The 144,179-nt window shown below is 42.5% G+C and overlaps 3 protein-coding genes across 4 annotated transcripts; 1 reads left to right on the top strand and 2 right to left on the bottom strand.

The window, feature by feature from the left end:
- Positions 1 to 788: 788 nt before the first annotated feature.
- On the bottom strand, positions 789 to 2,397 carry GSX1 (GS homeobox 1). Its single transcript, XM_053971157.1, has 2 exons — positions 2,010 to 2,397; positions 789 to 1,558 (listed from the first exon to the last, which is right to left on the bottom strand). The coding sequence occupies exons 1-2, from the start codon at positions 2,395 to 2,397 to the stop codon at positions 1,203 to 1,205; spliced, it is 744 nt and encodes a 247-aa protein (XP_053827132.1). The 3' UTR covers positions 789 to 1,202.
- Positions 2,398 to 40,785: 38,388 nt separating this feature from the next.
- POLR1D (RNA polymerase I and III subunit D) lies at positions 40,786 to 58,907 on the bottom strand. The gene is made up of 3 exons (XM_053971853.1): positions 58,459 to 58,907; positions 50,775 to 50,849; positions 40,786 to 42,152 (listed from the first exon to the last, which is right to left on the bottom strand). The coding sequence occupies exons 1-3, from the start codon at positions 58,482 to 58,484 to the stop codon at positions 41,867 to 41,869; spliced, it is 387 nt and encodes a 128-aa protein (XP_053827828.1). The 5' UTR covers positions 58,485 to 58,907; the 3' UTR covers positions 40,786 to 41,866.
- Positions 58,908 to 59,110: 203 nt separating this feature from the next.
- LNX2 (ligand of numb-protein X 2) lies at positions 59,111 to 119,396 on the top strand. 2 transcript variants are annotated; one of them, XM_053971524.1, is made up of 10 exons: positions 59,111 to 59,261; positions 92,542 to 93,066; positions 100,912 to 101,150; positions 102,205 to 102,404; positions 105,964 to 106,335; positions 107,840 to 107,986; positions 110,165 to 110,342; positions 112,021 to 112,252; positions 114,003 to 114,161; positions 116,981 to 119,396. In XM_053971524.1, the coding sequence occupies exons 2-10, from the start codon at positions 92,666 to 92,668 to the stop codon at positions 117,114 to 117,116; spliced, it is 2,064 nt and encodes a 687-aa protein (XP_053827499.1). In that variant the 5' UTR covers positions 59,111 to 59,261; positions 92,542 to 92,665; the 3' UTR covers positions 117,117 to 119,396. The 2 variants fall into 2 exon arrangements, with proteins under 2 accessions (XP_053827499.1, XP_053827500.1); XM_053971525.1 differs by lacking the exon at positions 59,111 to 59,261 and adding an exon at positions 66,269 to 66,294.
- Positions 119,397 to 144,179: the final 24,783 nt, after the last annotated feature.

Genomic DNA, 144,179 nt, shown 5'->3' with positions numbered 1-144,179 from the left:
CGAGCCACCGGGACGAGTCACCGCGCGGAAACAGCGGCAAAGCGCTGTCGGGAGCGGGGCTGCCGGAACCCAGGGCTCTCTCCGTGATGGAGAGAGTCCCAGCAGGGCCGGTTCTGGCCCCGGCCCCAGCCCCGGAGGGTCAGCGGGAGGCTGGGACAATCCTTCCACTCTGGCGGCGGCGGGCACCGGGACAGAGGAGCCGAGTCCCGGCGGCAGCCAGGTGTTTATATTGACCTACGGCCATAGGCAGGCTTGCGGCTGGGATGGCAATGAAAGGTGCTCAGCCCAGCCTGTCCCCCGGCCCGATCTTTAGCTTCGCGGGGGAGGACCGAAAGAGCCCTCGGGACAGAAGGCGGGGGTCCCACGCACCCCGTACCTTCAGCTCGACACGGAGAAAGGAAGACTCCCCGTCATCTGCGCTCGCCGGAGCGGGCGGGTCCTGGTGCCGAGCTGTGGCGGAGAAGGGTTGGAGAGCGACTGTGCTCCCAGCGCGCACCCGCGGACGCCGAGTGGCTGCTTTCTACGCGAAGAGAAGGAAATAAACCACCAACGAGCTTTTATTGTTATCATAATCATTATTATCATCGCCATCATCGTTTCTCTGCACATAAATAAATAAATAAATATCTCCCGCGGGGAGGGAGTGGGACGGAACGGTACAACCACAGTTGTGCGCCTGGCAGCGACGAAGTCAAAACAAAACAATTTTGTAAAGAAAAAAAAAGAAAGGAAAGAAAAAAAAAAAAAAAAAAAGATAGTAACCCAAACAGCCTTCAACCCTCCCCGTCCGTCCGCCCACTTTTGGGCACCGCCGAGTTACCGGAGGGAGCCCGGGACAGCATCCCTCCAGGCGGGCGCACTGCCCGCGCCGGGCAGCATCCGCGCACTCCGCGCCCGTCTCGGTGCGCGGGGAGGTCTGCGAGGAGATTCTCGGGCTCGGGGCTGCGCCTGCGGGGAGACAAGTCGGGGAGCACTATGGGGGGACGCCTGGGGTCCTAGGGAGGAGTTTATTTACACCAGGGTGCCGGGACACCCGTCCTCATGGGCCGGGGGTCTAGAAAGCCGAGAAAGTCCTTCGTAAATTACACAAATTATACAAAACAGTATAAAATCCTTCGGCTGCATGTCAGCACCGGGGCAGGCAGGACTCCCTCCCCTGCCTTCGCCACAGTTTCTGCGGAGCCGGGTGGGTGTGCAGGTGGTTAGGGGGTGACTGCGAGACCTCTGTCGTCCTTCCCCGAGGAGGACGGAGACATGCGCAAGTCCTCGTCGTCCTCCGAGCACTTAGCGGTGGAAAGGGACGAGCATTTGCAGCTGTGGCCGCCCCCCCCGCCCCGGTGGGAGCTACTTTTGCCTTCTTTCTTGTGCTTGACCCGTCGGTTCTGGAACCAGATCTTCACCTGCTTCTCGGAGAGGTTCAGGTAGGTGGCGATCTCGATTCGCCGCAGTCGAGAGAGGTACATGTTAGAGGCGAACTCCCTCTCCAGCTCCAGGAGCTGTGTGCTGGTGAATGCGGTGCGCATCCGCTTGCTACTGGGCAGCTGGCTGGACGTGCTGTCTGGGAATGGAGAGAAGCGCACCGTCAGACCGGCCGGACCCTCCGCCGCCTGCCCCGCAACGCCGGGCACTCGCCAGTCCCCGCTGAGCCCTCCTTGCCGCCTACCCTGCGGGGCCACAGCCCTTCCTCGTCCCCGGGGGGCCTGAGACCCAGCAAGCGGCTGCCAGGCTGGAGTCCGAGCCCACAAGGGTACCGCGGCCGCCTCTCCCTCCCCGTCCGCACAGCCTGGATCGGAGGCTGGGCGGGCAGCAGGGGGGCTTCCCCAGCGCATCGTCCAGGGCACCGACAGAGAGAGGTGCCAGGACTCCCCGTCCAGCCTCCGTGCGCTGGGCAGGCACCCCCTCCCCAGGTGTCTTCGGAAGGGTCCCCGGGGATCCCCATCACGTCCCCGCAGCGCCCACCGCTGTCATGTAGGCATGCATCCCCCGCTCCCCGCCCCTGCCCGCCTTACCCACGGAGATGCAGTGGAACTGCCGGGGGTCGGGCAGTGGGTAGGCGCCCTGGTAGAGCGCCGGTGCGTGCCCGACGCTGACGGCGGAGACGGAGTGCTGCTGGCGGGCCAGGGGCGAGTGGCAGTACTGGGAGCCGAAGGGAGGGAAGGAAGCCTTGATGAGGGGGATAGCGGGCGGCGGCGGGTGCAGCTGGGAGGCGGTGACACAGAGCGGGCAGACGCAGAGCAGCCCGGCCTTGCGAGCGTGGCAGGCTCCGGCCGGCAGCCCGGGCAGCGGGTGCGAGGGGTGCACGGCGTAGGGGAAGAGCGGTGGCGGCGGACTGCCCTCCCCCTTCTTCTCGCCCGCCTCCCGCAGCACCAGCGAGTCCACCAGGAAGGAGCGCGGCATTGCCCCGCGCAGCCCCCGCGCAGCGCTCCGCGTAGCGCCCGCGCGGCGCCGCTGGCCAGCCCGAGTGGTGCTGAACGTCGCCCGCCGCCCGCTTTAAATAGCGCCCACGCCATGTGATGGCGGCGCCGGGCGCTCAATGGGCTTTCTGTGGCTCTTCTCTTGGCATTCACGCCGCACGCTCCCTCATTATTTCCCTTGTTAACTAAATGAACTGCATAATGTACTCTATTCTTGTCGACCCCACCCACGCCGTAGCAGGCGGCCTCTCCCCTCCTCTCCCTTTGGCGGGGTTATTTTCTCATTCTCTCGCGATTTAATATTCTTTTCTTTCTCTTTATCGCTCTCCTTCGCTTTCAGCCCAGCTTTCAGCCCGCTCCCGCTTGTTTATTTTGCCGGCTCCAGCCGCGGTCTCCACCGGCGTCAGCTTCCCCTGCCAGCCCCACGGTGCCTTTCCCACCTGTGGCACCAAGTCGGCCCCCCGGTGCCGACGGCCTCTCTCTGTCCCCTCGACTCCGGGATTTCTCGTCCCCACTGCCTCGCCCGCCGCCCTCCTCAGCCCCGCGTCTTTGTTCCCAGCCTGGTCCGGGACCTGCCACTTATTGCTGTCGCCGCCGTCGGGGGAAACCCCCGGCCACAGAGATTTGCCAGCCGATGCTCCACCGGCAAGGATATCCGCCGGGCCTCTGCGTGGGCGTGGGCGCCCTGGCACAGCTAACGGGTGCGGAGAGCCACGAGCACCTCGGCTGCGCTGGTGTGGGTACATAAAACCCGACACGCAGATACCGCTCCGTGCCGGCGGCACCCGTGAAGGGAGAAGAGGCGCCCGGCGCGTTCCGCGTGTCATTACACCTGGTCCCCGTGCCCAGTCCCAGCGGTAACACCTGCCATGGCACCGTGGCACCGTGGCACCCACGTGCGGGGCCCCGACCCCAGCCACCACCAAAGCGCGCTAGCCCGACCCCGCATCGCCACGCACAAGCGCGCCGGGAAGTCCCCGCGGCTGTGGGGACGACAGGGAAACGGCTTATATTTCCCGAACGATGAGATTTAACTTAAACACCGCGGCGGTGTCTGGATGTCTTGGCACAAGGACCTGCTAAGTTCACAGCGGTCCCCAAAGCGAGCGCACGTTCCTCGGAGCTAACGCGCACCGGCGCTCCCCGTGCCGCGCTCCTTGGAGCTCGTTGGTTTAGTAGATGAATAAGGAATGCTAACAAATAAGAAAAAAAAAAAAATTCGTGGGGATACATATTCTACCCCGATTTTCCCGTCTAATATACGGGCAATAAAAAGACAAACGCATCCTCCGACCCCTGTCAAAACGTGGGGAGATTGCTCCCTACAGTGACCTCCCCGCTTCGAAACCAAACGGACTTTTTGAAAAGGTGGGGCGGGGAAAGGGGGAAAGGAAGAAAAAGCCTTGAAAGCGGTGTACTCCGTGTCTCAGGGCTGTGCAGAGGTTGTTTTGCCTGTGGCCACATTTTTTATAGCAATCCACGTGAGTTTTGCCGAGAGACTATTGATGCCTGAGCCTAAAAATGTACTGATGTGCACAAATGAACGGCGAAAATTACAGAGCGAACAAAAACGAACGTTAATAAAAACTCCGTTCCGCAACGATATAGAAAGGATTCCCAAGTGTCCTTTCCCTGAAAGTGTTAATAGGGTTTGGATTTTTCTTCTTTGTTTTTAAGGAAAAGGTATTTTAAAACATTTTCCGCCGGAGCCGTGTCCCGGGAAGGGGCATTTTTCCCCGCTGAGAAGTGGCTCGCCACCGGGGGTGGTGGATTCAGCCTTATTCCGAGGGATTCCCGCTGCCCAGGGGCTGAACCCCGGGGCTCCGAGCCGCAGGGAGGCAAAGGGTTAACAGCTTCTGAATGCACACCAAGCCCAAAGCTACTGGGAAAGAATATCCAAAAAAATAACCAGTTTTTTTTTCCAGCCGCTGGACCTTATTGAATGTCATTGAAGAAAGTTTTGAATGCCAGATAAAGAGAGGCGAATTAAAGTGTGTGACAGCAGAGGATAAGCAAACACAAAGAGAACTCTGTCACACTTTGGGCAAAATCCGTGGGCTTTTTACCAAGCCTCTTCGCTATGATTGAATTAAGTAATAGGAAAACATTTTCTTTCAGTTTAGAGCCATTAGACAAAAACTTCAAAGCGAATAACACTTTTTAATGTGCAGCTCAACAATGGAATCTGTTTTGTGCTGAAATGTTTAAATGGTTTGTTGTGCAACTGCGGGCTGAAATAACCTAGACTGCAGCAAAATGGCATCCTTCAGGCCGTTTTATGAGCGCTTGAAACTAGCACAGACCTTTAATCCCAGCACTTTAAACCAGCTCCCCTCCCCGTCTTTTTGCGCCCCCCTCTTTTTGGGTTTTTTGTTTTGTTTTGTTTTTAAAGAGAGGAAATTCTCCTCGTATATTTGCCATCTCGAAATGATCGCCGCTGAACTAAAAGGGTTCCGAGGGAGGGGGAAAGAGATCCTCCGGCGGGGTACGCGCTGCAGGCGGCTCGGGGGGCTGCGGGGCGGCCCCCGCCCGGACCTGCCGCTGCTGTGTGGGACGGGCGGCCCCGGCCCCGGCCCCGGCCCCGCGGGGGTCCTGTCGGGACAGGGTCCCCGGCGGCAGCGGGAAGTGCCGGCGCCTGGGCTCCGCACGGAGAGAACAGCCGGGTGGTAGCTGCTCCCCCCGCGCCCTGCCCGCCCGGTCACACCCCCCGGAGAAGGGGATGGGGAGAGGGAAGCATCAGGGTGAGCATCAGCAGGGAGACCCTTAGTGAGGGGAACGTCAGGGATCACTGTGGGGGATGCAGGGGAGAGAGGGCAACAGCGCTGGCAGTGACTGAGCCGTGCCTTCCCCGCTGGGGCTGGGTGACCTGCGACACGGCTGCCGGCGAGGGGACAAGGTGTCACACTGCCGCTGCCTGGGGGCGGCTGCGCCGACGTCGGCTGAAAGGAGCTCCCTCTTCATTTTGAGGGACCAGCCATCATCATTTTGTGATGAGGCCCTCACTCTCCGAGGTGCTCGCCGTTTCTGTCGGAGGGTAGGAGGTGCGTGGCACCAGCAATCCCTAAGGCATGGAGAGGTGCCTTAGTTTGGGAGCTGTGGGGAGGTGAGGATGGAATCCCGCTGGAATGGGAAGGAATTGCTATTTCCAAGGAGACCATGTCCTTGGTAGCTGAGCAGGGCTGACGATTTGTGAGTGACTGTAATATTCCCCAGTCTATCCCGAATAATTATTTTCCAATGGCAAATACCAAAATGTAAATCAAAGCCAATACTAAGGCACAAGGCACAGTGAAAGATTGTCCAGAGAATGTGTTTACACTGAACAAACACACCCAGGAGCAAGCCTGTGAGGTACCTGTGAATCCCTTCAATTAACTTGATCACTGAATGATTCTGAGTTTGAGTAACCTGTAATAGTTTTTGGTTTACTTGGTTTACTTCTGGCCTCCAGTGATCCACAATACCAGGGAATCCAGAAACATAAGCTATGTTTGTGTTTCATTTCAGTTTTTCCAAAATAAAGGCTAAACCACAGGGAGTTTTTTGTATGAGTTTATCTCTTGTCTGTTCAATCAACTCCTTTCAAATTTATAATTGCATAATTGTTGTAGCCTATTAGCAATGGTTTTAAAAGGGGCTTTAAAAAAGGAGACACTATTTACTAGGACAAATATTGATAGCACAAAGGGGAATGGGTTTAAACTGGAAGTGGAGAGATTCAGATTATTTGTTAGGAAGAAATTCAGAGGGTAGTGAGACACTGGAACAGGTTGTCCAGAGAAGCTGTGGATGTCCCATCCCTGGAAGTGTTTAAGGCCAGGCTGGATGCAACCCTGAGAACCTGCCCATGGTGAGGGGGTTTGGAATTAGATGATCTTTAAGGTCCCTTCAACCCTAAGTCATTCCATGTTTCTGTGACTCAGCCCTGCCACATTTCCATGTGGTTCATCTAGTTTCATCTGTTTTCTATCGCAGTTTATCAAGACAATAGCTTATCTTGCCAGTAAAACCCGTGCCACAGGACCAAATCAAAGCTGCTTGTTTCTGTAACTTTTATTTTCTCTTTCCACAGCAGATACCTAGGGTAGAGATTTGCCATTTAGATCTTCTTCAGTCCCAGTGGTTCCTAACAGAGTTGGTTTATAAGGGAACCTTGTACTCATCTTCTAAGATGTTGCTTTGTTTCTCCTCCTTTATTTGACCTTTCACTGAGGAGACTGTTTCAAAGATGTAGCTGGACATAAATCATAACTAAGTAACAAGACAAGTGTGAATATGCAAAAATAAACAATTTAAAATAACTTTTTGCTTTTATAGTGAGACCACATTTCAAATTGCTGGTGACCTTGTAGGACAAAAGTACTCAAAGGATGGAGAAGTGCTTGAGAGTAATGAAGACAAGGAATTGCTAAAGAGGAGTTGGATATTAGTTTTGCAGATGTTGTTAAAATACAAAATTGTTAGAAATACCATCCTTCAACCTCAGAATCCACCCTATTTCCCAACCCTTTTTTATTGCTGTCTTCTCCTTTCTCCAAACTTCTCACCTTTATGTGTTTCAAGTCCTCTACAAACTGAAAGTTTCAGAGGTTGTCAAACTGCTCTTTGAGAAATTCACAAGGGGAAATTCTGTCATCTTGTACGGTAAGAAGCTGTATCACATCTGTTGTTTATATGAAGCATTTGAACAGTTTCCTGTAGCTAATGTACTTCTTTTTAATCCCATTAATGTGGGTGGCATCATCAAACCATATTGAACTGCAGCATGGTTGCTTGAGGTTGTGGATACCCTGGTTTCAGTGCTGGCTTCTTGTCCCCTTCCTGGCAGATTTGGAGGGTCTTGCAGTGGATGTAGTTATTGCTGAATGAGACATCTGGTTAGAGCATTTTGTAATGGAAGAGAGAGGACTAAATGTCTGTTAGATTCACTGATGAAGATCTTTCTTTGACTTCCAAGTGAAGTTCTACAGGAAGCCAACAGAAAAAAAGCAGGTTTTCCTGTCATTTAAAAGAGAATATCAGAGAGCTGAAGATACTAGAGCCAATAAAGCCACTGAAAAACAAGCTCCCAGGTGGAGTTCCCCAACACACAGAAGGCATTTCCTGGATGCTTTTGCTACACAGCCACATGCAGAAACACATCATGAGTGTTGCCAAAGGAGGAGTATGGAAATTGGGGCATGGTGTTCTGCTCTGGATCAGGTGCTGGTAGGTTGCACATGGTGAGTAGCAAAGGTTGTGAGCAAAGGAGGTTTGCTTACCTGCCCCAGGGTTTGCTGGCCACTGCTGGTGACGTGACAGAGCCTGAAAGTTGCAGAACTGTGTAGCTTGGTCTCTTCTCTGATGCTGACAAATACATGTTTCTCAAGTGTTTATCACACACAAACGTGAAATGATTATCTGAAATGTTTATTCAGCTTGTGTAAAGCAGACCTAACCAAGGTATGTTAATTCTTTTAACTTGCCAGTCCTGGCAGTAGACTGAGAAAAGGAACACTCTGAACTGACAAAATAATTTCCTTATTTTCATTACATTTTTGAGGACTTTAACACCCCTACTGAACGCAGCAGAGTATCCAGAATATATTAGGCCACTTGTGTTTATGTCTGCATATGTGGACATGAGCTGATAAATTATATATATTTATGTTTATGTTTACATATATGTTTATATATAGACATATCAAGTGTGTATGATGGATGTTTACAGCCATACACAACCATACTGTGGCCATTATATGAGAAATAATTTCCTGGAAACTGAGTCGTTTGTTGACCTCCTTATATTCGCATGCTAATCTTCTAGTTTACAGCAGATTGTTTTTTAGAGACAAAAAACCAATCACTAGTTAACATAAACAACATCAGGGATATCTAAGCCAGTACATGACAAACATATGTGATGGCACTGCCTTTTTTTTTCTGTATTTCAAATGCAAGTAAAGCCTGTGGTTTTCTTTCTTCTGCTTGTTTGTTTTGGCAAGCATAGTGACCTAACACTTAACAAAGTTTGGATTTGTAGGTGTTGCAGGCTGTCCTGGATTAGTGCCAGATCTGGGAAGTTTCCAACTCAAAATGTGGACATCACAAATCTGACTTCATGCTGTTTTGCTGTTAGATCTTCATCTTCCACATTTGGAGAGTGGTGTCAAAGAATGCCCTGTCCTATGTCCCTGCGTACCTGGTGTGTAGAATCACAGCTGAGCTACTGCTGGGGAATTGCATGAGCAAACAGACTCAAGGTTTCTCTTGAAAGAGCTCAATTTTCATCTTTAGTCCCTCCCACCGTGGGCTAAGGTGGTTCCTTCCATTGTGGTCCAGCAATACTGTCCACCACATCAGCCCAAGCAGAGCAGTCTTATATTTTGGGAAAATAGCCCAAAGCTGGGTGCTTTGATATGAAAAAGATGATCCCAAAATATGGGCCTTATGCCAGTGAAGTTCAATAGGAAGGCAGTATATTCCAAAATACAAGTTGAATTTCCCAATTTCCCTGACTTCTGGAATCCCTCAGGCTTGTCAGACCCTTGAACTTCAACTCTTGAATTTTGTGAGAAATACTTAATCATGAAAGGATAAATTCATGGCTGTATAAAAGCTGATCCCCAGTCATTGAAAATATTCTTTCTCCACTATAAGAAACAAAAGAATCTTAGCCAAATCTTATTCTTTATGTAGTTGTACTGTGGCTACATAAACTCTCCTCAGTGCGTTACCTGCCACTGCACCTATTACAGACATACAGGGAATGCAGTTTTAAGAGGATAGAGTTCACACAAGAGCTGATCATTGCTGGCTCCCTTTGCAGCCAGTGGGAAGAAACTTGTACCTGCACAGAGGGATTCATTTGACTTATTGCAGAAACCCTCAAAGTTAAAAAAAATACAAATATCCCACCAGAAATGCTTACCCAGTGCTATAAAGGATCCCTAAATACCTACCCCAAAAGCATGTGTAAGGTGAGGGCTGTGGGTGCTCTGTCTCTGTCCTGCTCTGCCTCAGCTGTTGCTTTCTCTCATGGATGCAGGCTGCGACTCTTTGGAGCATGAGCTCTGCAGAAGGCACGGAGCTGCACAGCGTGAGCTGTGTGGAGCCCCTCTGCTCCCACTTCTGAATCACTGAATCTGACAATGAATCATTGTTTTTCTGACACCTCTTGCAGCTTGTATAGACGAGGTCAGAGCCTTTTAACTCTACTTCTGTCTCAGAGTATGGAAACTAATTAGAACCCTGTGTGGGTTTGGTGTTCCTGTCCCGGGAGACCATTGATCCATTCGACTTTAGGCAGCCACTCCCCTTTACTCTGTATCTTCTAACTTTTCCCTCCAGTTTTTCAACTTCATTCCTTTCTTGGATGCTGTCCTTACTTTTCCTTCTCTTCTTCAGAGTGTCTGTAATTTTTTCCATCACTGTCTTCCCTTGATGTCTCTCTTCTCTTCAGCCAGATCAGTCTCTCAGTAAATGGCTTTTCATCCGGAAGTGTGAGAGATGTCTGAGTCTTCCAATTATCTCCTCCAAAAGATAAAACTAGAAGTACTGGTAGAGTCTTCTCCAAATTCTTCTCATTGCCCAGATGCAGGGCTAGGAAAGCAAAAACAAAAACAAACTAACAAAACCCCAAACAGATTAGGAGACTCTGCTGTCTTGCTCACAGGCACATTTAAAAAAAGCAGTTAAGCTCACCAGAAAGAACAGGCTGGGGGAAAAGGAATATGGCAATAAGGAAGTAGGAGGAGATAAATTCAGAAATTTCAGTAGATGTCAGAAGACTAATTGTTTTCAGAGGTGAATAAATATTTAGATCTAATCTTCAGCACCAACTAGAAAAGCTCAGCAATTGCACATATTGTCCATTCTTCTCAAGAGATTTTAACCAAACTTCCACTGGCTCTCTTTTGACAGATAAGATGTTCTACACCAAGAAAAAACAGATTGAAGTGTGCTTGCCATGATTGTCAATCTCACTTGTCCTATGGACACTCTCTGTCTTTTATTTCATCAAATCCCTTCCAGCAGTATAACCAACCTCACATCAGGGAAACTCCTTCTCCCTTCAGAAGGGAGGGTCTTTTTTATCACTGGTGGTCTCAAAACTACATCTTCCTTTCTGGAGCTGAGGCAGAGAAGGAAGGCTCCTGCTTCTGTGTTGCTGCATGCATCAGCAAGGCTTCTCTGCTTCTTCATAGAGCAACATGATTTAGGAAGGAGACCTTTAGACGAAATTACTGTAGTGGTTGCATGTGATAGGCAAAAAGAGCACGAGAGTACATGTGTGTTGTACCTGTCTATTCAGGACCTGTCTGTAGCTGAGATGCTCCTTTGAGACATGTGTTTGTAATCTAAGTTTGATGCCAAAAATACTTTGCAGACATAACAAAAAATCCCATGTAAAACCCGCCCAGAAGTAAGCTGAACATCCAATAAAAGGTGCTACTACAGAGTCAAAATCATGACGAGTGTTTCCTCTCTCCAAAAACCCAAAGAAATAACAACAATGCCAGTAAAACCTTTAAAAAATGATTATCCAAACCACAAATACACACAAAGATGTAAGCCTGAGTCTGAAAATCACCACTGTGGCCATGAAGCCTACCAGCATGCAGAATTTGATTTGTCTGTTCACTAGCTCAGGTTATTTGTCAGGGATCAAAACAACACTGTAATGCTCTTCTGAGACCAGTTCAGTCTGCAGACACCTGGTCACTCCAGCATGAATCACCACAGGTCCTGTCACATCTCTGTCACAGCTTGGAAACTCTGTTTGAGGGTTAAAAAGCACTTTCTTGTATGTTTGGATCATATTTCACCTGGTTTATGGGCTTGTTCAACCCAGGCAATGTGGGCAAAGCAGTACAAGTCTAACATTCCTTGTACGCGTCCCTTTGGTGGCCCCTTCAGTTATGCTTGAAAGTGAGAAATTGGGGAAGTCATCTCTGCTGCAGCTCTCATGAGATGGGGGGAAGGCAGCCAAGATGTGGAAGTGCACAAGGGGAAGAGCTCTACCACCTCCAGCTCCAACAAATATTATTTTTACTGTTTAAAAATTTCTGATAAACATGAGGGGATAATAAAGAATTAAATAATAATATTTAAAATGTTATGATAAAAATGAGGGAATAATCAAGACAAATTTTCCCTTAGTTGTGGAAAAATATCCCCAGCAGAGTCTCACAGAATAGCTCAGGAGAGAGAGGCACATATTTAATTAGAATTAAAAACTAACAAAGGACAACAAACAAAAAAACCAGCCCTTTAATTTAACATCTTTTTTAAATGTTGCCATTTATGATGCATTTCCCATTTGCTTTTTATTTCTCAGATCAACATACCATACCTGCTTTGTCACTCTTCCCCTCTGTTGTTTCACATCCTCTCCTGGGCAGCTGGGCATGGTGGATGGCTCCTGATCTTTAGCCACCTCTCAGCATCCGAACAGGACCAGTGCTGTGGGCGCTTACAAGCAAAAAGCTACTACATCTATGCTTCCTTGCCTCAAATTAAAGTTTCTTTCTTAAGGATTATCACACCTCCAGGTTCCTGGTCAGATATGTTTTGAAGTCAGTGGAAGAACTGCCATTGCTTCCAGTGGCTTTTGAATACCTATCACCTTGCAATACTTTGCAGGGGTTTGTTGTTGTCCCCTCTTCTAGGAACTTCACACCAGCTGAGTAAAAACGTTCAGCAGTCTCTGATCCTCCTTCCACTTCATGGTGCATCTTCACAAACCTCTATTTCCCATTCTGACACCAGGGAGCACAGTCCAGTCACCCTCTTCTCATCCCACAAGTGCCAACAGCAGCAGCAGAAGATGCTGAGCTGTGTTCAAACTTCAGGGGGCCTTCCAGAGTAGATACATCCTGTGTGATTAAATCCAAAGTAGGAGCTAATGTCAGGCAACACATCTTGCTTATTTTTGTGTTTATATTGTGTCTTTATAGGGAACAATATTTCAATTATCTTGGAACAACCCCCTGGCCATCTCATCATATCATACTCCAAACATATCATGCTTGGTTGACTGAATGGTTTAAGTACGTGTGAGTAGGGTGCCTGCTGGAAAAGAACAAAAAGGGTAACTTTGCCCAAGAGGGACATGAAGTGGGTACAACTCATAAATGTGGCCATGAGGACCTGAACCAGCTAATGGCCTCTCAAGAAGCAGCAAAGCAGAGGCACAGTGGATACAATGGCTCCAAATTATGTTCAGAAGATGGCCCCTTATCTGAAAATGAATGTAGAAAAATGTGTTGCAGAGACTTCAGGCTACACACCTGCCCCTACTATGCTGCATTACTGCTGGGGTGAATGCAGCCCCAGGAGATAAATGTCACCCATCCATGGGGACAAGCACATTCTCTCCAAAGCCACGCCTTCCAAATTCACCATGCTGAGCCTGTGACTTTGTTTCTAAATTACTGAGTGGATGGAAAGCTGAGCTGCAATGGAAAAACAATACATCTAAAACCTCAATTCTGTTTATTCTACTCCTAATCACTGTCTATGTTTTGACCACTTTGCTGAAAAGATAACATGGATCTGTGTCTCTAAACCCATCTTTCTCTGCTAGGACATCACTGACAGCCATGAATGAGACCTGCACAATGCTCATACCAATCCTGGAACAGAGGAAGCTGCAATCAGTGTATGTCCTGTCCCCATCTACCTGCACAGTTGTGTTTATCTCCTGGAAGGTTACTTTTATGAAGATGCATGTCCAAAACAAGAGTGTGAAGCAGAGTACATGTAGCTCACTGCTACATGCTTTGGCTTCTCTGGGAGGACAATTGGCCTGCACAATGCAGCATTTCTGCCAGCACAGGAGGCTAAGAGAGAATAATAAGATTCCTGTGTCACATTTGTTAACTCCTCATGCATTAGAGAACTGAGCACCCAGAAGTAGGAAAGCTCTAAAGAGCAAAGGTGTTAGAGGCCAGAAACAACCACAGTCTCATTTTCACCTTATGCAGTACAATACAGCCACCTTCCTACACAGACCTGACAATGAAAACAGTGGTATTTTTAACCTATGGTAGCATTAGGAGTAGGACAAGGCTCTGAATTTACAGGTTTTACATTGGCTGATATTTTACTGGCTTTTTAATTAGTATCATTAGAATAGAATAAACTTGTGGCAGATAAGGACATAAGTGCAATGCAAACAATTAATATAATTAATAAAAGGATAGTTGTCTTTCTATGGCAGAAGATGAAAACCAGACACAAACATATTCTTGAACTTCTTTTCTGCATATGTCTCAAAGGTCCCTTTGTCCACTTTCTAGATTACTCATAGAAATGCCTTTCTCAAGCAGTGACTATTCATGGTTTCACAATGGACACGGAGGTCAGTATTGGAATCAAAAAATTAAAACCTCCAAATTTTTCTTTTGCCATTAACTTCTAATATGGGACAAAAAAAGTCTTTATTTCCTTCAATAATAGATAAGGGTCAAAGGCTACACATTAAAATCCCCTCCATTAGGCACAGTCAATTGAATTTTGAAGTTGGGTTTTTTATTCTGGAGTCTTGGTTGGGAGCTAAATATAAGAAGAAGTCACATTTCCTGGAAAAAAAAAAAAAAAAGCCTGAGGACAAAAGGACCTGCTGATGAGTATTCACACGACTCCAGGCTATGGCAGCACTGCAGACCAGGTTCTGACTCTCAGCTCTGAGGAGGCAGTGATGGATGATGGCCCAGTGTGAAGGCTGAGCAGTGATAAATGAGGCAGCCACGCTGAGCACACTCAGGGTAGCATGGTAGTTTTACAACACATCATAAAACAACACTGGCTGCTGCTTTGATGGACAAAACTCATGGAGACTGGAGAGGAAATATCAGCTGTCTGTGACAAGCTGGGAAGGTCTGGCTGGCAACCTAATGCAAACAAGAGCACCTTTGATGGTGTTTCTGCTGGGAGAGCAAGAACAGCCATTCTGTAGGAAAAGACAGTTGATTTTCTCTGTGGATTGCCATCCTTAGAGGGGCTGTAGGTCAAGATTGCTGAGCAACACAGGAGACAAAACCTCTCAGGTATTTTGAGCCTTGGTCTCAGATACATAGGGATGGTGGGACATTTGGGACCTTCCTCCTGGATTTTGGAAAGAAACAAATGCCAAAACTTGGTGGTAAAATTTCAAAGAGGTTAACTGAGTGAGTTCATGATTTCATCAGTCCTTTGAGTGGACTTTCCTCATTGAAGATAGATGCCCTCAATCCTGGGAGAGAAGAGAATGGCCAGCTGATGCATCTACAGTCATAGGGGACCTGTCTCTGAACTGCAGCTCTGCAAGAGCTCCAGCCAACCTCATTTCCCTAAGACCCCATCCCAAAGCTCTGTCAGCCACCTGTCAGAGTCATACTCTGCCCCTGAGCAGTGACTGACACCACACTGCAGTTTCATTACCCCAAGGCTGAAAACTGTGGCTGGGAGGAGTGCACCGAGCCGAGTGGACATGTGGTGGAGATGTGAGGACTGTGGCCTGGCACAGGAGGTAGCCGGGGCACCTCAAAAGTCTCAATCAGAGAATGGAACTGTGAAGAAGTCTGTGACAGAAACATCATCACTGGCCTGTGAGAATGGCTGGCAAGATGTATGAAAAGAGAAAAAATGGGGGGGAAATGGCTGAAATAGAAATTCTGGTGCCAAGGAGATGGGATGAGGATGGTCAGAAGGAGCCAGATGAGGACAGGAGACTATTAACATCATACCACAGAATGGAACTTCTGCTCCTTCATTGTGCCCAGGAGCACATGGATGGATAAAGATGCCATAAGCTTTGAGCTTGGCTTGATACCCTGGATTCTCATGTTGCTCTGTGCAAAGCAAGGGAGAAAGAAACACTTCAGACTCACAAACTGCTAAATTGCAATTCAGTGCAAATGTTGCCCTGTGGCTGCCAAAGCTGAATGCAGAGTTGGATTCAGTCCCAGGCAAGGCATGTTTGATCTGATGCAAACAAACATGTTTGTATTGATGTGGACCTCAAAACACAGCAGGAAACAAAACCAGTCTCCAAGCATGAGGGGACTCTAATGCCACATGATTCAGACCAAGATGTAAGAAATGTCAATGGGGCATTTACAGTGGCAGCTTTGCAAGGCAATGGGACCTCAGAGCTACAGCTGTTGGCCATTGCCTGCACCCTGCTCTGCACCCATCCTGCTGCAGGTCTCTTGACCTGCTCCTCTGTTTAACTCTGCAGTGTCCCACATCAAGCTGGACATTTCCCCACAGAATCCTCAAAGAGAATTTGGCTTTGATGTTTTCATTTCTTTTTAAATTGTGTTTGGAGAGGAATTATGGCCTTTTGTTGTACGTTGCCTCTTGATCTGTGCTGCTGCAATGAAGTCTCTACCTGCAAAATCCTTTCTTTGCATTCTGGGGAATTAGTTCAGTTTTCCTGACAAGACAGTGTCTTTTCAGGCTCAGGATCCCGTTCAGGTTCAGAATAAGGATAGACATCACTTCTGCATCTCATCTCAAAGATAAGCAATATGGACAGCTCCATATCTCAGAGAATAAAGTGATTGTAATAATAAATCTCAACTTGTCTTCTTTGTTTCTGATGTTTCCTACCCAATAGCAGCTGCCTTTTCAAACTCTTCTCTGCAATTTGGACAACATGCAATATGGTGTTATGGCTGTTTCTTAGCCCAAGCTGAAAACTACATATAACCCAGAAATGTACAATCAGGACTGAGAAAAAATAGAAATCAAGAGATATTCACTGCATCTGCCAAACATGGTAAATTATAAAGCTCACTGTTTTTTTGCTGCTGTCCCATTTGCTGTGCTGGTCTGGCAAAAAGTAACCCAGGTAAGGACTTTCTGTTTCATTGCAGACTCCCTACAAGGAACTATTTTCCTGACTCTGTGTCCCCAAGTCTTTCCCCCACCTGTTGCTTTTCATGTGCTCCCTCCTTTCTGTTACCTTGGACACAAGGTGTGTGTTTGTAGTTACTCTGTTTCAGCTGCAGGAAAAGTCCAATCTCCAGCTATCTTTCAGACTCTGAGTTAAGCTTATTTTTTTCTCCACTTCTCTGTCTTTACTCTTTACTTTCTCTTCCCTGCTCTGGTCTAAAAAATAAAAAAAAAGTTATATTTGGCTTTTGTTACATAAACAAATAAATGACACATAAAAGAAAAAAGCACAACTATCACAACTTTCACCTTCTCAAGTGAAGCAACCCCCAGCTCCAATATTCTATTGAATGGTTATTGAATCTGGATGGAAACTCTTGAAGACAATTTTCTGTCATACAGACATCTTTGTCAAAACCAAAATGTGTCGAAGGAAGAAAACAAGCAAGAAAAATTTTCATTTAAAACTTGCAGTGTGTTACCCTGTTTTTATTATTCCTTAGTATGGAAAAATGGTTATTGTAAAATATTCCATTTTGATAAGGTCAAAACATAATGGTTTGACACTTTTATTCATTATGATGTTACTGTAGCACATATGTTTTATCATTACCTAACTTTTTATTACAATGCTTTCTCTTTATTAACATTAAATGAATTGTTAAATGAAAAGGTACTGAATCACCAAAGCAAAATCCTTTTAATGAAACTTTCCTAATAAAACACCAAAATGTTTGAACTCATCTACTTTCACCAAGGCCGTGTGCACTGATGACACCCTCATTACAGCTTAAGGTTTTGGTTTCAATTTATTGATAATAATTCCTCATTAAATTTTGTTGAAATGGGATGTGCATTTAAAGCAAACAAGGGTGTTCATGACTAAATATGTTTAAACAGCTGATTTCAAGCAAGCCTTAGCTGTGTTCTGTCACAGATGAGGCTGAACTGATATGCAGAAAGGAGATGTTTCCAGGATCTTGCGAAGATGAGACATGAGTGGCTGAAACACATCATTCTTCCTCTGCTCTGCCACATGTTCCTCTTCTTGGCTTTCAAGTAGAAGCCTGTATAGTAAAATTCTTGTTTAGATGCCCCTAAACAAAGCCAGACTATCAAAGAATAGAATCAAAACTCTGTGGAAAATAATGGAACATTTCTGACTTCAGTAGGATTGTGAGAAAAAACCCAAAATTATATTTTGATGTTCATAACAGTTTGTGGCTCAGTGGGAATACATCAATGTACTTTGAACTTTAAAAAACTAATTTTCCTGCCCAAGCATTGTGTATTGCTTCTCAGATCAAGACAACATTTGTAAAAGTCAATCTGTATAAAGCAAAGTGAACTTATTAGCTCATGAGATGGACTCTAGGGAGGAGCCATAGGTAAATTACTGTTGAATTTCTTTTTCATGGGATAATCAAACAGAGATCACCTTTCAATATTCTCTGCTCCATGTGGCTTTGGAATGAAATAGACATGATGTAAGATTTTCCCTTTTTTTTTCCTCACAGCCAGTGATGCCAGTCTGTCTTATTCACTGACTTCAGTTTTGGCCCTGCACAAGTATAAATCATTTGATGAGATACTCACAGATCTGTAACCTCTTCTGACTTCATCCAGAGTGTTGATGTCTGACTGACTCTCCTACATTTGCTCACCTGTATCTGCCTTGGCACAGAGGAAGCCGAAAAAGCTGTAACAAAAAAATCCATATCCTCTCCTTTCCATAGCAATCATAAAATATGTCATGAGACACTTGGCAGTTGTCTTGTGAAAATTCCACTGTTCACTTTTTCCAGTTCAGCTACCACAAGCAGAAATTATTGAAACTGAAACTTTTACTCTAGAGGTGCATTGGTGTCAGGGCTGGACCCTCCCTGACTCCTGTTCATACTCTGGGAGCCCTGTAAGAGATCTTTTGGTCTTTACTATGAATTCTCTGTAGACTCAAACTGTAGGGAGAGCATGAACATCTGGCTATTCCTTTCCAAAAACCTGTAGTAGCTTCTACTCCTTTCCATGCCTCCTAGAAACCATCTATCTACCTTAGTTACAACCTGGCCCTCAAACTTCACAGCAGAGAAGATGTACTGCCCACCAGAGCTGTCCACCCTGGAGCTTTAGCAGCAGTGCCTGGGCTCTGTGACTGCTGTCCTTCAGCAGGGATGCTATTTATGGCACTAAAGGGAAAGGTGAAAGGTGAAAGGATCATAGCCATCACTATGCTCATTTCCACCAGACTTTGGTTCCACTTTCTTTAATGTAGGGTTGTGGCAAGACATGAAATACTGGACAGATGGAAGGTGTATTTCTTTCCGTTGTCCAGCTGTGACTCTCTTATAGAGCACTATAAATTGCTGAAGATACTGCCTTCATGAATCTTGCATTCTTCTCCTTGCTGATGGATGTGAGGATATGTATAATACTCCATTGTCTGCCATCCTACAGGCACTTGCTCTCTACTGTACTTTGGCTGGTTTGTCTCCTCATGTGTGAGTGTATTATACACACTGTCACCACTAGAATGAGACTTGTCTATACTCTCTACATTTTCAACTACAGAATTGTTAAAATGTTTGGGGGTTTTTGGTTTTTTTTTTTATTGGAACTTAAACTTGTGAATCTAGCATTTTTGGAGAAAGCTCAGATTGTTAAGGAATCAGCAGGACACATCACCAAGCTACAATAGGTTCACTTTCATGTGGATGCTGTAGCAGGCAAGCCTTCATGGAAAAACTCTGAATGTGAATTTAGCTAGTTTTGGATAAAGACGCCTTTCAGCGTCAATAAACACCATGAATGCAGCCACGGTAGAGTTACAACTTAATGAGATGAGGGGAAGTGCACAGGGTCAGGCCTCATCTCCCGGCCTCTGTCATGCTAATCAGCTGGGCAGCCTGCAGCTGAAAAACTGCTGGAATTTTTATTTGCATTTCATTTAGTTGGAAGGAAATTGACCCAGATGGTCCACAAAGGCAATAGAAGGCTGGCAAGCAGTCTAGTGCTGCACACTTTTCTGAGGGGCTGCACTTGTCCGCCCGTCCCTCTTGGAGCCCAAAACATAAAAGATTAAAACAGCGTAAGGGAATTGATTTCATGATTTTTAGATAATTTCCCTAAGATTTCAGAAAAGACCTAAAAAACCTAATTTAATCAGCCAGGAGCTCAATAGTAATTAAAGGGAAGAAAAGCTGAGATAATGAAAGAGGTGGTGGGGATTTTTGCTGTTGCTGGTGGGAACCTTTCTTAATTAGAAAAAGTCTAAAATCTAAATGATGTTAATGACGACAAGCATGAACATTTATTGCAAAGACACTGTATTCTTGGTCAGTTCAGATGATTGATTGCCAAATCTGATAAACTTCCTTAGAAAAAGCTAAAATAATTTGCTACGCATTTGTGCAAGCTGAATATTTCCATGTGTTTGCTCAAATGAAGTATATTGGTGCCACTGTTATTCCTTTGGACAAAGCTTAGATATTTGCACAAGTGTTGTTTGATTCTACACCATCTGCTCATGGTTTCACCTATTTTGCCTTGAAAGCTTAGGTAAAGCTCTGACAAAAATAAGGACACTTCAGATTCCACCTAGTTTTTCACTGAATTTTTACAGATTACAACATTTCAGAGCAAGTGCAGCAACCTCACAGACCTGATGGCATAACCCCTTAATTGGAAGATACAAACCATAACTGTAATCATATTATATAAAGCATTTCCTAAGGGCAAACCTTCAGAGGGAAGTTGTCATGACACACCAGGAGTGCATGAAGCTGGAAGAAATGGCTGGGGATCCTTTATCTTCTAGTGAAGATACCACTGTACCAGTGAAGGTTCTGCCCTTCACCTCCACCCTTCCCTGGAAAGGGGGAACTGACTGGTCTTCCATTTCTGCCAGCGTTACTCCAGTCCAGGTGAAGCTTCTCTCTTTGTAGATAGTTTGGTGGCCTCAGCCTGCAGCGTGCTAGCCCCTCTTGTCTGGGTAGTTATTGAAGATGAGTAAACAAGTCTTCCCAGTGCAAGTCCTGGGGTACAACACCAAGGTGACCCAGACATACCACCTGGTTCCTGCTACAGTGGAGACAAAGACCTGGCCTTTGTCTTCCAAGGAATCAGTGACTCAGCCATGAATTGTCTGGAGGATTGTTCCTTCCCATCATTAAGACAGTCACACTTCAACCTTGATTTTATAAAGCTTGCACAAAGAACTTGTCCTTGGTCCTCTATGCAAAGAAGATTGGGATAATTTCCTTTTCCAGCACAATTAATAGTCCCAAACTGCTCCTAAAGTCCCTGTTAACATTTCAGTAGCTAAGAAGCAATGGAAGAATGATAGGAGGTCATTAGCTCCTTTTCTTGATCTGGTAGTGGTCCCTCTAGTAACCTAGGGCAATTTATAGGACAAATATTTATAAGGGAGACAAGATTTATGTGGTTCTGAAGACCAAGTAACCAAGATGGAACATCCTGAAATCATACCTAAGAACCATAAGGCAGCATGCAGAGCCACTGTCCACACTGAAGGTGGCTAAAAATGTTTTGGGCTCTGCAAGTCCTTAAATTATCTCTGAAGAGATCAATACTTTCCATGTGGCTTCCAACACCCCAGTTGCCCTCCACTGTGGAAAGGAATTATGCTGACTATTAGGAGTGTCTCAGGGATTGAGCACATTGCATACGAGTGGTGTTGACTTGCTTGGAAGAACAAGCCTGTTAACACTTTTATTTGCACACATCCTCCTATCCACTCAGGAGCTGGGAGATAATAGGACTTGACAGAAAATGTGGAGGCCTGAAGTATTCAGATAATGCACATTAGACCTTGAAGCTCATGAGAAGCCTCTTAAAAATGCTTAAAACAGCTCCTCCAATGAGGGTAGTGGTGGCTTCACCACAGGATGATCCCCTGGAAGTAGCAGTGGGCTCAGCAATGGTGCAAAGTGAAAGACTTAGGAAGATCAGGTCAGACATTCAACATCACTTGGACAAACTTACTCACAGATATTGCTGCTTCTGTCTCCTTGGGAGCCTTCTCAGTGCAGATACAATCCAACTTCGCAAATGAGTAGGGAGTCAGTGCTAGAACTGAATGGAGCAGGCCCTGGTACACAAGCTACATTTTGACTCGTGCCCAAAATCCAGATGTAAAACCAAAATTGCCTTCTTTTCATACCAGCAAGGCAGGAGAAAAAAAGTCTGAGGTAAAGGCAGAGCTTTTAAATTGTAACTATACCACTGCTGACCCAGAGCTGTATCATCTGCAGTGTGTGCAACATGCTCACCACTGAGCTGCCCGTTCCAGGTTTCGGTGTTGCATGAAACCAGCACTCGCTGTCCGGGGTAGCTGTGGTGTGCACATGGACTAAACTCACTGCGCCACACATGAGGGCAGCGGCAGGCTGGGCCTCAGGAGTCACACTCATAAAGCCCTGAAGGATGCCTACAGGGCAGATGGTTGACTGAGCTTGTTCTCTGCCCCATCTTGCTCATGAAGCTCATGCTGAAGGATTTTGGATGAGTACAGTAGAAATGGAAGCAAAAATATGAAAAAGGAAAAAAAAAACCAAACCAAAAACCATCTGTGGAAAACAGCAATTTCTTTAGAAATCATTCATTATGGTTGAAGAGCCTTGCTATCACCTTGGCACATGTTTCAGCAGCTATCACTAAAAAGGGTTACCAGAACAGAAGCCATTGCTGCTGGAGAAAATGGAAAGACTCATTTCAATTAAGCTAAAATAAAACTAAAAGCTATCAGATGAACTAAACACAGTTCTGGGATCAATGAGTCCAGTTGTCTCTCACTGCAAGACTCTGAGCCCTACAGGTTTCCAAGTATGTTTTAAGGCATTTCAGTATCCTTACCACATTTTCCTTAAAGACTGCAAAAGAAAATTTGTTGTTTCTGCTGGAATCCTCAGAAGGTCTCTAGAAAAAAGGGAATGTTTACTCAAACACCTAGCAAGGAGAGCTACAGACGGAGCTGGACTCTGACTAACTCTCCCTCCCTGCTCAGCAGTGATTCATGCTGCACCAGGGCTCAGCCTGAGACCTGCACACCTGTGAAGGTGCAGGCAAAATAGAGAGCCCAGTGGGGACAATAATAATGACAGCAAGTCCAGAAAGTTGATAGACAACGAAAGAACTGGAGTTGCTCTATTGTATGTCTGGGATTTTCTCATAGTATTTTTCAAATATATCAAGACCTGCAGGAAATGAGCAGAATGCTCTTGCTGCCCATACAGGACAAGAAATAACATACTTAGGTGCAGTGTAGGGGTTCCCATGAGACACTTGGAACACTTGCTAACAACGAGAACAGTGAGGGACTGGAGCTGTGCTGGAGAGGTGTGTGCTGTCCAAGCAGCTTGTGGAATACCCCATCTGACAGATAAGGGTGATCGTGTCTTATGGCGATGGTTTGTACTAGAAGACGCCTTGAAAACCCCTCCAGCCTTATTTTTGTAACCTTTCAGAGTGAATCTGCTTTGATGACTTCAGCTCTCTGGATATCATTGGTTTTATTCTGTAGAGTCACCTTACACCCTAGGTAAGGGTGTCTGCAAGGATTCATCCCTCTAAAAACAAAATAGTGTCAAGTACAGGTCTTTACTATGTGGGTACAGCTCAGCTAAATGCATTGGGTTTGCAAATTCTTGTCCCAAGTCTGAATTTGATTTTTGTGAACCCAATAGAAAAGGTGTTATAGAATTGATAAAGGGAAATTATTTCAAAAAAGCATTATTTTAATGGAAGAAAAATCATCCTAAACAGCTCTGCAGTTAAAATTCAACAGAAAGTTAATTCATTGGTAAAGCCACTCAAGCTTGACTAATAACAGTCTGAGCCAGAAAATCTAGTGATTTAAAGTGAACCCTTAGCTGCGTGCATAACTTGATGCATAAGATGCCAGCTGCAGAAATTGCCATTTCAAACCTCACTCTGGGTTGGCACAATGGGAACAAATAGCTCTCAGCTGCAGGTGAAGTCTACCAGACCTTTCCCCTCAATCCTTGTATAGTGTCAGTTCTTCTTAAAAAACAGCCATTAAATTATTGCCATTGTCTTGGGGGAATGGTGATTGATGCCTCTTCTTTTATGCTAACTCAGCTTGTCTCTCTGCTCTAAAAGGCCTTGTCTTTGGCATGGGTGTTGGTAGCACATCATTAGGTTTTGGTACTGGCTCGCAGCTCGGCAAACAAGGCTGTCAGATGACGAGGCCGTGCAGGATTAATACAACCCTCCTCAACTCTTCAATGCAGGGAGCCACAGGCTCCTACCTGATGGGGCTCAGGCAGGGCATTTTGCAGGGAGTGTCTTCCCCCCGTGAATGTTAAGGTGACAAGGTAAAATACCAGGGCTTTGTGGTCCCGTTGTATCAATTGGGTGTCATGCCACAGGTGGCCTGGGAGGATGCACACGGGAGAGTGGGAGCTGTGGGAACTCCTGTGATGGCAGTGGAGACAAGCCCAGCCATTTCAGGTGTTTATGTTGGCATTCAAGTGCTGTTGCTTTGTAGTTGGCTGGAAATGTGAGCTGCTCCCAGGTGTGCTGGTGCACTGCAGAGGATAGCCTGTGTTTGTGCACAGCTGATTGCTACTTGTGAAAGTACAGCCATATACCTGCAGAGAAGAACCGAAAAGAGAAGTGAGAACAAGGAGAAAGAGAAAGCCCAAGAGATCTGTAAGGACAAAAAGCCTGATGTGCAAACACCGGTACAGGCGCCCAGCAAGCACAGAGGTGCTGGTGGCTATCCCTGGGTGCTTTGTGCCATGCTGGATTCCCCGGGAAGCACGGCGCGGTTCCAGAGGTGACCCTGACATTCCTGTGGGCAGAGGAGAGGGTTGGCTGCCATGCCAACAGCAACCTCCCTGCTATGCCACTCTGCTGGCCTGTGCTGGGACTGGGACTGAGCTGGGAGTCTGACCTGCCAGCACTGCACTTCTGGATGAAGAGAGTTTTCAGTCTGAGCTATGATTTCAGCTCAAGTAAGTTGTTTTGCTGTGTCTTCCTACAAAGCAAGAGTAACTGTGCTATACTCACCAGGTAACTTCGGAGAGCAAATTTCTATGGAGCTGTGGGATGTCTTTGCAAGGAGATTATAGGGACAGGGAGGACAACGGTAGGAGTGTTTGAAGATACTTTTATTGTGTGAAAAATCTTTCTTCTAAGACTATAAATCTTGCAGTAAAAGAGACAGGCTTTACATCTCTCTGGTCCCACGTGTAGCACCACCCCACCCTTCACCTCACTGGTCCTGTTCCCCCTTTTCATCCCTTACCCATTTTCATTGCAAGTTCTTCAAGCAGGGAAAGTTTCTTGCAATGTATCTGAATCAGCATAACATTCCTCTAGTACTGACTGCAGCTTATCAAAATAAAATGAGCCTTAAATGCTTTATATTTTCATTTCTACTCCTCAAACAGCCATAGTTTGAATTAGCTGTAATCTTCACAGTTCATAGGCTTCAAACTTCCAAGTAAAGACAGCAAGTATTAAAATAAATAGGATACATCAAAATTCTTACTTAAATTGATAAAAAAATGTAGCCTATCAGTTACACATCCTACCTGGGGAGTGTGTGAGGCTTGCCCATGTTTCTGCTCTTCAGAGATGTGTGGCCTGAGCTTAGGGGTTGTTACCCAGGCTGATTTTTTAAGCAGCCTGACTCAGGAGGCAGCCGACGTGTGCTGCAGCCACCAGAGCATCCAGTAGGTGTCACATGGACAAAATCTCTCCTACTGTGAACCTTGTTTGAGCCAAAGCTACCCACAGGACTAGTGAGACTAGGACTCCTACTAGTGAGATTACTATGATGCTCGAGATACAAAATAACCCTCTACGTAGTGCATAATGTAGTTTCCTTTTATCTCATCTTGTGTTCTTTTTCATTTTTTTTAGGAAGAAGAGAGATTGAAAACCTTATTTCTCTCATGCATTGACTATTGTGTGCAGCATCACAAGAAGGATGTAGTAAAGTCAGAAGAAAGAAAAAGGCAATGAAAATTACTCTGGGGTGAAGCAGCTAATTTATGTGGAGATACTACAGAGGCTCCTTAGCTTAGAGGGGAGAGGGCTGAGGGGTTATGTACAAAGTTCACCAAACCACAAACATGATTGGAAAGGCAAACTTGGAACTGCTGTTCAGTAAATCCCTTAATGCAAGTGCCAGAGAGTGCTCAGGGAGATCAGTTTAAAACAGAGATCAGTGCATGGCTGGTAGGAAATATCTGGAAATCGTGTCCATGGGAGGCTGCAAAGCTGAGTAATATCAGCAGGTTCCCAACTGGATTAGACACATCTGCAAACAGCAGGCTCTTCAGCTGGGATTCAGGATCTGTGCAGGTACCTCCCACTAACATCCCATCACCTCTGGGTCTGGGGGCTTCCACAGCAAGTGACAAAAATCCTATGCTGTCCCTCACAGGAGCTCCTACTGCCCACAACAAAGGAGGAGTAGATGGGTGGATGAGGGATGACCAGACCTCCTCCCTAACCCACTAGGGTGTGTCTCAAGTTCACCTTCTGCAGTTTTCTTCCCCAAAGGAAGAAAAACTCTTGCTCTCCCCAGAGCCCAAAGAAAGCTCTCACTGCAAAGGGGACCACCTTGGACTGGCAGGAAAAGGGAGTATGCCATGGACTAGAAGGTTTTCACATCTCTCAATGTGGTCCTGGAGCTACTTTTATTCTGCTCTGGTGGTCAGAAACTATACTCCTTTAATAGAAACATTGTTTTAGAGTGACCCTGTTTACAGTGAACTCCAAACAGCTTTTTGCAAATGTTTTCCCAAATACAAACTAATCAGTCTTCTTTGGTGGCATTCAATTCCTTCTTCATCTCATTCCTTTCCAGAAATGTGAGGGCAATATGATTTCTTAGGATATTCATGGACACAGAGTCTGGCAAACATGTTCCTTCATGAAGAGTCACAGTAGGAGGGATCATCTGGTAAATCTTCAAAGCTCCAGGAATTGCCCAATTGGACATTAGAAAATAGTGTCTCTAAGTTACCAGTTATGACCCAGTCACAAAACATAAAAAAAAAAAAAAAATCTTGGAAATGTGCAAAGCAATAGACAAGGAATCTGCAGACAATCCAGAGACTGCCCAGTGCTGAGCAGAATGCTATGGGGGAATAATTAAGGCAAACAAAATCCTTCTACAGATAATTTTGCAAACAAGAAAATGTCAAATAAACCAGCTCTGTTCAGGACTCCTGTTCTAGATTTTAGAACCTTGATTTTGTACAAAATCAGAATAATAGAAAAGAATAGCTCAAAGGGCTGTTTTAGATTTGGTTTGGTGAGTTTTTTTCCTTAAGTTTGCAATTGCTTCTTCTGAATGAGCACTATGCCCTTGGAAGACTTCTGGGGACTACAGAATTCAATCAAAAGTTATAGAAATCTTCCTTCATACCTACATTTTCCCAGCTAGCCGTTCTGAAGGATGATGTCCTGCCATTAGCCAACACCAAAGACTTTCCATGTGTTGTTGCTGCTTCTTCCTTTCATCTTTGAGGTGATGAGATATATAAAATCATAATTCTGTGAACCTAGAAATAGAAGCAGAGCCTATTCTTTTACAGACCTACTGCTACATGAAGGGGATTAAACCTGCTCCTGGACTTTCTTTTGAACACTTAAACTCATCAGCAATCCCATATGAGCTGCTGTGTTTACTGAGTTAATTCATTTTATGGACTAGAGCACTGGTTTTGCATCAGCTCAGAGATGGATGCATTCTGCTGGAAGTTCCTGAGAAAATATTTTAACTTCTTCAAAGCTCCTGAGAGCATTGCTACTCCAAGGGACCATGAAGAGCTAGCTGTGTTCAGAGGGAACGAAGAAAAATGGTGGGTGTCAGGATGGCCAAATTTTGGCTGCACAGGAATCCAAACACAGCACAGGCTAACATCTCTCTGCTCATTCCTTTTGCTGTCTTCTCCCTCTTCTCACACTCAGTCCGCCATCTCCAAAGGCACCAACTCCCTCAGCCTTTAAGGTGAGCGGGGACCCTCTCGGTTAGGAGCTGTTATCCCCAGTCCATGGGCCTGGTGAGAGCCTTGTCCATGAGAGCCCTGGAAAAGTCAGGTTTCTCCACCAGGTTATCTTGGTTTACTCCCGTTGGATTATGGGGACTCCTGCCCTGTCATCACTGCTGCTCTGCTTTGTGTTCACAGAGCTGAGCCTGCAGTCACATAACCTAACACCTCTAGGCAGCTGAGTGTCCCTCCTAATGCCAGTCATGAAAACAATTTGTTTCTGGAAGGTTGTGCCGCCAAATACTTGGATCTTGCATGATAACTTTTATTGACATTATAAAACTGCAGATCTTCTTAAGGCAAGCTGTTTTTGAAGATCTGTGTGGCCTGTCATTTGACTAAAGTTCACTCTCATGTTTGTAATTTATTTTTATTCCACTCCACTCTTCCTGTTGTAAATAAGCCATGAACCTCTGCCAGGAAAGCAAGGTGACCAGTCCAATCCAGACTCATACAATGGCATCCCAGGGGAAAGACAGGAACCTTGGCTTCTGCTCTCGAACCCATCTCCATGGGGCAGGACCTGCCTCTGGACTGCCCCTGCCAGTTTTCAGTCAGTCTCCCCCTTCTCAAACCCACAACACCAACTGGGTCAGCCACATGCAGAAACATCTCTGGGTCCTTCTCACTAAGGCTGAGTGAAACCCCCAGGTTTCCAGCAGTTTGATGTCTGAGTCCATGTTGAAGCCTAAACTGAGACTTAAACCTATGCTTATTCTCTAAAGGCCTTAGGTTTTATGCTGTGTTTCCAGGCAGACTAAACACTAGTTGCAAAATTTGATCTCCAAATGCAGAAGATTTATTTCATGATACAGTAAAAGCTGATCACTTCTTTCTCCCCATTAGTGCGGTTGACCCTGAGCATGGCAAGAGTCTAGTGTAAAGCAACAAATCTCATCCCTGCCTGTCTGTGCACTAAAGAGATTTAAATATTATTTATCTACCCCTGAACTTTGCTATGCCCTGTTGAACAGATGACTCGGGGCAAGAAAAAATGGCCTGTGGGACTGTCTGCAAGCTTCAACTTTTTTTGTTCTCATTTTAGAGAGGGAAAGCTCTGATGAATTCCATCAAAGCTCTTGAAAAAACTGGACAAAACTGCCACTCCAGCTACAGCCCACACTTCAAATGGCCGTGAGATGGCCTTTTCTGTATGTTACATAGTTCAAGGAGGCAGTGAAGTGCTCAGTGGAAGATTTTGTATGGGAACTTTAACTTCCCATTCCATTTGACTTTTGGTCTTTAAAATACAGGTCAAATCAATGAATTTAATGAAGGCCGTGAAACACAAAGGCTTTGCCTTGCATTTTGACCTAGATAAAGGAGAGTCAGTCCAGGTCAAAAGGCTTTAGCAGCACTTTAAGTGGTTAGTACACAAATGTGACAGAGTGTTTAGACTCTTGGAGACTTGCAAGACCCAGTGACAAGCCGTTAAAAGTATTTGAAATAGCTGCTTGAATGAACTTTGATAAGGTACCGCTATTGTCTTCCATTGTCTCTTTCTTTTCATACCAAAACACCCCCAAAAGAACAAGAGTCAATGAATGTATAATGTAGTCCCACTTTTACTGGATTTGGGGCTTCTTTTGGCCCTTTGGACTTTTTTTGTGAACGGTTTATGCCATTTTCATTCATTTCCTCACATTAAGCCTTTCCAAGAAGCCAGTGATTAATGTGACTTGTCAGTAAGAGCTTTTAAAGTGCAATGATACTTTCAGAAGCTATAACGTGTCAATCGAATCTAAGATTAAGAACAAATTAAGAATAAATTTACTCTTAGTGAACCTTCTTGAGAGATGGAGCTACCCTGTGTGAAGGTGGTGGTGGCACTTTCCACCTCCTACCTCTCAGAACCAGACATCTGAGGCAAAGCTAGCTCAGAGCAGAAGACCTGTATGTTAAATTCTGGATTCATATCTTTTCCCTCACTGGGATTAAACAACCTGGTGAGACCATCAGGCACTTAACACACATTCACACACTCTATGCAGGCATCTAAGTTAGGTGTTTGAAATCAACTTGTTGGTAAAGGTAAGTTTCTATCATCAAAAATAAGTATATTTTAATGGTGGAAAGGGTACTGTCACAAAGCACAGGATCTGCCAGATCTGCCAGAAAGCAAATCTCCATTTAAATATGTAATTATTCTTCATTACCAGAAAGCATTTGTCCAAAGAAAACTGGTAAAATGTGTAACAGTTCATTATTCAGGACCAAATTTGTCTAGAAAGACCAAAGTCCTAGTTAATTTGTGCAAGGCAGAAAGGTTCAGTTTTGTTTTGCTTTTCAATTTTGTTGTAAAAAGTCTGCTTCTTGAAAGCTTTCCAGGCCAGAGATCAGGTTCCCCCTTTATAATAGAAGCTATTAATGCCTGAAATGGGCCACTCTAAAGAACCACATGTCCGTTTCACATGGTTTGATAGCTCCAAGATTTTGCTCACTGTGCTTTTGGGACTTTTCTCAGTATTCTCTATAGTGAGATTTTTATTGTATTTTACCCTTTTGTCTGGTTTTTGTGTTAGAAATTTTTCCCTTATTCATTGACCAGCAACTTTCTGTCACCCATCTTTGACTTTTCTTCTTACATCTGCATTAAAGCTGTCATTTACTTATGCTTTTTCCCCTCTCTCCATATTTGGCAGCAAAAGCCTTCATCAGCTTTTATCCCTTTTTGTTCACATTATGACATAACCTGCACAAAGTGGCATAGCTCCCCAATTCTTGTATATAAAATTTGCAACATTTTTTGAGACGGGTCAATGCCCATTTTTGGGATCCTTTTCTTTATCTGAGTACCGTGTTAAAACTTTTTGCAGATGTGAGCTATTCAGGAGCAGCCTGAGGCTGCATGCAGAGATGGGGAAAAGAAGAAAAGGCCTTCCTATTTTGTGATTGCCATAGTAACTCAAACATTGCCAGGGTGTTTGTCGGTTTGGTAGGGCACAGCCAGGGAATTTTATTTCCTGTGCAATCAAGCCCTCTACTGGAGATCATGGCTTGTATGACACAGGGTTACAGAGAGGACAGTGGGCTTGTTAGGCCTGGGATTAAGCATTTCACTTTAAAATAATACCCATTTGTATCCATTTTGTTCAACATAACAACAGCTGCTGGCCTTGGGATGACAGGCTTGCCTTTTTAACCGAAGTCTCGTATGACATTTATGAATGAGACAGACTCCATTCATTTTCACTTTGAATTCACACTGGTTATTTTTGTTTTTTTGATTCTTCCTTTCTTTAACCATGTGGTCATAGTCAACATTGTTCCTCCAATTACATTTGTGGTTTATGAGAGGGCAAAATCTAGCCTTATTCAGGGTGTCAAATTGTCACTTTCATCTGGGGGGAAACAGGTTAAAAAAGAAAGGAGAAAGAAGTGAAGAAAGGATTTTATGTCAGTACAGTGGAAGCTTTTTATTAAACCAATGATACAGATGGAGAAAGAAACCTTCAGGTGTAGGAGATTTTCTTCAGATCTGTCCAGGAACCACAGACTGCAGGCAGTAAAGGTTTCTGTCTCTTTTCTGGGTCAGCAGAAGGACTTGTTGCTCCAAGAACTTCCCATGTTTCCAGACTGTGACAGACACCACTACTCCCTGCATACAGTGCTTTGCATGCACCCGCCCATGCCACTCTTTATCCACAGTTGCTGATACTCCAAAGCATCCCAGCTTTCACCTGACCATGGCTTAGCCAAGAGGCAGCAGCTCCACCGACCTTGTCTCCCGGCCACCTTCTGCAGTGGGTCCCAAGACAGGACTGGAGACAGATGCACTGGTGCAGACAGGGAGAGGAGAACAGCAGCTTTTGGAGAGGCTCCTTCAATGTCTTGATTTCAAAGGGAGTTCGATTTTCTGCTACTTCATGGTCATGCTCTCTGCTGACTTCAGGGCTATAGGCAAAGAGCCACCTGAGAAATTCTGATGAAGCTGAGAGACACCCCTTGTCCCTCATCCCCCCCAAAAATCTTGTTGTATTGGTTTGCACTTGTGATCTGAAGCACGTTAAAAAATGAGGACCTTGTTGATGCTGGTGGCAAGTTTTCCACCCAGAGAATGCAGAGGAGCTCTGCAGCTGAATGAAGGTCTTGTGGTCTTTGGCCCTGGTGGGCCTTCACGCTGCTGTCAGGTCAACACAGGGCATTCCCATTTCAGTCAGGCAGCAATGGCACTCCTGCCTGGGGTAATGCAGAGGGGCAAGGCCAGGGTGAAACACGGCTGCCCTGAAGTCTTCAAGGAACTCAGGATATGGACACAGGTTTCTTGTTTCCACCAGCTTGTCTCCTGACTTACCTCTCCTGCAGCAGGGCTTTGAGAGACTCACAAAGTTGTCTTGACACATCTCTCCAACCTAGACTCTGCATTCACTGTAGAATTCCAGTTCCATTTAAATATCAGCCAAAGTACTTGTAATCTGGCACACTGGGAAAGCTGTAAGAGAAGCCTCCCTTCTATAAAGCAAGAGGTGAAATTTGACTTTCCTTTTCCTTGACATATTCCCTAAAAAATAACAGTCACCCTGACCTTTCTCCTCCACTGAAGCTCATATTTATGAGCTTCCCTGACCCAGGACAGCAGCACAAAGAAGTTTGGTGCAGGTGACCTTTGGCAGAGCCTTGCAGCTGCCTGCAGAAAAAGCAAGATGGGGTGGGAGAAGGGAGAGTGCTCTTGGTGACACCAGCAAGCTCAGCATCAGATCCCTCCTGAAGGAGAGAAGCTGCCTTACACCATATTAGATCATTAAAAAAGCTCCTCCCTTTCATCCCTCCCCTTTTCCCTCTCTCCCCCTTACCCTCCTCCCCCATAGTGAGGTTCAAATTTTTTATTCCTGAATCATAAGAGAGGTTCCAAACTAGGTGAGACCACAAAGCTTCCTTCAGTGCTGGTGACTGAGGGAACAAAGAGGAAAACCACTTTGGTGACACCAGAGGGGCTACAGTCTGACTTAGGCAGATTAAGTACTTGCTTGAGCTGATGTAGAATGAATAACAACGAAAAGAGTGTACATTAAGATGATGGAGTGACTGATCTTCTTAAGCCTCTATTTTTCATAAACTACCTGCTTTCAGATTGAAAAGTTTGAGATTAATTTTCAGCTATTCCCCTGAAGCAAATAGGATGGTAGCCCATTGCTACTTCTTTAAATATGCTTAAAAACCTGGATCCAGATCACTCAGTCCACAGTATCTTTGAAGCCTGAACATGCACATTACCCATTAACCCATGGAAAACCTTCCTCAAGGCCAGCTTTCCTCTGCATCACCCTGCTCCACTTTCTGCACTGAGGTGGCAAAGCTAGTGTGGGGCCTCCTGAAGAGGGTGCTCAACATGTGCACCCCTCCTGATGTGCTACCCACCTGGTGGGTGGGCTGAATGGGGCTGCAGTCCATGACCTGCCCTCTTAGTGCCCACAGCTGCACAGACCAATACTGTAACCACCTGTAACTAATAACATCACACACAATAAGTCAGGAACATCTGGAAATACCACCTCTTGGACTGAGAGCAAGATCCATCTATACTACAACCCCAATTATGCCCTGAGATCAATCCAGTGATCTCAAAAAGGTTCATATGCATATCTTCCTTCCCAGAGGAAGACTTTCTTCATCAGCATAAAGCTGTCTACATTCTGTGCTATTGTGGCCTCTCTATTTTGGCAATAAATCAAATTTCCCATTTCATCTCTTTCTTCCTCCAAGCCAAAGAAACAATCCTGTTGGGAGAGCCACCATTAATAAAACAAACATCTTTATGCTAGCATAGTTGATGATCATAGTATTCTTTAAGTATTTTCTCATTTCCACTACCAGGAATTCTTCTTGTCCCATTACAGAAGCTACAAAATATTAGGAAGTTGGCATGCTTTTATGGTATCCCTTATCTATGACAGTGAAGTCAGTCACGCTGTTGCCAGTAAACAGTTGAACCAATAACAAATCATCACAATGTGACACTTGGAGATACTCATAACTCCTTGGAGATATTCAGAAGTCTTCTGGACATGGTCCTGGTCAACGAACTTTAGGTGGCCCTGCTTGAGCAGGTGGTTTGAACCAAGTGACCTCCAGAGATGCCCTCCAATTTCAGCTCCTCTGTCATGCTAGGTTGAATGCTGAGTGTTATAATAATGCTAAGATATTGATAAACTAATGTAAACAGCTTTCAGAAAGGAAAGGTAGCAAAAATCAGCAAAGGATATTGAACTTTAAGGATAAAACAGACTGCAAAACAGCTTCACTTCAAACTTGCACCAGCATAAATTCACAGTAACTCTTTGGTTTATGGATTTGTGCAGGTGTAAAAAAGGAATCCAGACCAATTCCCATAGTTCTGAAATAGGGTGTCTTAAAGGTAAGTTAAGTACAACAATGCATGGAAAATCATTGTTGTGGAAAACTTCACTTGGAAGCCATTTCACACCTTGCCTACTTACATTATTTGCAGAAGAATTTAACTAAATTTTTTCCCCTACAATACGCTTCATTTGTAAGTTTTACAAGCCCAAGCAACTCAAAATATTGTATCTGTATGCAGCTGTTTCCATCATGGTCAGACCTATTATCACAGCTCTGGTTTGGTGGGATCATGGTCTTTCTTGCAAGTGAGTTGTGATTCACTGGGCAGCAGTGAATTCTTACAGCATAGGATTTAGGATGGTAGAGGTATACATTTGCCTTTAGGTTAGTGTCGTGGTTTGACATAGAAGTGAATTTTTTTCAGGAAGTTGGGTTAGAAATATTAAAATTCAGAGAGTGGTGACCTCTGAAATAGAGAGGTTATATGCCTTTCATATGAATTCCCAAATTTACTCTCCCAAATTTATTACATAAAATACCTACTCAATTCCAGAACTAAATGATAGGAAAAACTTACTGTAATAGCACAACACACGGTGTAATCTGATTCTAGGGAGAGCACTGATGTGTCTCAGAGCTTGTTTGCAAGGTGTGCACATCTTCCTCACTACAGTTGTCACATTAAGATTGTTATGTAACAGCTAAAATACACCTCTGAACTGGGAAAATCAGTAGATTGCTATTGTAGCTCAGATATTTTGAATTTAGCAGAGCTTAGAAGCTACTTCCATGTTTTTATCCTTTGCAGAGAGACGTTTGCCGTGGGATTTAACTAAACCTCAGTACAATTCTTCCCTGTGTTATTGCTTCACCAGGTACTTTAACATGAAAATGAAACATGAAACACAATGAAAGCCAAATAAAACCTGCAGCCAACTCCACTGCAGCAAGGTACATAGTATACAGCTCTGTTTCCACTGCTGATGGAAAGGGATGCACAGAGCAGATGCCTAATGGCACGGGAGAGAGGAAAAGAGCCTGTGCTAGCTATGGCACGGCTGTAGTTGGCTCTGGCCCTGGAAGGGTTAAATGCTTTGTGGTGAGGTAGGATAAACTTCACTTAAACTCAATTCTGTGGCCAGTCTGATTGTTTTGACACCTGCACTATGTGAGGGATGGCATGGTCTCCTTTGTGGTGCATAATGACACATCTTCATTATTGTTCTAATACTCTGAAAAAAAAAAATCCCTAATCTTTCTGTGGTGCCAGTGACTGTAACAATGCCGGGACGTTTTATTTTCCTCCTTGCTCTCTCTTTCCCTTAACCCGCTATTGTTGCCATAGCCACGATGGTGCAGTACTGCTGGTTCGGGGAAGTTTCTGTACTGTACCGCCCTGAGCTTATTGTTTAAATCTGTATTATTCAACTGTTCTGAAGATTTACATTTTTAATGGCTCATTTATGTAATCCCATAAATAAAGTAGCAGAAAAGCATCCCACACAAATGAGTGAATTGGGGTTTGAAAAAAGCTGCTGAAGCAGGTCACTCAGGGTCTCAGCTGCGGGGCCTTGATTGGTATCAGCGATATAACCACTGTGGCAATGGACTTAAGACCACCCAGTCAGCCCCAAAATGGTGCATTACCAGGGAATAGGGGAATAGTGCTATAGTTCAATCTCCCCTATTTAACAGGGAGCAGAGTTCTGCTGCAAAAAAACATTTCAGCCTCAGACTCATTTACCTTATAGCTTTGACAGCTGCACCTCTCCCGCCTTAAAGTTTAGATGATTAGCTTTTCCCTCCTTGCAGCTGATGGCGATGGGCTTTTTTTTCCTTAGCCAGTATATTCCTGAAGGCTGATAAATTCCCTCTGAAGAGCCTGTGAATTCAAGCACCTGTCTGAAGAATTTATTTTACAAACTGAGCACTGAGATGGAGAAACATTCTAACAATTCTAAGCTTCTGCCCAGTGCTCCCTTTGCTGGCTCCCTCCCCACACACAAATCCTTCATGAACTGTAAAACCTCTGAGCAGGACAAGTCTATTTAATTAGTTGTGCTAATAAAAAGATGGGGAAGATATTTTGTTTCTGGTCAGTTCTTACCCTTGAAAGTTGATTTTTGGTCGTTAACTCATAGAGTAGCCTCAGGCTGCCGCACATTTCGGGTACTCTGCCTCGGGGCATCCACTGTGGCTCCCAAAGCATCCTGCTCTCAGGACAGGCACCAGCAGACGGCTGCATGGCTGACACCTCACACCCTTATGCTACTTGGCTCAGTCAGTAGGAGAAACCCACCTAATCCCAGGCTTGTGACCCTGGCACAGCTTTGGGTGCACCAACAAGCCTTACCACAGAGGGTGCCCGGCTCAGCGTGGGCAGCTTGCCTGGGGCTGCCCCATTTAAGGTGCTGCAGCCAGGCTGATGTGAGGCGCCATTCCTGGGGCTGCAGGATGAACTGATGGCATTGCGGAGAGCTGGTCCTCAGCACGTGTCCTCATCACCGGGACAGCCTGGGCTTCAGGGGAGCTCAGGTCACAGCAAGACTGGGTAGCTGGGGCAGGGGTACAAGCCTGACAAATGGACATAGGACTGGCACTCTTGTCACCACAAGAGCTCTCCTGGGGATCCCAGTTGGCACAACATATTTGGAAAACAGTTTGCTCTCCTATCCCCTCCAGGTGGACACCCTGCAGCTGCAGAGGGAAGCTTGGCAGAGGCACAAGGTGGGACCCTGCCATGGGGAGCATCTACCCCTAGGGCCTGCCATTGCCCACCTCCCAAATGGTACTGACAGGTAACAGTGGGCACCATCCTTCCCCTGGCAGCCAGGCCCGGTCCCACACATTCCCTCCTCCAGGAGAGCTGTGGGAGCGCACGGCTGTGAAGACAATGCCATCTCTCCTCCTGGCTCTTCCCAAGGCGTTCAGGACAAGTGCCAGCCGAGGCACCGGCTGGAGGACAGACAAGCACCACACAGAGCTGGAGTTGACATGACCTTGTGTCCCCATCTGCAATACCTGGCCTGCTGTTACTGAGACACACCAATGCTTCCCTCCACACACACAAGCATTTCAAATGCAAAGAACAAGGTGTTTTCCCTAATTCCACAGCAAAGTAGCCCTTCACAGAGATGTATGTCTGCAGGAAGTTCTGCTGGCAGATAAACTGCAGCAATCGACAGGCGAGGGGCAGACCGACAATAGCCATTCCTCAGTTTACCTGCTGGATCTTGTTCTGCCTAGCTGCATGGACCAGAGTCAAAGGAAGCTGCTCGGAGGCAGGGAGCAGGCAGCAAAACAAAGGCAGGGAGAATACCAGCCAGCCCAAAGGAACAGTGGGGAAGCTGGTAATTGGGCCATGTGTGTTTGGCTTTCGCCAGGCTAGCAGGTTTGTTTTTCCCAGGCTGGAGCCTAGACTGAAAGAGACACGAAATTATTAAAGAACTCAACCTAGAAAGGATAAAAAAAGGAAAAAATGTTAGCAGCAATGGCTGGAGGTGAATCTCAAATAATGGGAGTGTGGTGGGGGCTCACTGTTCCTTTCCAAGGGCATAGATGCCTGGGAAATTATTTTCAATGGGCAAAGAAAAATGAAGTTTAGATAAAATTCATTCCAGCTGACTTTTATTGCTAATTTAACTAACTTCTTAGCTGGGAGCTTACTGGGCAGGATGCATTAGATCTTGCTACAGAAAGGTAGAGCTGTGCCTTCCTGATCCCTTTCTTGTTACAAGAAGTTTCCTGCAGAGATTCAAGTCTAAATGAGACCCATTGATGAGGCAGACACAGAGCCACCCTCAGGGATTCCCCCACAGTGGGGCTGATCCTCAGTCTTTTTGCCAGGCAGACATTGCAAGGAGCTGTACATCTACCTGCAGGTCTGCAGCACTTCTAGCAGGCAGGACATGTGCAGGAGCTCAGTGCAGCAGAACTTCCCTGATTCACACCACCTGTGGGTTTACTCATTGACACAGTACCAGGCACTTCCCTAGGAGTCTGTGCTTTCTCACAGATTTATTTAACTAGACTAACTCAGGTGCTTGATATGAAGGAGGTCTTTCCAGTAGCCATGCCCCACACAGCATCTTGCTGGAGTCCTCAGGGAGGGAGGTGGAGAGCCAGAGCACGGGAAACTCCACCTGCCTCTCCTTGGGGCATCCCCCAACTTAGTAAATGGACACTAGGAGAGAAAGAAGGGGGTAACACTCAAACTTTTATAGACAAAACATATTCTTTTCTCCAGGGACTTAGCAAGTACCTTTTCTGCATGGAGGGGTTCAGAGAGGTACTGACCATGCAGCACTGCCTGGAGGAGCAATGGTAGGTAGAGAAAACGGTATTTGAATATAATATACAGAATCAAGACAAGGTAACAGCTCATATTATACTCTTTTCTTAATACTCTTATTATTTAACTTAAACAACAGTTCCTTACCAGCAACTGTCAGTTGTTACTGGTCCTGATGAATTAGCTGCTTGCTGGCCTTTTTCTTTGAGAAATTTTAAATGACAAGCATTAAGCAAACTTTCATCCCTCTAAAAGACACAGGCAATTCTTTACCAGGGAAAACTGGAGAATTCAGAAGACAGAGTCTCAAGCAGAGAAGAATGCCGACTCAAGTTCCCCAAAACCAGACTTTGGTTGTAGTTACATAATTGATATTGAGATGAGTGGTCACATTGCTGCTATAGCACCTTCTGCAGGAAAAAAAATTAAGGCCTTCTTTTAATCGGAGCTATGTGCTCTTTAACATTTACTCTTGATTATTTCCTATTGACAGTCACTAAAACAAAGTGTATATTAATGTAGACAGGAGTTTCATTCATAGATGGTGAGCTACAACAGGATTATTTGCAAGTGCAAAGATCACTCACATGAATAAAGATTTGGTGGATCAGTGACTCCACTGGTAAAATGACTAAAATCCTTCTTCAAATACAATCCAGATATGTTTTCCTTCTACTTATCCAAACAAGTATGCTTTTGTGTTGTCCCAGCTTAATTAACTGAAAGCACATAATTATTAGTGAGAGCTTCGACAGGACAGGAGAGGAAACATGCTTCTTGGTGATCAACTTGCAGCCACAACAAAAAAACCCCCAAACCAGCTCTGTGCAGGAAAAGCAACCCCCTCCTGCTACATTATTCCATTGATCTACAAACATTTACATCTCCTTTGTTAACTAGTTTTCTGTAGAAATTTCATGATCACTAAGGAACACTCTTTCAACTGCACCTCAAGAAACTTCTGGTTTAGAGTGATCCAGTCTAAAAAAAGAGTGTGTGTTTTTGCTCTAAAGTTGTGTTACACATGAAATCTATCGGGCTTTTCTTGGACGTTCAAGATTCATTGTAAATAATTCAAATTGGACTTACAAAAGAGAAGAGGCTGTACAATGAATGCAAGAACTGCATGTTACTATCTCTCTGACAGACAAAACTAACAAAAGCATTTCATGATGGTTACATTAAATGTTTTCTCCTCTTTCACATTGTTTTATGATCTACATTCAGTACCAGATTGATGAAAATTAACATTTGGAGGATTTCTATCTAACTTAATAATAAAGTCTAAAGAACAAATTGTTCTGGCTATGGCAAGAGAATAGTCTCACCTGAATAAACTTTATCCACATAATGTGCACTGAAACGATACACAGACAACACTGGTAGATTAACAAGGAACACCTGTGAAGTACTGCTGCAGCAACACTTAAGGTAATGTGCATTCCCTTCCCATGGGAGTAACTAGGGAAGCTGAGACCAAAAACATACTATTTATTTACATACTTACTTAACAACAAGGCACTTTTACAAGTAACAAGTGCACAGCAGTTAGTAACACATTTGGAAAAGTCATGTACAAGTCTTAATTTTCAGGGTTAAATCCTATCTTTAGGTTGCCTTATAAACATGATGCTGGGGCTGCACAATATGAGCAACTGCAGATGAAACACAAAACTGGCTTTGTGCACCCAAATTCTTATTAAAAAATCATTGTGCTCCCTTCCAGTTTACCCATTCTGTGATTCTATAAAGAGTTGCCTTAAGAACAGTTAATGAGCAGCAGAGGATTTTGTTTTTATTACGTACACTTACAAAAGAAAGCATTAAAGATGGAATTAACCAATGGAAGCTTAATAATTTGTGTGTATTCTGTACGTCAGTAAAATGTGGAATTGAATCTGAACCTACCACGACCACTGATGAAAAGCTTTCTCCAGTTATCTGTGCAGGTCATGTCAGATCCTTTAGCTGAGCATTTCCAGTATGCAAGCATTATCAGCAATCCAGACTAATATGAGAGCATGCTCTAATCAGTTTCCCTACCTGAAAGCCTGGCATAAATTAATACAGCATCCACAACAGCCCTTATCCCAAAGTGGTGTCTGAAGGTCTGAGAGTTGAAATCTCTCAGGACAGCATATACCAGCACAAGCCAGACCAGCAAGAAATCACAAAAAATTGTTCTGTGGAACATCTCCAGTCCAAATTCTGACCATTAGTGAGATGAATTCTTTGCTTCAAAGTCACATCCATCCAGCACTGTCGCTGCAGCAGAGCTCAGCCCGTGTTATAGCTGCTGTCCTTCCAAAAAGGGTTAATAAGGAGTACACAACAGTGATCAGCAAAATAAGGACTGCAAACACCATCTGTTTATTTACATTGAAGATAGTCCTTATATTCTCCAAAGATACTACTTTTTCATTGATCCCACTTAAATAATTGTAAATTTTCTGAAAGGCTGGGAGTTCTATTTTAGTGCTGTGGGTCTTTCAGGGAAATAGAGGACCGGTATATAACTCCTCTGGGGAAATGTCAAAGTACCCCACTTCATTGGATATGTTGACTCTGCCAGTCTCCAGAGGGCTCAGCACCAGTATTTCTATTTTCCCACTACTCAGAAGAGTAATTCCCAGTTCGTGCACCAAAATCCAGCCAGAGCAGACCTCCACCGTGTCCCTCCCGTGCGGAGCTGACACGAGCTCCCCGAGAGGCAGGTATGTGCAGAGAGAGGCGAGGCGCTCACACGCCGATAGGTGGCACTCTTGCTCTGACTCAACACGGACGGGCCGTGGAGCCGCGGCCCTCCTGTCCCTCAGAGGGGCACATCTCAGTTAAGAAACCCATTAAAAGCATTAATTCCGCAGGGCACTTTCAATGAACATCTTCGATTTTATTGTCAACACACTAAAAAACATACCTACGTTGAAAACAATTATTTCTGAGAACAGTAAAATACAAAATATTTCACATAGAAGTTTGTTAATGCAACACAAACAGAAGTGAGACATAGAAGATGCCAATGTGTATCATTTATGCTCATCGTCACAGGTTTAAGAACTGTACCACTCCAGAACTGTCACACAGGCTTGGAAAGTGAGCATTTGACAGTTTAAGCATCACCTCTGTATTTCTAGTATTACATATTCACTTGGAAACTTTCTAGCAGTGAACAGAAAAGATGAAAATTTTGTCTTCAGGATTTGTTTTGAAAGCACCATGACAACAGACTGTTCCAACTACTTCCTTACGGAGGGAAGTCTAAACAGAGACAATTATTGCAGTTGCAGCTTTTTAGGGTTAATGTTTATTGTTATCTATGATAGGTTTCTGAATATACATTAACAAGCAAAATCAGTATTCCCCGGCAGTTCCTCCTGGAAAGCAAAACCAGCATTGCCCAATTTAAATTTGTTCTTTTCGTATTAAAGAAAGCAATCTCTTATATTCTATACACAATGCATGTGCTTGGCCAGGTACTGACCAGCTTTCTCTTCTTCTAGATTCTAACCCAAATAAGCAAAACTTCTTTATTGGTTAGCAGCAAAGAAGTTTTGCAAACTTCACACAATAAATAGAATTCTACTTAATTTAAATTTATTTCCAGAAGAGTGACATGACTAAATGATTTGTATTAGACAGTGACACACGTATCACACTCCATCACCAAGACCCTACCAAGACCCTAGGCTTAGTCAGAAGGGGAGAAAGGAACAGAGTAAAGGGAATGTCTGTTCTAAAACAACTGAAAGTTTTATGCTTACTTTGCTTTTCTCTTAAAGGTCCCAAAGAAAAGTTCTAAAGCTACCTCAAGATTACTTCTCACACAGGCAACTTGGTTCAAAACTCAAGTCTGAACATCAACTCTTCTTGAATAACTGAGACTTCCCCGCTTTCCTATACTCAATGACATTCCTGACTTGTAACAACACATTCTTGTCACTCTCCTCTCCTCATCGCTTGCTTGATCGCTTTTCATGTTTATCCTTTGTGTGCTGGTTCCTGCTTTGGTGCCTTGGAGGAGAGTAGCTGACTCTCCTTCTGGATTGAAAGCTGGGTGTATACGGATGAATTCTGCGTTTCTTTGGTTTTTCTTCTTTCCTGCTTTTGTTTGGTTCAGACTCCTTATCATCTTCCTTTTGCTCACGCTCTTGGTCTTGTTCTTTTTGAGATGGCAATGTGTTTTTGATGGTATTAATAAGAAATCTTTTATTTGTACCAGCAAGAGGACATTTCAACCTGTAAAGACATTTAAAAGTCATCAAAAGACAAGGTAAAAACATCCTAAAATAAGTCTGAGATTTTAACTTCAGTGATTTTAAGACAGGTTTGTGATTTTGGCTTTCCTTGCATGCCACCTAGTGTAAACTCCCAGTACAGAAAAGTAAGTTCCAGATCATCACCATTCTTTTATTATTATATATCTTACTCTTTATGGGAAGAAAATTATTTTACTTCAATACAGTGAAAATCCACATGATTTTCTCAAGGTAGTGTGTGGAGGGGGAAGCAAAGGATGCCAATATACTTTAAGGTTGATGGTGCCTAATTTAGGTATTCAGAAATCAAACATTTAGTAACATACTCTTAAGTCAAATCAGAATGGCTTATAGAGATTACAATCTTCTAAAGTCAGCATTATCTAGTGAACTGCAATATTCAGAAAGTAAGATACACATGCATGAAGAACCCAAATAGCTGTAGCATAAACATACACATGAGACTTAACAATTTAAACTTATACTTAGCAACCACCAAAGTGTTTTAATTATTTTTCTTAAACAGTAAAGATATGTATCCAACTATTTTCCATTTTTTTTACTTTCTCACTTGCAGCTAAGCACTTTTGCACATAATTTATCAGCTAGTTTTGGGAAACAAGTATTGTAAACTTCATTTATCTTGTTGGTATCAGCTGTACTCTACTTATTCCCAATTTATCATCTCTTAAAGAATGGAATAAGAAAAAACAAGTTTAAATATGTTCCTACATAAAACAGAAATCACTCTGAAGACTTTGTTTATAGTTGAAGTCACTGTGGTGTTACTCTTCACATTTTTGAGACAAGTTACAGGATTGCTTTTAAAAAATCAGAGCTGTTAGTGATCACAGTAACTTACTGAATCAACCACAGTGTCATGGAATCCTAACAGCACAATGTTAAGATCATCTATTATACTTGAATATTTTGTGTAAGTGTAGAAATTAAACCCTAACTAACCTAACTCAAAAACCTTTGACACTTCTAAACCATCAGAGCTATGAGAACAACAAGCAAACTACAACAAAGATCATGTATGATTATTTAACGTACTTCATGACTTAACTGGACATGGAATTTACCATGGTGTTTTGCTTCAGGTCTGCCTACTAAGCACTCCTAATAATTTTTCTTGTGCTAAATCCTTCAAGAACTTAGGAGAGCAATTTTATAAGTTTACAGCCACACTGTTTTATTTCCACTAGGTATTTTCTGGTACACATCTACTGCATAGAATTTTAGAATTTTCAAAACTTTCTTCATATAAATCTACACTATTTTTCTCAAATCCCTGTTTTAAATAAATAACATCTTTAATCTAGTATAACTCTTTTGTAAATTAGAGGAAGTATTTACCTATTAATTGTTTTACTGAGTAAAAACATGAGGCTAATAAATATTAGTAGAACAGGGTTTCTATTTGAAGCTACACCACAGATGAACATGGTGCTGAATGAGTCACAGCACGGGTTACACTCAAGACGTAACAGAAACCAGCCAACGTTAAAGTCCTTTGTATGTCTTATGAGTGCATTAAACTATTGTACCTCAACATTTCCTACCAAGGAAGGTAGCCTTCTCTAGGCTGCATCCAGGCAAAATCTATTTCACATCTGTTCTTCCTCTTGCTTTTTCTTAAGAGCTAATGCACTGATTCAAGCACTAATATATAGTGCTAGAATGAGACAGTCAATCTGCCATATAATAAATCCATCTGGCTGAAGCATTTATTTCTTTTTGACACTATAAGCGCTGCCTGAGCTATACTAAGAATGAAAATTGATGAGAAATGCTGGACTTGAGAGTCAGCTAAGAGATGCCATTAGTTTACCATCATACTGTGATTAAAACGAGCCACCAGGCTTTCATGGAGCAGCAGTAAGTCATGGCACTGAAGAAAAACATTAGTTCTTAGTTTTGTTGACTTCAGACTTCAACAAAGCAAATGCTGTCTTTAAATCTTAAAGCAAACAAGATGTATGGCATGTGCTACATTACATGCACACACAGAGCACATTTACATATAGCTATGGTATATATGGAACTGTGAAGATTAAAAGTGAACTGTATGAATCCACTAATATCTTTGAGAGCATCTCTAATGGTGAGGAAATTGACATCTCCAAACATCGGCCATGGGTTTGCTGTAGGGTCTGATCCTGCAGTGCTCAATTCATAAACAGGTTTGCCCTCAGGTGAGTTCTGAAGGGCTGGAAGGCAATCTAACCTGGGCATGGTGGAACATAATACTGCTGTGACCAGCAAACAGTGCCACAGAACTGATTTGAGAAGCTTTGCTTTAAAACAAACCAACTAACCAACCAACCAACCAGTAAAAACCAAACAAGTTAAAGAAACATTAAAGTTCTGAATTGAAATGTGCCGCAAGCAGGGCTGCAGGCATGTGTGAGGCAAGGACACAAACTGCAGTGCTAGAGCGTTCCTGTCTACCAGACTCCAGTTCTGTAGCAGAGTATTCACCCATTGTAAGGTTCACTTTTTGCTGAGTGCTCCAAAAGCTAGACCAAGCTATTCTCACTGACAGAATCTTGCCTCCCTCCATGAATAAATCTCACACCCCTCAAAATCTCTCCACCAAGACAATGCAACATACTGCATTTTGACAATGATATTACCTTTTGAGAAAAAAAAATTAAATCTGTCATTGTGAACATAGGTCAAATATTAACCCTATTTTTGACCCTTCAAGTCAACTTCTGTGCAGTAACACAGAATTTCCAACCAGCACCTGTCATCCAGTGCAGCAGTGTGGTTCAGCACAGAAATGTACTATACGAGTTCTTAACAGTAAAAACATGCTGACACCATTTAAGACACAAGAGCACAATGCCATGTGCCAGTCTTGTCTCTGCTGAGTAACTGGACACACCAAATAGGATTGACACAGTCAACCTTATGATACAGAGCCATCTTTCCAAGAAAAAAAGTTCACTGTGGATGAACTGACAAGTACATTTCTAGCATTTCCAAACTATCATAGAAAATACCATATTTCAATAGAAGAGTGACTTAAGGAGGAGGGGAAACAGCTGGAGGTTGTTTTGCCAAACCAAGTAATCAATGCTGTTACCCTGTCATGGGGGACCTTACATAAGAGGATGTCTCAGAGGACACTGAAAGCTTTGAAATATGGTCTTGGCAGCCAGGTACAGCTGGCAGGACTTTGTAGGATCATAGAACCATCTGGTTTGGAAGGGACCTTAAAGATTATTAAGTTCCAACCCCACAGACACCTTTCACTAGACCAGGTTGCTCAGAGCTCCATCCAACCTGGTCTCAAACACTTCCAGAGATGAGGCATTCAGAGCTTCTCTGGGCAATTTGTTCCAGTGACAGCTTGACTTAGGATGTGCCCTGATTACAAGATTTTAACATATTTACTTTTCAATCTCTATCTGTACCCTGTTTCTCCTCCTCACATTCAAATGAAAGCTGAGGGGAATCCATTGCAGTGTTCCTGCACACAACACCCACTCAAAGACAAGATGTAACACAGCACTTCACAGTTTCAGTATCTTCATCATCATCATCATCATCATCATTTTGTATTCTGCTGTACTTCTAACAGATTTGGTATTGAACAGAAAGCTATCTACAGGAATGAAAGCAATTTTAGGATTGTTTTACAAAGATAGAGTTAAAAATAATGTAATGCTTCCATATTTTTCTAATTGTAATTTCCTCTGCTCTTACAATGCAGAGCTGAACAAACTATCCAAAAATATAATGTTTTCCTGTTCTTACTTTACATAAGCTTCTCAAATAAGATGAGAAGCTACATTTGATTTAGCTTTAGCTCATGTTATCAGCATCTTTGAAGATCAGACCTATACATTGGAAAAAAAGGCATCTAGAACTTTTTTCACACAGTAACTTTTGTGGCATTTTAATTGCCTTTCTTAGTCAAAGCAGAACAACAGCTTAAAATGGGACCTACATTCACTGCTATAAAGAAGCTCATGAATTATGTACATAGAACAAAGAGAAACACTTCAAAGAAACTGGCTTTATTTTAACTAGAAACAATGGAAACCCCCAAATAGTCTATTTCATCTATGTTCAATAGCCTCTGATGAAACAAATTTATCTAACAATTTCAAATATTCTTAGACTATTTGTCCAAAACTTCTCAGCCTGGATCCAACTGATCCTCCAAATGTTAGCTTCCAGACAACTGCTCTGCTTTTATCATCTCAGAAGTTCCTGCATTACAGCATCATCGCTAGGATTCAACCACAGATTCTGCTCTGTTCTGATTAACATTTCCAGGATTAAGACACCTTCAGAAGAGGGTTCTTCCTTACCCTTCTCTCACACATTTCCTTATTTGTGATTAGCTGTACTAATGCTTGAGCGAGATACATTAACAGCAGGATCTACATAATGTGTTATCATAGGATTCAGGAGACCCCCCCCCAACAAGAATCACCATGGCCACAGAATACATACAAAAGCAACACTGAAGGAACTAGAAATACTGCATTGCTGAATGAAATCTACAAATAAGAATATCCAGCATTTCTTGGATTCATTTACTATGGACCTACATACTGCCTATCTGAGCAGTCCTGAGAGTATGGAGGTCAATGAGCTGAGATTCTTAACCAACTACGAGATCATGCAGCCCTCTGGCAATACTGACAGTTGTTCCATGTCCAAAGAGCCTCAGATTATTTCCCTTCCCGAACAAATTCTTGGTCAATATCATTGCCAACCTCCCTGCTGGTTACTTGTCCCAAACAGGGACAGGCCTTTCTTCCACTAGCCTCTAAGGTTGCAGCACCTGTCCATGTCATCCACATTAAGCTTTTAAGACAATGTAAAACCAGCAAAACATTCCCAAACTAGAGGAAATACTAACAATACTGTCCTGTATTTCAAAGCTCAGTCTTTGTATGAGAGACTAGGCTGCAGGTTGATTGCTTTGTACATTTTTTTTGTACCTGTCAGCTAAACTGGTTTGGATACTTGTATTTTTGGCTCCAGCTACCATCATCTATCTCAAATGATGAGACAGCAAAAGGTTATGCAGGGTGCTTGGGGAACCTTTTCAAACAGTGTACTTGAGCTACGGAGAACTAATCACTCTGGACAGTAACAGAGCAATGGCTTGAAGCTGAGAGCAGTCCCAAAACAGTGTTGAGAGGCTTGCTGGCTAAGGTTTTGCTGCCATCAATATTCACCAGGAGACACTACTCCTTTGCAATGGTATGCACAATATAATCACCCCACCCAGGAAAGCCACTTCTCCATATACCTTCCTTTGACCAACTTCTGTCAAATGCCACTGACTCCAGAAATGTACTTCCCAGTATTCAACAGCTGCTGGAGAGCAACATGAACTGGAATCAGTGAAGTATGAGCAGTAGTAGCCTCTGCTTCTCCTTACCCAAAGACAGATGGCAGAACAAATCTTTTCTTTATAGGTTGAGCTGCTACAACTTTCCAGTGCCAGTGCAGGACTGATGGCCTTACACTAGATGTCTCCAGGGTGTGTGCACCTCTTCTCCAGGACTCCTCTGACAAAGGGCTGAGGAATCCCAGAAGTCCTCATGAAACACACCTGTAAGCATTTTGAGTTTGGCATGGAAGGAAGGTTTTGTGTTTTACCTGTTAGCACTGTGCTTTTAGACAAGTTGGTGATGACCTTGTCTTTGCTTCTATCACTTATGATTTCCTTGATCTGGTCTACTAATACACATTTTCATGAACTAACTCCTCTGCTCATTTCATTTGCTATCCACAGAGCTCTGAGCAGAAGTTACTTTCTTCTCAGTAGTTTACACCTTGCAAGGTCACATGTCTATCCTGATGTAATCTCTGAAGCCCTTCAGGATCAGTAACACTTGACAACATTTTGCTGGAGTGTGATACTCAACTGAGCATAGTTAAGTTTTCTTCCAAATATCTTACCCACCCATGTGTTTATGCAATACTTAGCTGTTGGGCCAGTTCAGAAGCACCAGAACAGCATAACAGAGCATAAAAAATGTTAAAGAGGTGACAGCAGTGGCAGTTTTTGTTCTGTCTGTTGTGCCTGCAGAACTGGACAGCAAAGACTTATTGAGAGTTTGCCTTTGGGGGGCTTTATACTTTCCTTACAGCCACACATACCAGCCATACACTAGCTTATGCCAAACCCTACAGCAGTAGATTTGTCACAGAAGAGATTACTACCAGTCTCTCTAAGGATAAATTCAGTGAGATAAAAATCCTTGGAGGTGCATTACATACAAAGAAATCATCTCTAAGAGCATGATATCCTGAGCTGCAGAAGAAGTACCTTGAAGAAGGTACTACTGAGCATATTCAGAAACAAGGATATTCAGCAAATCACTTCCTAGGCACTGGGTATGAGCCACTGATGGACACAGGGCACTGCAGGGATGGATCCTTTGTTTGACCCAGTACAGCTGTTTACATGTACCTCTGCAGTCGAAAGTACTTCAACAGCCTCAGCTCAGGATATCACCATGCCAATCCCTATGTCAACAGTCTTCCTCTGCCTGAAGCAGTCTTGAAAGCCCTTTCCTTCTAAAACTTTAACAGAACACTAACCCAACCAGACACCATTAATCTGCAACTGCTCTGAACAACAGGTCACCCTTGCCTATCCCATTCCCTGGCAGGCCTCGGGCATCAGGCCCTAGCAAACTGCATTCTGAGCTGATCATCACAGCCAGCTGAACAGGACCACCATCCTCTTACAAACAAGGAGTAAGAAGGAGCCACATTCAGGAGCAGATGCCCATACACTCTCCTGGCAGATATTCCAGACTGCACAAGTGGCAGCAAAATTGTACAGGGGCACCTGATTACCTTCACAGAAATCCAGATCCATATCTGGATCAACTTGTAAATTCACAGTGACTGGATGCATACATCACTTCAAGGTACTAATTATATGCACTGGGTTACCTGGCCACGTGGCTAGGCTGCCAGGGTCAAAGTACAGTGGATCAGGACAGCTATAGCCACTCTGGGAGATTACACGAATTAAGCTATTTTAACAGAAACGGTATGAACTGCATCCCTGGAAGAAATACTGAGTAAAACATACAGAAAATCCCAAACCTGTTTGAAAACATAAAGGAATATGCGGGGATTGCTGGACTCCAGGACGGTTTGGATGGGTGGTGGTGAAGGATCTCTGAAGCCCGGTCTTTAGAGCATATGGTTTATTGTAAAGGATGAAGGGCCCTGCTTGGAGTTGCTAGCCGCAACTCGTGGCAGGCCCAGGGAGAGCGGGGGGAGAGAGAGAGAGGGAGAGAGAGATGGTGCCAGGTGGGTGTCCCAGCAGGAAGGTCCGAGAGAGAGAGCGCGTCCGGTCCCTCGGCCACACCTTATCAGGGGGCTTCAAGGTGGGCTGGGACAGGACTTGGGCCAATGGGGTTACAGACATCGGATACTTCAGGGGAGGGTTACAGGTATGGGATGAACCATACATTGGGAGTGAGACAGGACATTCCATTTGACCTTTGGGTCTATCAGAAAGGGGGGATTGCTTTCAGCTTGGCTGTATTATTGTTTTCGGGATGCTCAGTAATGAAGGTTTGGTATTTCAAACCTTGTTTTCATCTCGATATCTGTATTCTCTGATTCTTTTGCCAGGCCATCATATTTATAGGGCCTTGCTATTTCATCTTCCCCAACAGGAATAACTTTTTTTTTTTTCAACAAGACACTATTTTAATCTCTTCAGAGCTATTAAAACAAACAGACAACTGAACTGAGACCTTAATGAACAGTTCAGGCTTATCTCTTACTACTGTTGATGGAGGAAGACAGACCTTATCTACAAGTGCATTTAGTGCAGTCAACTGGTGCACTACTTGTGTGAATGTCCCTAGATCCAATAGCTTCTTATCAAAGTCATATACATTATTTTATGATGAATGACTGTCCCCAGCATGTTATTACTTCCCTAATTACAATTACATGCATTACATTCCATGTCAATCTAGCTGTAAAATCTGGAATACTGCATTGAAGAATTAATGCTGTATTCCATTTAAGATTAAAATACTGTGATTTTTTTTCCCAGTTACTATACAAATTAGCCCCTGGGTTTTAGTTTTTTTTAGTATTAGAAAGTAACCCTCTTCCAAAACTGGATTATACTTTTGAGTTCATTGAGCAGCTTTTTGGCTACAGTTTATATATGAATTGTCTACTAAAGGATAGTTTGTTGTCTTATTAATATAAGGCTTTAGGTTTCTTTGTCAGGTTATGAATTCCTTTCACATAAAACAGAATCTAACCCGGTAACATGTAGACAGTATGTAAGTACATGCACAAAGACTCATGAGATTCCAACCCAAACTTTGCAATTCCATCTATTATAAGAACATATTCCCAATTTTCCAACTGTTCTGTCTTCAACACATTCAGACAAACAATTTCATGCAGACAGAATTTACCTGATCTTCTTTCTTATTTAGACTGGAATTTTTGCCCAAGTATGTGGATGAAGACAAATTATTTAAACATGAAACACATAAAGGTAGAGACTTCTGTCACACATTAAGGACAAGATTTATTTTGGCATCAGCATTCATCTCTTACTGGCACAACTTACCAACCCATAGCTCCCATTGTTTCAGCTCTGGTTCTCCCACGTTTGGCCTCTTTAAGTAACTCTTCCACAGCCTTCCTAAATAAAAGAAAAAGGAAAAGGTCACCACTTGTGGAACACAAGAACTTGCCACTTTATGCACTTAGGCAAATAAAACAGATAGTTTTATTCACTGAAGTGAATTAAGCAATAAAGATGCTACCAAAATCACCTTGACTTTTAAGATAATTAAAATTCCCACGCACCAAGATTAAAATAAACATTCTGAGATATTAAAACCAACTAAAGCTGTTGCAAATACAAAACTGTAACACTGGTTGAAGAACAGGGCTTAGGGCACTTCAAATCCTTTTTAAGCATACTTTTGCCTGTGAGAACAAGTTGGGTATCCTGTCATACTACAGGCACTCATGGAAAAGGAGTATCTCCCAGGTAAGCCATCATCTGTTGGAGATACATTCTCCAAGATGCCAAGTTCAGCGCCAGCAACCTCACCAGCTACTGCTGCCTTCCCAGGTAAGAGAAGTGATGGGGTGGGATGGCTACTTGCAGGAACATTAAAAAAATGGTGCAAAACACAGGCTGTAGCACTGGAACATGAGAGATGTTGCATACTCAGGTCTTCATGAAATTGCAGCAAAATCTGTTTTTTCCCCAGACCCAGAATTTGCTATCTGAGCATCCTGAGCTAGGTTATAGCGATGATGGTGGGAACACATGGCTTTTATAGAAGCTTGCCCTGAGCCTTCAAACAGTAATGTCAGACAAAGGTGAAGAAAGAGGGGAAGAAAGTGTCTGACTTTTAATTACCAGTTACCAAACTTGGTGATTCACTTTTTAAGAAACCTGACTGAAAGATTAAAAGCCTGTCATTGTTATTGTACTACAAAATCTGTAACAATTTATAATTGAAATAAGAAACCAAATAATCTGAGCTACAAAGCACTAATAAAGCACATACATGGGTATTTTAAACAGCTATGACTCAGTTTTAGGGAAAACATCATAATAAATTAATATGGTGAGACCAATTGTAGGAATTAGGTAGGAATGACATGCCTTTAAGTATTTGAGACTTTTTTTTTTTGTTATATCAAAGCTCAGACTGACTTGGCATCCACCGTAGCAGCCTTCTAGTTCCACACCTTCATTATCAGACATTGTTTCCTAATACTGTACTTTCAACATCGCCCTTATTCACTGCAGCTTTACAAAGCCCTTTTAGCTTGCACAGACAAATTAAATGCAATGCCCAGATCCTCTCTGAAATAATGTTTCCACTCACTGAACTTATATCCTCTACACAAGTAAGCCAAAAGCTACACAAACAAGTTTTTAAAATTTGCTTTTAGAGGCCTCGTGGGACTCCGTATTCCTCGCTCTCTTCATTTTTACAGCTTGGTTACAATACAAACAGTTCCATGGCTGCCAGCTTCAATTCTAAAGGCAACAGCATGAGCAAAAGGAATGCAGCATGTAACTTTCACATGAGAACCATGCAAACACTTGGGGACTGATAGGAGGGAAAATTAGGGACAGGGGCACATTTAAGAACTCTGTCATCATTTTGACATCTTTTATAGCAAGCACCACTTAAAACTTGCTGTGGCAATTATTTCTGGGCAATCAAGTTGCAGAATTACAGTAACACGAAGGTACAAGCAGTGATATTTTTATCTTCAAGAGTATGGTATAAGACCTATTTACATTTTTGAGTGATTAGACTTTTTCCTCTCTCCGTATTCCAAGGTTACAGGCAAAGTTCCCATTGCATATATCTTAATAACCAGTATCATAAATGTATGTGTCAAAATAATAGAATAATTCCTAGTCAGGCAAAATGAGAAGTGTTTTCTATTCCTCACTCAGGGGAAGAGCTTCATAATTTTTTTCCAAAAGGTCAAATGGATAGACTGAAAAAATGAAAAACTGGTAACAAAGAGGTATGTCTGATAGTTACAGGCAATGAAAACACCACGTTATTACAGAGACCACCCATGGTTTGTGATTACAGATGACTGTCAGGAGAAGATGTATGATGCTGCTGAGAGGCCAGGCAGCCACAACTCCATATCCAGGTCCAACCAGCAGCAAGGCTGAAAATCAGCTCCTAGGAGGCAGATGCACACACCAGGCACTTACACTGCTGGCCACATCCATCACAGCCAGACACACAGCATGCTCAGACCTACAGCTTCATCCTGCTCTTCTCTCCAGCCAGATGTGGGAGCCCCCAAAACTTCAGCCCAACTGCACTGGCAGTACAGACCATCACACAGGGTTGACTGGGACACCCTGGTGCCCCAGTATCCAACCCCACTTCAGTCTTGCATGTAGAGACACACAGACACACATACACATCTCACCCCTAACCCTACAGTCTCTTCAGCAGCTGGCCAGGACTCCCTGGTGGCCCCAACAGCTAGCTCCTCCTGGCTCTTGGAGATACAAGCTCACACTCCAGCTCTCTCCTTATTCATCCACTTATCAGCTATTCCAACTTGATCTTCACCAACAGACACACGGTCCCTTATACACCCATACTTGCTCCAGTACTACAACACAGATAAAAAAAGGTTCCCAATGTGTTTTACCCCATTTCAGGGGCTAACATTTGGTTTTACTCACTCCATGAAATGTCCCCAGTTGCCAGCACTCAGGCCTCCAGCCCAGGGCCCAAGCCCAGCTGCTGGCAACCAAACCTTCACATGTACCAGTTGCTGGCACCATGGTCCCTCCAACCCCATAGTCTGACTGTAGCTGCTAGCACTGAGATGTACACCCCCTCCCCTCAAACAGAGTCCTTCCCCCAAGAGAGAGTCAGAAAGGAATTTAACAAGAAGACAGGACAGACTGTGATGATTAGGCGCAGGGCACAGCCAGACAAGAGTACCAACCAGCAGCCTATACACACATGACCAGACCTTTTTATTTCCTTGTTCCTCTATTTTCCCACTCTCAACTTCTCCCCACATCACTAGAACATCATTAGACTTTCCCTGTCTTTGGTTTCTGTCCTATACATCCCATAATAAGCCACAAGTGAAACAACACAGACCGGTAACCAGGGTGACCACCAAGCCACACTGATATTCTTAGTATTCCCAGCTGCAACATCATTTGATCAGAACTACTCCCCTCTTGCTAAATCTTCCCTTTTTGACCCTTTCCTCCCAAGAAACCATACGTGATCACAAAATGCTTTTCTTCTGCATCCCATAACCCCTCCCACAGCCCTATGCAGCATTGCCCTTAAGTCCCAAAGGGACTTAAGTCCCAGGACTGACTCATCTTGATGGGTATCATGCTTGGAGGCCCAGGCTGTCTCTTGGGATGAGCCCTGAAGTGGGAGGGGGGCCCAAAGAAGACCTTATTGTGAGTTCCCACCTACTGTATGTGTCCCCATGCTCCTTTGGGCTCATGGAGATGGAGCTCTGACAGGCTGGTAATTCTTGGCACGGGGATTGGAGAAGCCAGGACCAGGTGATGTTTGGGTTCCCCCCATCCATCATGGTCTCTCTGTAGTCCTCACTGGGAGCTTTTGGCACATAACCTAAAAAACTCTGCCATCTCCACACACGCCACCATCTCATTAAAGATCCTGATGAGAGCTGTAATGAAAATATATCTACTGGGATTCCTTCACAGCACACAGTCAGCTACAGAAGGGCACAGATCTGGAGTAAGAGGGCGGTGTTCATGTCCAACATCTCCCAGTCGGAGAAGGGACATTTTTAACAAATAGATCCTCATGAAAGCATTAGTAACTGTTTGCAGTCTATTCCACTACTATTAAAGCTCAAAGACCAAGCTTCTCCTCCACTGCAACTGGCAAAAATCACACTTAAACCTACTTCCTGAGGCTCTCCAGGTCCTGACAGCAAGCTGCAAGGTCAGGAAAAACAATTAGCAAATTTTAAAATCAATTTTCTCAAAGCAGTTTTATACTAACTATACGACTTATTTTTAACTGTGCATGGGACTAGAAATAGAAGTGAATGTTGGTATTCCAATTACAGCTGAATAATGGATATCAAGACCTTCAGTCAAACAAGTGACTGAAGACACTGACAGTGTTATTTAAAATTAAATCTCATGAGCTGGTCCTATCCGCTCATCCTTACTAAGAAAACTGATGAAAATGAAAAACAGGAATAAAACCTAGGCCACAACTACAAGAGCAAGAATGAAAAGAAGCACAATACACCACAAGCTTCCTGACATTTGTTCAAAGTCAAAGACATCCCACATGGGGGATACGAATGCTCTCATTCTTTGCTGATCAGATTTTGTACTTATTTAAGTATTCTACTTGCCAAGTCTTGTGAGTGCTATTTGCAGCACATTTCGGCGCTGATATTCTCACCAGCCTGAGTAGTGAAGTGAACGTATCACTCCATTTCAAACACCAATCTTAGCTTGCAGACTACTTTTTCTTTTTTTTTTTTCCCTTTTCACCAGAGGTAAGGAACACTGAATCCTGACACTTGACTTTAACTGTTAAAATCAATAGTAAGTACCGTTAATTTTCTCCAAGGCACAAAGCTTGCTTGCTAAAAAGTGTAGTTGGGCTGCCTATACAGTAAAAATATTAGATTAATTATTCTCAACTCAACTACAGGCCTCTTGTTACAGAATTATAGCTTTCTTTGTGATTCAGAGCAGCATCTCCTTAGGAAACACTTAATCCCAAGTAAATGATGCTCTAAATAAGCTTGGCAGGTACTTCTAATAAAATATGATATCCAAGGTTGTGAAATATTTGTAGCTATTGAAAGACAGACTGGATTATGGAAGGATATGGACACACAGTATAACAAAGCCACTTCCTCTGTATTTGAAGAGAAATGATGCATTTTCTGTGCTTCAAACACACAGAACCAAAATGACAATACTTTAGAAAGTAGAGGGGGAAGAAATATTTAATTTTTTATATAGGAATGAAAATTGTGACCTCCATAATATCTCACTGTATATTTAGTTGAAATAAACTAGGAAAAGCAGTTTCAGGTGCTTGCAGAGGAAACAAACTGAACAGCTCCTGCTAGCTGATTCCCAACTTTTTCCACCTCCTTCTTAGGTCATAACTTCAAATACCATTAATCATATGTTAACATAATTTAGAATTTTCTTAAGAATCACATGGAACCTTAAGGCTCAGGGTCTTCACTGATGTACCAGCAAGTTCACAGGGGAAAATCTCAGTTCATACTTCCATCAAAGGTTACAGGGTGAGATGGAGTAGAGGATGTAGTTCAGTAGAATGCAGCAAATATTACTGTTTTACACATCTGTGGTATTTATAGCTTTTAAAGTTTTAAAATCCACAGAATGCAACAGTCACACAGGAACTCATAAGTAAGTACTCAGCTTCTAGGAAAACCTCACTTCATATTAAAGTGAGGAAAACATCAAAAGCAAGATCAAGTGAGAGTCAGAAACAGTAAAATTGAAAAATAATATCAGAAAATGTGGCAGTAAGGATAAATTAAAAGAAGCTAGATGAAGAGACTTCTCCTTAGATAGTAACAAAAATATAGGGCGATTGACTTAACAGATCACTTTTTGGAATACTGGGACACAAAATTCATTTCTGACCTGAAAAAGCATGCAGAAAAATATTACACTTCTTTTTCCCTCATGGTAAATTAAATAAAAAGCACATGAACAAAAACCTTAAGTTTATATTTAAGACCTGTGCATTGCAAGACAAGTCTGAATTCAGAGACAGACTTCTCAAAATATTCCACATAAACCCATTTTTAAACACTACAAATCCACTCAAAGGAGTTAATACTGTCGCTACAAAACAGAAACGTTATTATTTGTATGTTAAACCCATAACATAAAACCCTTAAAAATTATAAGCCTAAACTACCATTGCTACACTATTCACAGGAGAATATGATCAGTAAGTTATTGAATACGAATCTAAGGCATAATGTCTGTAACCCAAAGGATAAAGAAAGGTCTGTACTAGACTGGAAGGGCTCTGTACTGAAGACTGTACAGGGAAGTACTATTTAGAGTGAGTAATACCAAAGTACACCCTCTAAATGCACACAGCACAAGCTGAATTCAGGGTGCTACTACCAAATTGAGCTGTTATGAAAACTTAAGGTATGAAAAAGTAACTGATGATAAGTGGATCCAGGACAGGAAGAGACAATTGTCAAGCGCACCACACTGTAGTTATAATGTGTTTGGGGCCGACTAAACACCCTCTGAGGTGCACAAGGAATGACATGGATTGGTGACACCAAACAGCTAAATGCTACTGTGCCACTTTGGTAAGTGACACTGTGCTTCATCCTCATTATTTACCACACTGCCACAGAACAGGAATAGCAAATCCCAACTTGGACTGAACCTTCGAGGAAGAGTAAAACTTTGAATGTAGTTCCTGGGAAGAAGAGCATTAGTCAGGAGGTGACTGTGGAGCAGTCGGCTACAGCTGGTGAGGTCAGCTATGCCCTGAACTGCCCAGAGAATCCCAGGTCCCCAGCACGGCAGCAGCAACCAGAAGGCAGCATGGAAGAACAGTGGCATAGTTTCAACTTGGCATGAATGAAAAAGGTTTAATGGCACTAGTAAAAATAACATTCATGCATACACAGAAAGAAGCTTTAATTATTAAACTGATGATCTGAGAGCAGAAGTAGCTCAGCAAGAATTAAAAGCCTCTTAGAAAGCATTAAGCGCTCTAGTCCCTCCACTGTCTCACTACTACTGCTTTTGGCACATTTCAAATAGCTGCCAGATATAAACAGAAAAAAGTTGTTTTCGGTAAGCATTCCCAGATACGGTTTCTTAAAAGTTAAAGGAGGAGAACAGTGCAGAAAGCTTCTGGTCATCACTTCACTGTAACAGCTGTTTTAAACAGCCATAAGGAAAGTGAACAACCCAGAAATAAGCTTGCAAAAAAAAAAAAATTCCCATCACACAAATAGGAGTATTTTGCAAAACATTTGTGATATAAACACCAAATGTCTATTCCTAAAACAAAAGCAAGAGAGGCCTACTTTGAGTATCCAAATATAGAAATCAATGTTTTATTCCTCAGTGTTTGCTTGGGAGCACTGCAACTCAAAACGTGCAGCACGACAAATCCACTGATCCCAACGAAATGCCAAGTAGAAAACAATTTTATTTTTTGACAAAACAACTACCAACCATTTTGTATTTTTTTGATACAAGAACACGACAATTCTAGCAACTAGTCAACGGGCACATATCCAGCACTGAAAATTGAAATTCCTAACAACACAAGGTATTTTGGGATTTTTAAAATTTATTTTACCGAGTCCACAACTCATCAAATTGTAGCTAATGAGGGGTGAACCATCCAAGACATTCCAATCTTGTTTCTAAGCGACATCAGCACGCACCCAAAGTTCTGTGCGGAAGACACGGCAGAAGCAGCTCCAGGCCGCGCTGCCCTCGGGGCGCACCCTGACCGCACGCCCACAGGAGCGGCTCTCTGGGGACAGCGGGCAGAGCCCGGCGGAGCTCGGGGCCAGCTTTACGGCGCGGAGCGGTCGGGCCGGGAGGAGCCGCCCCCGGCCCCAGCCTAGCGCTGCCCGGGCCTCGCGGCGCGGGAGGCGCTGCCGGGCCCTGAGCGGCGCAGCAGCCCCGCAGAGGCCGCTCGCTCTCGGGAGCGCTCCCCACGCTGTCGCTCGTCCCTCACCTCTCCAGCTCCGGGTCCTCCTCCATGGCTTCCCCACCGTCCCCCGCTGTGGCTCCTCAGGGGCACGCCGGCGCCATCACCCGCTGTCGACCGGGCGGGGCGGGGCAGCTGGGCGGGCGTAGGGGACGGCGAGGACCCCGGCGGGAGGAGCCGGGGCGGTGCGAGCCGGGCCCCGCCACACCCCGCCGGGCACCTGCAGCACCGGTGGTCGCGCCCCCGGCCAAAAGGAAAGCGGGGGCCGTGGGCTCACTAGCGGGCAGGACCCCCGTGCACCTCCAACAGAGCGGGGGAAGCAGACGCGGGCCGGTGACTGAGTGTGGGGAGGGCGGGAGCGCCGCTGGGGCTCTTAGTCACGGAGCCGCCCGGGGTTTGCTCCTCAAACACGGCCGCAGGGCTCGGGCAGGCGGGGACAGGTCCGCGGGCATCCCCGGGCGGGCAGCGCCCCACCCGGCCCCTCCTCCGCGCCAGCCCCGCCCGCGCTCCCCACCGCTCCGGGCTCCGCACAGCCGATCAGGCGAGCGGCGGGGACACCCCGGCCCGGGGCTCCGCCGCGTCCCGCCCCGGCCCCGCTGCCATAGGCTGCGGTTCGCCCGGCCCCGCGCCCGGGGCCGCCGCCGGAGTGGCGGAGCGCCGCTGTCACTTGGGCCGCGCCGCTGCCCGTGGCGGGGGGCGGAGGCGGGAGCACCGGCCCGGCCCGGCGAGACACGTTCTCCAAGTGCTGCTGCCCGGAGTTTGCTTCCCGTAAGGCGGGGCGGGCGCAGCCGGCGCGGCTGAGGAGGAGAGCGCTGCGCGGAGCCGGCGCGGTGAGTAACTTCCCTGCCCCGCGCGGTGCCGGGCGGCTCAGCCCCGCTCAGCCTCCCTCAGTGGTAGCGGCACCGGGGTCCCCGCGGGGGCGGCGGCGCCGGGCTGAGCCGCTCTGCGCAGGCAACAAGTACGGGAGCGGGGCCGAGCCCCGGAGCCGCCGTGCGGGGCTGAGGTGGGATCCTGGGAGCAGCGTCCCCGCCCTGGAGCCCCTGGCTCGGCGACGGGGCTGAGCTCGGCGGCCCCTGCAGCGCGTCTCTGCGAGGCTGAGCTCTGGGCTCGGGTACTGGAGACCCACTTGGAAAGCGCGTGGTCCTGGTTCCCCCGATACACCTATGCTGCTCTCGTGTGGCTTCATTAAAGAAGCTCTTTCTTGGAAAGGAGTCAGATTACTGTGTGCGGGGGAGGCAGAGAACAGCTGCGAGCGAACCCCTGCTGCAGGAGCGGGTTTCAGGTTGTGTGTTTTACAGCTGCGCCAGAGGAACTCGGGGCTGGCTGCGAAATGCCGCTGGAGTCCTTGTGGTTGGCAGCTATTTCCAAAGGTTCACTCTAGCCCTCGGAGCTCTGACCCACACTCCCTGGTTTCTCCCCTCATTAGTTAGCTCTTAGCACTGAAAAGGTGGTTAGAAAAGTTTTCGTCTTTTATACTTTTAATAAGGCATGCTTTAGAATTATCATTCTTTTGACAGAATCATAGTACTTGGTCAACTAACTGAGAAAACCGTTCCTGGAGCTCTGGTGGGGATGAATCTGGTAGTCCCTGGTGACTTTTCCTACCGTGTTCATAATGCATAGTGCTGATTGTTTACTTCTCTAGAAATCTATTAAGTACTTCTGAGCTTCCTTTAATTCCTCTTTTAATTACGTGATTTAGGGGTTTGGTTTTTGTCTGTGTGCAGAGTAAAAAATGTCTGTGGGGGATTAGCTTTGGACTACATTTGATAGTCTCTGGAAATAAATTTCCAATCATAAATACTTTCGAACTTATGTTCAAACTAGGAACTTGTCTGAACCGCGCTCATTAAATAAACACTTTGAATTACTGATTTTATTTTTTTTATTCCTCTACCCACTTCTTCTGGCTTTGTAATGCTTTATTCTAAGCTGCAATCCAGCAGCAGATCAAGGAGGCTTAGGAAGAAACATCAGATGGTTTTGGTTAGTGTCCCTTCCACTTGGAAAATAAACATGTTAGTACCATATGCTGCCCTGTCTTTATTAAAACAAATTTTCTTAAAATGGAAACAAGTTATATCAGTGTACTTGCTAGAACTGTAAGACTTAATAGGAGTCCTTTATAATTACTCTTTTTTTTTCTAATTATCAGATCACTAAGGAATCCTCTCCCCTGAACACAGTACAATATAAAATTATTAACTCCAGAGTCAGCAGGCTGCAAATAACACTATTGTGCCCAAGTAGATTTTTTTTAATAAAAAAAGGTTGTAATACTATGTTTTAAAGTGCTTGTTCTGTTGCAATTCGAAAATGTATGGATCTTAAAACTCATTGTTTTGCCATGAGTTTTCAGTACTGAATTTCTAACTGTACTGACCCTTTACTTTGCTTGGTGACTTCAGCAAGAGGGAGCCCAGGGCCTTGGACTCAGGTCTGAGATTTGCAAAGATAGTATCTTTTCCTAAGGCTGCACCTGAATTTTCTGTTACCAAAACAATAAAAAATGTGACTGTTTAGGGACAAAACTTTGCAAGAGGAATGTAAGCCGGTGATTGGGTGGAAAAATACTGTTAGGCTCCTGAGATGGGTTAAAAAATAAGCTTACTAAAACCTGTACTGCCAAAAAATGGTGGCTTTGGCATTGCAGCATTTGGCATTTGTTTATTGTGTGCTCTCATGGAAGCACTGATCATCACCTCAGTGAAAGTTTATTTTTTTGTAAGCCTTTACCCATACTGAGTGGTCTCAATCTTGGTATATATTTATGGTATATATTTTAGTACTATATTTATATTACTAAAAACCAGCAGAAGTTTGTTAGCTACTAGTTAAAACTGTATATCTGAAAATATACCAAAATATCCCCCTCTTCTTTCATCTCATTTTTCTGTACTTCTAAAAAATGTTAACATATTTGAGAGCAACTGGAAAGAAGTTAGACCAACAATATCAAAATGAAATGTGTACTAGATGTTAAATAAATATAAATTATTGCCTTGCATCAGTAAAATGTTGCTTGTTTAAAGAGCTACTAGACATTAACAGCTGTAACTAATAAGAAAACAACACTTATTTGGTGTTAAAATGCTCCCTGGTTTAAAAGGCGCCAGAGGAAGCTGGTTGCCTATTTGATATGGCAGTGGCTTGTCTCTGGTATTTGAAAATTCTGTGTTGATTTGGTTTGCAGAAGCATTTTTAATGTGACACCACTGAATTGCCTGCTGTTTAATTGCTTTCTTAGGTCAGTGGAGTTTGTCCTTTAGAAATTGTAGTGCCTTTTGAAGATGAAAATGCTTTTAAATATTAGTATTAAGTTATATAATTGATAGGTCAAGGTTTCTATGGAGCAATAAAAATTAATAATATTGTGGCATGTACTTTGTGTGTTCTTTTTGTTCTAATTCTGTAGATATTTGTGCTTGCATATGCTTAATTTTAAACATCTAGATATTTCTTTTGCAATGAGAGGGTCTGTTCTTAGGCTTAATGATAAGCCTGCATGTATGTGTTTTCAGGATTTATGTTTGCTAAATTCATGGGCTGAACCTGTCATGTGTTTTCATACTGACTGCTCTGTATTCTACATGAGATAGTTTAGGTGGCTGATGGGACTGGGCTGCGCCTCGACACATATGGAGATGCTCCCAGCCCCACTGTTGTGTTGTGTACCCGAGCTGGCTTCGTCCTTGCAATGTGCTCTGCAGTACTACAGGCATGTCTTTTATTTCTGAAGCACTTTGGTGGTACCAGAGATGTCAGTCCTTTATGTTCTCATGGATGCTTATTTCAGCTGATGTCAGTTTAGCAAATAATTTGCGGGCTAGAACAGGAGCAGAATCTCTTGCAGAGTCTTTCCTGCTGAGCTGTGTGTTAGGTGGTGAACACAAAAGCCAAAGCATGCAGCTGTTTGATATAAAATCAGATAACTTGTGAATGTACAAGATTTCAAATTGGTTTGCATATTTTCCATTCAAATAATGGGAACTATTTTTGACATGGAAACTTGGGGTTATATAGCTGAATATTTGCAGTCTCATTTTTGCTTCAAGTAAGCAAGTTGATATTGCTCTGGAGTTGTAGCATGTTGTTAAGAGTGCCTAGAATTTTCTCACTGTCATCACCAGATCAAATATTAGATCAAATACCAGATCAAACCAGATCAAATATTAGATTATAAATGAGTCAGAGCAATGTTATATGGAATGTAATTTTACCCAGGAAGAGTTGGTTCACTTTGGGATGGAGTAATAGATGTTCTGTTTTGCCTGGCTGTTCTTCCTTAGTTCCACAGAGAGAAATCATTGAGTCATCACAGAATGGTTTGGGTAGAGAGGGACCTTACAGATCATCTAGTTTCAATCCCCCTAGGAAGGAGCACCTGCCACTAGACCAGGTTGCTCAAAGCCTCATTTTGGAGGAGGTGATCTTTGAATATTAACCAGCTTTTTGGGGCTCCTCTTCCCTCAAGGCCATTATCCCATGATGCTCAACCAAGCAGATCTCTGGAGAGGCCAGTCTGCTCTCCTGAAGCCTGGGGTACAGAGCCTGCTGTGCTCACTGCTTGCTGCCTTAACATCCTCAAACTCCACCATTCCAAGGTCACTGCAGCCAAGGCTCCCCACTAGCTTCACATTCCGTACCAGACCCTCTTTGTTGGTGAGAACAAGGTTCAGTATAGCACCTCTTCTTGTTGGCTCTTCTGTTACTTGGAAGAGGAAGTGGTTTTGTATTTCACTGGAGAGACTTGACACACTTGATCACTGTTTGATGGACTATACAGGATTTTTCAGAAGAACCCTTGTTTGTAGAACAAAATGCACTTTGCTCAAGTAGTATATCCAATATATGAACTAATCCAGTTTTAAAATGTTGTAAATGGTAGTAATAAGTAGTTTTCAATAATGAAACAGAAGGAACTATGACTTATTTATCCATTTTCTAAAAATAGAGCACAATGAAAAGTGGTCTGTGTTAATGGAGAACCCATAAGTGCCTGGCCAAAGGAAGGCACCCAGTAGCTGCAGAAAGGCAAACCAGGACTTTTGGATTGTGTTGCCTGGAGTGGTGTCGTGCTGTCAGATATTATTCTGCAAAGTGGGGGAAAATGAGCTACATGTTTCCTGCTTCTGCTTTGTACATTCCTTGCAGTAGGAGTGATTTTGAAGTGTGATACAGGCTGTGTTCCCCAGCCCCCGAGATCACACTACCACTGTGTGTTCCCATGACCTTCTCCAAAGAGGTTGCACAAGCCCAGTGGAAGATGTCAGGATGCCTGTGTTGTGTATTCCCAGGGGCTGGCTCTTTAGAAGACAGTTGGGAGTAAGCACAGTTTATTATTGGGTTCGAGTCAGTGTTCTTAAATGCTGACGCTTTTATTGACTCTTAGAGTTGTATTCATTGTGTAGATTTTTGTTATATTCTTCGCATGCAATTTTTTCTTGAATCTGAGCTCTCTGCCACAGACAACCCTCTCTTACTGCAGTATCATTGTCAAAAACTGTGGCCTCAAAAGACCAAAGAATACCAGTGATGGAAGATTTTTAAGCTGTTACCTTCCTGTGGCTTTCTTTGTTCTTCAGATTGGCACTAATCCTTCTTTCAGAGTTCATAGATAGGAAGAAGAAAGCTGGTGCAGCAGAGGTTTTTTGGCACAACAGAAGAAAACTGAAATTCAACCAAAGTTGATGGAGGCTGGCTTGTGTACCGAAACCAGTTTGTGGGAAGCGATTTTCTGTGATTGCTGTCTTATGCTCTGACAAACTGTCGTGTTCTGCCACAGGAATGTTATGTTTGCTTTGGAAGGACCAACCAGGAGGTTTTTATTATAATACAAAGCAACATTTCAGAATCCAGGTGTTGTGATTTTTCTGGACATGGAGTTTTGGCTGGCATTCCTGAATAAAGTCTTAAATTAAAAAAAGCTTGGCTGGTATCAGTGAGCCACCTTTGTTGGTGCGTTTTACTTTGTGAAAGTGCTTTGGTCTACATACCTCATAGTCCCCAGATGAAATGAGCTACGTCGTAGTGGCAGTAGAATAGAGCCTCTGGTGGGGGTTTCTGCAGCTATGGCCATGTCATCCAAATAATTCCCCTAACTGACCAGCAAAACCAAAACACCAAGAAGAAAGCCCATAAGCCCTACAAGGCTCTTAAGCTAACCACGTTCTGACTTCAACACAGCTGGTTCTTCCACTGGCGTCAGTAACAGCCTGTGCAGAGCAGCAAGTTCAAAGTCTATCTTAGGGACAAGTAGCCTCCATCTAAGCAAGTCACATTTCAAGGAAGACGCTGGAGACATTAATGTCTGGGTGTGCCTCATGGATACTGCACTGAATATCTGTGATAGATTAAATACTTAAGTTTGCATCTTAAGTTGCCTCTACGTGTTTGGAGGTTAAAAGTTACAGAAAAAACCCAAACCAGTTACTATTATTGCCTCCTCTGCATGAAGTGGATTCCTTGTTACTTCCAAGTTGATGAATTTTTTTACCCATGGCCCATCCTTCTTTGTCTTCTTGCCTCTTCTTACTGGATTTATTGCCCTGGCCCATGTAATTTTCTCTTGTGTTGCCTTTTTTAAATCAAATTGTTTAACGCTTGTTTTTAACCAGACTGAATTAACCATAAGTGAAAGCTGGTCGATGCATCACAAGACCACATAGATCCTGACATGTTGTGTAAGCGTTCTGATCGTGTTGGAGAGTTTGCCATGAGCCCCATCCCGATCAAACAGCTCTGAGTACCCTTGACACAGTGCATGTGCACCACAGCTCAGCCAAACCCATGCTGCACCCTGGGGGCTGCCCCAACTCTGAACTGAAGTAACTTGGTTTTTAAACTTCTCAAAAAACATTTCAGTCAAGCTTCTTCCGGAGCAGGTTGATGAGGGTTTCCTTCTGTCTGGCCTCTTTTTTCCTGTTTTTATGTCTTGTTTGTTCTAGAGCAGTTTTCTCAGCCTTTTATTGTTATTGACAGAAGCTAATGAAGGCTCACCCCGTGAATTAGTAAAATAGTTCTTTCCTGCCTTTATGTTAATTAAAAATTAGTACTGGTCAATTCCTGGACTGTTTTTACAATTAGTCCATTGCTAAACTGTCATTTCTGCTTCAGATGAAGCTTGAAGGTTTAAAATTCACAGGGTTTCCTGCCTAGTATTAAACTAGTATTGAATGCCTTCAGATTTTAGGTTTGCTTCTTAACTATTTCAATGCCTTTTAGATGTTGAAGATACGGCTAGACTAATTCAGATTTGATTAGGCTAAAAATACTTGTGAGTCTGTCATGCATTTCATGCCAATGTCTTAAAAGTGTGTAAGTTAGGTCTGTACATACACATAAGAAAGCTTCGTAAGAATTCAGTGACAGCTCCCAGATGTTTTTTTGAAATCACCAGTAAAAAAGGTATCTTTCTACTTTGTCTGACAAAGTAACTACTCTTCATTCCTGTTACCAGGGGGTTTGCTCAGCATGTCTGTTCAGCACTGATACTTTTACATTCTGTAGCTGGAAGGGACATGAACTGAATTGGACTTCACCACATGTACAGCAGCAAATATACGTGTTGTGATGTATTTATACAGTGTTGGAATGATCCTGCATAAATAATCTATAAGGATTTAGTTGTGAGGAGGGTGTTTTCCCACTTTGAAATCCATTTTGACTGTAGCTGCTGACTTGCTATTGAATGTGGCTCTACGGCTTTTTTGCAGGGAAAATAACTTTGCGGTGAAGCAAAAGTGAAGGTGATTCAGTGGTGGTAAAAAGGAGAATCAGCAGCACAGCTTGTCTGAGCACTTGACCTGAGCTGTCTTGCCGTGTAAGCAGAAAAAGAGAATCTGTGGGAAAATTAATGCTAAAGTGAGTGGTAACACAAGATTTTGGGTTACTGGAGTGTGAAATGAAAACTGTTAACAGTCCTTTCTTTTGCAGTAAGGGATGTGTGCCATTGACCAGAGAAACGCTGTAGAAGTGTAATGCTTTCCTAACTCATTTTGAAAAGTTTGGAAAGCTGTGAAGCCAGGAAATGTTCTGAAGTGTTGTGCTGTTACAAAGTTGAAGATACTTGACTAGGAAATTTCAGGTACAGCTTGACTTGCTGCCTTCTACAAACAATCACGTGTGAGTTTCACAACAGGTGAAGCCTTTAAGTAAGCCTCAAGTTCAGTGAAGGCAACTTACTTTACACAGTAATGTCAATGTGTGCTGAGATTTTTATTTTTGCCTCAAATTGTCAAAAAGGAGAGAGTTATGTTTTAGCTGATACTGACTTTGAGGATAAAGAACATGGTTTGTTCTGAGGTGTTCCTAAAGGCAAGCCTGTCTATACCCGAAAACCTGCTAAGCAATTTAAGTTGATATGCAGGAGAGAAGGGACTTTGCTACAATGCACCCATGTGTGTTAGGAGCAATTGCTATCCCATATATATAATTTTTCAGGTGATGTATCACATGTTGAGTCCTATTTTGCCATCCCTGTAACTTGACCATACAATTGAATCCACAGTGGTGACTCCATAGGGTCATTTATGGGCATGAGGGTCCTTTTGCCTGCTTCTGCTCCCAAGGAAGTCACTGAATTCAGCACAGTTATGATGATATGGTTACAACAAAGCATCCCTGATGGGCTTTCTTTGCTAAGGCTCAATTGCTGCTTGTAGAGATCTGGTTAACATTCTGTTTGTCTGCTTGAACTTTACGTGTGTGTGTATATATAAAATTAATTTCTGTATGTGAAAAAGTAAAACAGCATAAAAAGGTAAAAAACAAGCCCTTTCTCTTCTCTTTTCTTTTCTCCCTTCCTTCCCTTCCTTCCCTTCCTTCCCTTCCTTCCCTTCCTTCCCTTCCTTCCCTTCCTTCCCTTCCTTCCCTTCCTTCCCTTCCCTTCCTTCCCTTCTTTCTCTTAGAAATCCTGCCAGATTTAGCTCTTCAGTATTTTTATGGAAGAATAGAGTAGAAATACAGTAGTGAAATATATTATAGAAATATGATCCAGGATGTTTTTACCAATTGAATAATTGTTCAGTTCTGTAGTGTTTACTTTTTAGTTGTGAAGTAAATAGTCTTTTGATGCCGTCAGCAATTACAGCAGTGAGGAGCTTCAGTCATGCGCTGTTTAAATAGAAGAGCAGTACTGTTATTTGTCAGCATTGATTATAGAAAATATCAGGAACAGTTTATGGGTTTCATTGTGGGGATTTTCACATAAATCGCCACACCACAACTTCAGAACACAGTAAATGGGTGATGGAAAAAGATTAACCTTTGTAAGATAAAAGGAGTTATTTTCTTAATTTTCCAGCTGATGAGTAAACATGAAAGGAAAGACATCAAATTTCTTTTGCTATCGTGATATATTTTTATCTGACCGAGGCAGTCCACAGGTTGTTCTGTCCTCATTTTATATTAAACTTAGTTTTTTAACATAAAATTATCCTGCTTCTCAAATTTGAAATAAATTGGAAGCAATTAATAAATGAAATAATCAAGCAATCATTTAATCAGAGTTAAAACTTTATGTAAATATATTAAGTATTCATATATAAAATTGCATTTAAGTATAGTGATAAGTCTTTATTAGAAAGAGTGCTCTGATTTAACACAAATTGACAAGGATTAGGATTTAATAATGAATTAATTACTGTTTCCTATTTGAGGGAGAAGATACTTTCCCCAAAGATTTTGCTTTTAATACTACCATCTTTTTTCCCAGATGTTCTTGAATACATTCTGCATTGTTTTAAAACAACTCTAATCTTTAATACGATTATCTGTAAATTTCCTTTGTTTACTGAGGGATTTTTTCAGATTATCAAATCATTTTATATACAAATCCTCCTTTCCTTGGTGCATACTGTAACTCTCCATTGCACGCCCAAAGCAGTGCCCCAAATGAAACAAACTGGCATCAATTATTGATGATTACTCTGCCCACTGGGAAGTGAAATCAAGTCTCCAGTCTCAATTCAGGATTTGTTTCAAACACAGGGTAATGAGAGCAGGTGCAGGGAGACACTGGAGCGTGTGCATTGATTTGCAGTGTAAGCATAGGCAGGTGACTACACGGGATTGAGAAGAGAAAATGATTACAGCCGGAGTTGTCATTGCTTCTGAAGAACTTGGCTGGTGTGTTTTCCTGGTACCAACGCACCAAAATGAGAGGCACTTTTTTTTCCTCATCATGGTGGTAATGTTGCATTACACTGGGGCATGTGATAGCACTTAACAGGAGGGGAGAGCCCCTCTCTCCCTCTTCATCTGCCTAAATTGGCCTGATTTGATTTGCTCTGACTCCATCAGGCTTCACCAGCTATAACTGTACTCCCTATTTCTCATGCACCAATAACTGTCTTTCAGTGGGGTTTCCTAAGTGTGAAATCAAGTAACTTAACAGTGGAAGTATGCTTAAGCATCCTTTATGCCACTCCCTTTTGTGTCTGTCCTTTGTGTGGGGTTGAGTTGCAGGGTTAAAAAAGCTTCAGAGCAGAAACCAACAACTGAGTTACAACATAGGTTCAGGAGAAGTGAGGGAAAATTGAAATGCAGTGGATAAGCTAAAGCATGGCATTTCTTTGTTTTGTAAATTACCTCCATGTAATTGTAGGCATCGTTTACATGTAATTTTTGACATAGTCTTTTTAATGCATCAGTTGCATCAACTACATCATTAGTAAAATCCTTATTGCTTGTGAGGTTTAGAAGGAGTTGGAAATACTGTCTGAGCTACAAGACCGCTTAGAGACAGCTGAAAACTATATTATCATTTAGGGGAAAATAAGTCTGCTTGATTTGTTTCTGGAGGACAAAGTAATGAGTGAGGATTTCGGTCCAGCCAGATTTCCCTCACTGCAACTTCTTTCCAATGCTGGTAGCCTCTTACGGGCCTGCCTGGATGTAAAGCATTCACTCTTGCCTGTTGTTTTGGTAAGCTGCTTTCAGAACAACAGACAAAAGAAGGGAAATACACATTGTTTTTCGAAACGCAGTGTGGAATTTCTTGGGACAGAGCAAGCTGTGCAGAAACATAAGCATTTTTCATGTTTGAGGTTGTCAGAATCTGTTGCAGGAAAAAAAGGTCGGATATGAATACAAGAGTCTGATATTTGCCTATCATGACTGCCCCTCCATTCTCTGGATTCAGGAGCTCCAATGCCAAATGTTAGGCAGGAGTAAGAAGTAAACGAAAGAGGATGCATCTTTGAAGGACAGAGCAGTGCACTGAGAGCTTCCCTTGTTGGCAAAAGCCTGAGTAAGCAGGTGGGGCTGGCAGTGTGCCCTGAAGGATAATGCAGTCGGTCACCAAGCTGGAGGGGAAGGTGAAGCCCTCACTTCTACCCAGCTTCTCAAGAAAGGGCTTCTGAGCAGGCTTCTGGCTGCTGCCTCTTATTTCACCTTGTGTGCTGGGAGAAAGCAATGGTAGCTAGGACTGAGACAATGCAAGGCTAAAAAAAGCCAACCAAAAAAATCAATGTATATAGTATTGATGGCATTTAGAACCGTGTTGGTTTCTTTCTTTGGTGAGTTCCAAGCAGCAGCAGGGCCAGCGTTTCCTTTCTTCTGCAGCTGAGCTGCCCCAGTGCTGAGAGGCTGCTGTCCGCCCACCCAACCACCCCAGCTGCATGTTGTGTTGGCTGGGGTTTTATGGTGCCCCTGAGGCTATTCCTGGATGACAAGTCAATATTAGAGAAATATTTCTTTTGTGCTAATGCAGGGGCAGTCTAGCTGAGCACAGACAGTGTATTGTTAATTTTCCAGGCTGTTGCTATCTTACTCTCAGCCGTCCCTAGACATCCTCACCATTTTATGTTTCCTCTCTAATGGCATAAGCCAGGATGTCATAATATTCAAAATCAAATGTACCAGAAAATATAATAAATTAGAGTTGGGCTAGCAGAGTAATTGAAGAATAAACTGAATTTAAACCAAACAGGATTTTGTTATGAACTGATTGCTATTCAAAAAATGCACCAGAGGAGTGTGACTTCATGTAGATTTACTATTGATGGCAGCATTTTCTAGATGGCTATTGGCAATAAAGAAATGAAAACGGTGTGAACTTATGGGTTAGTACCAGAACATAATAATGCAGTAAAGGAAAAGTACCGTTCTTGTTACACTACAAAGCGATTCTGGAAGAAAAATTTCCCAGTGTTTTATTTATTTATTTATTTAAGATGTTTACATGTATTTAGAAATCCTTGAGTTTATGAAAAGGGAATGCAGGCCTTGACATGGAAATAACTGAATTTTTCCTTAACTCTTAATGTAATTCTTCTGTAAGAAACTACTTAGGAAATGTAGCAGTAGAGTGCGTTCCCCTCAATTCAGAAAACTGAGTTTAAGGACATTTGCTGTCCTTAAGGAATCTTAATGTTGTTTGCCCAGACAGTTTTACAGCAGATAGTCTGTGTATTTTTCTTTGAGTAGAATTGTCTATTTTGTATTCCATTAAAACCAGGTAATGTACATACATAAAACATTTTTAAAATAACCCTTCAGCTGTGATGCTAGTAGAGATGTAGGCAGATGGCATAAGATCTGAATTTGTGAGCTACAACTTACCTGAGCTGAGCCCTGTGTTCTTCTCTTCTCTTGAAATGTGAAATGAGATAGAGCCAGTGAAAGGCACCCTGAGGGTTGCTTGTACAACCAGAAGCCATGGGAAAACCTGTGCAAATAGAAGCAGTCAGCAGCAGGTACTTGGTAAAACATAGCAAGTGTTGTCTGAGCTGCTGGATTGAGGAATCTGGGTGGGTTGTGCGAGAGCCAGCCCTGTGCTGAGCAAGCCTGTTGGTGTTGAGGCAGTCAAACTGAAAAACCATGCTGGACAATACTTTATTTTCTATTTATTCTAATTTTGAGAATGCAAATGTAATTTTGGAAGGAAGAGATTGTGGGGGGCTATGATCCAAGCTCAAGGCAAGACTCTGCTGCTTTCAAAATTGTGTGCTGTGGTGGAACACCAGCAAATGGAAGGGCTGTTCGGTGGTAAGAATTGAACAAGCCTTTGGTGGCAGTAGGGGCAGATGGGGAAAAAAGCAGTATTACTGCACCAAAATAATTAATTTTGTAATAATAAACAATATGATTTTTTTAATTGAGCTCTTTTAAATTTAAAGGTTTAAGTTGTGTTTAAATGTGAAATGGTATTGTTTATTTTCATTATTCTTGTAAAATTTAAATAAGGTTCTCTACCAAGAATGGTAATTAAATCCATTTGATTTTTAAACTAATGCTACAGAATAGTTAAAAAAAAACCCAGCTCTTGTGAGTTAAATACTTGAATATATACAGTAAGGTTTAGCATTATTAAACTAATTGAAAATGCTGTTAAATCCCTTGATTTAAATTACTTTGCTGTGCCATGACCTGATGGAATTAGAAATTAATCCAGAAGATGCTATTAGTAGACTACTTGTATCTCTCATGTAATACTTCAAATGAATTATTTTTCACTTAATAACTTATCTCCTTGCATCCATCCCATATCTCATAGAAGTGGGCTGAAGGATCACCCCAGGAAGGAGGACGGGCAGCCAGTCCTGGGCTGACTGGGGAAGGCCAGTGAGGGCCAGTGTCATAAACAAGCTGCCAACAACCTTGTCTCTCTCTTCAGACTTGTGTAGGAGAGAACTTGGGAGAATGCTGTTATAAAGGAAAAAATAATCTTCCTAACAGTAGGGGGGAAATAGGCAGCATTTAACCCACTTAAAAAGAAACAGGCAGTACAGGAATTCCTACAGGAAGGTTTTGTGGAAGGTAGCCTTCTAGATCTGGTATTTCTGCTTGCTGCAATGGGAAGTTCTGGTACTTTGTGAAAAATTAAGAGCTCTTCTGTGCTAGTGAGGACTCCCTGCTACTTTCCATCTGTCCTGCATCCCAGGTGAGTTACCAGACTTTTGGTGAGTTACAAAACACTGCTTATCTTTGAGAGCTTTCCCCAGTGGAGCACAACACTTGTAACAAGCATTGTCTGATTAAGTTTTTTTTCTAGCTGTGGTCAGTCTCTTTCCTGATACTTTTTACCTTGTTAACTTAGCACATGGAATCTGTGAACTATGGGTGGGCTCTTAGTGCAGGTAAGACCACTGGAGAAACTTTGAGTGCAGTTGTTAGGGAGAAATATGATAGGTAAATGGGGTTCTTTCAGAGACTTGTGGAGCATGATTTTCTTTCAAAATGCAATGGCGGCTTTGAAGAAAGTAATTATTTCTGATAAAGTTCATTTCAGTAGTAACATTAGAAACAGTAATGTTCAGTAAACATTAGAAACAACTCAGTTTGAGCAGTCCAGATTGTTTTGGAAGCTGCAGGCAGTTGAATGGTGTATTAGAATTTAAGCACTATATTTTCTATAACATTTGGAAGCAGAAAATCGAAACCATTTTCACAGGGTGAATGCATCCTGGAAACATGCAGCAGTTACCATGATTAACCATTGGAAAATACTGTAGTGCTCCATCTGCAGTAATGTGCCCAAAAGTCCTTTGAGAACCAAAAGGTGCTGTTGCTGGGGTGTGGGGCACAGGCGGTTCCTGGGACCTGCCAGTTTCTGATGCGAATGCTTTCAGTTAACACGTGAAAGCTGGAAGGACTTTGAAAAGAGAAAAGTTTAGAAAAAAAATTAGAGGATGCTTTATGGTATTTATTCAGGAATGCTTCTTTCCTCATCCGATTGGTAAGTAAACCACAGTGCATAAATGTAATAGAAGCTTTCATAATTTAAAAAATATGTTTATATATCTGCTGGCATCACTGATAGGCAGCTAATCCAGCTAGGTATGCCTCGTAATGGTTTGCTACAGACTGAGTAAATATCATAAATACCTAATGATGGGAAGCCCTCAGAAGCAGTTAACATGACCAGCTAATACCACTAAGTAAAGATTTCACTCTTGGATCCAGAATTACAGAAGCGTGTATTTAATGTGTACACGTGAACTAATTGCTTCAGGTAGTTCCATTGTATAGTGATGCTGTTGGGATCAGCATTTAATGCTGCAATTTCTGTTGAGGAATGCTTTTTCTGCATTAGGTAGGCAGGGAGACAATGTTATGTACAGTCATTGATGTCATTGCATGGTGGCTGATAAGGGGGACAGGTGGGATGAGAGATCTGAGACCAATGTGCAAAACATCTCTCTTTGTACACCCTGCTGCTGTGGTGGTGTTGGACTGCTGAGGATCATTGTATGGTATGTTGTTGAATCCTTTTAAGGAAAGCCTTTTAAAAGGAAAAGCCTTTTAAAAATCTAGCAAGTCAGCTTTGCCATGGAGACTTCTATGCCTGAAGAATTTCTCCAGTCTGTTATTTTAAATTATGTATGCCCCAAAGCAAGTATAAGTAATAAAATCGGAAAATACCAGGGTGGAAGAGATCTCAAGGATCATCTGGTCCAGCCTTTCTTGACAAAAGTACAGGCTAGACAAGATGGTGCAGCACCCTTTCCAGATGCATCTTGAAAGTGTCCAGCATTTGGGAATCCACAGTTTCCCTGGGGACATTATTCCAATGGCTGATTGTTCTTGTTATGAAAAACGTTTCTTTTGTGTCCAATCAGAATCTTCACAGAGGTAACTTGTATCCATTGCCCCTCACATTTTCCATGTGTCTCCTTGTAAAATAGGAGTCTCCAGCTTCTTTGTAGCCACCCTCTAAATACTGGAACACGTTGATAAAGTCTCCCCTAAGCCTTTCCTCAAGGCTGAACAAACCCAATTCTCTCAGCCTCTCCACATACAGCAGACTTTCCAGTCCTTTGATCATCTTTCCCCTCTCTGGGCCTTCTCCTGTTTCTTCACATTGCTTTTGAACGCTTCTAAGTGTGTCCATTAGATAGGCAGATGAACAGCTCATAAATTCAGATGTTGCTCTGTTTCATGTTCAGTCAAATAGACTTTGATGGTTTTAATGTAGCAGCACAGAGGCATTTTGAGTTTTGTGAATGCAAAAAGGAATATTAATTCCAGCTTTATCTCTGAAAGGTTCAATGAAAAAACAGGGAAGAGCCTTTCACATGTTTTGCTATGTTCTTTTCCTATCTTGGTAAGAGCTGCTTCTATTTAGTCTTTATAAAGAATGTGTAGTAGCTGAAAGGAAGCTTTCTTCATGTGAAAGAAAAGAAAAGAAAAGTGATGAGTTTAGAAGATCATCAGCAGAAATATTTAATGGGGCTTACGGATGGTCTCTTTATACAAAAATGGGAGAGCTACAGATACAAACTAAGTCCCTGAATGAGACAATAGTTTGTTTGAAGTGGCATACCAGTAAAATTCTTTTTTTTTTCTTCTCAGTCCTTCCACATTTCTGAAGAGGGTGTAGAAAAGGCCCATCAGAAAAATTCATAAAGGTTAAAACCTTTGTGATTGTCAGTGACTTAGAGTTATTGGGTAAAGGTGTTAAATAAGTGGAGTATACAGTGACTGTATCATTGGCAGTATGTTGTTCTGTTACACCTTACAAAGTTAAAATGTCATGAGTTGAAAATGTGTTTCCTCATATTTATGCACAACATAGACCAGCACAATTGCTCAGCTAAATAAACAGGACATTTTCAATTATAAGGTGCCATTACCTTTGTGTGTTCTTGTCATTTATGAAATCAGTGGGTGGTTAATTAAATTGCTCCTTTGGACTCTCCTGAAGGCTGTGTATTAATTATATTTTAGTGGTGGTGTGCACATTTCTCAACTTTTTAATGAGGGTAAAAGTTGTTTACCTCTTCCTTTGTGAGTACTTTTTTTTTTTAGGTAGGTATAATATGGGGTTTTGTGGTAGGTTTTTCTTTCTTTCCCGTAAATCTCATTATTCAGCTGCTCTTTGCAATCATGTGGCATGCCTTAGTTTAAATGAAATCTTAAAATGTTAAATTTTGTGTTGCAAAGTACTACTAAAGCTACAGAGTCTGTGTGTTAAACTCTGTGTTGTTGGAGGGAACAGGTCCAACACCCTGGAGAACAGGCTTCCTTCAGCCACTCAGGTCTTTTGAAGGCATGGCTTCTGAAAGCAGTTCTGGGGCTCACACCCAGAATTCTTGTTCAGCCTGTTGGCTGAGCAGGCAGATTTTGGCTTTCCTCCTCCTTTCCTCAGTAGAAGGAGCAGCACTGATGCTTGCAAGTGCAGAGGGAGGCTTGGGGCTGCAGCGCTGAGTTGGGGAGCAGTTTTTGTGTGGCAGGGTGAGGGCTGTGCCTATATCCCCTTCCTTTGCTGTGTGGTGTTTCACCATGCTGTTCCATACAGCTGAGATCCTCATGGTAAAAATCGTGCTATCTTAGCAAATGCTCTTTCCAGCTATGACTTTAATTAATGACACATTTGCTGTAGGAAGCCCCTGCAGGTGTAGCACTGGTGTGCTCACAGAGTAGCTGGGATTGGTTTGTGTTGGTTCTTCCGCTGAAATGGGGCTTTACAAGTAGATGTTAAAACCCAAAGAAAATGCTGCTAACCTAGCATAAGTATCATTGACATTGTCATTTTAATGCTGTTGGAAATGTCTCTAGCAGAGGTCAAAAGTTTTCTTAGTGCTATGTCTTTGAAATACCATCACAGGTTTTATTTCATGGGAAGGAGCAGAATTGGCCTTACTTCTGACTGGACAATTTATTTAACTGGTCTGATGGTCTCACCAGGGATGATGTCTCATCTAGGCCATGCAGCTATTCCGTGAACCAGAACGACATCAGTCCTCTTCATTATGCTGTTTATCCAAGCCTGTTTGTTTAAAGCCATACCAAGCCAAGAAGAGGCAGGAAAAACAGTTTTGCTGCTTTTTCATAGGGATGATTTACTTTGCAGTCATATTTTCTCAAGTGGAGGGTATTATAAAGGCCACCCTGAAGTCTTCTGAAGTATCCACTGAGACCTTAGACTGAACCCTTTGTTGCTGGAGAACACTCTTCTGCTGCTCATTTATCATGGTGTTTGTAGATTGGGTTGGTTTTTTGTTTTTCATCTACTTCATGGAACTAAGTGAAGGAAGAGGACAGTCTTGAGGGATATGGTAGTTATCACATTTAGCTGGTTGACAACTCTCCTGTATGTAATTTGTATAATGTCCAGTATAAGGGAAAAATAATACTGAAGTATTCAATTTGCAATTGAAGTTACTAGACATTATAGAAGCTGCTGTGGAAGATAGTTGTTTGTAGTTTGTGAGTGTGCAAATAAGCATGATTTTATAGTATTGAAAAAGCCAGAAACTTACTTAATTTGAAAGAAAACCATAATAATTTTCCCCTTCTTTTTTAATTGACAATTTCAGGTATGTAAAATGGACAGTAAAGCAATTTCAGGATGTAAAATGGACTTTCTGCATTGAATACACCTCTAGTATTGAGATAGTGAATTATAAAACTGTACAAAAATTTAGACTTTCAGAAAGTATGTGCAGTTTTGAGAAGAGTTTCAATGTTCCACTTTAATTTTCTTCTTTAAAAAAGCAGAATTTTCTGAAATAGGGGAGTGGAAGAAAGAAAAAGAATGTTACATAATCTACTTTGTTGTTTTTCTTGCAAACATTGTGTTGCTTTACATAATATTTATAGCATATAGCATGACAGGGACTCGAAATGTCCCATCTGTGTTGTAAAGCCACCATACAAACGGCGTTACTGTAAGGATTCCTGCACAGGTCATCCCCGCATTCTGCGAGGTGTTCTTACAAAACTGATGTGCTACGTGGAGTAGCTTATGCATTCACGAGAAATTGCTGGCAACATTTTAGCCTGCAGTTAATTTTAATGTTAAATTTAGGTTTTGAAAAGGACACAGTGTAAGAGAGTGCCTGCAGATCTTTTACGCTGGCTTCTGCTCCGGTTAATATTTACTGAGCCACCGCTGTTAGGGCTTCACTCATATTCGTGTGAGGTTAGGTGATTAATTTACTGCTTTAAGGAAATCAAACCCCAAGAGCTGCTTAGTGGCTTTAGGAGGAACTGGTCCTGTTTTAATTACCCGTTGGTGAATTAATTTGTGTATACCAGCATGCCAACAACCTTTTTCCGTGGAGTTCCTTGTTGTCATGTGATATCCCCTCCTCCAGGAGATCAACAGTATATTCTTCTTTTCCTGTTGGGCAGGTGTTCTGTGTTGCCTCCTCATCTCCACTGGGATGGAAAGCTAAGAAATGTAGACTAAAAAGGTGATGAAAGGAAGGGGCTGTCGTGCTCTGTGTTGCAGGTTTTGTAACAGATCCTGGGTTCCGGCTGCCAAGAAATCGTACCAGGGTGTTTCCAGAGCTCTGCTCGGCATTTTAAGGATGCTCCTCTTCAGAGGCTGAGCGCCGAGTCCTTAACTGCAGGTTAGACCCTGTGATGAGAATTGCAAACAAGAAATGTGGGGGATGCTTTTGATTCGGCTTGTTTCAAATGCATAGGCTATTCATACATGAAGTGGAAAGTGAGTCTCTTTTAAATTAGCTGGTTTGTGCTTTTTGTTTATTTTTTAAAAAATTCTTTTTCCTAGACTTTTTCCTAAATTATATTGTTCTCTGGTATGGGTTTGTTTGGTTTTTTTTTTAACGGGATGATGCTTTGCAAAATGTTAACTAAATACAAAGGCTCTTTCTGGTGATTTGTATGTATGTGTGTGAATTTTTAAAGATTAAAAAAATTTTAGCTTTGCGCAGTTGTAAAATTCAATTCTAAAAACGCATTTCATGCATTACGTGAGATAATCTTACAGAGTATCTTTGTAGTCAGAATGTGAGAAGTGGTGAAATAAAATGAAACATTTATGCAGATACAAGCAGAGGTTTGTGTACCTTCTGCCTGAAATTAAACCAATCTCCTCCTTTCTCATGGCTGTTTGTATTATTTATAATTGCATGAGATGTGTATCGAGAGGGTGGCTGGGAAATAAGCTCTTAAATATGAAAGCTCTTTGGTCTCCTAGGATACGTATGTAGTAATAGTTGTACAGTTATCATAAGGTTTTCCACTGGGCATCCTAGAAACCCTGTAAACTTCCAGGTAGCCTTTATTAACCACCTTGCAAAAAGAAGGTTGCTCATTTTGCTAGGTGCCATGCAGAGCATGCAAACTTTAAGTAACATAAGTCCTTTGATTAAGACTTTTTTAAAAATTAGGAAGAGATTACATGCTTCTGAAAAATAGAATGAGAAACTAAAGATCATTCAGGCATTTTCTCCTCCTATTTTCACTAAATCTGTTTGCCTTCAGGATTTGTTGATATATAGGAATTTTGAAAAAACTGCACTTAACATTTCCAAGTGGAAATGTTTGTCCGAAAGAGTACTTCCCATTTTGCTGATTCTCCGGGATTTGAGGAGGTGAAGGAAGGGAAGAGAAAAATGGAGGAGCAAGTGGGGTGTCAGGTCTGGCTGTCAAGAATTGTTTTTCTTAATTGAAGATAGGAAATTGTTGAAGAGGTTCAGTGGTTTTGTTGTTGAATTTTCTTACCCCAAGCATACTGTGTATCAGTGTTAAACCTAATTATTTGGGATAAGATTTTATAGCAATGAATAAGGTTTTATAGCAACTTCAATGCACGCTTTGGCCCCCAGTTTTCCACTAACTAGGAATCTCTAAGCCAAAACACCCCCTTGGTTGCATTTGAAAGTTTGAAGGGAATCAGGAGGTCAGTGGAAAACAGGGGGTCTCCAGCCAGCCAGAGCCTCAGCAGATGTGCTGTTCTCCAAATCTATAATCTAGAAAAGACCACACCTTTTATTATATATGGGAAAGCTGCAGTAATTTATTTTCATGTACTCAGTGGAAACAAAAAGAGTCTTTGTAAACCCTTTCTGTTTTAGATTCCATTTAGTAATAACGTTTGGCTAAAGCTAAAGCAACAGAACATGCTTTAACAGCAAAGTATCAGTTCAGAATTTAACTTTATTGAAACTTAATATTCAGTTAAACTGGTCTGTGTGGACAAGCACTAAATCTGAGTTCATACATTTCTAGTCCTGAAGTTTACAAAGGGAAATGTATGCAAATTACTCCCTTCAGCCAAAGTATGGTATATTATTGCAGTAGCTTTCCAGGGTAACTTCTTGGTTCCATGAGTAGTTTTATCTTTTCCATCTTAAAATTCTTCAGCTAGGATGGCCTTTTCACGACTCTGTCCTCTCTATGTCTTTTATTAACAGTGTCAAGTTGCCTAGGATATTATCTGTTGTTTCTGTGTTCTTATCCCATATGACTGATATTAAAAGGCAGTGTTGCTTGTAGTTGAGTCTTCTGCTCTTAAAGCAAATTGTCTCCTTTGAATGAAACTCTTGTCATGTTCTTGCCTGGACTTCTGGTTTTCAGATTGCACACAGAAAGGACAGGATAAAGGCTTTTAATTATTGTGTTTCCCTCCTCTTGGTTCATTAAATTGAAATTTTTAGCTTTTTCACTCTGAAAATCAGTGGAAATCAAGGCTGTTTTCTTACTACATTGTTAAACAGTTCTTCACTGATGTGTGAAAAGCTGGCTTTCTGACCCAAATGTCTGTGTCTAGGTGGAAACTGGTAACTGTAGAGCAAACTGTTGTTTCGGGATCTTTGTGTGGGTTCCCTCATACTTCCTTGTATTAGAAGCTTGATGCAGAAGGAACCCTTCTCAGGATAGTGTGCACTTGTTTTCTGGGTATTACTTAGCTTTTTTAGTGGCTGTCAAATGAAGATGACTAGTGGCATTGTCTCTTTGACCCACTAGACCCTGTTCCTCTGAGTCACTGCACTACTCTGAACTTGATAGTAAGTTTGAGTTACTTCTTAAAAGCTCTGGATTTTGCAAACAGGAAGTTTGCAGGTGAACTTCCGAGTAATTCCTTGAATCCTTGTTGCTGCTGATAGGAGCAAAAAAGCTTGGAAGTCTTCTATTTCCAAATAATCCATTGCATGCTAGGTCTGCTGCATGAAGATCTCCTGGCCATATGAACACAGCAGCTACTGCTGCCACCTCTGTACGAAGGGTAGGCAGGTGTCTACAGTTCCTCTAGTCCATGTGTTGCATTTCTGGCATCCCACAGTCTCTGTGCACAGCACTGCTCCCTTTTTGAGGAAAAGAAATACGTCCCATGGGAATGTGCATACTTATCTTGGAGACCCCGTAATACTTTGGGATCATTTGCACAGCTCCCAATGGAGCAGGAGTGTTGTTGGGGGTTGTTTCTTGCTTTTGGACAATATAGCAATTAAAAAGGAGTTTAGAAAATTTAAAAAAGATTATTTAATATAAGTATCTGGAATAAAACATGTGAAAGTGTTTAGTATGAGTTGGGAGTTAAAAAAAGTATAGAAATAAAAGGTGGTTTGAATTTTTTATGTCTGTGAACCTCACCTAACTTGTTGAGAAGTGCTTGGTTTGGGAAAATGAGAATTGTGGTTAGAGAGTGTAAAGAAGATGGACTCATTCCAGAGGGTGAGTTGTCTGCCTTTTAAAGACCTTTTACCAAAAGCACTGCTAATGAAGTAATATCCTTCAAAGCAAGACTGGTATTTTAAAGCTAGCTCTTAAGGGTTGAATACATAGAATAAATGAGGAAGCGAAAATTGTATCATCCCCCACAGATGCAAAATTTCAGCCTGCTAAGAAGAGATTGGACAGGGAGGAGGAGGAGAAGGTTGGCTCCTTCCCGATGTAGCATGTTTTTGTCAGTCTCTGTTGCTGCAACCATTTTGACCATGGATACAGAAAAGTGGTGCCTGAAGTTAGGAATCTGAACTGGTAGGGCTCTTTAGCACACCGCTCCTTTACCATTGTCTTCCCAAAACATGGTGAATTGGAATTCCTTGCTGATGTGAGTAAATGTCTTGTATATATTTTGCAAATTTACTGTTAACTACTTTAAGAAGTGAAATGCATTTTTCTTTTGTAATTTCGTGCCTTTGGTTTTTTTTAATAACTTACGTTTTGTTTGCTAGTTGAGTGTAGCAGTTGGAGTCCCGATGCCTCCCCACCCTAGCAAACTTCTGAGCTTTCCCCCTGTTTGCTTGTAGCCTATGAGGACTTAACTCTCTTTTATTGAGCAAATTTATTCTAGTTTATTTCTTGATTTATAGTTCTGTTAATATATCTCTTCTGTATAATTTCTGCATATGGCTACCAGTTTGATGTTTTACATAGATGCTGCCACTTACCTGTTTTTAATGTCTTTTTTTTTCTTTAGTTTTAATTTTTGCTACTCACTTAGAAGGTTATGATTTTAATTTTTTGCCTTTCTTTAGGAGTATTACCTTTTCTTAAAGAGAATGAGACTACCAAGGAAAGCAGACAGAAATGCTGCAACAGCAGTTCAGCTTTCCCTCTTCCACATTATTCATTCTGCAAGGGGGAGTTAGGAGATTACTGCTTAACATTTAGCCCCTGTCACTCCTGTGAGAACACATAGCAGGGCCTGCTGGCCTGCTTTGTGTGTGCACTGCTATGCAGCTTTGCTAATATTTCTCGCTTGAATCTTAAAGAACTGTTTTTCAGCAGTGTTACCACTGAGGTAGTTACTTTCTGAGAGCACTAACAGGAGCCAGAGGACATGCTAAAGCAACCAAACTTTGCACCTCAGGCAGGTAAAGAGCTGCACCATAGAAGCTTCCCTATGTAATAGCTAGTATTTTTTAGCATACGTGTGTGTATATATATATATATATATATATATACACATATATATAAAAAGTGCAATCAGCCAAGCTAATAGGTAATGTGAAACAAAAAGCTGGCAAACACGGCTAGGGGATAGAGAAGTGTTTTTAGAAAAAACGTTTGTGTTTTTTTCATTCAGTAACTGTTGTCTCTACTCTTTCTTGGTGGCTGTGTAATTATAAGGGCTGAAGTGGAGAATATATAATTCCTATAGCAGGACTAAAAACAAATGCTTCCATATTATTTGCTTCCATATTATTTGTGTCTGTCAAATATATATAATATAAATATATATAATAATTATTTATAATATATATTTTATATATATATATAATATATATATTATCGAAATATATATATATATAATATAGCTAATAAACCAGACTGGATTTTACATAGTCACAATGTCCACTTCCTTTTCTGAATCCTGTCTGGAGGCCTCAGATCAAGCCCTAGTCTACTGTGTATGTAAAGACCTGTTTGCATACAAAGTATTTAAATGGACTTTATTTAAGATAATATTTGTATATTTTAAGACTATAACTTCTAGATCTAACATGTTCTTATTATGTAAATTTTGCTAATGTGTGGGGTCATTTATTTTCAGTATCTGTACAGAGTACATCTGTTGCAGTATGACAGGTAGCCTAATTGGAAGGTCTCAGTGTAAAGGTTTTAATTTCTGGAAAGCATCCTGTGAAATAATATGGGGCTATTTTGCACAAGTCATGTTCTGCCTTTTTTTTGTGTCCCCAAAGCTGGGTCAGGCAGCTGACTCTGAAAAGAATCTTTTTACACATATCAGAAGGGAAGTTTCTCCTGGAGATTAACTGGAAATCAAGTTATGTACAGCAGCAAAGTGAAATGTCTTCAGTAGACTTAACAGGGAGAGGCACAGCCATCATCCTAAAGGGTTAAGAATCAAAGAACTTGTCTTTATTGTGGCATTAATTCAAACATTGGCTAGTGCATGGCATCCTAACATAATTCCCAGGCATGAGTAGAGACTGCTCAGGCATGCCAGTGCTTTTTGGAATGAGTCTCCTGCTTGCCAAGGGGTAGCCAGAGCCAGCCCAGCTTTCCCTGATCCCTGGTTGTGCTGGGCTGCAGACCAAGTGGGGCAGTTGTGGTGGTGAATCGGTCCCTCTGCGTGCAATACCCCTGCTCATGGGCAAGTTGTAATTTGGCCTGCATGTAGGTAGCTTGAGTTAAATGCTCTTGACTATGGGTTCAAGAAGGCTCTTATTTTCTTATTTTCTTTGAGAGTTCTGATGATACTTGTTTTATTTCATTACGGAGAAAATAAGCAGTCTCTAGGCAGGGCAGACCGGTTTAAGGGGTTGCCTTAGTTCACCAAGTGATGTTCCTTAGCTGCTGGGGTTTGGCAGGTTGAGACTGAAAATTGAAGCTGCAAGCTTCAGATCAAGTCTAGACCATTCTCTGTGCTCTTTCTGCTGTACTTTCAAGTTTCTTTCTCTGGCCATGGGTTGTCATGGGCTCCTTGCAGGCCACAGGCATGCACTCCTGCAGAGGACTCTGCCTCCTTTCCTGCAGGAGGAGGACAGTGTGTAGCTTATCATTTATGTGAGCTGTCTCTAAACCACGTCCTCTTGGCTCTGTCTTGCACAGATCTTAGATGCTTGTTTTCAAAGAGATTGGAGGTTTTTGTTAGCTTAGGAGGTGGCTTCATTTTTTGCACCCTATGTCAAAGCTAAAAAAACTGCTTAGTAACAGCACAGTTTACCTTTGAAAATAGCTTTCACCGTCACTCAAGTTGTGATTGATGGGGGAAACCAGCTGTAACAAGTTATGCAAGGTGGCATATGCCTGAAGGAAGAGATGGGATGGTGTTTCTCCCTGAAAATAGTTAAGTCCTACAATTTAACAATTCAGAAAGTTCTTTTATCCTTTCCACCCCTCCACCCCCAGCTTCTCTCTGTCATCAAAGCTATTTCATTATTAATCCCAGTGCTGTCTCCCTGAGTTTCCTCCATGCACACCCATAGGGATGGGGGCTGGTTATAAAGAAGTGTGGAAAAAGGGAACATAACTCTCCAATTCCTTTATTTTCTTTGACTCAACTACTGCTCTTTAAAATTTGAATTAATCAAATCAGAGTCTCTCTGTACATACCCAGGAATGAGCGAAGTTTAATCTAGTTAAGTGTATTCTGTTCATCCACAAAAGTCCCTGTTTCAGGGCAAAGTGCATAGGGGAGGGCTTTCCAGAAGGTTTTAACATCTTGATGGACAGCTTTCTGCTGCCTTCATCTCTCCCAGCAGAAAGGGTGGCACATATGGCAAGGGCTGGTGGACAGATTGCATGGCAGAAAATATCCATGGCGGATAAGCAAATGTTTTACTCTTTCTTGCTCTTCTCTGCTCCATCAGTGAGAAGAAAGCCTCATTAATTGTCTCCTTTTCTTTTTGACTGTTGGGGTACTTTTTTCACTTCCACTGGATATAAAAGCCTGCCTGTTATAGCAGCAGTAGTTAAATACTGCTTTCCTTATTCTTTTTGTGCTAGGAAGGAAATTTGTTTTCAGGTCTGCTGGCAGGTAAGTCTGTTTTTCTTCGCTTCTATTTAATTATGTTTCTTTCAATTTACTTTTTCACTGCTGCAAAAATCCAGAAACTAGTTTAGGTACTTGGAGGTTTCTTGTAGGCTTTTTTAATACTCTTAAGCCTAAAAGTTGCAAACCTGCTTGATTGCCTAGAGTCCTGGGAGCATGTTGAACTCCCCAGGTGCTTGTCTTGTGTTTGGGGGTTCCTGGCATGGGGTGATTTTTGACACAAAGCAGGGTTAGCCCCCAGAAACAGGCACTACACTTTCCACTTAACAGAAAATTTAATGTACCTACAGAAAATAGATCTTCTTGCAAATTGTAAAGGGAGCTCCTACCTCTCTTATGAAACATGATGGCAGAGAAAGGCAAATACTTGAGCAACACTTTGATAGAGTGGGTAGCAGTGCCTGACGAAGAGAGGGTGCAAGTTCAAGTACTTTCGTGGGGTTTGTGCTTCCTGCAGACCAGGGCACCTAACTGGCCATCCAAACCTGGGTGGCTCTAATCTAGCTTGGTTTGTGTGTCATATTTCCTCCTTTTTCAGCATTACTCTTGTTCAGTAGGACTATGCAAAATTTAATCTGTAGATGCGTAGCTGTATCTTGGTTAAAGATTCATACTTGTCTCCTTTTCTTCTATTCCGAGATGATTTATTGGATGTAGCTCTGTATTTGCTATAAAGAATGGGTATTTCATTGCAGGAACCTCCATACAGTCACAGTCCTTATCTTTCCTGTCTCATTCGAGACCAATTTGACTAAAGTAAAGCTATTTTAATCTCCTGGTCCCAAAATAGAAGCCATTCCATTTGTGCCACAGAAGATGGCTGCAGCAGGATTTTTGCCTGTTTGAGCAAAACCTTCTGCTCACTTGTTTTATCTCTGGGCGCCGAGTCCCTCTTTCCTCCTGTCATCCCCTGATGTTGAGCATCTCTGGTTTTGGGAGGTGGGCGTCATCCGTCATCTCTCCTAAGGATGGTTAGTCTTGTGCTGCCCCTCAATTCCAGACATTCCTTTGCTCTCTGGTGTGCCAGTAACTGGGATCCCCTGGACCTCTGCAGGCAGCTGTGGGGCAGAGAGGGGAGCGCAGGCAGTGCTCCTGTGGTCCCCCTGCCTGGCGGTGTCTCATGCCCCTGTGCAGCAGGGACCTTTAACGTTGTGATGGTAATTAAAGCCCATAGCCCCCAGTTGCCACGGAAACGCAGCACTCCACAAATACAAAACACAACTTAGTCCTGTTAATTTTCCCAAATGCTCCTTATTTGTCAGATTTAAGTAGGGTTTCATGTCATGTCCTTGAAAAATACCGGACTGTGAAAATACCCAGCAAGGGAGTGCGTGTGCACTTTCTTTTTGAGGAATTGCATATAAAAACCCTCACCCCTGGGGCAGGGAAGGACAGTCGTCACCTGTGACCTGTTGCCTTTGCAGTGATGGTGCCACATCAACACCTGGTGTAGGGCTGACTCCTCGTCTGTGAGGGCATTCCTTTTATGGAACAAAAAGACTAGCACAGAGGCAAAAAATAATCTCTGGAGAGGTGGTTTTACTGCAAGCCCAGCATTGCCTGGTTGTGGTTCAGTGGAACAAAGTTGCCATTCAGGCACCATACTATTTAGTTTGAATACAAAAATTCCAATCATTTTGCTGAACAACTTAAAAACGTGGAAGAGGTTGCTCATCAGCACTAAAAATAGATGTGTTGGGTAATTGGCATATGGGGCTGCAGCAATAGCAAAAAGTGTCCCAGGCTAATTGCTGTGCCCTGTCCATCTCCTGTAGATTTTTGACTTGGAGCTGCCAGCTGTCATGCTTTGACAAATCTTTCATTTGCTTGCATTTTCAAAAGAGGAGGAATCTAACAGGATTATTGCCTCATGAACTGGGTTTTGGTGTTTCAAGGCAGTGCAGCCTTTGGATATCAGTATAATTAACATGGATATTGTAAAGTCAATACGTGTTGCTAGTACTGCTTCACTTGTTTGCTATATGACTTTTAATATTAAAGCAGAGATTGTATCTAATGAGCTAGGTCATGCTTACTGGGAGATGGGAAATAACACTTTTCCCCTATGGTGATGTTTGCTAGCTATTTATTCTCATTATGTTTTTTATTAATTTCTTCTGTCTTTTATTCTTTCACTTCAGCTAGGGGTCTGCTTTGAGAACAGTTAGAAGTCATCATCCTGATGCTGTAATTCCTTTGAAGAATACTGGACTGGGAACTAAGAACTAATGTTTAATTAATGTCATGATGTGGTTTTAAGCAATGGGTTTAACCACTGTCTAGTTTTTCTTTCCTGGGACTTATGTCAAACACTCCTGACTTCTCAGAGATCCTGCTCATAGCTGTGGCATTTGCATAAAGCACAGGGGAATTTCAGAATTATAAGACCCTTCCTATCAAGCTTAGGCAATCAGGGACTATTGTTCATGGAGAACAGATTGTGGAAATCTTGTGACATTTTAAAATTAAGCCAATCTTTCCTGAAATCCAGGGTGACGACAGTGCTGTTGTTCAGAGTTATTGATTGGTGTGTGTTTTGTATTACCCCTCAAGGTCAAATCTGCCTGGCCAGGACAGGACTGCCTGAATTTAGGGTCACATGAAATCTTCACCATAGCTGTTACAATTTTTTCCATATGCTCCCTTGCCACGCTGGAGAGGAATAAGGCATTCCTGTGATGCCAGCTGGCAGCAAAATTTTGGGATCTCATCTCCTCTGGGATGAAGAGAAGAAGCAACCAATACCAGTGGACAATTTTCCACTTGCAGTTGGTTTAAACTACACAGAAGAAATTAATCATTGATTTAGTGGTTAGATAGATTTAAGTGCAAATACATCCCTTTGGTTAGAGAGTTCTTAGGTGCAGAACTGAGATTTGCATCCCAGCCATTTTGGGATACAGAGAAAATGGAGTCCTCCAAAGGAACAGGGGTGTCATTCATCTTAGGGCATTCTTTTGACATTTGCTTTTGGTTGAGAAAATTGCATAGACAGTTGTAAATGAAATAAAAAATTGGGGTATATTAAAGGTAATTTTTAAACAGAGTAGTTGGTAAGATGGGTATTTTGCATAGTTGTTTACTTCTGGAATATACTTGGGTTTTTTGTAAAATTTTGAACAGTCAGTAAATGGGCTGTAAATCTCTAGGATTTTAATAAGATAATGTAGAAATAGATTGCTTAAATCTGTGAGAGCATTAATTGCAAAATACATGTTTACATTAACTTCAAACTGGAACTAGTGTTAACTATTTGTGACTTACATAAAGACAACCACAGTTAAAAGGTTAACTTACTGCTACAATTCCAGTTTGCTTGTGGTTTTCCTTTTTTTTTTTTTTTTTTTTTTTTTAATAGCACCCATTCGGAGAGAAGAAATAAATATTGTGAAATCTGATGTAGGTATAAAGCCTGACATGTAATGCTTTTGTAAAAATGTGTTGAGCTTCTCTAAAGAATGCTCATTGTATCAATAAATCAGAACTAGAGGCCTAAGGATAAGGCTGTCTTTTTCAGTCTAAAATCACTCTTGTGCACACTCCACTTAAAAAAACTAATAATTTGCACATAAAATTTGCAGTTGGGTGTCCAGTCTTGCCCAGTTCCCAAGTGGATTGTAATTTAAAACTGAAAGCAGGGCACCACCTGCACTATTTGACTGTTTTAATGAAGTCCTGGGAAAATTATTTTCTAGGGAATGACTTGAATAACAGGCCTGGCTGGCTCTTTTACCCACTTCGTATTTTTTATAATTCTGGTTATTTTTCCTGTTTGCAGCTTTCCTGGGCTGTTATCATCCTGTGGAGCTATGACAGGAGACATAGAAAATAATATAAGGGATGCAGAAAGAGGGTTGAAGTAGGGTATTATAAATGGCAGTGCTCTGGTATTGTGGATTTCAGGGATATAGTACTTTACATCAGGGAAATTTAGACCTGACCTGTCATCTCAGCTGTTGCTCAGACCACAGACTCTGTGTTTGTGAACTTTGTAAATAAACTGGTATTTTGCACTGGGAGCAGATGGTAAAATGTCTTTAGGTCAATAATTAGGCAGCCACAGTATATGATCAATAAAAATCCTCGTGATAGTTTCCTCGGTCATGGAATGGGCTTGCCCCAAGTACAGCACAGCAATGTGAAAATAAAGAAATCTTGATTTTTTTAAATTTTTTTTTTTCCCAGTGTGGTAGTGGTATCTATTTACTTATTTATTTTTGTTGGTTTAGGGGTTTTTTTTGGTGGTGGCATGTCGCAGCATGCTGTCACGGGGGCGTGCTGGGCAGCGAATGCAGGGGCAAGACCGTCCCCCTACGAGTTCTGCAATCCCAGTTATCAGCAGGTTCGGTGCAGGGACAGATAATGAAGACCTGGGTCTTGGGGTAAACCAGAGTGTATTTATTGGACGGACAAGATGGAGCCCCAAGATGAGACTCGGGACAGGAACGGAAGTTTTATACAGTAACTCAGGAGGAGGGGTGCAGGAACATTAACCAATGAGGGTAAAGCTGGGGAGTGGTCTAAGGTGGGACTAAACTATTATAAACCTATCAGGAGAGATAAGGGAGTGGAATAACACAAAGTAACAAATAGGGTGTCGAGTATAACAAAATAGGGAACACTCTGGAAGGAGGGGTAGGGATAGGGAGGATTGACAAGGAACATTCTGGAGAAAGGGGTGGGGAAAGGGAGGACTGACAACTTGGAATGGAGGGGGTTAGGGAAGACCTTGGGAAGATTGGCAGCTCAGAAGAGGAGGGGATTAAGGAGGAGAACAGGGGGCAAACATGAATTTTAAACAAAACACACTACAACAGTGGCAGTGAGATTTTTCTTTTCTTTTGAAACTTCATTCTGTAATCCACTATCTCTTTCTTCCACAGCTCTGCTGGCAGAGAGGTGGTGGAAGGGTGGTCATGTCAGCTGCAGAAGAGGTGGTGGACTTAGTTTATATGGCATTTATTGATGGTTTAAGTTACCAGGGCAGTGACAGCACTGAGGCAATGTCGGCTGCCACCAGGAACAGCCTGTCTCTGGCTCGGGGTAGCACCTCTCTAGCAAAGCACAGCCCAGGATGTTTGTCCCTGCACCAGCAGCATTCAGACCCTGGGATGGGCCAGCAATACGAACAGGAGTGTCTGCTCACCTCCTGCAGTGGTGGCCATAGAGTGACTGCCTGTGTCAAGCTCTTGTGATTACAGTAAATAGAGCCTGTCTCTGCGTATAACTTTCCTAAGAGAGAAGGCTTGTGATTATAGTTTTTTACGTGGTAGTGAATGCGTGGTTACTCAGTAACTTCTCTGGTTTTATGTTTTGTTCAAAATTTAAAGGAACTCATTACAATTTTTAACACAAAAAATGATTACTTACAACTTCCTAAAAGAGAGGTGCAGATTTCTTTGACCACAGCCAGTTATAAATGTCAAAATATCTCATGGGTATATGTACTCCATGACACTGATTCATGCTCTGTCACAGACTGCCACGTGAGTTACACAGACTTCAAGGGATAGAAATGCTAGAAGCCTTCAAGGAGGTCAGTTTGGGATGGTCACAGTCAGGAGTCTCCATTACAGTAGTGACAGAATGGTGTTGGTTTTTCCATAGCCTCAGTGATGGTCTTCAACATGCTCATGGTGGGATGGGGAGGGGCAAGTACCAATATCCACACTCCTCATGACCAGTGACAGGACTCAAGGAAACAGCATGAAGCTGGGCCAGGAGAGGTTTAGGTTGGATATCAGGAAAAAGTTTCTCACCCAGAGGATGGTTGAGCACTAGAATGGTATCCCCAGGGAAGTGGTCACAGCACCAAGGATTACAGAGTTCAAGAAGGGTTTGAGCAAATGCTCTCAGGCACATGGTTTGACTCTTGAGGTGTCCTGTGCGGGGCCAGGTGTTGAACTTGATGATCCTAATGGATCCCTTCCAACTCAGAATATTTTATGATTCTATGTATCAGGAATTTGTTCTTTCTTGAGTTTTGGTTGCTTGGAGAAGGAGGAAGAGTCCTGGTTGTAGTCAGTAGTAGGAACAGGTGTACAATTTGGGCAGCACACTTGTACAGTGACTTTTGCTGCCTGATCTGTGTGTCACTTTGCTCTGCAGGGCCTGTTGGTGTTGCAGGTACAATACAACTCATGCCATATATTCCTCCCCTGCCTTGACTGACAAAATAATTTGGTAAAGTCACAAATCAGTGCTGTGTTTTTCTAGAACATTTATCTGGTTTATTTTACATTACATAAAGACCAGCCATTAGATGGGTCTCATCCCTTCTGTGTTAATCCAGCAGCATGAATGCAGAGTGAGAGAGCTGTGGTTTGAACACAAGGGCCCCATGCACTGCTCTTATCTGCTCTCCAATCTTTGAGCTCTTACATAATATGTTTAAGACTGTTTTTTGACTAATCTCTTTTGGGGTCTCATTTTGTGTTCTTAGTCTCCAGCAACAAAGAACTGCTATGCTCTTCCCTTGTGAAATCCTTTCCAGAAGGTGCACATTATCTGCTACAAGACAGGGCAACGATGAGCATCAATTTCCATGGTAGAATAGAAGCGTGGATTACAAATTACTATTTAATCCTTTTTGCGTCAAAGGATATAATAATCCTTGTAAAATGTGCTCTAAGTCTTGTGCTTGGCTGTGTGAGGTTAAGGGGCAAAAATCAAAATAGGGAATCTCATAAAAAGTAAGACACAGGAAAATGTGTGCGTTCCACATTAAATTTCAGAGTATATGTTTAGAACTGCATTTCAACAGTCGGAAATAAAGATGATGAGCTGATACCTAGACTACTAGTTTTCATTTCTCTGTATCTTTTCTACTAGTCTGCTAGAAAACACTCTCTGTTGTGAGAGTTGCTTGCTGAATTGCAGTAAAGAATTTTGATACAAAGTAAGCATTGCTCTAATTTGATTTTTTTTTCTCCCCCCACAAGTAAGAACATTTACCAAAACTAACAAATATGGAGGTGTCTTAAGACTATGAGAGAATCTGTTTTATTTTCTAAATCATCATGCTGTGTGTGTCAGGTGTTGTGATTCTGTAAGGGAGAGAAGGATAAATAAGCTTGGGAGGGATAAGGATTTATTGTTTGAAGTTGCAGACTGATGGCTGCACAACTTCCTGCCCAAGCAGCTATTTTAAGAGGGGCAAAGTTTAATAAAATAAAAAGTTTAGAAAATAAATCCCATGGTGACTGACCTAGAGTTCTTTCTTGCCACACTGAGTGTGCTGTAACTTTTTTAGGTAAAAAGCAAGACAAGTAAGTTGTTTGAAACCAGTAGTTTCATATTATTAGTTTCTTCCATATCATTATTACTGGCCTCTGTACTAAATCAAATGGGTATACTGGATAGAATCTGTCCTTCTTACTGTGTAGCAATCCACATAGAAAACCTAGAAGTAGGTGATGATATATTTGCAGTATTACTAATGAAATGAACTGGGCTAAGCCGTTTGCTGTTATTTTCAGTGCAGTGTATTTAGAACATTACTAATAACCAAATATTCTGTATGGTCAAAATCCAAATAACAGAGTAGGACCAGATTAAAATTGTTATCTCATATTAAAGAACACAATTATTTGATCATATAACCATCACTCCACAATAGGGTATTTTTGTGCCAAATGCTAATTGCATGCTTCTAGTGTGACAATGCATAATGTGGTGTCCTTGCTGTCACAAAATGGTCATCTTGCGGGTGAAGACTGTGCACTGCACCAGCCCTTAGGACGCCATAAAATGTTTGTGTTGTAAAAGGATTCGTATTTGTAGAATTTTTGCTGTTCTTTTCTTTGACAAACTTAAAAAAACCCAGGAATATTCCCCTGATCTACCTTGGTCTTGGACATTTTGGTAAACCCAGATGTCAAATGCTTTAAAGACAACACCCATATTTCCTGCAAAATGAATAATTTGTATTTCTTTATTTGTTGCAGAAAATGACTGAAGAGCATATATAAGTCACCCTGGAAGAAGTTGCTTTGCTGTGAGCTTTACATGAGCATCCCCATCCTATGAGAAGGAAGAGGAAAAGGATCCATCAGCCTTCTTAGCTGTAAAATGGGGACTGCAGGTGATGACATGGCTGCAGTGGAGCAGAATGCCTCCTTGAACCCTCTGTGCTTTGAGTGTGGCCAGCAGCACTGGACAAGGGAGAACCATCTCTACAACTACCAGAACGAGGTGGATGATGACTTGGTCTGCCACATTTGCCTTCAGCCCTTGTTGCAGCCGTTGGACACTCCCTGTGGACACACTTTCTGCTACAAGTGCCTAAGGAACTTTCTGCAGGAGAAGGATTTCTGCCCACTGGATCGAAAAAGACTCCATTTTAAACTCTGCAAAAAATCCAGCATCCTTGTTCATAAACTGTTAGACAAGCTCTTTGTCTTGTGCCCCTTCTCTTCTGTGTGTCAGGAGGTGATGCAGCGATGTGACCTGGCGGCGCATCTTAAAAACAGGTGAGCGCTGCAGGTGCTCGTGTTGCGTTTTCCCTACACGCTTGTTTGTGGCCAGTTTGTGTAGCAGTACAAATTGTGGGCAGGAGAAGGGGAGAGAGTTGGTGGTGGCTTTTAAATTCACAGCAGAACTGTGAAGAAGACCCTAGGAAATGGTCAAGTCTGTAGCTGTGCACAGGCAATGCACTGGATTACCCTTCTTTTGTACATCACAACAGAAGATAGTGAAGACTACTTGGTGATAGCTATAGGGAAAATGACATGGATCATTAGAGGTCTGAAGAAAACTATTTATCAAGAAAAATACAATAGTGAGTGATTACAGTAGGAGAAAAAAGGTTGAGGGAGTGGAAAAACTAGAGATGTGCAAACTCTGTCTGCAGAGAGGAGAGAACTGGTGCAGTAGGAACAAAGAAGATTGAGTTCAGATTTTAGGGGAAAAAAGCTTTATAGTGGTCAGGCACTGGCATAGCTTGGTTAGGTGGTAGTTGTCCATTCCCCATTTTTAGAAGTGTTTTATGAACATGTTGAACTTTGATCAGGAATAGTTACATCAGAATTGATTCTGCTTTGAGGTAGGCAGATGGACATGGTATCTCTTAGGACTGATGGGCCTTCTCTGCCTGTCGCCCAGTCCAGGGACACTGGTGACCACCCAGACAGGTTTATTTGAGAGGTGTGTGGACCTACTCCATGGATTTGTTTCCAAGTCTTGGTCTTTGTCCATTTGGAGACTCTTGGAGTCTCTCTCTTCAGGTGGAGAATGATGTTGCAGAGGAGACTGGGAGTGTGTGTGTGGTGCGGATGTGCCTGCAGGCAAGTGCTCTGCAGAGAAGGGGAAAAGGACAGAGACCACCTGCCTTGGAAACTGTTTGCTCACATTCCTATTTCCAGTGTGCCCTCTTCAGTTTTCCACACATCCTGAAGGCTTCTGCGGATTCAGAGGTTGGGAGGACCCTGGGCATGCAGAAAATGCCACAGCCCTGTGGACTGTGGTGAGCGTGGAGCTGCCTGGCTGTTTTTTATTGTGGTAGTATGGTGTCCATGTCAGGGAGGTACAGGGACTAATTAGGAGCCTTTCTCTCTAGGTTTTTATCTTCTTTCTTTTTAAGTTCTCCACATGGCTTCCATGTTAGTTTAAGCACTTGCTTGTTTACTAGTGGCAAGTATTTTCTGATCTATATGATGACTTGGGGGTGGTGAGGAAGCCTAACTGTTTTGTGATTCTATTTTAATAAAAGGCAAAAATTAACTGATTAGATTTTAATAAAAGGCAAAATGCTAGCAAGACTACTGCTAAATATTTGATTCTTCTTCTGCTTTCCCAAGTCATATCCCTCACCTCTTTAGTCCTTTTTCCTTGGCTGACATAGTTTTGAATGATATTAGGGCTGTTTAGAACAGGGTCATGTAATTTACTTGTACATAGAACACTATGTATGTACTCTTTAAGTATACGTGAAATATCCATTTACTTAATGCACACGGTTATAATGGAATTCAAGTGAGCTGAGTCACAAACTTCTCCTGTTTGTCGGCTGGAAAAAGCTTTCAGTTGCAGAAGGCTGCTCATTTTCAATTCCTTCTGTTGTCCTGGTTATCTTGGCTGATGCACATTTTGAGTATATGGTGATTTACAGTTTTCAATTAAGTTTATTTGCAAACATCTGAACACCTATAAAATACCATTGCTGACATAAATGATGGCAGCAACTGCATAATTCTATAAGGATTAGTGAATCCAGTAAGCTTCTACTACTGATCATTACATTTAGGAAAGAAATAAAAAATTCAGTATTGTTGTAATTGTCGGCATTGATTAATATAAACCAGTCTCAACAAGCCTTTACATGAGGTGGTTTGTGTTTCTGAAGAAAGCTGTATGGTTGCTTAATTTTCACTGTCTAAAAACTTCACACTAGGGTTTTCCAGTGTTTTTTTATTGGCTTCATTTGAGCATAAAAGCTGGAAGAAAATGTCGTTGTATCCACCAGGTGCCTCAGAGTGTAGGGAGCATTACTGTAAGATGCTCCCACAAGGAGATGAGAGGCATCAAACACAAACCTGATTACTTCACAGTCACTGATTGCGCTCCGTGATACCTCATTGCACAAAGAAAATATTCTTGATTTCTCAAACTCTTGAGTTTCATTACATCACTTGCAAACTTGTTTTTAAAGTTAAACACAGTGCATGTAATATATGATTTAAAGGGCAGAACCATATGAGTCATGTACTGTTTTTCAGTCACTTGGTACAGAAAATTTGTTAGGGTTTAGTAAAGTAAGTGTCATTTTCATTCCCTGGAGTTGTTTAAGGAAAGACTGGATGTGGCACTCAATGCCATGGTCTAGTTGATATAGTGATGTTTTGTCATGGATTGGACTCTATGGTCTCAAAGGTTTTTTCCAACCTAGTTAATGCTGTATTTCTGTGATTTCTAGATATCAAAGGTATATTTATGAGAAGAAAATCTGACAAAAAGTTAATGACATTTTCTGTGTATGATTTTAATTGAGGTAATTCTTATGGATTATTCAGAAGTGAAAGAAGTCTATTGTACAAAATCATATTGTGAAATTCTTACAACTTTATAATGAGAGGGTTGAGTATTGTGTTTAGTGCTTTTTAGTTGGGTTTTAGCTGTCACCTCCTGTATTTCCCTATGGTAGCTTAGAGTTACCAGTTTGGATGGAGACATTTTTCCAACTGGGTAACATTGCAGGTAATTTTATGTCAAATTAAGTTTGACCTTTATGTAGGGTTGCATTTTTTGGAATTGAAGAAACAATTGAGCTATTCACTGGGTGTCACTTAGCATGCTTAATATATGGATTTAGAGTAACAAAATCCATGGGAAGACAAGTTGTAAAGATACAGAACTTTGTCATTCAAAATCATGGCAATGCCAGTTAGTTTGGTTTTTATGTCAGTGCTGGTGAGCCCTGTTCTTCCTACCCTCTCCCATTTTAGCTGCAGGTACTGTCCCTGCCTGGCACTTCGGAACACCAGAAGTGAAGAGGATCTGTGGGATTTAACCCTCTTTTGAATAAGTGGATAGGCAATAGATTCATAGTTTTTACATGCCATATGGACTCTAGCCATTGCTGGAAAGGTAAACAATCTCTCTGTGGTTGTTCTCTGCTCTGAAGCCACTTGCCTCCTTGTAAGCTTCTCACATTGTTGGGTAGGAGAGGGAAGTATTCAAAAAAGCACTCTTATTTTTCCTTAGTCTTCTCTGATTCCCAAACCTAGATAACTCCTGGTGCCCCATTTCCCCCACTTGCATATTTTTTTCCTTTCTTTTTTTTTTTTTTTTCCCTGTCAAAAGAGAAACTAAGACCCAGACACTTAACTTTCCTACACCAGGAAAGCTACACCAGGTTTTACTTTAAATTGTAGCTGTAAATCTTGCCAGAATTACTGCTTAAGGTCACTTTGCTGGCAAAGTTTTATGAGCAATAGCAAAGGCACTTGGGTTGCTTCTTTGCTTAAATACAGGTCCTGCTTGGAAAATGATTTAGTGCAACTGGTTTGAGGTTATTTTGTGTGTTTGCTTTTATCAAAACCACTGGACTGGGCAGAAGCTGATGGCATATGTTACAATGAATTCTTTCTTTTCAGTAGTCAGTGAGCAAATGTGTTTTTCAAGCTCCTACTGTTATTCCACAGAAATACCCTGTAAACTACATCTTAATTTTGTATGAAAGCTCTTTTTATCAGCAGAGAGGGATTGCTGCTAGTGTTCCAAGAAGTCAGCTTTTAAATGAGAAAGCCAGCAGACTTGGCTGTAAAAAAAAAAAAAAAAAAAAACAAAAAAAACAACAAAAACCCACCAGACAAAAAGACCCATTTTTCTTCTCTGTCTGATAAGAATTAAGAGAAATTGAAGGTAAAAGCTATACTTTGTCACTGTCCAGAACTGAGCAGAAGCTGGTACTGAAGAGGGTTGAGGAAGAAGCTGAATATAAGCAGAAGCTAATTTCACATCCCTAGAATAACTGTCCTTCAGTCTTCCCATTAAGTAAGATCACGCTGTTGCTTTAGCTGGGTAGTTTTACTATCATGGAATAGTTTGAGTTGGAATCTTACTCTTGAGCATCTTGATTCATGAAGGAAATTAAAGAATTTCTAAAAATTTTTACAACAGTCCTCCCTTTGTTTTTGCTCCTAGACAAGATGTTCTGGCTTTATTGGTAGGTATGAAATACCGTTTCTCTAAGTTTGAATTCAACCCTTATTTATGCAATTTGTTTTATGAGAATGTTTTTATGAGTAAAGGAGTCCAATATTCAAAGCTTGTTTTGATCACAAGATGCCCATCTGTGTCCATAACGTGTTACAAGGTTTAGTCCAAAATGCTCTTTATCCCAGATATTTGGTGTTAGTGAAAGTGTGCACCTCTGGAGATTTATTGGCACTTAACTGTTACAACTGCTATATGGTTTTGCTGTTTGTGAATAATACTTTCTTACTGCCAACAAAAATCTTTTTATGTTGCAAGTGGGAAAAAAAAAAAAATCTCCATATAGATGTGCTTGAATACCAATACAGGGCTTTGCTGATTGGAAGGTGGCATGCTGTGTTTAAAGACCTAGGAACTGGCATCCCATGAATTAATGTCTCCACTAGACTGCTACTTTCCTGGCAATGCAGTTGCACTGTACTAGACTGAAATTCAGAGTCTATTACAATTACTGGTTAATTTGGGTAAGAATCTGTGGTGTTTTGGCCTTTTTTTGCCTCATACAATGCTGCACAAAAAGGATTCCACTGAACTGAGTAGGTGTGCTCAGGAGGCTGTTTAGATTTCTTGGTACTAGCTTTTGAAATTATAATTAAATATCATTGGCCAAAATAAACCTCAAATCTATTTATATTTTGTGTGATGACTTTCATCAGCTGCCAGGTAATGATGGGAGAATGTGCTGTGTGAGGGAGGGTGGAGGAGGACCTGGCTGTGGTTTAGGAGGCTTTGACAGAAATAGGATACTTCCAGGGATGAGTTTTGTGCTGTCCTGGTTTGACACATCTTAAAAAAACCCAAAACTCTAAGGTGTGCTTTTCTCTACCTCGAGCAGGTCCTTTGGGCTCCTCAGGCCTTGTGAGATGGCTGAGTCAGAGTCAACAACAGTGCAGTGGTTTGCAGGAGGTATCTAAGGAAGTGTCTGGCTCACAGAAGCAGTCCAGTAAGGCTGAACTCTGCTGTCAGGCTCAGAGGGATTGAGGCGTGGTTCTCTGACAGTGTTGGTTTTGAACTGTTCATTTACTTCTTTGCTGAGAAATCACCACTTCTATAGCACAGCAGTTCAGGGACAGCAAGGACACGCAGCTTGGGGTGGTTTTGTTCTAAATTCTGGTGAATCAGTGTGGGAGAGCTTGTCTGTCAGAGCTCCCAGCAGACAAAAGGTTTTCTCTGCAAGAGCATTTACCCCTTGCTGTGTTGCTGCAGAAGTGAGTGATGTTGGAGATGGTTCCTTTTTTTTTGCCCTGTTGCCAGCACTAACATTTGAGGGACCATGAGGCTAACCCATCAAGTTAAAATATGTTAGAAATACTGAGGGAAGTGATAGCATCTTTCCTTTTCTTGGTCTATTGGGGCTGTTGTTTTGAGGTTTGCACTGTGAAACGATCAGTGATAGAAATTTCCTGCTGATTTTCACATGTAATTGTGTGTCTCTGGCCACCAGACAGATATATTGGCTGATCTGTCCCTATACCAGTGATTTTCTGTAGTAAATACTGTCTGGGCAAAGCCAAGAAATAGGGTTATGCTCCATCATTAAAATAAGATAAACATTTTCACAAAGCAAAACCTTTCAAATAATTTTCATCTTTCCCACTTACACTTTCTTAACTTTGAAGAACAAAATGATCAGCAGTTTCTTTGGGAAAAGCCCCAAGGAATTATTTCTGAAATGCATCGTGTCATAATATGAACTGTCTCTAATGTATGTTTTTATGCATATTTCAGAGCATATTTGGGTTACCTTTTCTACTCTTCTGAACATGGAGAACACAAAGGGAGACATGAGACAAGGGGAGAACACATAGAGAACTCCTCTGGGAGGCCTTATAGCCTTTAGATACCTTTAGATACCTTTCAGTATCTAAAAGACATATAAGAGCTGGAGAGGGATTTTTTTGTAAGGGCATGTAGTGATAAGTTAAGGGGAATGGCTTTAAACAGAAAAAGGGTAGATTTAAGTTAAATAATAGGATGAAATTCTGTACTGTAGGGGTGGTGAGGCACTGGAAGAAGTTTCCTGGAAAAGCTGTGGATGCCCCGTCACTGAAACTGTTCAAGGCCGGGCAGGATGGGGCCCCAAGCAACCTGGTCTAGTAGAAGGTGTTCCTGCCCATGGCATGGAGGTTTAAACTAGATGGTCGCTAAAATCCATTCCAGCCACAGCCACTCTATCCTTCTATGTATATCATTAAAAAAAAAAAAAAAGGTATTTTCATATATATATCTATATCTAATATTATGTATGTATAACATGGGTGGGGGTCACAAAAGCTTTATCAATGTTCTTTGGATCTGAAAACTTTGTAAGCAGGTTGTCTTCAAAATCCGTGCTGAAACAGTCTAACCATATAATTGCCAGATTCTGCTTTAATAACTTAGGATGTCATTAGGCTTCTGCTGACTTTTACTCTGTTAACACTTTTCTTCTCTTGCAAGAATAAATAATTACTTCTTTTTTTATAACAATTTGACAGGTTCCCAAACACTGAATCCTTTCAGGAATGTGGTTCCTTTTTTTCTGATACTGCTACAGTATGAGCATTTTGGGGTGGTCAGCAGCTTCAAAAGCAGGAACTTTAAGGACATCAAATACTGTAAGAAGTGATTTATCAGACACTGGTAAAACTGTCACAGAGGTAGATGTAAGATTGATGTCCACATCTAATTATGTGCATATAAGTGCAAGACGATTCAATAAATGAAGGCTTTCTATAAATTTGCAACATTGTGGCCCTTTTTTTGCAATGATCTATTGTAGACTTTTAAACATAAGCAAAAAAAATACTGCTTTAAGAGTAATGGAAACTTTAAAAACTGAGTTTGTAATGAAAAGCATCAAATACTGTTACATAAGGGAAACAAAAATTGCACCTCCTATGTTAAGTCAGAAAGAAAAAACAGGAGACAGGAGGGAGATGAGAACACCTTCTATTGGCCCAAGAGACAAGTGATGAACAGAGTTGTTACTTTTGCTAAACCTCTCATACAGACTTCTGGAGAAGCAGAATTTTATTTCAGTATTTTAACACTTAGATTGCAATATGGGGAAATTTTTCATCTCTTTCCTCCTTTGAATAAGCCCAGGAAAATATAGTGCTTACTTCTTTTGGCTTACTAAGGTGAAAGGAGATGGTTTCAGTAGGTCTCCAGTTGTGTCTTGGAACAGGGCTTCTCTTATGCAGATTTTTTTTGCCATCTTTCCAGCAGGTTATCTTCCAGAAACTGAAATGTACAGAATCCACCTTCTAGTGGAAGGTATCCTTGTCCATGGCAAAGGGGTTAGAACTAGATGATCTTTAAGGCCCTTTCCAAAACCATTCTGTGATAACAAAATAAGTCCACATTCAAAAGGTGTTACGGCACATTGAGTTCATGGCCAAAAAACTACCTAGTAGAAGTTTTGTGAAGAAAGCAGTATTGGGGTTTTGTCCACTAAAATGTATTTTGGCCTTAAAATTCAATGCGTTTAATATTTTTTAATGCTGTGTTTAAAGCTATGGCTTTGAAGAAGACTGATTTAACTCAATGAAATACTTGGGCATTTTGTGCTACAAACAGGGCTGCAGGCTTGAAGCATGATATCAGTGTTGCCTTTACAGGTGTCCTGGGGCTTCTCATCGGAGAGTTGCTCTGGAGAGAAGGAAAACGAGCAAGCTGCAAGCAGAAGCAGAGGGCGAGAGTGGTCTCGGCGGGCAGGAGCAGCCCAGCAGTTTATCTCCGGATGCTGATCAGGGAATAGTGCCAGCTGAGCCAAGCTTTACCTCGCCCGCCCTGCCCGCGTGGACAGACGAGCCTGGCATCGACAATCCGCCTTTCGAGGAGAACACAGTAGCAGACAGTATGTCATCACTTATCTTCTCAAGTCTCTTTTATCAGATGTGGAAACATTTGTGGTGTCAGAGCTTGTCTCTTACCTACTGTGAATGTGCATCTTCGTCTGTGGCTCTTTTCTTTTGCAGTTTCTGGAGAAATATTAGTGGATTTTGATTATGTGCAAGTTTACAACTGAGATAGTCTCAGGAAGGGAAGAAATATCTCAGAGTGTGTGCCGGCTAATGTGGTACTATATCATCATTTATTGTGTCATGGTGTAGTAGTTCATGTTAATTTGCTAGTGGGACTGGCCTCACAAGTGAGATGGAAGGAGTGTAGTTTCTGTAAAATTACAAAAGTTGTTCTCTAAGATGAGATTTGTTTTTCCCTGTTCACCCTTTCCCCCCAGCTGGATCAGCAGCCTTCTCTACACACTGAGTGCTGTCGTGCTTGAGCAAAAAGGCAGCTGAGTTACTCCTGCACCCATCTGCACTGAATGAGCAGTAACACCTTTAGCATCTGGGATTTTAGAGAGGAAGTGCTGAGCCTTACCACAGAGGAAGGTGGTCCTGTCCCCTTTCTTCTCCTCTATTTGCCATCCTTTAGCATTCTCCTTTTTCCTCTTTAGTTGTCTCCATGTTTGCTCCCAAGAAATGGGCTCCTTAAGTTGACCCAGTAACTCAATAGCAGCTCCTCATGCAATTGCAAGACAAAGAGGTTATAGTGGGCTAACCCCTAAAATACATTTTTATCAACATCACCGAATGCAAATCCCCAGATGACCCAATGAAGGATATGAAGTGGATTATAAAGCATGGGATCCAAAGGGTTCAGAGTATCCTATTCCAATCCAAATGACCCCATTTCAGGAAGCATGGATGCTACTAAGTCATTAGCTGCTTTCTAACAAGCTAGGGGTTTCAACAAGTAGTGGAAGTCATCCATTTGCACTGGTTTCATTTTTTTGTTAAACTGCTGCTTTGTGGCCTGTCTACATTATCTTTTGGTGGTTTATTATATTGGAAGTGAATGAAGTAGAAAAGATATTAATTGTCTTTCTTTTTAAAAATAATTGGCAGCAAATCAACAGCCACCTACCTTGCCTGAAGGAGAGATCACTACTATTGAAATTCATCGGTCCAATCCTTATATTGAATTAGGAATTAGCATAGTGGGTGGTAATGAAACACCTTTGATCAACATTGTCATTCAAGAGGTTTATCGAGATGGGATCATTGCCAGAGATGGAAGACTTCTTGCTGGAGACCAAATACTTCAAGTATGGAACCTAATTACATATTCTGTCTGCTTGCTTTCTGTTCCTTGCAGAATTGTTGTTAAAATGAAATGGAAGATTTTTCTTGTCAGACTATGCTGTGTCAATGTTAGCTTTGCAATTATCAGTTGGAAAGCAAATTAATATTCAGAGCAGAGCCTGTTGTTGTAGCACTTTTGGCTATCACGCTTTATGTTGTTTGTCAGACCAGTCCCTGGAATTATCTTTCCTCCCTAGCATCTGTTATCAACATTTAAAATACAAGTTTATTTGTCTGTTTTTAAATGTTGTGGGACTTGGTCCTTATTTCAGCTTTACTCATGCATTCCAAAGGAGCCCAAGGTTATTTCTGGCTAGCAAGTTGGCCTAACATGTCCTATGTAAGAAGCAATTTGTGGATTGTAAGGCTGGCTTTATCTAAACTGTTATTTTAATATGGCTTCACAGTTATCTTCCAAAAGCTGAGGCAGTTGACCAGCATCTTTCAATATGTATAAAAGTCTCAGTGTTAGGCTTCAGTGAAAGAATTTAAAGCAAGATGCTCTAAGCATTTAAAGAAAAAAAAATAAGCAAAATGTAAGTTGATTTTGATTGTGTACTTTTGTTTTGGTTTTAAGTAATTAACCACAGGCAATTTAAAAAGATCAAGTTCTATTAATTTTGAACTTTTGGTTTTTATATTTGGGTAAGGGGTTGTTTACACGACACTAAAGTAACCGAGTGCTGCATAAACAGAACAGTCACCCAGCTTCTATTTTTAATCATTACACCTGAAACAAATATATTATTGTCAATTCAAAGTTATTTCAGTAGGAATGTTGGCTTTTGATCTGGCAGCCTAAGATCAACCTAAATGTAGTTGTAAGCCTTCTTCATTTCACTGTTTTGAAATCAAGCTGATAGAAGTAGCTTAAATACAGTAGTTACCCTTGGAATAAAATTAGTTTGCACTTCAGAAAATAAAGTCCCTTTTGAGAAACGTGCCTTTTTCCACTCTTGGAGTGTAAGCATTGTGGCTGGCCAAGAAAACAACCCAAGAGCTTTCCAAGATGTTTCCTTTTCAACAAGTAATTGCAGACACTGATTGAATGCTGCCTCATTTATTTTTATACTAAGAGCTCTACTTGTTTGACAGAATAGGGAGCTTGAGTTCCAGTGAAGCTTTGGAAATTCTTGCTGTTTGGGCAGGTGTCAGTTACAGTTTCCAAAGCCATAAATGGCAGCGAATTGACTGTAAACAGGAATTTACTAGCTGCAGTGAGTCCTCCCTACCAACAGCCTGGCAGTGGGGCTGTCACATGCTAAGTGGGTGTCCATGAGAGTCCTCCTCTCATGCCAAGGGAGAGGTACAGAGGGTAAAACCTAAATTTTGAGGGGAGATAGAATATCTTTATTTCTTTGAATTTGCCTGTGCAGGTGCTGGACTGTTGTATTAAAATGATCGGGTTCAATCTCTGCCATTTGTAATTTGGTGCACTTAGGTGCAACTCAGCATGGACAATTTGGTTGAATATTTCTATAAATGTCTTACAGGGCTTTTATGAGCTGTAAAGGTGTAAAAGAAAGAGCCAGAAAGGACTGTGAGATGAAACTCAGCATTTTCTTGCCCAGTCAAACAAGAAGTATTACCCTTTTAAGAGCTGTGGGAACAGCATTTAGGAACAGCTACATAAAAGCTTGTGTTGTCTGCAAGGTGCAGATAGGTGCCTAACAATTTCAAAGTGCTCTGCAAATTGTCTCTTTTTTGTGCTGGACTGTGACTGTAATTCATGTGAAGCATGTCCTAATGAGAATATCTTTCCCCAAGAAGTGCTAAGGCTGTTTTGTTCTAAAATTTTAAACAGCCTTATATAAAGCAGAATTACATTTTATTGCATATATTCTTCTGTGCCCTTTGAGTGCTCACATATTTTATGTATTTACTTTAGCTAGCTACAGTTAAAAATAAAAATGGATTTAATTTAAAGGCTCTGATGGATGGGCCCTAGTGGTTTTTGCGGGAGGCAGCTCTAAATGTTATTTCTCCTGGCTGTGCCCCTTTTCCCTCTGCCCAAGGTTACAGTCTGTCTCAGGGCAGTAGCAGAGCAGGACACCACCACGGTTCTGTCTGAGCTCATGGTGCTGCCAGCAGTAATGGCTTTGTCCTGGGTTTTGGGCTGGAGGTGTCTCAGGGAGGGTGCAGTCCTCCTTCACCATCAGGAACCACCACAGCCAAGTGGTTCGGCACAGACTTCTGGGAGCCCCTCAGCTCAGATGTGTGGTTTAAATATGGCAGCTGTTGTACATAGATTACTTTGTATATTTTTATAGTTTAAGTATTTTTATTAGATGGTGAGAAGCTACATGTTTGGTTTTACTTACTTAGGTTGCAGTGAGGACTATTAAAAGGCTTAGGTAAGGCACATCAATCAATATAGAGTCTTTGGTGTTATCTTCTATCTGCTGAAATTGTGGGGGCAGGAGTTCCTCCACCAAGGCTAAGGATGAAATTCTAGTGTTAACTTTGAATCCTTTCTTACAAAACAAGGCAAACACAGCTTTCATGCTGAATTTTTGTCATACTCCTCTTTTCTACCAAATCTCATTGTACTGTCAGTTCTTACTTTAATAGTGCAAGAAATGACTGAAGATTACTGATCTTTGTATCAGTGGGCTGTATAACAAACACAATTCTTAGTTCTAGGTAGAGAAATTTTAATCTGTTTTTCATTTACAACTGAATTTTGGGTGATACAAGTTATAAGTCTGAAGCTCTGGCCTACTTGAAATCTGTGGAAAATCTAAGTTTATGCTAAGACTAGAATTAGTACAACTACCTTTTTTCTACTGTCTTAACCAATTTCGTTATTATTGGCTTCAGTTTTTTAAAATGTTTTTTCACATAATGGAAATACTGCATATTGTAAGACACAAGCTTGCTTCAGAGATTTGGATGCATTCTTCTTTCAGCTATTATTTTGCAGTTTTAAGTGATGCTGGGCTTGACACTGAAAGCACACGCCGTGTTCTTGTCCTGGAGAGCAAACAACATAAAGATCTAAGGAAGACAAGTATAGGAGGCAAGGAGGACAAAAACCTTGGCCTGTGATGGCAGAGGGTGTTCACTTTTGGGGACATGTCATCTTTGTGGGAAAAGGCCTAAAATAGTGCAAGGGGGAAGGTTAGACTGGATATTAAGAAAAATTTCTTCACAAAAGGGTTGTTAAGCACTGGAACAGGCTGCCCAGGGAAGTGGTGCTGTCACCATCCCTGGAGATGTTTAAATGTAGATATGGAACTTGGATACATGGTTTAGTGGTGGACTTGGAAGTGCTGGGTTAACACTTGGACTTGACAATTTTGAGGATCTCTTCCAACCTAAAAATAAGTTTGTAGATTGAACATCCGATGTAAGTTTGCAAGAGAGAATGGAAGGACAAGAGAGGAAGCCTAGTGAAATCAGACATGTAGTTTGCTCCAAGGCTGGTTTTGCAGCAAGTGAATTTGCAGCGAGTGAATTTTGGGAAGGACTTAACTAAACATAGGAAAACATCATTGTGACCTCTTTTGATGTTGTTTGCAGGTCAATAGCTTTGACATAAGCAACGTGTCCCACAACCACGCTCGAGCCGTGCTGTCGCAGCCGTGCTCGGTGCTGCACCTGACGGTGCTGCGGGAGCGGCGCTTTGGCAGCCGCATGCACAACCACGCGGACGCGCCGGGCTCCGGGCGGGAGGACAGCTTCCAGGTGACCCTGCACAAGCGCGACTCCAGCGAGCAGCTCGGCATCAAGCTGGTGCGCAGAACCGACGAGCCAGGGGTTTTTATCCTTGACCTCTTGGAAGGGGGTTTGGCTGCTCAGGACGGCAGGCTCTGCAGTAATGACCGCGTGCTGGCCATTAATGGGCACGACTTGAAGCACGGCACACCGGAGCTTGCTGCTCAGGTTATACAGGTAATTTGCTTTCCCTACCTGAGCCCTTAGCTTGGCTTTATTTCTAGAGTCTGTTCCCAGACAGAACAGCTTGTGTGAGGCCTAAAAGCCTGTGTCAATATAATTTACAATTATTTATGTTTTGAAAATAATAGTAAAGAACAGGATCTGTTTTGGCACCTACCAGAAGAACTTCACCTCCTCAGAAGTGAAAAATGCATTAGTCTTCTCTGGAATGCAGCCTGAAGGCTAGAAGACAGTTCATGTAGCAAGGAGAGTAGTCTATTGTAGCATACTGCTTAGAAGGAAAGAAGAAAAAAAAGAGGATTATTATTATTATTCTATTTATGTATGTATTGTATTTTAATCTCTCAGTAAGCTCTATAGAAGTGGGCTTTGTTTTTTATTGATTTGCCTGTGTGTGGAATTGAGTTAAAACAAGAAAGTAATTTGTCAGACGTTAGAGTCAACAGGTAGCAGCTGGGAAGTCAAATAGAGGTTTTCCATGAGTTCTGCATGGTACAAATCATTTTCTGAGTGTTCAGAAAAGGGCTATTTCCAATGTCTGGTTATGTCCTGGACACAAATACTACCCAAAGCTTGTTGCAGGGTGACATATGACCCATCTGTGTCACCACAGGAAAACCTTTAATCCGTGTCTTTCTCCCAGTCTGTAAGGAAACAGATGCAGCACTTTGGTACTTCCTGCTGATGGGATGTTGGTGAAAATAGCTTTGTTTTTAGGAAAGTTAGAATATACCAGTAGTATGTTCCTGCAGTCTAGTGCAGTCATCTTCGCTTAAAGCACCACATAGGAAACTCTGGTACAAATGAGTAATAAATACTTGTTTCAGGAATAATTTCAAGAGTTTTCCTTGCAGTGAAATTAAAATAACAACCATCTTGGGAATTGTAATTTCAGTTTCCCAATTTCTGCATACAGTGATTGGAATTTAGTGCTGGGTAACTTTTACCTTTCAAGGTGTGGCTTTGCCGCAATAAAAAGAGTTGATGTTTTATTATCATCTAATAACTGGGTCTCCCAGTATTCCCCAAAATCCAGAATATTATGGTATGCTCATGTGTAACATCTTTCTTGCAGATATCTTTGGGAAGTACCAGAGGTGTTCAGGGCTTTTGATCAAAAGCTGCAGATCTTGGAGCTATCACATAGGCATTTCTTCCATTTATTGCTATGTGTTGTTGGAGTTCACAGAGGCTGCAAATGGAATGGGGTGAATTTTAATGTTTGGAGCTTTGTAACACAAAGTGAGAAATGGTCTTTTTGACAAAGGATTTTTAGCTGATGTAAAGGTAACATCAGAGGTGAAGGAGGAATGTTAATTTCTCCTCCATTTTGGGAGAGATTGCAAAAAGAAGCAAGTAAAGGAGTGTGCAGTCTAAAAAGGAACTGGAAAACAAGGTCTGCTGTTGTCTTGTTTCACAATCTGTCATATGTTTTCCTCCCTTTCAATCAATATCCTGTCAAACTTGATGACATTTGATGACCTAATGTATTCAACAGGCGAGTGGGGAGAGAGTGAACTTGATCATCTCTAGACCCCTGAAGTCACAGACAGTCAGCATTATCCGAGACACCGGGACTCACAACAGCAGCTCACACCAACACCAGTCCCAGCAGCTGTTTCACAACAGACCTAACTCACATAAGGTTGGTGCTTCTCCTTCTGAAAGGAAAAAATACTCACGTGGTGGTGTGTGTAGCAAGGCGAAGCTAGAAGAAAGGATTATATTTTTTTAATCTAATTAATAAAAAAATGATGATGACTTTCAAGTTCTCAAGTCCTGCATCACGTGTGGAGTAGGAACAAAAGATACACAACAGGTTTTCAGTTTGGTTTTGGATTACAGTGACTACACTGAAAGAAGCAAGTTCTGTGAGTTGATACAACTGTGATTGTTAGACCTTGTCTAAGACAGTGGCTGGTACTCCTGCATGGAAGGGCTGTCAATTCAAGACTGTTACACTTATTGTTGCTCTGTGCTGGCTGCAGCCAGGAAAGACGTGAGATGCCCACCATCCAGCATGTAAAGAGCATGTTGGAGGGATGTGTCATCTCCTTCATGAGTCAACAGTCCTGGCTACAAGGCTGCTGAGTCTCAAGCAGGGAGAGAAAGGCAAAATGAAGAGACTTTCATGAAGCTGGTATTATTTGGAAGACATGTTAAAATAGAGCTTGTGCTCAAGATGTTCTTTTAATTAGAAAAATGCAATGTCTCAGTTTTAAGTTGACTTTGTGAAATAATTGTTATGTTGACCATGTCAGTAAATCCACCTGTCCACTCTATTTGCTTTACTATTTAGCATCATATACTTCTGTTGGGATAACTAACATGTGTTGATAGTATTTTCTTTTAAAAGTGGGGATCATTTCAGAAAAGAACAAATAAGGCTCTAGGAAGGTTGTTTTCCTCCTGAGGGACAAAGGGGAGGCTCCTGAATACCATGGCTACAGCACTGGGCCATACCCACACAGTGATTAGTTTGTTGATGTCAGAGCTTGAAGCAAATTTGCATGTGCCAGCAGGAGCTGTGCTCTTAGCACAGTTGATCCAAAGTTGGACGAGTGGATTTTTCTCACGGATCAGTGTTATCTGTGGGCTCTTTTAAAATTAGAAGTCCCATGTAACAGCAAGTGAATGTTTCTTGTATTTTGTATCATTTATCTTTCTCTCATTTACCAAGGCTTTGAAGCCTTGTGGCTCAAAATACGTTTATATGATTGTGTGGTAGCAGCCAGTCCTGAAGCCTGAAGCCCTAGAAATGAACTATCTTTATAAGCTATGATGTGTTTACATATAGCTACTTCCATGATAAATGTGTATGTGAGGAGCAGAGCCAGTCAGGAGCACATGGCATTGGAGGTCAAAGAAGACAATGTTGTCATTTTTCCAAGAGAAGGCAGGAGAATATATACATATATGCATTTTCAAGAATATCCCAGGTTATTTCTTCCATTATTTTGGATTCCTTGCAAGTATTCTCTCAATTTAAGATGCTACTACAGGTGTATGTGCAGTGGTTTGAATCTTTTACTTAATAACCTGAGGGAAAGGCTTCAGCAAATAAAATTTACTTTGATTTAGATTTAGATCTTTTTTTATTGAGCAGAACTAAATACAGGCTGTACTTCATCATTCAGTTGTTGGAAAATTTAATATAGGATCTCTTCTTATTTCAAGCTTGAGTCTTCATTATAATCATTAGGGAGGTTGCCCAAGGTACCCATTACAAGCCATTAGCATCAATTGACCTTAGTTTGTGCTCTGGGAGGTTCTACATACCAGCTGCAAAAGGGAACATGATGCATAAGGGCTTTAAAGGATGTCTCACTGTCATCATGAAAATACATTTTCATTTCTTAGGAGCTTCTAAGCTCCTAGTTCTGGAGCATATTCTACTGACAAATGAAGTAATGCTGATGTTCACCAAGACTTTAAAAGACTTTTATCTGGTTTGTCTCCAGACTTCTGACCATATGGTTTCATAGTGCAGTCCTAAAATTTAGCCTCTTCCAGTGCAGGATGTTAAGAAAAATTAGAGTGAGATTTCAAAATAGGCCTTTATAAGCTTTCTATCTATGTTTAAGTATGTACATCCAGGGGGCTTTTGTTGGCAGTTTTAGGATTTTTTTGGAGGGGGCAGGGATCTGACCTAGAAGAAATCCAGCCAAAGCTGATTTTTGTTACTTAGTCCTTTGAAACTGTTCCATTCAAGTGCCAAAATGTGGCTTTGGGGTGTATTTAGTTGGCTTGTTCTGGTTTTCAGTTTTGGTTTGCTTGGCTTTTTTCCTTAGTTTTAACAATATTATTTATCCTTATTAAACAGGATCTCTCCCAGTGTGTTACATGCCAAGAAAAACACATTACTGTGAAAAAAGAGCCACATGAATCTCTGGGAATGACAGTGGCAGGAGGCAGAGGCAGCAAAAGTGGCGAACTGCCCATCTTTGTGACAAGTGTGCAGCCTCACGGGTGCTTGGCAAGAGACGGCAGGATTAAACGAGGTAGGGTTTGGTTTCCCTGGTGGCATGCCTTCCTCTGGATGCTTTTTGATCATTACATTCTCTGGAATCAGGTGGTGTCAAAAAAATCTTCTCACAGATGCAGGAAAATGCTTATGGATGCTGTTCTTTGTGATTTAATAATGGAAATACGGTATTTAGTGTTGCACTTTCACCCTTTATGGGAAGGGGATGTTTACAGCATGATAGCAGGGGAAGTGGATAAGATCAGGAAATGTATGGTTAAATTCTTTAAAGCTGCTGGTATTCCCCTGAGCTGAGGGTCTGCTGTGATGCAGACACATCCTGTTTTTGTGTTTGATTTAGTGGGTTGTATCACATCTCTGTCCAAGGAATCTCTGCTCCCTGGTATAATATCTGAACAGCAGAGAAGCCCTGATGACAGGCCACAGTTCACCCACACAAAATTTGCCCGAAAAGCCACATCAGTGCTATTCCTGGTTCCCAAAAGCTTTCTTATCCTCTGAGACATCATGAATTTGCTGGTCTTTGGAGGTGCTGCAACACCTTGTTCCCTGGCTTTGTAAAAGAGAATGAGGAGGCAGAGGTTAGGCTCAACATAGGTGAAGGCAGTCCTGCATAATTGATAGCAAAGCATTTGATGATTAAAACATATTATGTCATATGTGAATCAGAGACTGCCTATGGGATCTCTGTGATTCACAGTTCCCAGAATTATAGAATGTTTCAGGAAAGAAATTTAGGGAAAAAACTTCACAGATTGAACATTTAAGAGAACAGTGTAGGAGCATCCTTCTATGCTTCTGAGAAAGGGAGATTTACACCCACACACCAGCAGGTATGCTTTCTTTTTCTGTACTACTATGAAAAACACACTTGATAGAACAATCACTATTGTTCTTTCATTATATAACATTAAAGTAGCCACAGAAGCTACTGGGAGGAAAATCCTTTCCAAAACTGAGCCTCATACCACATGTTTGCACTTTTGCTCTGTTTTTTCTGGCTTTCATTGTGTGAAAAAGGAGTCTGCCACTGGATAGTTAATAACATTCTTGTTTTCATCCTGGGGCTTCTTAAAAAACGTAAAACTAAAATTGTGGAAATCTTTTTCTGGCTTTGACTCTTTCCATATTAGCTTTGTAGAGATGCTTCTTTTCTTTCTTTTAATTAACTGAGTTTTGTACCAAACTTTCCAGTAGTTTTTGAATTCCATTTTCTTCTCCCAAGTTATTAAAACCAGATGAATTAAAGCAGTCTGTGGAACCTCACCTGTCTACAATAATTGGTTACTTGGAAGTGCCTGCATTGTTCCTGCTAGCATTCTTCCTTCACTTCTAAAGTTAGGGTGAACCCAAGATCCTCATCTGGAAACAGTTGTATCATGGCATCTGCAGTAGCAGTTGCAGCTGAGCTGGTGAGGTACTTAAGTAATTTCTGTTTCAGATTTTCAGGGCATTATACATAGGAATCAGTATTTGGTGTGTATGTGGAAATAAATTGCACTGATCCAACTTGATACAAGCTCAATACATTAAAGTTTCAAACTGACAATATAAAGGCTTCAGAGCTACTAGTCTGTTAGTTCAGACTGTCTCAGGTCCAAAGACTCCTGTAAGGAATGAAACCCTAGCGTGGGAGGTGCCGTGGGTGGGCAGGGCTGTCGGACTGATATGCTCTCCCTTGCGGCTTTGTACAGGTGATGTGCTACTGAACATCAACGGGATTGATCTCACCAACCTGAGTCACAGTGAGGCCGTGGCCATGCTGAAGGCTAGTGCTGCCTCTTCAGTAGTTGCCCTGAAAGCCCTGGAAGTCCAGATTGTAGAGGAACAGCCCCAGGCTGATGAGGAACAATTGAGTACCATCAGTGAAAACGAATACGATGCCAGCTGGTCGCCATCGTGGGTCATGTGGCTGGGACTTCCAAGGTACAGAATTAATCAATTAAGTACTTACTTAGCTGTTTCAAGCTAAGTCCTGCAAGAGACATAAAGAAGCAGAGACCTGCATAGCTGCAGCACATCTGCCCTTATTTCTGCCTGGCCATCTCGGCTGTATTCAGTTGGCAGTGTGCTTAGGAAATGGGCTCTGAACAGGAGCAGTGTTTCCTTAGGAAACTTGAAGATGAATAGACTGGATTTATCCCTTCACAAACCATAGTAACTACCCATGTGAAATCTTCTGTTCAGACACAATTCATCTTTTTTATTGTTTTATTGTACTGTAACTTTCTATAGAATATCTAAAACCAGAGCAATTACTAATAAAACCACAAAGTACATATCCATCTGTCTCTTTGCTAATCTGCTACCTAAGTTTATGAGGCCCAATACTTAACTTCAGAATATTGCATCAGATTTTGGCCATTCTGACAGACTCTTGACATGTCCTGTGCCAAGACTGTAGCCGTGTAACTACAGGCTCACATTGTTTTTTTTTCAAAAATCCACTACCATCTCTGCCAAACACAAAAACTCTTAGAGATTTGCAGCAAGCTCCCTCCCCTTCACTACTCTGCAATCTGCTGGACATCACTTCATTTGTACTCCTCACTCTCTTGAGGCTGCAGCTATAATCTCATTCTGGCATCACTTGCTATCAAGAAGAGCTCCTACTGCAGCTAGTAGAGTTGTTAACTTCAGTCAGGCCATGGAGGTTAATTCCTTTCCCTCTGACGGATTTACCAGATCTGTACTTAAAGTGTAAAATCACAACATGAACCAGACTGGGAGCAGAATGCAGTTGAAGATAACACAGCCATGCACTGGCCCTCCAGAGGTTTCACTTTTTCTGAGTTTAACTGTCAATGAATTTATCTTCTAATTAAGTATTAATGAGTAATCTCAATAAAAGGCTCTTGGTTTTGGTAAATATACTTTCTTTTCATGCTTTGGCAGCAGTTTATTTCCTACCTAGTGGTTTATTTCCTACCGAGTGGTTTAGTTCTTTCATGCTACAGATGCCCATGTGTGGCTCCTAACATTTTGCTATGCATTGTGCTTTAAAGCAGTGCCAACAACCATAAAGAACTTGGTATTTTTAAACTGAAAAGTTAATTTCTATGTCTGTTTACTTTTTTAAATTACAGTCATTGCCAACTTCACTGGCAAGAATTAATTTTCACTAGGGCTGATAACATACAGTTAGTGAAGTGTAATCTGAATTATTTACATTCTGTATAATAAAATGGTTAGTCATTTATATTTTCATTACTGGTGATGAATCAGTACAGAGGTAATGAAGATTGTGCATGGATTTTTAATTTTTACTTAAAGTAGTAAAAACTTAAACTGGCTGAGGGTGGAAGACAAATGCTCTGCATTTTTGACTTGCAAACTGAACACATCAGGTATTGATTTTCCACCCACATTGTTGCCACCTGTGGAATCCCTAAAATGCAGTTCTGTTAATGTCAGTTTACAGAGTTAACTGTGTTTAAGTAATTATTCTAGCACTGTGTTACTTCTTTTAAAACATTTTTCTGTCTCAAGATTGTGGGGGTTTTCTGGTAATTGGTTTGAATATCGCAGAATGACTCTGGAAGCAGAGGTCTAATCACCATCCCTCCCCTTCTCTACCACACTTAGCACAGTGGTAATGATGAGATAGCAGATGCTGTGCCTACTGTAAAACCATACATGGCTTTTTCTCTTGTTATCCTGTGCTTCCATTCCCCAGCTGCCTGCATAGCTGCCATGACGTGGTGCTGCGGCGGAGCAATTTAGGGAGCTGGGGCTTCAGCATCGTCGGTGGCTACGAGGAGAACCACACAAACCAGCCTTTCTTCATTAAAACCATTGTTCTTGGAACTCCTGCCTACTTTGATGGGAGACTAAAGTAAGCCAACGTAACAATGGGAAAAATAATAAAAATAGCAATAAAAGCAACAGTAATGAACCACTTTTAAATAGTTATGTGCAACTAATTGCTTAAGGAAATGCACTGTAGCATCTTGTGCTGCTGGATCATACAGCCCTGTAGTGCTTTGCCTCCTTGATGAGTGGAGGGAGGTAACAAGGTGTTTCTGTTGGGGAAGGGGCATCTCAGAGGTGATGGCATCTCCTGTGATCTTCCCCAGCTGTGCTGCTGATGTCACCTGCTGTCTCCCTGTTGAATTCCACTTTAGGCCAAGAGACAATGTGCACTATATATGTGCAGAACTTAGCTAGTTTTTGTCTTTCTATAAAATAGCTAAAAGTTAGAACTTCACTTCTGCAGAGTGGGCAAAACTGCTTTATGCTTTCACATAGCCTTCTGAAGCCACTGGAAACTGATGCTGAAGATGGGTGCTGCTGCTTTAATAGAAGGGCAAGAAAGTAGATGATAAAGATTTCTAAAAAGATTTTTTACAGACTCAAGTCCCCATGGCATTACCCTGTCATTAGATGGCAGGAAAGTCACTGATAAATGAAGCAAGTTCAGCAGAAGCCCCCGAGATGGTGGAGCTGGAGCACTTGCCCCACAGGAGAAGGCTTCAGGGGCAGCCCCTGAAGCCCCAGCAAGCCCCTTCCAGTACTTACCTGGAGATAGTCAAGGAGACAAAGCGCAGTGGTGCAGGGTGAGAGGATGAGTGACACAGGCACAAATTGAACTAAAGAGCTTGAGACTGGTTATGAGGAGAAACTATTTCCCTATGAGGATGGTCAGGCAATGGCATAAGTTGCATGGTCTCTGCCTTTGGAGGTTTCTGTGACTACTGCGTAAAGCCCTGAGAGTCTTGGTCAGAACGTATAGCTGACCTTGCTTGCAGTAGAAGGTTGGGCTATGGACCTCCTGAGGTCCCTTCTGACCTTAAAGATGATATGACTTTACTTGCATGTTATGTTTGGATGCAACCCCCAGGTTTAGTATCCAGATATACATCTTAGCCTCGTGTAGGATTAGTTCAGAACTAGGACTTAAAATTCCCGTTAAGGGTTCTCTTGTTCATAAACTTGATTTTTTGTGAAGGTGGTAGTCAAGAATATACAACTTGAAGTTTCATGGCATGATTTTTACATGCAGATTTTCTTAAAAAGTGACTTAAGAATGTGCTTATGCCTAGAGCCTTGACAGTAATTGATTTTTCAGTTCAGTGACTACATAAATAAATAAATAACATGGCTGAACATAAAATTACTTTTTTTTTAAACTATGGAACAGTTTGGATTAAATTAAAGATCTCAGTTCAACTCACATAATTTCAGATTGCAGACTTAATAACTAGAAGTCTTCACACAAATGGAAATTCAAGCATCATTCCTAAGAAAAATGGAAGAATCATCATGGTGACATTTACCCCCTTGTAACCTATGGAAAATATGCTCTTGTATGATAATGAGGTAGTACTCTCTTTTCAAATGTACCATTCCACTGAAAATACGGACTTAAAAATGGGCCATCAACAAGGGAGAGCCCCTTAGTACCTGCAACTTGAGTTATTGTGGGGCAGGTCTCTTCTAAAGCTGTTCTGTTTTGTTTAAATTATCTAAATGTTAGTCTGGAGAGGAAGGGAATAAATAACTTCACAGTTCAATAGTTTAGACAATTTTCTGCTTATATGATCTGTTTGGTGTGATTTTATAGAAGGCAAAATGGCTTTCTTGGAAAGGCTGTGGGAGTGAGATGTCATTCAGTGAACTGTAGCACTTTGGTTTGGGTGATGGGGTTCCTTGGTTCAGGCAGAGAAGGACTTTTGAGTGCACATTTGACTGGTGTTGGTAACTGCTCCCTCTTCCTCTGCCCTGCCTTAGGGAAAGCTCAGGAGAGTTTCTTTTTGCCACCCATTTTGGTGCCTTCAATACTTGAGTGGATCAGTTTCAGGAAAAGTCCTGTTTGATCTCCAAATCACATTTGACTACTCTGGGGATTGTCACACACTCAAGTTGCAAAGCAGAGGTGTCTAGAGAAGGAACATGCTCAATACAGAAAGAAATTAGATGCAGTTTTGAATTTTCTCTTGAGGTTTTAAAAACCAGAACTTAACCCTTTAAGGTCAATTTTCTCAGGGCCAGCAAATGGCACCCTCACAAATTTCTGTTACCCATTTCAAAATGCAGAGATGCTGTAATTGAACCATCTGCTGAGGGAGATTTCAAGCCAAATGGTTATATTTGACAAAATCATAAGCCATTGAAAACAAGGTTCTTAGTTGGAATGTGGTTGGTTGGTAACCATAAGTATCTTTACTTACACCTCCTACAGTAAAGGCATGTTTGGTGTAAATGTGTTATAATCCACACAAACAAACAGAAATGCTTCTGTCATGCCCATGCTATCTCATCTTCTTTTGACTCCATTAGGTCTTCCCAAATGTCTCTTCTCATGTTTCTATACAGGTCAGCTCTTAATGCAGAACTATCTTGGTATAAGAATGGAAATAGAGCGATTTGGGAATTTCCCAGATGAGTTTCAGATTAATCCTAGAATAGCTGTAATTTGGAAGGGACCTTTAAAAAGTTATCTAGTCCAACACTCCTGCAATGAGCAGAGGCATCTTTCAGTAGTAGGACAGACTTCAGATTGAACTGCTTTGGGAATTTTAAGCAACACTTTCCAGCCTGATGCAAAGGAGGAAATTACCTACCACCACCCCAGCAGTGAAATGCTGTTTGTTGCTGCTAATTACTGCAGACCAGGACTCATAATGTGTTCTTTTTACTTCTTTTGTTTTGTAGGTGTGGTGATATGATTGTTGCTGTAAACGGACTATCCACGGTTGGAATGAGTCATTCTGCACTCGTTCCCATGCTGAAGGAGCAGAGGAACAAAGTGACTTTAACCGTGATTTGCTGGCCTGGAAGCCTCATATAGAGTTGTGAATCACTTTGGTTCAAGCAGCATCTTTTTCTAGATAGCTGGCACAAAAATCTCCTCTATCTTTTTTTCCTTATTGATACAGCTGGTTAAAAGCAGGGCCAAAACTGCTGTATGTTCATTTTTTACAGGCCTCTCAGACTTATTCTACCTGTTCTGCCATCCTGAAATAGCTATTTCTGTTTGCTATGTCTATTGCTGACACAAATGCAGATATATTAGAGCTCACAGAGAAACCCCCACTCCACTGTGGCTGTCACTGAGCTTTTCCCATCAGACTTGTAGGGTCTGCAGAAGAACTTAGCGGTTCTTTGCGTTTCTCTGCAAAGTCCTCAAGTTGTATTGTGATATATAAATGTAACATTCATGTGCCCTCTCTTCCTGGCAAAGAGAACGTGTGTCAGTACCAGAAGGACACATCTGTCTGCTGCTGTGAACCGAAACCTGTTTCCAAAGGTTACATCTCTTCATTCCGTAAACCTTTCCGTTCTTGCTCCCGTATTTTGGACTGATTCAAGTATTCCATCTTACCCATCACAAATTACTTGGTCCCCCAAATTTTTCTTACAGGGCATCAATGTTCATAGAAAAGTAGGAAAAAAGCCTGATATTACTAGAATTTTTATAAAGTGCAATAATTGGACTCTTTGTTAGGAAACTTTAATATATTACAGAGTTTGTACCCTATACAAGAAATACGGAAGTAATTCCCGTTGCAATGCTGGCAAGGATTCATGTGCCCAAGGTCGCCTTTGAGTGAATGGCTTGCAGTATTAGACTTTACTTATGAATGTTTTGCTATGTCAGAGAATTTTGATGAACATTTTTATGAGGATCATTTTTACCGTTTCTATTGTAGTTGTCAGCTCTCTTTATTCAAGTGTGGAAACAATACTTTGACTCTTACTTTCTAAATAAGAGAAGTATTTCCAGGGAAAAAAGCAAGCTGTTAAGAAACCATATGTTATGGTTTACAGATGAGCAGGCTAGAAGGAAAGCTCTTTGATTTCAAGTCCAACTGCAAAGTAAGCTGCAAAGTTCACTCTTACTGTCACTTCCTGACAAATGTGCAAATGCCTTGATATCAAATGCTGAAAAGAGCTCTTTTGCATTTCAGGATATTTTTTTTCCTTTAGAGAGCACCTGCTATTAAGTTGTCAGTAATACTGTTTGTCTTGGATTGTATTTAATATTTTTACAAACCAACCTGTAACTTCTAGACTTTGCCTTTCCACGATATTTGCAGGCTAAGCACCCACTTGTTTAAGAAAAGAGGGGTGGAGCACAGAAAGAAATGTGCTGACCTGGAGCTAACCCTGTGTGTTGTCAGTGTTCTCAATATTTGAAAAGAGCTTCATTTATAAACCAGGTTCCCAACCTGAACTGATTTTATGAATGACCTCTGTATTGTATTATTAATTACCAGAGAATGTATTTGAGAGTCACAGCATATTTCAATTGTGAAGCATGAACTTTATTTTCCAACTTAGCTGGTGTAATATCGGGGCATATTATCGCATGTCATGAATTCCAGTAGCATTGTTTTCAAAAGAAATAAAAGTTACTCTTTTGCAAAAAAAAAAAAAAAAAAAAAAAAAAAAAAAAAAAAAAAAAAAGAAAAAAAAGTTTAAAATCTCATATGAATGGTTTTATTCCTCTCTGTAATGTATACTATTGGTTTAATTTCATAATATTCAAATACAAAAGAATGTCCTCTCCAGTATATTACTGTAGTGAGAATCCTTGTTTCTGAAGCAAACACCAAATTTATTTGATACTCTAACTGATTTAAGAACCAGCTTTCTCCCATCCCCAGATGGTGTTTAACTGTATGCTTTGCCCTTAATGCAGACTTTTTTGTGAAGTACATCTTAGTGTGTAGGCTCTAGGGAAGTTTTTGACATATGTACTAGATTTAGTGGGTTTTATTTTAAAAATTACACTTTCCATTCAAAATGCTGCAAAAAAACATTTTTAGATTTTTTTTCCTTTTATATGTTAAATGTAACAAAAGCATGGGTTAGCTTAAACTGTGCAGTTTTGTTTCTGTGTGCTGTAGCTTTTGATCAGAATATCTAAGCGATAAAACTTCTGAATAAATTCACTTCCTGAATCATTTTTCCCCTTTCTCTTGTAGCAGCATAGTTGGGTTTGGTTTTCTGTGCCTTCTGTTTTAAATTATTTCAATATTATTTTTTTTCCAAATATTGCTATCTAATTGTATGGTATTAATGAAGGATGAATGAAAATAAAAGTTCATTCTACACATTGTAATAACTCAAAAGTGTCGTCCCTTTGCAAAAGATATGGGGAGCTCGGTGCAGACTTGGTATAAAGATAATTTTTTTTCTTCTGTGATTTATCATAAATTACAGTTAATGAATGTATCATAAGGGTCTGTGGGTATGCTCATCCTGCCAGGGTGACATACCAGCTGTTAAACCATTAATCTCAGCACTGAGAAGTGTTTCTAAAGTGGAGGTAAGATCTGTGCTCTATGGTGCTTTGCCACAAGTAGTGTTTCCTCTTTCCCCCTCCAAGCCAGCTGGTACTGATCAGCTGGAGGATGTTTTCACAGCAGAGACTTGATGCAAGGAGACAGTCTTGCTGGAAACATCAGTTTTACAGCTGATACTTGAGCCTCCTGGTTATCAGTTCCCATCTCCATCTCCTGCAGGCAAGGATGCTCTATCCTTAGATGTCTGCAATGCTAGAATAAGTCTAAAAACAATTTCTCAGTGATTTGCAGTAAAGTTGCCAGACACTGTATTGCTGCTCCTTGCAGTAGTTAGGAATAGTTGAGTTCCTTTAAAAGAGAGCTATGCCTGTACAGAAATGCAGAATAAACCTGCCACATATGCCAGTAGATTATGAGGTCTTGTATTTCTTGTAAGGTGGCAGCCAGACCATCAGAGTTTTGGTTTACAGACAGATGAATGAGTTCATTGCTGCAGGGGGAGGTGCACAAAGCTTTGTGTAAGGTGATGGATTTGGTCATCTGTGTGCTGGTGGTGTTTCATGGAAGGAGCACCTTTTCCAAACAACCCTAGGGATCTCCAGTTAAGAATGTAAAAGAGTTCATTCTGCATCACAGCATGCCAGTAAAGGGAAATTTAGAAAGCTTATTTGCCATACTAAACTTTCTTCTTACAGTCATGAACAACTGAGGGGAAAATCAATGTCACAGAAGAATTGAAAATATGTATTAAGAATATATTTCCAAATTCTATAATAGATCTGGGGTGGATACAATGAAAATCTAAGCTTGATTCTCAAAATGTGACCCAGACAATATCAGAAGCAAGGCAAGTTCCTTTTTTTAAAGAAACTTTTCTGAGGCAATTTTAATGGATCATAAACATTCATTAACAAACTAAGGTAGGAGATCCTGATGACTTAAAAGGTACGTGTATGCCAGGCAGGACAGCAGCGATGGCAAACACTGAGTTAAGGCAATATATGCCACATGGCACAAGGAAAAAGGCGGTGTAATGCCAAGGAAGGTCAGTGAACATCCTCATCCCAGTTGTCTCAGGCAACTTCTAGGTGAGCTTACTTACCTAAAAAGTGGTTCTTTGTAGACACACAGAGAAAGGAGGGACCTTGTCACGCCTGAAATAAATTTGTCTTGCTAATGAAGAGCAATTCTTAAATTGCATGTTGCTCAGAGGATGAGAAAGTTTTAGACTTTATGCTTCTGGAACAATTCAAATAACATTATATGGATAAGAAAGCTTACTCTTAACTAAATGTTGATGTTGTCCTTCTGTTTGTGGCCATACCTCACATGGATGAGTCTCCTGAATATCAGCAGGGTACAGATGCAACACCCATGTCAGTGATGCATTGCAGCTGATACAGTGGTGATGAAATCCCTTCTGTAGAGTTGCAGAGGTACTCAGAAATCAAATTGGCTCAAGAGTCTGGTTACAGACAGCCTGCTCAGCATCAGCTACGGCATCCACTGGGCCTAAAGCTGGTTAGAAGGAGAAGGAATATATTTGGGTTTTGGGGTTGTTTTTGTTGTTGAGCTGTGCTGGTAAAGGCTGGCTGTGGGCGTCTGTGGGTTGTAAGCACATCCAAACAAATAGCATGCTCCTCAGTGGGGAAAGCCAAGTTTGTTGGCACAAGGAGGGATGAGGGCCAAGTGCTCAGGCTGGGGAGGAATTGGGCATGTTATAGAAGGGCAGAGCCTGCTCTGTGACTCCAAAGGGCAAATACTGCATCTAGGAGGGGCTGCCCCTCTTTGCTCTCCTTCACAAGTAGTAGCCTTGACTTCCAGACCTTTCCTACCGTGGCTTAGCCACAGCAACCAGGTGTAGAGACCCTGTAGAGACCATGGCTCATGTTTAGAGAGAAGAGGGAATAGCTTTGAGGCCACTTTGCATCTCACAGCAGCCTGCCATGGTGGTGAGTGCCAGCTTCACCTTCTTGAGAGCTGGTGGTCCCAGTGGAGACTCAGTTTTGGGGAGTCTTAGAGGGAGGTGGTCTGCAGAACAACCACCCCCCACTTTTAAGGTGCAGGTACAGGGGTTGATACAAACACATTAGGAGCACTCTCTAACTCGGGTCTTAGAGCTATGCTTGCTAACACTATGGATCCATAGCACACAGAATAACTTCTGCTGTGTAGGGAGTTCACGTGCCAAATCTCTTTTTACCCCAAAGCAAAACGGTGGTGCAAAACCAGCAGGCAGCATCGCCCAAAATGCCTTTTTTTCTGCCCATGAACAGGCAGCTATTGAGCCTTAAGAAGCCTTAGGGCAAGCCTGGGCATCTGATTCCACAGCCCTTTCTCAGTGAACAGCTCCACTAAAGCCAAACAAGCCGGGTTTGCAGTTTGGACACAGCTTTGTAGGGTAAGGAATTAAGTACACAATTAAGGAATCAATTTGGTATTTTGTTTGATCTGGGACAAACCAAAGTACTGGTTGCTTTGCTCCCAGGTTTTGCTATAAAGTGATTGTGGAAAGCTACAGAAGAGAAGCCTTTTAATCAGATTAGAATAGATAAAGAGTATAACCCCTTGGTTATACAATTGAGCTTTCTAATCATATTAAACTTTAATTCCGGCATCAGTGCCATATTGGAACAACAATAGCAAAAAGCTGTAAGCATAAAATATTACAGATCCTTAAACATATTACAAAATGTCATCCACTAAAGTTGAAAAATGTTATCGTGTTTGGGGAAATGTGCCAGCTGAAAAAAAAACAACACCCGCGAGGCTGAAGTCCTGTGTACATGTGCAGATTAAATGCAGCACAGCAGAGGCAAGGCTTGACCTTTTTGTTTCTTACATTTCTATTAATTAAATTGCTTCCCAAGCAGCTACTTCTGTCATGGCTATTACCCACCTTAGCCCTCATCTACCAAGATTCTAAGTACACTTAACTCTTTTTGCAATCAGTTAAAGTGTCCCCTGTTGTAGGATGCAGCAAGAGGTGGCTCCTCTTTATTGGCAAAACCCCTGGAAAGAAACATCTTCAGATATCTTGCCCCTCCACTGCTTCAGCCAGTGCTTAGCATCCAGCAGTGCTTAAAGCCAGAGAGAACTGAAGCCAAGAGCCAAGGAAAGGGATGTTAATGCATTTCAAATGCCTGATTTAAGTGGGTTGACTTTCTGGCATCTCTGTGTTCCTACAGAGCTGAATTTCCTCTGCGAGTCAGGTTTGTGAGTACAAAGGACCCTGCTTGGAGTTGTGGTCTTGCACTGCACCTCTGCCCGTGGCTGCGAGTCCTGCCAGGACGCCTCCGGGCTGCAGCCGCCTTGAATCATAGCAGATGATTGTGGCTGTGCCTCCTTGAGCAAAACAGCCAACAAATAATTGAAAACTGAAGGTATTCCTTTCTTCTTCCCTCCATCTGGAGTTGCCTTTTCCCCCAGACGTGCCGGAGGTGCTGTGCGGTTTGTTTTGATGGAGCAGAGTCAGGGTACCAAAGACCTCAAATTTCAACCAGGCAGTCCTTTCTGCCTGCAGTATGAGTGTGGCTGGCAGCTTGGCATGGGGTGATGGCTGAGAGGGCAGTCAGGACAGGCCAGGAGCCACCATGCCACTTCAGCCCTCATCCCATCCTGTGGAGCTGGTCAGGGATCCTGGGTTAGCTGTCCAGATGCAGCAGGTTTTCTCCTGTTTTCACCCCAGGGTGAAAAACACACCAACCCATCGATGGTTTTCACCTTGGGGTGAAATTTTATTCAGCTGAATATTTTGCACCTCACTGAGTCTTTCTCATCCTTAAACTAAATAGCATTTAGCCTCAGGTATTTCTTCCCAAACTTTCCACCATTTTCTAGCCCTTTTGTGAATTTCCTGATCACTGTTCCTCTGCAGTCCCTACAACTGCTGCTTCCCTTCAATGTCACTTGGCTGATTCTCTACAACTGTCTCAAGTGCTGTTTTTTCCAAGGCATCTTCCAGCCCACTGATGCCTCCTCCAGGCTCCCAGGGTATCCCTGCCTCATCCTCTGACACGTAGCACACAGGGAGGTGTAAAGGCTACTTTGAGCTGGGGGTTCAGTGTGGCACCAGGACAACTGCTTGATTTTCTGTTCCCCATCCAGGGCAAGACTTGGACCCACCACAGCTGGTTCTTGGAGAGGTCCCCCACCTCTGGTGCCCACCCCAGCACCCCACACACCGCTGGCCCCAGGTTGGGGTGGGGCCCACTCTCTAACAGCCTGGGAAGTTTGGCTCTTTGTGTTTCTTTGTCATTGGTGCCCTGGTAATTATGCACCTTATGAAGATATCTGATGTAATCATACCCTTCTAAAAATGCCTCGGATTAAAAGCTTTTCCTGGGTCTTTAGGTGATGGGCCTGCAATTACAGAAAATGAACTGCATTTTAGCGTTCCATTGAAATTAATAACAGTGGTTCTTCAGTTGACTCTGTGAGTAGTTAATGGAACAAACGGGATGCTCCACTACAATGAGGGTTTTAAAGCTATTTGAGAGAGATTCTGTGTTTCAAATAGGAAAATAATTTGCACAATGTAAAATCATTTTGTGTTTGCATCTTTGAGAAATAATGGCTCTGTGTAGCTTCGAGATGCAACTATTTATCAATAATTGTTTCAGTGTTCTCTTCCATCCTTTGCTGCACTGGAAAAGAATGACCTGCAGAGAAGTCTGGAAAAAGAAAAACAAGTCAAGGAATTCATGATGCAAAGGAGCTCCAGCCTGGGCTGAGCTCCATGAAGGGGTTTTACCATGAATCTTGAAAAATAGATTTGTGTGAGTTTGTGCAGGGCAGAACAACAAATATTCTGAGACTTGTTGAATTTCAGTTACTCCATCTCCATCTCGGCCCCATAAAACTCAGCCTCTGAGAGCTGGCAAATTTTGGAGTGCTGCTGGTGGGTGCAGCTCGTAACAGGGAGAGAGGAGCCAGCCCCTCTCCTACATCCCAGTTAACCTGACCCATAGGCAGGGGCAAAATAGCTCATACATCTTCTGCTGCATCAGCTTCCTTTCATAGATTCTTGCCAGCAGAGTAGAGGTGTGTTTAGTGCATCATTCTCCAGGGGAGTGGAACAGCAAGTGGTCCCTCTGTCCCCAGTGCCTTTTTCGTAGGAACTGGGTGGAGGATGGATGAGGATCCAGCTCTGCACCTCTCACAGTGAAACCAGTCCCACTGCTCCTCTGCCCTGGGGATACAGGAGTTTCAGAGCAGGTTCAGACATTCTTCCCATGGAGCAGATGTACTGCAGAGCCACCCTATCTTTGCAGACACTATTTTGGTGTCCCCGGATTTATCTCCCATCCACTGAACACCTCTGCACCGTGATACTGCAGCAGAAAAGCCACTGAGGGGCTCACTGGGATTGACAGCAGGGTTGGCTCCCTAATCCTGGTTCCTTTAGCAAGACAAGAAGAGCCCTGAGCATTCCCACCTCCTGCACAAGCAGTCCTTCCTTTGGGCTGTCCTCCCAGGGTGTGGGGCCGGTCCTTGCTCCCACATGCTATATCCTGCCAGGAGCTGCTCATCTGTCAGTACTGCCAGTTTTACTGCCTTTTCCCTGGGTGATGGCATCACCTATGTGAATTTTACTACCTTCCCTGACATCAAAAATAGTTCTGTTTTCAGGGCAAGTGTCTCAGCTGACCAAAGCAACCTGAACTGCAATCTAAAGAAATTGTGTTTTGCATGGAGTTCCTTGAATGAAACATTCACTCTTTTTTTTCTCTCTCCCTCCAAAAGTATCTGCCAGAAATCCAGTAAGACAATCATCAGCGAGACAGAAGAATCATTTTCATCAGCTGAGTCTCCTGGGACTCACAAAACCACAGGAAAATGTTCCCTCTATGAGTAGCCATGTATGCAAACCTGTAATTCATCTGCCTCCTCAGGTACCCTCAGGAAGGGTGAGAGGCACCAATTTCCAGTAACAACCCAAAAGCTCTGGCCTGGGCCCAGAACCACTAGTAACAGCAGTTCTTGCACAGGAACAGGTTTTGGCAATGTCTTGCTTCCCAGCCAGGTCAAGAATGAGGGTGGGTAACCAACCAAAACCTCATGACATGAGACTGTCTGTAGTTTTATAGCATATTTATGGATAATATATTTTCATGGCCTATATGTTACTAATTGCCCATATATTATAATTATCCATATAACTAACTGAAACTACCTATATGATATAGGTTACAAATTGTGGATAATTACCTACAGGTTTGCAGCTTTTGGGTGGCCCGGTGGGCAAGACTGAGCTTTGCTTGTTTGTTCTCCTTCCAGACTTGCTGTTCCTCAAGGCACAGCTCTGCTTCCTTATACAGCTGTAAATCAGCCTAAGCTAGGTTTAAAAAACCACCCACAGTCAGCTTTCCTTTTTTCCCTTCTCTCTTAATTCACCTTTCCCTCACTGTTTGTACAGCCTACCTTTTCCAGAGGGCCAAGACCTGGGAAGGTCTGACCCCACCACTAGAACTGCTGCTGCAACTACAGCCAGGACAGGTAACCCCAGCACAGGCTTTGAAGGCATCCAGCATCAATGCTTCTGTTTACACTTATTTGATTTTATGTCTGTGTCTCATTATTTTTGTTGCAAGGAAGGCACAGGGAGGGGTTTTTCATCAGGAGTGGAGTCAATCAAGAAGCACCACAGAAACATCTTTTGGCAGCTGCTGCTGCTGGAATCCCATCTTCTGTGAGACAGAGGAAATCCTGCCTAATCTAATGAACTCTGATGTGTTTGCTTTTAGAAAATCCTTCCTTTATTGCTGTGATTGGTTAATTCTGTTAGCAAATACATCAACTACACCCACATCTTCATGTGTGTGTTACAGTCTCATGTGCCACACAACTGCACTGCACCTGGGTTATTAACAGGAGGTCTCTGTAATGACTGTGCCTTAATTTGTGCTCTGCCAGCACAAGAAGCCACAGCTCCTCAGCTGCTGCTGGTGGTCATGGCTGGGGTACTCAAATGCCTCTTCTTGGAGATATAATTACACAAAAAAGCACGCTCCCTCAACAAACTCCTCTGTGTAGAGCTCCAAAGTAAATCAACCTTTACACACATGTGCTGAAGTCCTGGAAGAGGAGGTTTAAGTGGCAATGCTGCCAGTCCCCTTCTCAGAGCTACTCTGATGACTGGCTTCACAGCCATGACCCTACCCAATGCTGGTGGCCTTGTGGCCATCGGCTGCCCCAGGCTGGCAGGGTCTTCCTGGGCACCAGCCACAGCTCCTTCTCAGGGACTCCAGGTAGTCAGTCAGAGTGAATGAGAGGTGGGGCTCAGGCTCATCCTTTGGTTGTTATTTTCCAAATGGGCAGGCAGATGGACATCTTCCTTATCTCGGGTGGAAGGCTGAACACAGAGATGCATCTTTGTGATACAAATTTCCCCTTTGTCTAGCGTTATTTTTCATTGTGGAACAGATAAAAGCTAAGCAGGGAGCAAGGAGCAAATCTGGCATGTTGTGACAGGCACTTGCAAACAGCAGACAAAATGTGCCAATTCCAGCTTCAGCCAGGTGTGTCTGACTGTCACTTGGTGAGTCTTTGGAAGACTTGAGTAGCAGATACTTTAATTATAAATGCTCAGCCAAGTCAATACATTTTTTCAGTCCAGAAACAGTGACAGACAAAAAAAAAGGATTTTCTTAAAATTCAGCATGCACAGCAACATCCACAAAATTTAAAAATAAGATAAGCATATCTTTAAAGAAATGTAAATTAAAACTCATATATACAAACCAGGAAGAGCAATGGTACACCTATAAAAGAGTACACCTATAGGGAGACTCCAGGTAAGCTTCAGCCCAAACTTAGAAAGATACCTTTCCAACCTTGGAAGCCTGGAAAAACTTGCCATTGCGTAATTATGCTGCACTCCCATACCTAGAAGTAAAACACAGCTGTGCAATCTTTGGGCCACCCAGGACCTTCATGATGGGGAAGAATTGCAGCAGATGAACCTCTCTCCCACCCACGGTCCGGGAGTGAGGCACAGGACAGGGATGCTTTGCCCTGGCACAGGTATCTGTCATGTTGATACCTAATGTTTATACCAGGGAGCTTGGGCTCCCTTTCTCCTTAGTGAAGAGGAACTGCCACTTTCAGGTGCTGTTCATCTCATCCTAGTGTAGTTGTCTAAAACAAATCAGATGACTCCACTGTGGGCATAGCTTTTCTTCTCCCTTTTTTTGAAAGGGAGCAAGGATGAGCAGAGCAACTTTTGCACAACAGTGTCTAAAGCTCGGTGAGAGAAATCCTGCCATAGACAGCAGGAGTTTTCCAAGTTAGTCAGATATAAAGCCCCTGAGAAGGGCTGCTTTGAGAAAAGCAGCCAGGAAAGCGTGCCCTCTGACTGATGAGGGGGTTAGCTGAGCCCTGAACCCTGATGAGTGGGACCATCATCACACTGTCACAACCAGGCAGCAGTGCTGGGATGTGGGCTTAGAGGGCAGACATTTACATCAGACATAAGCAGTGTGATTTTAAACACAAAAATAATGCATTAGTTTGACCATCATGGTAATTCATGGTTTCTCAGGGCCATATGTTGCCTGCTGTACCTAAACTGAAGCAATGTTAACTCCCATCTTGAAGATATTCAGAAGCTGGCTGGACATGGCCCTAGAGAGCTGGTTTGAGGTGCTGGACTAAATGACCTCCAGAGGTCCTTTCCCACCTCAAACCTTCTGTGATCCTATGAAATAAAACAATTTCCTTATTAAAAATAATACGGAAGTTAAGAATGTTCTCAATCAAGCTTTTCCTGAAAGAAAACTGAGGTTTTCAAAAATACTTCCATCACTTGGGAGCACTTTGTGTTTGAGATTTCATGAAAATACACTTTAGTGGAAGCCTGCCAAGATCCATAGCTCACTGAGCACTTTCCAGCAGAAAGGATCATCCTCCTCCCACCTGGCTGGACAGGGGGTCATCACCACGTCTGCTCAGCAGGGAGGCAGCATTAGGGTATCATCCTCTCCCTCCCCTCCCGTCCTGCCCCCGCTCCCTGCCACATGGTGGGGCCGTGGCCGTGGTGCCAGGCATCCCGCCACAGTCACCCCACGGCAGCCAGCCTCTCGCCTCGTTCCTTCTCTTCGGATTTTCATGCACACGACAGACGCACCGTGAGATACGGACGGCAAAACCTCATCCCTTCCTCTCCTTCCATGGCTCTGCACCTGCAGGGGAAGGGGATACTGATGTTGTTTAGAGACAAAGGTAAGAAAGAAAGAAAAGGAGCAGGAGGCAAAATAATTCTTCCCTGATGGAAAGCTCTTCTGTTTGTTCAGATCATTACCATATCAGCAAACCCACATAAAAGTACTGTTAATTTTAATACTTTCCCAAGACTAATTAGGTTTAAATTGGGTAGAAAATATTGTGCAAATAACTAGCCATGCATAAAATCCTCGGTGAAGTTTAATCAGGAGGAGGAGAAACCAGGGAAAATAGTTTTTATTAATGCATTTACACCATCTTAGAATTTCCCTGAATTGTGTTTTACCTTGGCTATAAAAATGAAAACATTTAAATTTCTTTAAAATTACATTTTACTTAATTACAGCCAATCCCTAATACCAGCAAACAACCCATTTTGCCTGCTTTTCAGCATAAATAGCCACCAGCCTCATCATTTCATAAAGAGTTGTTTTCCTACATGATGTTCTCTATGTGCAGAATGTTAATAGCTACTATAGCTGAATATGAATAGGCTTTGTAGCTCCACTTGAAATATAGAAAAATGGCCCAGACATTAAAAAAGATAAAAGGGAAAAGGGCAGTAATGAATTTAGAGGAAAATGAACATTAATGGTACTAGCATTACCTCATGTTCCACATAACAAATTATTGGAAATCTGTCAAGCACACCAAATTATCTACTCATCTGCTGTTGTGGGGCCCTTTGGAGCCATCCAAAACCAGCAAAAGCAAGACAATTTAAGCTAATTTTACTATTTATAACAATAGAACAGACCATTAAGATAAATTAATGTCATTATCAAGTTTCTATGAAAATGACAAATACCGCTATTTCAAGCAGCTTTAGAAGCTGTTGACTATAATGAAATCTGCTGTACAGGTACTAAAAAGAAACACTCCAAGTAATTATTTTCTAGTAGCTTGTTTGTTTCCTTCACATTCATTTACTTTCACCACAATTAGTTCTGTACACAATATATGGTAACTAAACAGTCAACACTACGCAGCATTAGGACTAATTAGACAATTATGATGCAGTTTTCAGCCTTTTAGTTCCTAAAGAGAGCCAGGAGTAAACATTTTAGAGGCAAAAATAGCGGCACCACATCGATTTGCAGGTTTGGAGTTTGAAGGAATACAAAGCAATGCGAGAAATAAAGCCAGGTAAAATTCTTTACTCAAAACAGCCTGAATTGAGATGGTTATTAAATGATCTAATTGCTGAGGCTCCAAGCACGAGGCTGGACATGGCCAACAGAAACCAGCTGGGGTTGGGGTGCTGGAGCAGGCTGGCTCCCGGGTGGGCTGTGGAGCTGGGGGTGAGAGCAGTGGCAGGTCGGTGCTGGCAGCCCCGGGCTTGGCTCAAGGCAGCCAGCTGACCAATAGCCAGTGTGGCACCAGTTGTGGATGGTGGGTGGAAAAAAATGCACATCCTGGGAAGATTTGTATGCATCCTTTCAAAACTTCCTCGATGTGGTAACTCCACGTGTTTCACGTGTACCAGCCCATCCCTTCAAACCTCCGGCACCACTGCGCTGGACAAAGAATCCTGCAAAAAGAATGTATTTTCTTATTGGCAGTCCTGACTGTCTGCTTCAGAGGATAAAGAAAACAGAAGCTCATGATGCCTCCTTCTCTACCACTCAGGATTTCCTAGACAAGGCTACGAAGGATCCATATGTACTGCAAACACAGCACAGATGCCACTTGGTACATGAGCACATTCCAGCCAAAGTATCCATGTTCAGCTGCATTAACCAAGCACACTGGAGGTAGCCATGGAGTGCTAGGTGGAGATGTCATGCTTTCCCTGGCCAGCCTTGAGTGTTTTTCCCCACCTCACTCACTCACACAGAGGGCAAAAATAGGATGAGGAAGCTTAGCATCCCTCTTTGAACTCCTTTTCACTTTCCCCATTTCTGTAGCTGCCAAGCTTTTATCTGCTCTGTGTGTGCCACTTCATGCCAGCGACATAATGAAATAATTTGCATATTTGCACATAATTTCCAGGGAACCATCTCCAACTTTGAAGCCCCTGTATGGCTGGGTTGTGGGGCCAGCATGAGTTGCAGGGATTGCTTCCCTGGTGTGATGCCTGGACAACAAAGCTCTGCCTTCATCCCTGCCTGGGGACAAGCAAGTTGGGCCAGGAGCCTCCTTCTTGCTCCAAACACAGCAAGGGGTTGAGCTGGGCCTCCCCAGATTGCTGTGGCACAAGCCACAGTCCTTGTTCTCAGCTCCCTGCTGCAAGGGTAATGCTCCACAGGGCAGACCCCACGTGGGGCAAGCTGTGCCAGAGAACTCCAAGAGCCTGAGGACAGGGTTCCCTGCTCCCAGGCCCACAATGTCATCTCCAGCCCAGCAACCAGTGAGGAAGGCACCAAAAGCAGCTGCTGATGAGAAGACCCCTCCTTTCTCCTTTTCCTCCTGGCCATTCCCTGTCCTGCATCTGGCAACACCACCATGACTCTGAGATATCTTAGTTTGGGTGCTTATCAGTTCTGTGCTAATGATAATGAAATGTAATTAGTCTATAAAAGCATTATCTCAACATTCATTGTTATTTATGACATTTTATTATTATTATCAGGCAGGGATTTTATGAAGCAGAGATTTTATTTTTCCTTAATTAGATGTTTATGAGAGAATATCAAATCTGACAGTCCATTTAGGAATTTATTACAGAATAAAGAGACTCCAGCTGAAAGTCAGCTTTGGTTTATATGACCAGTTTTGCACTGGATTTAACAGAAGCTGCATCTGTCTGCAAATTTGACTCAATGTCCCTGACTCATCCATCAATTTAGGGAAGGCTGAACCATCCACCTTGCTCAAAGCTGCTTCTGAAGGCTGGAGATGCTTAGGTTGTGTGGGCATGCAAGAGCAAAGGTCCTGGGAGCTCCTGCAACAGGATATTTTCTAATGCTTTTTTTTACAGTAACTGCCTACATGAGTGCTTTTAAAAAGTGCTTAAAACCTTCCCAAAGCTCTCCCAAGAGCAGCTGGAGCCCAGCAGCCATCACACAGTAGGGCCTCAGTGAGCTCAGTCACTCAGATAGATGCCTGAGCCCTTGGGATCTTCACTTCAATTTCTCTCTTGTTACAGTTTTTGGCCCTTGTCCTTTGTCCTGCATTTTTCATTACCTGGACAGATACTTGCATTGCTCACCTCAGAAAGATGCTAAAAGGAATTAAAATTTGGCATCTGGAAGGGGTGATGACCTGGCTACTGGTCCCTCATCCTGCAGCTGTCAGCAGCACCAGGGCATTCAGCAGCCGGGCGCAGGGTGGGGTGGCTTTGACAGGAGACAGCAGGGGCTGGCAGTCCTTCTGTTGACCAGGAGAGCAGCACCTTTGCAAGTGGCTCAGGAGCAGCTGCAAGGCACAGGACAGCCAAGGTGAACTTCTCAGTCTGCCAGCCCTTACAAAGAAAAGGCTTTTGAAGCCTGGAACTATATGCAGAGCAGTAGGGAAGGAGGCAGAACAGCAAGACAGTGTCCAAGCAGGGATGAGGAATTCAGGGAAAAAGCAAGAAAACATGTCCCTTGTGTGCCTAAATGGTCTCTGCATACCCAAAGGAGCTGAAAGGGGTACTTTAACTGTGCACATTGATCACTGCAACCACTTCTCACCTCTGCAATTCTGGAAGGTGTTCGATATTTAAAAGTTACAGGAAAAAAAAAAAAAAAAAAAAAAAAAAAAAAAAAAAAAATTTCAAGACTTGGAGAAAACATTACTGTGAAAAACCTGAAGTGCTTATAAAGGATAGTGATAGCTGACCTTGCTACAATTTGTATGAACTTTTGTTCAGGGAGAAAATAGCATTTGCGAAGGAACAGATAGAGAGGAGAAAGCCGTAGCAAAAACTGAGGAATGAAGCTGCAGCCATACAAATTCAGCCTGTAAGTGGAGTGCAAACCTCCACCAGCCAGGGTGCTTAACCATTAACTCTCAGTGCCAAAGGCAATAGCTCTTGCCAGCTCAAGGCTGGATGCCTGTCTCCCACACAAATAACTGGGCTCCAGACAGAGGGGAGCAAAGGGAATGTAATAGCCTGTGATAGACAGGCAGTCTGCCCAAGCGATTTGAGGTTCCTTCTGCCCTTAAATACTGCGGGTTTGTGAGAGGGATCTGCAGGCTGAAGAGCCGGGTCAGCAAGGAGCTCACCTGGGCACGCCCTGAAAATACACACCAGAAAGGACTGTGATGGAAATACCACAACAGTCGCACATTTGCCGATTTTTTCAGAATTTCAGCTCTGTAAATCAAATACACCCTGGGAAGTTTCTGAGAAAGCAGGGTTTTTTTTGTGTGGTCCTCTGCAAGCACAGGATTGTGGTGGAGGCAGGAAGGGAGAGATTTACCACAGGAGCCGGTTACACGCTTAAATACCAACTCTCCTTGTTCCATTACAAACAGATGGAGCCCCACAGACACCCACACTCATCCTCGCCTCCGATAAAGGCGGCTGGAGGTCAGCTCGGCTTTGGCAGCCGCGGACGCTGCGCCTGCCGTCGGTGCAGAGCAGCAGACCCAGCCAGAAAGCGTCAGATGCCCGACAGGCGACCAGCCCCACGTCTCGCACCTCAGCTGCGCTGCCAGGCGCCTGGGGCTGCTCTCTCCTCATGGAGGCTGCTCAGCATTGTCTTTGTGCAACAGTAATAAAAATTAACACTTTTTCTGCAGCGACCGACCCAAGTAGGGAAACGAATATTCTTCTCCAATCCTTCAACCTGTCTCTTGCCAAAGCTGCTTTTATCTGTGTATGTGTGTTAAGGACAGGGACACAGACAGATGATGGAAAAAGCTGCAGGAGCACTGGTGAGGATACAGAGAAAGATAGAACAGAGCTTTTCCCCATTTCTCCATGCTTTAGCAGGAGATGCAGGACACCATGGCTGGCCTTTCCCTCCTGCCCTTGCCTCTGTGTGTGCAAAATCCAGAAAGCCCCAGTTCACCGGGAAAGTCCCTCTGCCACGACATAAAGTACAGCAAATTATCAGCAGATTTCCTGTCCATCAAGCTGAGACTTTGCAACAGATTCAGCCTGAATAACCCAAAAAAACACGTGATCACTGGTTTATGTTGTTCTGGACTTTTCTGAATTTGTGTTTAAGCTTTCCCTCTACACCCCAGAAGCACAGCCTGGATAGAGACAAAGAAATCTCCTCCGCCCACTACCACAAGCATTTTTTCTTTCCCCCTGCTTGTAGCTGATGCAAGCATGCCATGATCAAGGAAATGAGATGGTGGTCAAAGTCTGCAGGCACTCTGGCACAAGCCACTCCAAGGCATGGGCTAGCACGGTAATTTAAGCAGCAGTGAAGTAAAATCCAAAGTCATCAATGTGCACCTTACTGAAAATGGAAGTCTGTGAGCACAGAGACAACACAGGAGTGTACTAGCAAACCAAAAAGCATCAAACTGATCCTATTGCATAGTTACAGTCAGGTGAGTTTCATCAGAACTCTCCATTTTAAGAAACAGATGGATTTTCAAGGACTTTTCCATTCGAAGAGCTCAGGCAGCAGGAACCTGGTGCAGAGCTGACAACCAGCTCACCGTGGTGCTCAGCAACCTGCAGACACGATGCTAATAGCTGCTTATTACATCTTTCTCCAGGCTGGATGCAGACATTCAGCCTCTTTTGCAGGAAAATGATCCATAGTACAGGGTGTGCCAGGCTGTACTAAAGGAAAAGCTGTAGTCTCCTTAATTGTCTTTAAGCATCTCTCCTTCTTCCAGGAGAAATTAACCACTGCTCCATTCTGAAGATGGACAAAAGTGTGTTCCCTTCCATAAAACCAACAAAAGATTACAACTACTGAACAGTTGTCCCCCAGATGAATGGATCATCTGGCAGTAATTGCTGTCCCTGCACTGATGGAGCTTTTTAATCCCAGCAATGCTTCCTGCTCCCTCCAGAGAAGCCTTTGAGAAAGCTGCAGAGCTGGGTTTAGGGGCTGCAGCCCACATTTGCTGCCCCTGTGAGCAGGTGACCTCAGAGGTGCTTTGCCATGGAGTGTATTTCATGCCCAGTGGATGACAGTGGATGACAGCCTTTTTGTTCACACCCTCTGCATGCAGGCAGTGCCAGGCTGTCCAATCCCCTCTCTGGTGTCCTGCTACCATCAGGAGCTTCTGGGCCTTTGATGGCCAAGCTATGCCTGGGATGTCCCAGCACTTCACCCGCATTAGATGCCACTGGACTCTGCTGCCCTCAGAGCTGGAAATGCTCTCAGATGGATCCACCTGGGTGTTCTTGGCCTGAGAGGGATTTGGGGGACAGCACAGTCTGATTTATAGCCAGCTTGGAACAAACGACTTTAAACTGAAAAATTATTTGGACCAAGAGAGTTTTGGAACAGTGTCGGGTGACATGGGGATTATTTGACTTGCTTCAACAAGTTAAGGAAAGGAACTGGCACAAAAGTTGTCTAGAGAAGCAGATTTCTGATGTACCTTCCTGTGGGGAGGTGAGCAGCTCCTGCCATGCCTGAGGGGACCCTGACCTGACTGCTTCAGGGCTGCAGGAGGGACCTGCCGTCCCTACCCCTGCAGAGCTCTGCTGACAGGCAGGGTACAGACACCTTGCCAAGGCGGAGGGCTCAGGGGCACCCACAGGCTGTCAACTTCCACAGTGTATCCGTGTGTGTGCCTGAGCTCCTGGGGAGGGCTGGAGCACCGATTATTCTGCCCTCAGTGAGGAGAGGAAAGGCACACACACACAGAGAAAGCTGACATGGAAACCTGCTAAGCAGCCTTGTCTTGAGTCTCATGTCCTGGAAATGGCTTCCAGCTGGAGAGCAGAGGGAAAGGCACTAGCATGACCACATCAGTGTGCCACTGTGGTATTTGAATTAAGCTCTTTATCACACAGCAGCTGTGGGACACAAGAACATGTGCACAAAGACTCTCAGGTATCAGGGGCAGCCACTGATGCTCTGCCTGTGTGTTTGGGCTCCAGAGTAGGGATGGGAATACATGGATACCCTGGAGGTATCACAAGTTCAAACATTCCCGATAGCTGCGCTGCATGTGGGGGATTCTGGTGTCTCCATGTGCGACATGGTAGGACCTTGGAAACATGGGAAGCACAGAATGTGATTCCTGGGCTGTACACATTTCAAATGTATTTGTATTGTGTACATTTCTAATTGCCACTAACAAGACAGTCAATCCATATTTCCTCCCAAATCCATCTTCAGCATTTGCTTCTGCTTCTGATCTGCCCACCAATTGTGCCAGCAGAGTCATTTGTGCAACACAGGGTGAACAGGATCACTGTGCTTACTTGGATGACAAATAACCCACCTTTTTGCAAAGTCATTTTTCAGCTGTTTGGCTCAGCAGTCATGAAGCTGCTTGTGCCAGTACAGCACAGGTGGTAGCATGGTGGGTGGGCATGAAAGGGCAGGGAAAGGAGACGAGAGCAGTGGCTGATGAGAACTGTCTCCACATGAGGCTGCAGCTTTGTAGCAAGCAGCAATGAATCTCTGCCCCCTCATTCATGCAGCACATTCCTTTGCCCTCCTGGTACCCTGTTACATCATGGATCTGGAGCAACCATTTTGCAGCCACATTGTGAATTCAGGTACTTTTGGCCTCGCCTCTAAAAAAAAACCTCTGCAAAATACTTATTTTTAAACAGGATCAGCTTTTTAGTCACGATTCCCAGCACAGACGTAAGTCTCCCACTCAATTCAATGAGTGGTGTGACATAGCCTGGGCTGGAACAAGGGAAGTGCAATTTACAGCAGCTGCCGAGACTGCTTCATAGAGTAACACCATTGAGCACTCCAAGTCAGGACCAAAGTGGGATGTGTGGGTCCACAAAAGACTTCACAACAATAATCACAACATTCTTCAACACCCCCACATCCCTTTAAGCTTAGCAAGTGCAATCTGCTGAATGGCTAATGATGTAAGGCTTCTTAAAGGAGTCTGTGTTTCTTTTAAGATTGGTGTGATAAAAACAAAGGAAGCAGGAGATGTACATTGTCACACTTCATGATGGGGACTGAAGAGATAAGAATGGAATATTGTGGTCCCTGAACTTTATCTCAAAAATCAAGTTCTATAAATAATAAAGCTTAATAAATAAATTAATACAATAAATAAGGTTTAGCAAATAAATCTTGCCAGCTCCAAGCTGGACCTGCTGCTGACCAAGGCTGAGACAGGCACAGTAGTAACGCCTCTGTGATTACCTGTTTAAGAAGAAAAATGTTATTTTGCAGAAGCACTTGCAGCCAGAGAAGAGAGGAGCAAAAATATGTGAGAGGAACAGCTCTGCTGACACCAAGGTCAGTGAAGAAAGAGGGAGAGGAGGTGCTCCAGGTGCCAGCACTGAGACTCCCCTGCAGCTCGTGGTGCAGACCATGGTGATGCGGCTGTGCCCTTGCATCCATGGAGAATCAGAGAAGAGCTGATGCTATTTCCTCAGTGGGCCTAATCTGCTCACACTGCTGTGCCCTTTCAGTTAAGAAATAAATCCTCTTCTCCACTAGTAGGTGTACCATGATGATGAACTGCACCCTGGAGCCTCAGTCCCACCTGGGGAGCTCACCGCACTCTCCAGACAGAGCATTTTGCACAGCACCTGTGCCACTGGCCTGAAGGACACAAGTCATGACTAAATCATGAGATGGCAGCTTGAATTAAACATCAATTCACTTTCTTAAAGCCCATTAATAGCAAGCCATCTCCAATTGCAATAATTTGTGGTAATAAATGACAATTAATATCAGATTTGACTGGGAGAAAGATAATTTTCTATCTAAAATGAGGGACATGAAATGAATTATTATGCAGGTACTGCTCAAAGATATGATTTGGTTTGCTCATGGGGACCATCACAGGCTAGGCCAGTGCTATCTTCGGTCAGGACAGTTATGGGAGATCTTGACAAATGAAACATTCAGAGTCGCAGCTGCTGTGGATGGAGCCTATGGACTTTGCACTGACTGATGAAAAGTAATTTAAAACATGGATCTTAGGGCTTTCTTCAGCCAGAGTGTGAAACTCTGCAAGGACTGAGATTTTCTGGCTGCCTGGGAGAACATCCTGTCTCCATGGAGCATCTTTACATCCAAAGAGTTGCCTTAGATATTTCATTCCCCACTTGCTTTCATCTTACCTCAGGTACAACAAGGCCAGTAGGAGCTTTGCTTCAGACACCTTCATAACTACTTTTCCCTCTGGGCACAAGGAACTTAGTGCTGTTACCTTTTGTTTTTCTTCTTTTCTCCAAAAAGCTCCCACTCAGATCCCTCCTGAAGAATCTTACAGAAGTGGGGCTGTCACAAAAGATCCTCCTATGAGGATTAATGACTAATCTAAAGTGGTTAAAAGATGTGAAACAAAAGGTGAAAAAGATGAGATAGTTTTTCACAGTGAAGGAGATAACCACTGGAGAGCTGTGCTGGCCAAGATTTTCATAAGTGATTTGGACAAGGGGTGAATAGTGAGGCGACAATGTTTGCTGATGTTGCAAAATTGCCTGGGAGTAACAATGACAACTGGGTATGAAGAGCTGCAGATGGATTTTATGCTGTGCAGTGACTTTGAGGATAAAACAGGAGATGAAATCCAACACTGAAAAACGCCAAGTAATGTGCATGAGGGAAAACAATCCTAACTATGGATGCTCAGTGATGGGCTCTAAATTAGGTATTATCACCAGGGAAGAGATCTTTGAACAGCTCTCTGAAATAACAGCTCATTACTCAGTGGTGGTCAAGAAGGTAAATACAGTATCAGGAGTTATCAGGAAGCAAAGAGACAGCAAAACAGAAAACACCATTATGCTCTGGTATGGATGTACTCAGACCCTGGATATTCCATCAGTTCTGTCTCACTACCCTAAAAGCATGTGCTAGAGCTGAGAAATTATGAGATAAGGATATGAAAGCTATGGAATTACTTTTATGGGAAATGACTACAAATATGAGAACACTGAAATGTACAAAAAAAAAAAAAAAGAAAACGGATATTGATAAATTATTAATGAATCATTAATAAAGTTATTAATAACATTGAGAAAACAGAATGGCTATTTGCTGCTTCTCAAATAATAGGTTTTGAAAGGAACAGAAAAATACTTAAATTTGGCAATTGCCACAAGGTATGAGATATATAAAGGCACAGATGAGTTGTAAAAGGGATAAAATACAAATAGCATATGAAAAAATCAACCTCTATTAAAAAAAAAAAAAGAAGAAGGCAATGCAATTTTTAGCTCGAGAAACTAGAAGTACACATTTCCATAAATGGGAATGGATATGAAAGTACAAACATGTATATGAATGCACACAAACACAACTATTCCAAAGCCAAAAGGGCACCCCAAGGAAGAAACACCACGTACTCTGTCAGTACATCCTTCTGTAAACATCCACCCTGACCACTGTCAGGGGCCTCACTCTCCCAAGACTCAGTCCCATGTCCCTCCTGTTCCTTTCAGGATCGCTGTCAAGCACAGATGTCAAGCACTGTTCTCTGCCCTCGGGTCTCTCACTGGAATTGATTCTTCATATACAACTGCTTCCTGGGACACTGGCAGCTGTCTTGAGCTTTTAGCAAGAGAAGGTGCTTTTGTTTGTGACCATCTTTGTTCACACAACAGCATCTGTGCATTAATAAGAAGGGCGTGGTAAAAAAGAAAAAAATAATCCACAATTTATTCATTTGCTGATTACTCCTGCCAGAAGGAAAATAAATTGCAAAATCCTGAATTCTGCTGGGATCTGACAGGTAAGAACCTTGCTTTTCTGTCCTCACTTGGAAGCTTGTAGGACAAAATTAAGTCAATAAATACCATGTTTGCAGAGGAGCTCAGAACAAAGGATCTAGCAAACACCAGGAGGAGGGTCCAGGTCTCCTTGGACCTGCAAGGGCAGGATTGATGCATGCAAACAAATGTTTTAGTATATGTCACACTCTTGGCTTCTGTTATAGCCAAAGTGAGCATCCTGTTGCTCTTTTCCTTTTATGACACAAAATAAACCTTGTGACTGGGAGGTGCAGGCTGGCAGGAAAAACATGTGAGACTGCTCTAATGACACTGCACGTTCATTCCTTCCTCATGACTCAATGGACAGGTCTGGAAAAGGTGAGCCTAAAAAAGGACACCGCATTTCCATACTGTTGAGAAATGAATAATGCATTGGAAAGCAAGTATCAGCATCATTTCTCTTCTAATCAGTATCTGATGGTTTGACCCGGGCTGGGTGCCAGGTGTCCACCAAAGCTGCTCTGTCATCACCCTTCTCAGCTGGGAAGGGGAGAGAAAATACAACAAAAGACTTATGGGTCGAGATAAGGGCAGGGAGAGATCACTCACTAGTGACTGTCACAGGCAAAACAGGCTCAGCTGGGGGAGGGGGAATAATTTATCACCAATCAAGCCAGAGTAGGATAAGAAGAAATAAACACAAATCTTCAAACACCTTCCCCTGACCCCTCCCTTCTTCCTGGGCCTAACCTTACTCCTGATATTCTCTACCTTCCCCCCCGCACCCCGCAGGTGGCTCAGGGAGCTGGGGAATGGGAGCTGCAGTCAATTCACGTTGTCTCTGCTACTGCTTCCTCCCCAGTGGGAGCACTCCTCCAGCTCTTCCCCTGCTCCAGTGTAGGATCCCTCTCACAGCAGACAGCTCTCCATGAACTCCTCCAATGTGAGTCCTTGCCATAAACTGTAGTCCTTCACAAACTGCTCCAGCAGTTTTTGCACCACAGGGTGCAATCCTTCAGGAACAGGCTGCTCCAGCACGGGTCCCCTGTGGGGTCACAGCTCCTGCCAACAAACCTGCTGCAGTACAGACTTCCCACAGGTCACAGCCTTCTCTGGGACACCCACCTGCTCAGGCGTGAGGCCCTCCATGGGCTGCAGGTGATCTCTGCTCCACAAGTCTTCACAACTGGCTGCAGGGGAATCTTTTCTCTGGTGCCTGGAGCACCTTCTACCTTTCCCTCTTCACTGGCCTTGGTGTCTGCAGAGCTTTTTCTCTTCTCTGATTGCTATTTACTTCTGCCTAACATCTTTTTTTCTCTCTTCTTAACTGTGTTATCTATCCCAGAGGCACTGCTGCCATCACTGATGGGTATCAGGTCTGTCTTGGAGCTGGCTGGCATTGGCTCTGATGGACATTGGAGAAGCTTCTGCCAGCTTCTCATAGACCACTCCTGTGGGCCCCCACTACCACAACCTCGCCATGCAAACCCAACACAGTAGCATGAAGCACATTACAAATTAACCACTTTCCCCAGACACTTGGTGAATTAAGTAGCTCTAGGCTGGGCCCCTGTCAGGGTGGACCATGCCATATGCATTTAGAAAATTGCCCATACATTTAGGAAAGTGAAATTCACCCATTAATTAGTCCTGTCAGCATTTTCCCTGGAAACTGTCATTAGCACATTGAGCTAATTACTACTACTAACAGCACTAGTGGGTGTGTGTATGTGCAGGGTGGGGAGGAGGAAAGGTTATTCTAACTAAATAAGGGAAAGGACACCTCATTCTTTTTACATTAAATTCAGAATAACATCAGAATGAGATAAACCTGCTATTTTATTTACCTTCCATACCGGAATCTTTGCTTGTAGGTGGAAAAAAATATTCAAAGCATGGCAGAAATCTTCTGAAGATCATAAACCAGAAGGAACAAGAGTCTTCTAGTTATCCTACATAACTCTGTGATGTTAAGTGTATTTTGACCTAAGAAAAGGAAACTGAATTTATGAACTTGTTTCAATACTACAGCAATGCTACTCAGGTCCTTTTCTACACATATCCTTGCTCAGGATATTTTCATACTTCCTTGTGTGAAGAACCTGGCTGGATAGGAGGACTTGAACATACCACAAAGCTATCTTGATCTGTCCAGTTCCTCCTGAGAGGTGAGCCAGGGGTGAATGTGGCAAGGCCTTGGTGTGACAGAACCAATTAGCAGCATTAACATGAACCTTTTTCATTGAGGTGTGCACTAGAAGATTTTCTTTGTGTGTCCCACAGGTTAGGAGCAGCTGTGCAGTCAGGGAACTGTGGCTCAGTTGATGGACAAACTTTTTTGATGCCATGGCAGCCATGTATCCCTATGATGAAGGTCACTGTATGAACGTCAAGAGAAGCACAGTGAAAACTCCTTGGGGAGCCTGCTGGCTAACCCAACAAGGCAACAAGTGAGAGGGGAAATGGCAGTGTAGAGAAATGAAATTACTTTTAAAGGTCTTGGGGTAAGAGGAGGCAAACACTAAATCCAGGAATCTTAACTTCTCATTGAGTTGGTGTCATGGTTTTGTCTGGGACAGAACTAATTTCCTTAGTAGCTGGTACAACCCTGTGTTTCAGATTCAATGTGAGAATAATGGTGGTAACACAGTGATGTTTTGGTTGTTGCTAAGTAGTGTTTACCCTAAGTCAAGGATTTCTCAGCTGCACAAGAAGCCAGGGGAGAGCACGGCTAGGAGAGCTGACCTGAACAGGCCAAGGGGTTATTCCATCCCATGAAGCATTATGCTCAGTATATTAACTGGGGAGTGTTGGCTGGGAGTGGGGTTGACTGCAGCTCAGGGACAGGTTGGGCATCAGCCAGTGGGTGGTGAGCAGTTTTGTTCATCAGTGTGGATCACTTGTGTTTCTTGGGTTTTGTCACCCTCTCTCCCTCTCTTTTCTATTATTAATAGAACTAGCATTATCATTGTATTTTATTTTGTTTCAATTATTAAACTGTTCTTATCTCAGCCCACGAGTTCTATTTTCTTTTCTTTCCTCACTCCTCTCCCCATCCCACAGGTGAAGAGTGTGTGTGTGTGGGAAGGGGAGAGGGTGTGTGTGAAGTGAGCGAGCAGGTGCGTGGTGCTTAGCTGCCAGCTGGGGTTAAATCACAACAGCCACCTTGCCAGCACACCCAGTTGCCCACCCTAAGCACCTCACAATTTTTTTCCTTTTTTAGAAATTCACCTTATGCTGCACGTGGATACAAAGGAAAAAGAATTTTAACAACTCCTTTCCATCACGCTCTTGTGGCGTAAGTGCAAGTACAGCTGTAACTGCCAGCATTGCCCACAACTCTTCCACATGGACAGCCCTCCACCTGCAGAATGGGAGCAGTTGGGAGGGGAATGGCAATAGTCAGATCATTCACAGCAAAATACAGCTGGCAGATGGACACATTATCCAGCTGACAGGCCCAGAACATGCATAGGGAGACCAAAGGAATACCCACACACGTGGGCTTTCCAGAGTCACATAACAAAAGAGGGTGGGATCTGAAAGCATTTGGTAAAAGTGAATGTTTAGCGACCCAAATGTCAGAACTGATGTGTGTGCTGGGAACGATGTCAAGCTCCACAGGCCTGCATCCTCAAGAGAGAGAAATAACTGCTAGTCACACTATCCATGGATTACACAAGTGTCAGAATTGAGGATCCTCTCTTCTCAAGACACTGCAGAGCACAGCACACATTTGTGAGAGACTGTATAAGGTCGCTGTAAAAAACATTCACCCGAATTAAACATCATTTGCTTTTACTAATTTCACTGTAGTACAGTCCTTGTAACTATAACTATTCAAAGCTCTAAGCAAAGATTTGTGCAGGTACATGCCAGTGAGCCCCTCAGCAGTCCCAGCTCTTCAGCACTCTCTTGCATACATAACTTTTCTCAAGCTTTTTATGCCTTCAAAGTCAGTAAGACAGTCTCTATGTGTAAAGCAATTCTAACACACAGAATCAGACCTTAAGTAATGCTTTGTTAGCCCAAAAGCATTTTCTATTTAATAAAGACTAGCAAAAAGTGTTTCTTTCTCAATGAAACAAAAATATTTTAAATGAAATCGGGTCTCTGACATCAAATAGGGAACTGGATTACTTAAACTTGCTAGGATTTTCACTTGCATTTCCTTGCCTTCTAATACTGGCAAATATCAGCTGTATTCCTCTAGCAACAAATTGATTCTCCTGTGGCTAAAATAATTGTATAAATACAGTTGCTAATCTTTCAACTCCTTTCAGCTGATTAATATCAAGTTGTAGAGACAGTGAGTTCAGCTTGTACTTGTGTAATAATATCTATTAACTTCTGCCCCCAATCTCTATGTGAAGATACTCCAGTAGAGAAGTAACATGAAATAAGCACAAGGTGAAAAACAATTCTGGTGTTGAAAAATGAAAAGAAAAAATTAAGGAAGAACTTGATCTGCGTCATTCATGCCAGATGGCTGCTTATTTAAGTAATCAAGTTAAGCAAAATGTATTTAGGACTATCTTGTTTAATTTGATTATTTAACTGAATAAACTGCCTGTAAGGCAGTGGGGTTTTGCACATATAATCAGGTCACATTCTACTCTGGTACATATTTGCAGATTTTGATATGGTTAGTTCATAATTTCTC

This window comes from Vidua macroura, chromosome 2 (genome assembly GCF_024509145.1).
Source record: "Vidua macroura isolate BioBank_ID:100142 chromosome 2, ASM2450914v1, whole genome shotgun sequence".
Lineage (NCBI taxonomy): Eukaryota > Metazoa > Chordata > Aves > Passeriformes > Viduidae > Vidua > Vidua macroura.
Note: the sequence above shows the minus strand (reverse complement) of the source record. Positions and strands in the feature narration are given on the sequence as shown.

What these genes read in the sequence shown, in the direction of transcription:
- POLR1D (XM_053971853.1), bottom strand. Translation starts at nt 58,484, where the DNA reads ATGGAGGAGGACCCGGAGCTGGAGAG. An exon ending in GAGGACCCGGAGCTGGAGAG is followed by an intron (nt 50,850 to 58,458) that starts GTGAGGGACGAG and finishes TCTTTTATTTAG; the next exon opens with GAAGGCTGTGGAAGAGTTAC. An exon ending in ACAATGGGAGCTATGGGTTG is followed by an intron (nt 42,153 to 50,774) that starts GTAAGTTGTGCC and finishes ATGTCTTTACAG; the next exon opens with GTTGAAATGTCCTCTTGCTG.
- LNX2 (XM_053971524.1), top strand. Translation starts at nt 92,666, where the DNA reads ATGGGGACTGCAGGTGATGACATGGCTGCAGTGGAGCAGAATGCCTCC. An exon ending in GCGGCGCATCTTAAAAACAG is followed by an intron (nt 93,067 to 100,911) that starts GTGAGCGCTGCA and finishes TTGCCTTTACAG; the next exon opens with GTGTCCTGGGGCTTCTCATC. An exon ending in CTGGAGACCAAATACTTCAA is followed by an intron (nt 102,405 to 105,963) that starts GTATGGAACCTA and finishes TGTTGTTTGCAG; the next exon opens with GTCAATAGCTTTGACATAAG.
- GSX1 (XM_053971157.1), bottom strand. Translation starts at nt 2,397, where the DNA reads ATGCCGCGCTCCTTCCTGGTGGACTCGCTGGTGCTGCGGGAGGCGGGC. An exon ending in GTTCCACTGCATCTCCGTGG is followed by an intron (nt 1,559 to 2,009) that starts GTAAGGCGGGCA and finishes CTCCATTCCCAG; the next exon opens with ACAGCACGTCCAGCCAGCTG.